This window comes from Euleptes europaea, chromosome 12, assembly GCF_029931775.1.
Source record: "Euleptes europaea isolate rEulEur1 chromosome 12, rEulEur1.hap1, whole genome shotgun sequence".
Classification (NCBI taxonomy): Eukaryota; Metazoa; Chordata; class Lepidosauria; order Squamata; family Sphaerodactylidae; genus Euleptes; species Euleptes europaea.
The window spans coordinates 20,990,416-21,126,769 of NC_079323.1; the positions used below are offsets into that span (position 1 = coordinate 20,990,416).

General features: G+C 41.4%; 1 protein-coding gene across 1 annotated transcript; it reads right to left on the reverse strand.

Moving 5' to 3' along the window:
* Positions 1 to 6,959: 6,959 nt before the first annotated feature.
* Positions 6,960 to 121,182, reverse strand: MICU2 (mitochondrial calcium uptake 2). The gene is made up of 12 exons (XM_056858503.1): positions 120,970 to 121,182; positions 55,129 to 55,276; positions 48,825 to 48,856; positions 48,639 to 48,714; positions 43,905 to 43,952; positions 27,307 to 27,389; positions 24,604 to 24,669; positions 20,685 to 20,782; positions 11,764 to 11,935; positions 11,457 to 11,565; positions 8,870 to 9,027; positions 6,960 to 7,112 (listed from the first exon to the last, which is right to left on the reverse strand). Exons 1-12 carry the CDS (start codon positions 121,177 to 121,179, stop codon positions 7,008 to 7,010), a joined length of 1,305 nt encoding a protein of 434 aa, XP_056714481.1. The 5' UTR covers positions 121,180 to 121,182; the 3' UTR covers positions 6,960 to 7,007.
* Positions 121,183 to 136,354: the final 15,172 nt, after the last annotated feature.

The following is a 136,354-nucleotide window of genomic DNA, read 5'->3' on the forward strand; positions in this document are numbered from 1 at the left end:
TTGTTCCCCCCCCTCCATGTAACAGTGCATTTTGTTTACGAGGGTCTTCAGTCCTCAGCAGAGGATTTTCAGCAGTTGTAGGGAGCTGATGGGGGAAGGGTAAAGTGAAAGATCCATCACCCATTCGGACTTAACAGAAAACTTGTAGAAACTAAACCTACAGTTCTTGGCTTTATTTTTATGGATGCCTCATACTGGATAAAGAACAGACCTTAATTCCCCTTATACTGGATAAAGAACAGACCTTAATTCCCCTTATACTGGATAAAGAACAGACCTTAATGCTTTGTGACTTTAAAAATACAAAATATACTGCAGTAGTGCTGCAAATCAGGATAACAATAAACATACAAGAGGACATTAGGATGCGATCTGGAGAAAGTTAAGCGTACCTAAGTTCCACTGAATTCAACGATACATAAATGTATAATTGTGTTTAAATGCCATTGCCCTTGGCCTGCCTAGCTTTCTCTGGATTGCACCCAGGGGCTGGATTGGTAAAATCATCCAGCAAATTACATGGATATGTTTTCCTCCTTCTAGAAAAGCACTAATTAGTACGAATAAGGAAACAGATTAGAAAACCTAGAGCTCCATCTTGTGGGGACTAGAAGCATTTGTTCAAAAGGCGCCACAACAAATGTACTTCCCAATAAATAAATAAATAAATAAAAAACCCAGTTGTCTCAGTTGTATTTTACCACTTATTAATAATATGCAGCTCTGATATAAAAAGGCTTACATGGCAACTCCTCAAACATCACAGACATCGGCTGCCAATCACTTCTAGATTGCAAGTGATTCTTTGCAGGTGCCTGTCAAAATAGCCAGCTAAAATTTACACCCAGCAATATTAATACCGTATGTGCAGGGCTAAGAGAGGTCTATTCCCTCATAGACAGAGTATTCAGTTTTTAAAACCCAAGCTGTATCAATAAATATAACTGGTACTTTTGCCGTGTGTTATTTTTAGTTTTTGTCGCCAACTGAAACAAAACCTAAGTGCATATAACTATAATTGCTGCCCTTTGTTGCTTGCTGCCGGGCTTCTTATTCTTTTCCTCTCTTGTTAAAATTGATACTGTAATTGTCTTGGGGCAGGACCTGTCTGCTCTGTAACAACTGCATAACTGCTACTCTGTATAGCACGTGAATACTGGTTACTGTATATAAATATTGTTGGTAAGTTGTAGTTAATGGAAGCCAAACAATGGCTGAATATATGACCACACCTCTTGTGTTGCTCTTCCTTCTGAACAATCATGCATACTCATGCAAAGATATGGAAAATGTAGACAAGCTGGCAGCTCAAACAGGGAAATCAATATATTGCCTGGCCAATATGTGTAGTCTTCAAGTATTTATTGTGTATGTACAGGATTTCTAATGTGCGTTTCTCCACATGGCTCACGAAGCGTGGACTGTGAATTCATCAAGCTCTTTTTCTGCCGTCCTTGTGCAGTGTGTAGTTTCAAAATGAGGATGAGGCAAATTGACTGGTCGGTGTATAAAATATTCTGTGTATGTTGTTTTTTCTGTATGGCTGAATTAGACTAAGCATTCTAAGAATGCCACCTGGATGCGTCTGGAAGCTCAGACAGAAGGGCAGAAGGGTAAGAGTTATCCCCTTTGTTGGTAGCATCTGCTGCCTGACACTTAGGTGGTGGCTATAGCATGTAGTTTCTTTGTCCAACTATACCAGCTGTGCTGGTCTCTTACCACTCGTGTTGTTAACCTTAGATCAACATATTATGTTCTATGGGGTTTCCTTTGTTTGGACACTACATCTGTACCAGATGTCCCAACCAGGCTCCTAACTAAGAGTGGCCCAAGAGACCATATCATGCTCATCTTTAAGAGCTATTATGGTTACCATTTGGTTTCCAAGTGCAATTGAAAGTTTTTTTTAAACAACCTTCAGAGCCCTATATAGCTCGGGCCTTAGTTACCAGAAGGAATGTCTCCTCCCTTGTGCTATAAGTTCCGCTGAGCAGGCTAAGTTGAGGGTGCCACCAGAAGTCCATCTAGAAGTAATGGGAGCCTTCTTGAAGTGTGGTGTAGTAGTTAAGAGTGGCAGACTCTAATCTGGTGAACCGGGTTTGTTTCCCCACTCCTCCACATGAAGCCTGCTGGGTGACCTTGGGCCAGTCACAGTTCTCTCAGAACCCTCTCAGCCCCACCTGCCTCACAAGGGTCTTTTTTTGCATGGTAATTAGCTGTGTGTTCCTGTCTGAGTTGACCCGCCACTTTTTGGGATTTTCCACGGAAACCTTGTACCTCCACAGTCACTTCTAAGCGGGTGCTCTTTTGCTGCGGATTGTGAGGGAGCCCTTTAAGTGCGACTTTCCCTCTTTGCCCTGGCCCTGCTGCGAAGTGACTCTTGTGGGGAGAGGAAGGGAAGGCGGCTGTAAGCTGGTTTTAGACTCCTGAAAGGGAGAGAAAATTGGGGTATAAAAAACAACTCTTCTTCTTTGGCCTTTATGCTGCTGGTTGGCCACTGTGATAAAGGATGCTAAAGTAGGCAGACAACAGAGGGGCTGTTGTTTATGTTCTGTTCATATTGCTGCATGTGCATAGAGCAACCGGATCAGAGTTGGTTAAGAGCACAGGTGAGGCAAGGGCATGGTTTCCTATGAAACCCATGAAAAAAAAATGATACTTGTCACTCCTCTGTGTGCTTCCAACCTGTGTGTTAGAGGCCATTAGGGTCTTGTTTGAAGGGAAATATTTTGAATGAAGACACAGCACTGTCTCCTTTTCTTTGCAACAGGCCAGTATTTAATATTACTTAATGTGGTTTTTCCACTATGACAGTAAGGGGACAATGGGAACATTTAATCATCAAACATTTTAAAGTCAAAATTTATTAACAAGGGAAGAAATCACACAAACCAATACAAAGTATAAAAAGTGAAAAAACTACAGTATATAAGGAGGTACAGCTTTCAGCTATTAATATTACAAAATAAAACCAGAACTAAAGACTATAATTGCACTAAATCCTGTACCCAACCATCTGGGTTTGAAGGCATACAATTCCCCCCTGCATTCCTCTCCATTCCTGCAGCCCTTCCATCTATAGGGTTGTAGGACCTATATAGGGTTTTGTTTTTTTTGGCACTATCAAGTCACAGCTGACTTATGGTGACCCCGTAGGGTTTTCAAGGCAAGAGACCTTCTGTGGTAGTTTGGCATTGTATTCCTGGGAGGTTGTCCATCCAAATACTAACCAGGGTCGGCCCTGCTTCCCTTCTGAGATCTGAGATCAGGCTACCCTGGACTATCCAGGTCAGGGCATCATATAGGTTAGGGGGGGGGGCTGAAATAAGAAGGGACAAGGGGATGAATTCGCTCCCTTCCCTCAGCAGAGCTGTGCTTGTGGAAGATGGTGGAGCAATAATTTCACCCTCTTGTCCTTCCTAACGCTGGTACCCTGACTTGCACAGCTATTCTTCTGCACAGGTCCCTATAATTCCTAGAACAATTTTCCAGCGGTTGGAAGTAGCTGCAGGAAATGCCGCAGGAAAACTGCATTCCGCACACAGATGGTTGGATATAGGTCCTGAATTTAGACTGCACTAAATGTATAAATATAGAATTCGTTGATTGAGGCTTAGCAATGCAGAGCAACTGGATGTGATATTAATAACAATATTTTTGGTGTTCTAACATTAGGACCTCTTTCAGGGGTGGTATTATCCACAGCAATCCACCACAACATGTGCTCATGCTGTGCAAATTGACAATAAGAGGCTGAAGTTGGCATTCTTCTCCCTATCAAAGAAGCATAGCTTGCTTTCAGATGGGCAACTTGCTATTAAGTCAGCAGATGCTCACCTTAATAGTCTTTCCTAGAACAGAGATGACAGTGACACTCAAAAGTCCTTTGGCAGGGGAACACCAGTTGTTAGTACACAGACAATAAAATGCATGCTCACTCAGATTCAATTCAGTTGGACATTTAACAATATGGATTGCAAACTTCATGGCCCTACTTACTTCCCACCTTCCTATTGTAAAATCTGTAAAAACTATATTAGTATGGGGAATCAGTCATTTCTTCTTCCTTGTGTGTGTGGCTGTCGAGTCACATGGGACTTATGGCGACCCCTGGTGGGGTTTTTCAAGGCAAGAGATGTGTAGAGGTGGTTTGCTATTGCCTGGTATTCCTTGGAGGTTTTCCATCCAAATACTTGCCAGGGTCAACCCTGCTTAGTTTCTGAAATCTGATGAGATTAGATTAGCCTGGGCTACCCAGGTCAGGACTTTCTTCTTTTATTGCATCCAAAATTATGGCCTAACCTTCCCCTCTTTTCCCTCCACCTGTACCACAGAGTGGCTTCTCACAAGGTATTTATGATCCCTCCCAGGAAGATTTGTCTACTACCCTGACACTTATACCATACGAGATTCCAATAATAAATTCCCTGTCTGCACCATTTGTTATGCCAGCTGAGAATTATGTTTTCGACATATTGTTACTATCTTCAACCAGCTGCAGAGTAGGTAGAACCAATTTTTCTAGCCTGAATGTCATCCTGTCACCATCTTGTTCTTGTTTACAGCATTTTACCATTGGTTAGGAGCTCCCATGTTGGATTAACAGGGATTGATTCAGTCCTTGGAGGCAGAGTTTATTTCCTCTGTGAGAATGCGGAGTGTTTGTGCGAATGGAGATATGAGGCCAATTTCCCTTTCTACGAATAGTAGAAAGAAAAATTGCTCTTTTCTCAGCCACTAGAATTCTAAGAACAATATAATATCCCCCTAATCATAAAGACATGCATACATATAGTCAGTACAACAGGTAAGCAAAAGTTTAGATTACAGTGAACCTTTAGAAACCGTGTTCATAGGTCCTGGCCTCCTCATCAGCAGCTAGTTATACAGAAAGGTCACTGAGGAGATGGAAAATGCAGGATGGCGCTGCTGCTGCAGTGGGTTGCTACCACCACTCTCTCTTGCCTCTGAATTGGTAATTAGAGGCTCAGGGGACCATATCTAACTGGGGGCAACCAGCCGCTGACCTTGGAGTTCTGGATTAATCTTCCCCAATTTGTTAGTTCTATTCAGCTAACAGCACACTCATTTCAATTTATGCTATTTTAGGGCTCTCTTCTCTGGATTCTCTCCTCCCCACTCCCCGGATAAACTAGCAGGCTAGATGACACATTTGTGTTAGTTGCAAACAATAACTAGAATTGCAAAAGAGAACGAAGGGCTGCCAGTTACTTAGTGGTAGACCAAGGGCCTTGCTGCAACAGCACTTCTCTGATTCTGCAATAAAATACTATTGGGCATGCTCCCTTACAACAGAGCACGCTCAGCAGAAGAAGAGGAGTTGATTTTTATACCCAACTTTTCTCTACCTTTAATGAGTCTCAAAATGGCTCACAATAACCTTCCCTTTCCCTACCCACAAGTACCTTGTGAGGTAGGTGAGGCTAAGAGAGTTCAGAGAGAACTGTGACTGGCCCAAGGTCACCCATCTGGGTTCGTGTGCAGGAGTGGGGAGTCAAACCCAGTTCTCCAGATCAGAGTCCGCTGCTCATGTGGAGGAGTGGGGAATCAAACCCAGTTCACCAGATCAGAGTCCACTGCTCATGTGGAGGAGTGGGGAATCAAACCCAGTTCTCCAGATCAGAGTCCACCGCTCATGTGGAGGAGTGGGGAATCAAACCCAGTTCTCCAGATTAGAGTACGCTGTTCTTAACCACTACACCACGCTGGCTCTCAGCAGGCACTGCAACTGAAGCTCTTTTATTGCCCACAACCCCTATCAGATTTAACCATCTTATAAAAATGTTGCCCCCCCCCCAATTGAAATTATAGGAAAGATGCTGAGAGTATAATGTGCTATTTTATACCTAAACAAGGCAAAATCTGTTGTGAAACCTCTGAGGTGCTGCAAAATAGCTCTGGAACTGGGAAGAGTAGAGCATGCTCACTCTCTTCACTGTCGCTTCTGCACTCATAGGCTGTCCAAAAGTGCCTTCTTTCAAAACAGCAGTAAAGTTATTCTGATAAAATGAAGAGATGCTGGTACTTATGGGACATCTCAAAAGGAAAGCAAATATTTTACGTTTTTGTCACCAAGAAGATAAATTAGACAAGCATAAGTAATTGCATTTGTATCCACAAGAAGAGTCTTTGTTTCATAGAAGCGTTTATACATATTTACAGAGTTTACAGATTGCCAGTTTATGTAAACATTTCCATATTTCCATTCCAGACTGAGAACCGAAGTCTACTGCAATCACAATGGTAACCCAAAAAAACTCTATAAATTACCAGGAAAAAAAATACAGGAATATACAAAAATATCACTAACACACAAAACAAGCTTTTCTAGGCAAAACTGATTTCAATCTTGCATTTTAGAAGTGGCATTTCAGTACAATCTTAACTGCAATTTGTTCAAGTTGCAATCCTGAAGTCACTCAAAGTTAGTGAACTCAGAGAGGCCACTAATCAGTGATTTCCAGTTTTAAAACAATTTTGGCCTCATGAAATTCACTCCAAAGGTGTGGGTTTTACGCTTTGTTCTCCCCAGCTCTTAAAAGCATGGCAGCTTAGATCTGGCACTGTGAATAAGGTCTAGCTTCTTTCCACATAATCAGACCTGCAACTTGTACTAAATTCCTGGCACACTCTGATCAACACAAGAATTTTGATAGTGTAGATCTCTGAGAACTGGAATTAGAACACTTACACAACCTGAGCAGAAGTGTACCCTTCTAAGCCCGTGGACTTCAATAGACCTAGAAGATGTAATTCTGCTTAGGTACGCACAGTTAGTTTTGAAAATCATACCAATCCCACAGGCAAGCCTGAGTACACAGATGTAAAATGACAGTGAGAAAATAAATACTTTCAGTATTTAGCTGTATGAAATGTTTGTACTATATTTTATCTACTACTATCGCCAGCATATTATAAACAGTAATGCATAAAAAAAGGAGCAAATCTAGACATATAGGACTGGGATGAAGTATTTCAGGATGTTTTTAAAAAGGACTTTTCCCAGTTTGTTTCCAGACTTCTTTGGCTCCTTTAATGCTCTCTCTCTTCACGCATTTCCAATAACCTTGGACTCCTTGCTGCTGAGGAACCTGTTTAAAAAAAGCCAGCAATCACTGCATTATATTTAATAAGTTCCTAACAGTGCAGTCGTATACAGAGTAATTCTAGTCTTAGCCCACTGATTTCAGTGGACTTAGACTGCAGTAATTCTTCATAGGATTGCTTGTCAAACTTTTATTATCCATTAAGGCCAAAGGATGTATTGATGAAATTTCACTGGATGTGGGGATAAGCACATAATTTGCACTTTCCCTGAAGGTTCTCTTTACTCTCCTTATGCTATAAATTCAACAAAGCATGACAATATTAGTTTGAGTAAAAGAAAATGTGGGATGCTGTTGTGGAATACTTTGCATTTCTCTGAATGGTAAAAGCTAATTCTGAAGGCAATTTACAATGTAGAATTACTCTATGAAAAGAGTAATTATTAGAGTATTACTGGCTATTAGAGTAAGTATTAGTAGCTGAACAGTTAAGATCCCAATGCCAAGCTCTGGTATTCTGCATACTCTGTACAGCTGCTGCGTACATTTTTATCCTGCCTTTCTTCCAGGGATCTCGGAACAGCATACGTGGTTCTTCTTTCCTCCATTTTATTCTCACAATAACCTTGTGAGGTAGATTAGGCTGAGAGGGAGTGAATGGCCCAATGAATTTTATGGCTGAGGGCCTAACCACATGATACCTGCTCCCTGGGACATGAACACATGAAGCTGTCTTATACTCAATCAGACCATTGGTCCATCAAGGTCAGTATTGTCTACTCAGATTGGCAGTGGCTCTCCAAGGTTTCAGGTACAGGTCTTTTGCTTTACCTACTTGCCTAGTCCCTTTAACTGGAGATGCCAGGGATTGAACCTGGGACCTGTTACATGTCAAGCAGATGCTCTACCACTGAGCCACATCCCCTTCCCAACATCTCTAAGTTGGGTCAGCATATATGTTCTGGGAATCCATGCCTTGTAGGCGCAAACATGTCCAACTGAGATTAGTACTGTGGCATGCAGGGAAAGGGGACTTTGTTGGATATAATGGATCCAAGAGCAGATTATATTCAAATCTCAGTGATTCTGAAATATCTTGTCTTCTAAAAAAATCTTAATTAATAATGAATATTGGAATGGATTAGATGGACCCTGCATGAGTTTGGGCTTTTGGGGAAAGAGACTAATTTGCAGCATACATAAACAAGGAACAGTTTTAAAACAATACCATTTCACATACAATATCCTGTAATCTTTACAATAACCCTTTAAGGGTTTGTTTGTTTTTGCCATCAAGTCATAGCTGAGCTATGGTGACCCCTGGTGGGGTTTTCAAGGCAATAGACATTCCAGAGGTGGTTTGCCATTGCCTGCCTCAGCATCACAACCCTGGTATTCCTTGGAGGTCTCCCATCCAAAATCTTGCCAGGGTCGACCCTGCTTAGTTTCTGAGATCTGACAAGATCAGGCGAGCCTGGCCTATCCAGGTCAAGGCACCCTCTAAAGTAGGCCAGTACCAATTTTACCAATGGGGGACTGTGACTGAGGCCTGTCTAACTACTTGAGTTTGTGGTAGAAGTGAGATTAAACCAGAGATGTCCTGATTTCTAGCTCAGTGTTAAATGACCTATAAAAGCTCACTATAATTAGGAAGCTCCCTGTTTTTCATTTATAATTTCTTCCTCTTCCATCATTCATTTCCATTGCCTTTCCACTGAAATGATCTGTACTTTAGCTCCTTAAGTGTTTAAAGCAGTACACACTTAAATTATGTAAACATTTTCTGAGTCTTTGTTACTTACCCTCAAACCTCGATGCATCCTGTTCTTTAGAACTCCAAGAAACTCTGCATGGCTGAGGCAATTGTCTCCATCTAGATCAAAGATCTTGAAGATGATGTCCAAAACATTATCTGAGAGCTCCTGCCCTGTAGCCACTTTCACAGCTCTTTTGAATTCAGCTAGCACAATATACAACAAATAGCATGTGTGAAGGAATGGGCAAGCATACTATTAAAAACTAACCAAAAAAAAGCGATAACTAGCTGGTAGGATTATGGATCTCTTTATGGTACTGAAGCAGAATTTTAGAAATAAATTATTCCTGAGTATTCTCTCACATTGAGTTGTGTGAGGTGAATTACAGTGTCAATCCACACAGAATAATTGACAGTGTTGTATAACACAAGTGTTAAGGCTGCTTTTGAAATACCATTATTGCTTTCATAGGGAACAGTGGGGGGCGGGGAGGACTGGCTATAAACAGCTACTTTATAGGAAGTTGCTCGACAATTGTTAAAATAAAATCACTGTAATTCTCCAGGATACTGGGATGGAGCCCACCCCGCCCTCCCATTCCACTGAATAAGGATGGAAGCCTTCCTCTCTTATAACGATCCGAGTCACTTCAGTTGGAGTAAGGCTTCTTAGACTGGAAGAAGGGTAGTTTTTGAACTCTCTTTTTTTCCATTTTGCATTACTTCACAGCCCAAGGTTTCATTTAAGGCATGACCTTTCTAAGATGAAGATCATTCTGGGCAGTCCTACCATATTTAGTTTTAAAAAGTATGCCCAGTATGTAAAATGTGGAAGAAAAAAGCCATACGTTAACAAATCCAGTTTACTTAGGGTGAAAACGCATGGTTGCTTTAGCCTCCTTTATTCCTTGTTTTAGCCAGGATCGAACGCACGTTCGGCGAAAACGTATGCGTTCAATCCTGGCTGAATCCTGGCTGAAGCAGGGAAAAAAGGAGGCTAAAGCGCGTTTTCACCCTTTATCAAATCCAGTTAGAGCAATGCAAGCCATGCTCAGAGACAGAGTATTATGTGTGCAGTTAGAGTTGTAAACGTGATACATGACCACTACCCAAGCTTTGGCAATGCAACTGCTAATATTAAAAAAAAATAGGGTATTCGTGAAACAAGGCAAATATTATTTCTGAGCTCTCATACTTGAAGCTCCACTGCTGCTTTCCCTCAAATGATCAGGATGAGCAGCAGCAAACGGACTCCATATAGCCCCTCCTTAAAGGTTCAGCTCAGAAACACAAAGGTCCTTTAAGGGCCACTTCACCTGTTGCACAAACAGTGGCAGTAAAGCGACGCCTGTGCACTCTGGCTTTTCATCACTTCTTGTAATGCGAGAACAGGGAATGTGCATATCTGTACTTCAGACAGGGCCCACAGGAGAAGGGCGCAAGTCCTCTTTTTTTTTTTTTTTTTGCACAATAGATGGGATGGGGAAAAACACAGACTCTCAAGTGCACTTGCAGATCAGCTTACTGTAACTTCTTGTGCAGTGTGAAACAGAAAAATCTGACATTTGGGATCCATTTGGCATACTAGTTTCTTATTGGAGGAATGTGTTTGGAGCTAATTCACCATTATTAGCCTTGGCCACTGGAAGAAGGCAGTGAAGCTGCCTTATACTGAATCAGACCCTTGGCTCATCAAAGTCAGTATTGTCTACTCAGACTGGCAGTGGCTCTCCAGGGTCTCAGGCAGGGGTCTTTCACATCACCTACCTGCCTAGTCCCTTTAACTGGAGATGCCGGGGACTGAACCTGGGACCTTCTGCATGCAAAGCAGATGCTCAACCACTGAGCCACAGCCCCTACCCATCTTCCATTATCTAAAACAGTGGTGCCTGCCTGCTTGCTTGGTTAAGGAGAAGTACTGGTGGCAAGCATCTTCTGACAACCAAAAAACAACAACCCAAACCCACACCAATTGCAGTTTGGAGATTGTGAACTGGCATTAAGATTATCCTATATAAGAAGATGTTAGCATCATATACTGATATTTAGAGTATAGTATATACTCGTGTATAAGCTGAGTTTTTCAGCCCAAAAAAAGGGCTGAAAAAGCCGGCCTCGGCTTATACGCGGGTCAATACGGTAGAGTAGGGGAGGGGAAGGGAGGGGGCAACTTACCGTCGCCGCTGCCACCGCTGCCGGGCCCATGCGGCTTCCCCTGGCCAGGAGCGCCCTGTGAGGGCCTCCTGCAGCCGCTGCAAGGCCACGCAGCCGCCGCCGCCGGGCACGCCCGGCTCCTCCCGCCCTGGAAGGGCTGGGGGAAGCCTGCTGCCGGGCGCGCCCGGCTCCCCCCGGCCTGGAAGCCTCCTGCGGGGGGCCCGCCGCCGCCGCCACCACCGCCTTCGCCGGGAGCCCTGTCAGGTAAGCCTGCGGGGGGGGGGGAGGGGTTATAAGCCGACCCTCGGCTTATACGCGGGTGCCTAATTTTCCCCCATTTTTTGGGAGAAATTAGGCACCTCGGCTTATACGCGGGACGGCTTAAACATGGGTATATACGGTACGTGTTTTCAAGAATCATGCACATAAATCATCTTTATCTTTAAAATTTTAAATATACACAATTGTGCACTTCATACCTTGTTTAACAGGACGGTTTGCTACAGTAAACATCTTCAAGGCAATTGAAAAGTCTTCGAGGCGGTTTGTAAACTGGCAGAAAGTCTTAAATTCCTCTATACTTATACACTAGAATACCAAAACAGAACTAGATGAGGCTTACAGGTAAGCAATCTACATCAAAGGTTTGTCATGGTTATCAGACTGATATATTATTGTTCAAAATTATAAATATTGGGGAAAATTAATGAAGCAAAGAAATCCGGCAGCAATGCTTTTCAATTAAGCATCAGGGAAAAAATTAAGGCTTAGGAATTGTGTACTAACTTCTCCTGGTTGGATTCTCTCCTTCACATTTTGCCAGTAAATTTCATTGTTTTCCTCATCAGTAAAATACAACAACCACTCTAGGAAGTCCTCTTTTGTCATGAAGCTTAGCCCTTTGGAAAATTGGATAAATTCCATTTCTTGTACCTCCGCTTGTAAATTCTGCATGAATCTAAAAATAATGACGACAAAGCAAATCAGTATACAGATAAGAATACAACATCACTTAAGAAGTGTATATTTCTTAGGGTATATTTCTATCCTGGAGGATTGTTGCCCCAGCCCAAGGCCTTTGGGGTGTTGCAGAATTTGGTCTGGTCACATAAGGACCTGCAGAATGGCTTACAAATTTAATGAACATATTGCAGTATTATAACACAACAAGAGCTAATGACCGAAACAGCTACTAAAAATTAGAACAAGATTGAATAAAGTGATAAGCAACAAAGCAAAATCTCTAGATAGCCTCCCCAGTGGCTTCATGTAGATATCATAGGGGACAATACCAAATTCTGCCAAAGACCATGGGAAGGAGCAACGTTCCACCAGAACCACCTTTTGAAATCTGCCCTGCAAGAAAGAACGGCACACTAAATACTGAATGTCGCTGAAAAGTAAAGAAAAACCAAGAGGGATGCACTACCTGCTGTACCTTGTTCTCAGTGTCCTAGTCCAGATAATCCACTCGGATGACCAAGGCAAGGCAATTTTGTTCCTTGGAAAACCAGGTTGAAACAGATCTAAATCATTTTCTCCAGGAATCTCTGCAACCGTGTTGCCACCACACGCTCAGACACCTTGCCCAGGAACAGGAGACCAGCCAGAAATTATTAAGACTGGAACTCAGAGTTCCTTCAGTACTAGCCTCACAGTTTCTTTCAAAATACTGGGAACTGCTGCATCTCTTAAGCAAGGATTTAGGACTTCTCCAATCCAACCAGTTCTCCCTTCTATTCCCAGCAGTTTCAACCATCCAAGGTCAGTGGTGAAGTCTCTAAGTGGCTGGTTTAATTTCATGAACACATGAAGCTGCCTTTTACAGAATCAGACCCTTGGTCCATCAAAGTCAGTATTGTCCACTCAGACTGGCAGCAGCTCTCCAGGGCCTCAGGCAGAGATCTTCTACATCACCTGCTTGCCTAGTTCCACTGGAGATGCCGGGGACTGAACTGGGGACCTTTTGCATGCAAAGCAGATGTTCTACCACTGAGCCACGGCCCCATCATTTCTCTAAGGATCCTGCCCGCATTCTCAAGTTGAACAGACTGAGAAGTATCCATCACGACTAGAAGCCTGCGGGACAGTCAGACTGTCTGTTCAATAGGGTATTATAAGCACTTATAGTCTGCCTTGCCTTCTTAACAAATCCCCAGGGTGGATTACGACAAAGCAATGCATAAAATACAGCATTTAACCTCAATTAAAACATGCATCAAAATCAACAAACTTCAGTACATTAAAACATTACCCACATCATAAACCAGCCAGATGATCTTGCTACATAAACAACCAACGCTGGTTCGCTTTTTCATTTACAGATATTACATAATAAGAAATGCAAGACTCAAATTAGCATCCAGATTTCAACAACAGTTAACAACTATCATTTTAGATCAATGGGCTATCATGTATGTTGAGGCTGGGCAGATCTACGAGCTACTAACTCATATGATGTGAAGGTGGGTTCACAGCACTGTAATGTATGAACCAGTTTTCACTAGTATGTTTTTTCATGCTGTGTTTTAGAACTTCTACCACTAGGGAGCTCTCTAAATCCACGCACTTCATATTAACAAGCTATGGGTTTTTAAAATGTGCAGCTACATGCATAACTGGATTTGAGAAACATGAAAATGATACAGAACTTGTAAGTGGCCAACTGGACAATATGGAACTAATAAAAAAGAAGTGTGGAGCCTTAAAATAGGGCTTGCTAAGTAAAGGTTATAAACAGACCCTTAGAATTGGGGAGCCAGCAGGTGTTTTAATAGGCCTAAAAGGAAGTACTGATCAGCCTTGCACAAACAAGGTTAACAAACACATCTTTCTAAGTATTGTGACCTTGTTTTGTTAATTAAAGATAATGCTTATGCCAACAAAAAGAGGATCACTTACATTTGATAAGCAAGTAATTCAAATACTATTTTGATAGCCTTGTGTTTCCTTTCTCTAATTTCTGAAGATAGAAGAATAGAGGGAAAGAGGACGGATGACTAATTGAATCTTATTCTCTGAGTCCCAATAGAAGATAATTAATTCCCCTAAAAAAAAAAACACCAGCCTTTTTGTCTAACTGGCCTCATCCTGATTGTGCTAACTATGTCATTTACTGCAACCATTAGTTGAGGAGTGAATTAGAACTCTGCCAACTGTAAGCTATAAATTGTTTGCACTACTGTGGATAAGGTTTGTTATCAGATCTTCCAACACACTTAGAAAACTAAAGCAAGTCATCTTCCAGAGTATCTATAAAGATTTCCCAACATCCCAATACACTTTCATTATTGGGCATGTCTACCACATGCAAATTTACCATCATTAACAAACCCTAATTTTTTAAAATATTGTACTGAAATAAGGAGTTAATTAGATGTATTCACAGTTGATAAAGAAGCTGATGCTTCAGTCTTTTTGTTAACCACCCGGTATCATTGAAACGAGTGTTTCACAAAGTCCAGAGTTTTTATTGTTTGTACGATTTGTATTTAGGTTGTGTTCTTATGTTGGTGTTGACTGACCCTGGATTGTAATAAATGAAATGAAAAATAGATGCATTCACTTGCTTGTTAAATAGACTGATTTTTTAAAATTGCATTAAATCCCTAGTGCCCATGTCTGTGTTTCTGATTTAAAAACAACAAACAAGCCCGTGTTCCTGTCATTTTGGCAGACGTTTAGTAAGAGTTAATTCAGAAAAAGAAGTGGGATAATTTCTGTGGTCATGATGTGGAGGATGGAAGGAGAGCAGGAGCACCCTGGGAAGAACCCTAAAGGGGAAAGTAACAAATACACATTTTCTCTAGGAGCCTGGCAAAATGCAAATTTGCCCTGAAGTTGAACCACTTCACCATATTACCAAATTAACATCAACTTGCTGGGAATCTTTATATATTTTTCTTTATTTATAGTTCACCTTTCTCTCTGAGATTCAAGGCAGAACACAAAACAGCGCAGTCAGATCAGGCATATTCAACACAACACCTACAGTGCTCTCTCTCATAGGCATCCCCCCTAAACATTAGGTGTTCAGGCAAGGTTCTGCTCTAGATATCTGAAGTGAGATTGGCATCCACTAGGAAAAAGCCAGTTCAGTAATGGGACCTTGTCTGGGAAACAGTCTCCCCCTCCCCCCTTATGAAGCTTTTTAGGCTGTTTCCCATTGGCCTTCAGGGAAGCAAGATTTTTATTTGGATCGGACTTTAGAGGGTAATGTTGTTCTCTGCTGATTTTAGAAAATTATATTTTTACTTTGGGTGCTTGATTTTAATATTTTTTATGCTTTTAGTGTTGGTGTGATATAAATTTTTTTTTCTTTTTACTGTTGTAAGCTGCCTTGCAGGCCTGTTGTTTGGAAAGGCAGGTTGTAAAAGAGGTCTTAAAACACACCAATTACTTCTGCAGCGGCTATTAAAGAGGAAATTGCAGAAACGAGAGATTTAAAATTTTTTCATATCCTTTTCTGCTATCTGAATACTGCTAATATGACAATCCAGAAATCTGCTAGCTCTGTATTCTTGGATCAAATATTAGCAGAACTATCAGTACTCAGAAAGGTATTATCCAAAGAAAGGAGTGAAGATCACCTTTCCTTTTTTAAGTCTTATTTTTTTAAATCAAACCATTTGCTGACTTGGAAAAAACCCCTCCAAAATGTTAACTAACTGAAATATTAACTAATGCCTGCAGGAATCCAAATAAAAGGTGGAAGAGTAATACTAAAATGTTAAAATAGCCCCATTAACCCCAAGAAACGCCCTGCAGATTTTTCTTAATATTGACCTTAACAAACCGTCTTCTGACAATAAATCGGACCCTGACCTTGCAATATACTGCTGTGGCAAAGGAGGACTCCTAGAGCCTAAAGTCTGAACAGGGTTTCCTCATCTATGTTGGAGCCAAATAAAGATCAAAGGAGACCCCCCATCACTGATGAGAATATGATTTGTTCCCAGTTTGCAATCTTGATTTTTAGGGAAGTTAGTTCGCCAATCAGGGTGTGACAGCAAATTATGCTTTGCTGAAGAGCCGGAAGCAACAAATTAGCACACCATGCATGAGGAAAAAGTGAGTTCCCATATCCAGTGTTTCTTGACTGGTTCTTGTAGCACCAACCCACGGTTAGGAGTTACATCAGAACCAAGATTAAATGCCTCTGAAGAGCTAATCATCTTCCTGAGACCAAACTATCTTCTGCTGGTTTGCTACTTGGAATGGGGCTCTTGGATCCTAACCTGGCAACCACTTGCCAGACAGTACCTGGACCCACAGATCAGATTTATTTTGGGGGCTTCGACATATATCTGGCAGTGAAGGCAGGCCTCCCAAGGACTTCAGAGCTGGCTTTCTCTGCTTCTCTGCTATGATGCAAACATGATGAAAGGTGTCCTTGCCAAAAGGGACTAAAGTCCTATTATGATGATTCAAAACAAACATGGAGCTCATTTAATGGCCAGGAATACAGCATGATTGATGTGCAGCTGTTTGCCACACGGCTTGGACAGTTTTCTCCATGCATGCCACTGTAAACAGAAAAAAAAAAAAGTCTGGGGTAACATGGAAGAAAAAAACCCTCATTTCATTCCAAGAACCCATGAATGGTTTGACATGTGGCATAAATTTAGAGTGGCTTCCATGTGGCAGATGTAAAACTCATACCAGCCCCAAGCTATGTAGTTGTAAAGAACAACACAAATTTACCTGAGAATTGAGTGAACGATAAATGAAAAGTTTCATTTCAGCATTTTGGAGGAAAAAATCTCTTAACCACATGTAAACATCATTAAGCCTTATGAATGACCCCCCCCCCGTTTTCAGGAATGTAAATTACACAGGTAACTATATCTAAAGCTTGTGTGACAGGTTTTAAGAAAGCCTAATCAAATGTAATCACTCCTGCTTTCTCTAGCTACTCTGCTGATCAATGGAATGGCTTTCTAACAAGAACTTGGAAAATGATAAAAGCATTTGCCATCAATTTCCCCCCCCTGCCTTTGACAATGATCTATGTCTGTACAGCTCATCAGTCATCTCTTGTAAAAACATCATGGCACTTTGATCAAAAAGCCAACAATGGCTTCCCATGTGAGGTAAAATGTTGTGAAAAGCCATCAGATAGAAATCATTTTCCCTTGAACAATAGCAACCCAGAAATGATGTGCTTGAGTTACTCACAAATAAAATAATGTGAAAAGTGATATCTCCAGCTTTTTTTTAAAAAAAGAGACACTGATCCTTTCATTCTCCTTTTTGTGCATTAAAACAAACTTCACTGTCATGTCACAATGCAAATGGAGTGGGTATATGTGGGTAGTGATAAGGAGACACATTCCGAGTGCATGAAAAATAAATGCCGCTGTTGAAAAATTACCTGTATTAAACCCTACACTTATCCCAGCTGCCTTAAGAGCCAAGATGTGGGAGTCCAATTCTGATTACAGGGTTCTATCTGTGTGGTAGGCAAAGGTCTTTAACCTACATTTGTTGAATCCAGTAGGTACACAGTTTTATCAGTGTTATGCCTCACTGGGTCAATGCAGGATTTTATCTAATTACCTGAAACATTCCAGTTCGCACTATAAACGCAAACAACTTTTTACGGGTGCACTCTGCCCTTTGCTTTGTTAAGAGGCCCTACTGTATCTGGAGACAAGGGAGACAAGGAGTGTTAACAGAGCTCTTGTTTTTAAGAGCTACGAAAAGAGAAAAGTTTTGTTTGTCTGAAGGTGGGCGCGCACCTGAAATCAGAGGAAGAAAAATATTTCACACACCATTAGAAGAGTCTCCCCTTGCTTGTCTTGTTTGGCTTTAAGAAAATAAACTCTGCAGAGAGCAGTGGCATTTGTTACTGAGTACACTGGGAGCGTGTGACTGGACACACCTCCAGCTGAACACAGATCATGTTTTATGCTGCTTTGATACTTCTCATATCCAGATATCATGAAGATAATTTGGTTCTCATAAATGGGTGAAAGACCATATACATATTGTGACAGCTTCCTGTTTATATATTACTGAATACAATTTTCAGGGATTAAAAAGAACCAAAGCTTACAGAAGGTTGGTTCCTTTTGCGCCTACCTTTGTGGTATGCAGCTTCTTCTGGTGCCACAAGAGTAATGTCAGAAGCCCCAGGTCACATGGGAAGAGTTCATCATATGATTCCTTTCCACAGGAGCATCATCTGCCCTGGAAACTGGGGTACTCTGTGAGCAGCAGCTGCACTACCTTTGCAGCACAGGAAGCAGCCATGCCGTAGACTAGAGGTAACCAACATGGCGCTGTGGTGCTACTTAAGTGGCCCTTTTGTGGTTGCGCCCACCATACCTGTGTCAGAATTCCCTTGCTGTAGACTTGAACACATGAAGCTGCCTTATACTGAATCAGACCCTTGGTCCATCAAAGTCAGCATTGTCTACTCAGGCTGGCAGTGGCTCTCCAGGGTCTCAGGCTGAGGTCTTTCACATCACCTACTTGCCTAGTCCCTTTAACTGGAGATGCCGGGGACTGAACCTGGGACCTTCTGCATGCCAAGCAGATGCTCTACCACCGAGCCACAGCCCCTTACTGTGTGTCATCCTGCCCTTCCTCCAGGGAGGCTCAGGATGGTGAACTTGGTTCTCCCCTCCTTTATTTTATCCTCACAACAATTCTTTGAGGTAAATTAGGATGAAATAATCCAAGATTATCCAGGTAAGCTTTCAAGGCTAAGTGGGTATTTGAAGCTGGGCCTCTCCAGCCCTGGTATGACATCCTACCCTGCCTGCTACACTAGGTGTAGAGGTTCCAATGCCGTAAAATTATGCCAGAAGGAGCCCAGGTACACATGCAAGAAATCTTTGAGGTTACAGATGCTGGGCTTGAATAGAATCAATATAAACAAACAAAACTGTAGTCAAGTATTGGAAATCAAAGTTACAGCCTAAAGCATCAATAATACAATAAGCTCAATATTTCCAAAAAGGCAAAGTTTACTTAATTGGCTATGCATGTATTTTTCTGCAATCACACATTTTCTTATGTTTTAAGTTTCTTTGCTTGTTATTTGCACAAGACAAAATTCCTTGTTATCTTTACAAAGCAGTATGGTTATACAATAAATAACAGCTCAAAGTTAACAATATGTGTCATGAATATTAAGAGTCTCCCGTTTGAGCAGTACAAGATTCCGGTAAAATGTGCTTGTTGTAGACTGGCTTAAATTTGGGTCTTGCTTTTGTCCTCAACCCCATCCAATGAAACGAAGAAAAGTACTTTAATCACAAACCTATTATACAATTCTGACACAGTACTGTACAAAGTTGAGTTTCAGATACACAGTGTTCTGGGGTAGACATTCTAGGTTGAACCAATCAACAGTTTGGTTAACAGAAGTCTCCCATAAACTTGGGCACCCTCCACTGCTCTTAACCACTATGCTACACTGGCTCTCTAGTGCGTGAAGCTCACATGCTGTGGGCATTGCCAGTACAATAAAACACTTCTTGCTTTTTCAAGTTAATCTCCCTCCCCATCAGAAATGAAGATGTATACCTAAGGCTGCTTGTTATCAGAAATTGGCATGCCAAGCCATTCCCAGATTTTCAGCATTTATATTTCGACTCCTGAGTTGACACAAGGTATAAATATTTCTCAAGCTGTGCTTTTCAACACAGCAATAATTTATGAGAGAACTCCTACGAAGGAAAACTAACATGCGAAGTGGCCTTGAGGGAGTATCTTTATCAGAATTCTAGCATGGAGATTTTCGATTTGCAGATGATTCTGCAAAGAAAAAAACTGAGTTGAGATAGTAGTATAATTCAAGCTGTGTGGCTAACTGGGATCCCCCCCCCTTTCAAATGCACAATTTCAAATGTCTTTTATTCACTGAGATGGATGCTTAGTTTTGTGTGTGAACCCACCCCCCGAAATATTCTTTAAAATCACAGTATCAATTAATGGAGTTTGGAGTTAAGAGTTGACCACATAGAATTTTATATGCAGTCAACTTTATTCATTTATTTGGATACTTTAGTCCATTTTTTCTCTGGTCAGTGTGAACTCACAGCAGCTTACAATATAAAAAACAAAACAAAAACAAAACCAGCAGCAGGAAACCTTCAGTTCCAAAAAAAAAAAAAAAAAAAGGCTTCCTGTCTAGATCATAATATAAAGGACAGATGAGTTGACGATATTTTCCTACACAGGTTTTGCCAACCTTACAAAGCAACTCTGCAGTTAGAAGCAGGCAGCCTCCAGTCTGCCAGGCCATATTGTGGCCCCAGGATACATCACACAATACCATATAACATATGATAGCAATTGGTGCACCGCGCAAGATGTCCTTGGAGCTCCAAACCCTCTGGCATTAGGCGTCACTCTTCTGTTATGTTATTCCATGGTGTCAAAGGTATGAGACTGAGAAAAGCCTTCCGCCAAAAGCGTCTTAAGTATCATTGTGGGCACATTACCTTCTGGAAATTGGTCCCAAGGAAGCAGAGCAGAGGGAAACTGTACCAACAAGATATCCATAGTATCTAGCACTATCTGAGATCCCTCTGAGACAATACGTATTATTATGGAAGCCATAGATGGCAAATATTTTCAGACAGATTTGCAGTGGTTGATGGATTTATCAGTGTTAAAACAGCCCACCTTGTAACACAGAGCAACAGGAATAATCATTAACAGGTGTTAAGTAATGATTATTATTTTTACACTACCTGTAGAATTCACAGTAGTGAAGCTTCTCTTTTCCTCCTCTTCCAAAGAAGTGGACCAACAACATGGTATTAATATCAGAACTTTCCAATTCTGGCTCCTGAAAAGAAACACACACACACACACTGTAGTCCTAACAATGTGTCAGAATGCCCAGGATTTATTTCTAATTTGGTTCTCCTGCTTGTGCGAGTTCCAAAGCAAAGGTTAAGCTGTTTGTTTGCAGAATACTGTAAAACACTGAGGTTTAATTTCAAGCGAAGGAACAAGGTATTCAGCCAGCAAATATGAAACAATATTATATTTGTGGCCTCAATAAAAATAGTGGTCTGGAAACATGCAGAATGTCTTCATGTGACTTACAGCATGGTAGGATGCATTAAAATGAGTGTAGGCTTTGGCTAGAATCCAGCAATTTATTTTAGGTTATACCCCAGGCTTTGGGTGTGTCCAGTGGATCCTCTGACTTTTTATCTTTGAAAGGCCGTATCACAAACTTCTTGTTAAACTCCCATCGGTTTCAAAAGAGACTTCTGGGTGCTGTATGGAAAGCTCCTGTTCAAGAAACACAAATTCAAACTTTCCTTTGGTGAGGGGAGCTAGTTGGGAGTTCTTTGGATCCTGGTTTTTGTTTTTAGAACCCCAAAACTACATTGCGTAACAAACTAGGCATTAAAATGGTTTTGTTATATAGGGTCTTTTCATTCAGAACAAGCATCATCTCTATACTCCAGCAAATATGGATTACATATAATCCATATATAATTTCTACTCCAATGGATGTTGTGGATAAAAGTACAGAATTCAAGAATACATTTAATCAGAAGTAAATATTTTCCAGTTTTGCACTCCTATCTATTTGTATAAATAACTTCCAGGAATGTACTCCAAGTTTCTTTTTCTTTCTTTCTTTTTTTAAAAAACACCTTAAGAATTCAACAGCCTCTGAATACATATACTTGCATACAAAATCACATTAACTTGAACTTTCTAATTTCAGGTAAGCAGAATTTCAAACAGAACTTAGTTTTGCAAGATCTAGATTTCAGCAATTACGAAACTGTGATTTGCTAGGAAAAGTTTGGACTGTCATCCACTTCATTTATGCCTTTCTCCTCAATGTAGACACAAAGTGGCTTATCACATCATTCTCCCCTCCTCCATATTACCTTCACAACAGCAACCCTGTGAGGTAGATTAGGCTGAAAGAGAATGATTGACCCAAGGTCACCCAACAAGCTTTCATTAGAGTGGGGATTCGAACGTGGGTTTCTCAGATCCTAGTCTGACACTCTAAACACTATACCACACTAAATAGTTTGGGAAGGAATGCCAAAAAAAAAGGAAAAGTAGTCAATGTTTTCCAAACATTGACTATGTTTTCATAGTTTTACAAGCTGCAGCTCCATGGAGACAAAAATTGCATGCGGCCATGTTGGTCCATAGCTGTAATTATTTCGAACAGGCTTAGGCAAGTTCAACTGTGTGTAGGACTGAGCTACACATTCCCCTCCCGAATGACCAAATCTTTCCATATATGCCATATAATTGATCCCTCCCTTGTAAATAATAGGCCTACAGGAAACAAAGGATGTAGTTCACTTAGCTCAGCTATTTCATCCTTTCAAAAAGCTAAAACCACACAAAGTGCCGTTCCTTTCACCACTTAAACTAAGTGGCATTTTCTTTGAACGCAACAACACACTAGGCTACATGGGGTCTGGGAGGGATTTTCAACAGTGCCGTTCTTATAACATCTAAATAGCCTCTGCCTCTTTTATTCTGCTGAAGAGGCAAGATGAAAGACAATGATCTATTCATAACATTTAATTCTAATGGTTATTTAGCATTCAGTATCCCCAAGAAGTTGCACTCATTCAGTGTGCCACACACTTAACCGCACACGATACATTTTGCAGTCCAGGTAGCCTTCCTTGTTTCATGTCACACACCCCCCCCCCACACACAATTTAAGTAATGTGAACCAATTTAAAACTGGCTGGGAACTGTTTACTATGTATGCTGAACTGTATTATTTTGTTAGAGAAATTAAATAACCCAAGGCCCACACTTTGGAGGCTTTAAGTTCGTTAGTCTGGAGATAGTTTTATGGATGTATAAAATATTCTCAATAAGTATGCTCGAAAGTAACACTGTTGTTGTGTCAGTTTTTTTTATAAGACTGAGAAGATTTATATATTTGTGCCTATAGAAATTACTGGTATTTACAGATATACATAGGGTTGCCAGGTCCCCCCTGGCCACCAGCGGGGGCAGCAGCCAGATCCTATGCATTTGATTGGGAATAAGTTCCACTTAATTTGGCAGTACTTACTCCCAAGTGTGCAGATTACAGCCTCAAGGTTTTTAAAAACATTTTTTTACAAACTTTATAAATAATACATATTTTATAAAGCGGGACTCTCAAAATCAAATAGATGCCCTCAGCTGCCCACTATCAATGAGGCATGCTTCTACATGGACTAGCAGATACAAGAAATAAACAAATCAGATATGGTAACCATCTTCAAGTACTTGAAGGACTGTCATATAGAGGAGGGTGCCGAGTTGTTTTCTGTTACCCCAGAAGGTGGGACCAGAACCAACGGGTTGAAATTAAATCAAAAGAGTTTCCGTCTAGACATTAGGAAGAATTTTTTAACAGTTAGAGCGCTTCCTCAGTGGGACAGACTTCCTTGGGAGGTGGAAAGCTCTCCTTCCCTGGAGGTTTTTAAGCAGAGGCTAGATGGCCTTCTGTCAGCAATGCTGATTCTATGACCTTAGGCAGCTCATGAGAGGGAGGGCATATTGGCCATCTTCTGGACATGGAGTACGGGTCACTGGGGGTGTGGGGTGCGAGGTAGTTATGAATTTCCTGCATTGTGCAGGGGGTTGGACTAGATGACCCTGGTGACCCCTTCCAACTCAATGATTCTATGATTCAGATGTAAACCTGAGGAACTTGCAAGTCTGTAGTATGGGGGGCTGCACTAAAGGCAGCTACAAGTATATGGACACTGATTTGCTCTTTTGTGTTAAGTTCTAATGACTTCAATGGTACTTCCTCCCAAGCACATGACATGGTCATCCTAAACTGGAATTGAGGAATGAAGTTAATTGTCTAAAAGAAATAGTTGCATTGTATCACCGGCTCAGCAGCCGAGTTATAAAGCAAGTTATAGAACAGACCATCCACCGAATGAACTTTAGTTTTCAGAGTCATCTGGCAACATTGCTGAACTGCAATTTACCAATTTCTTTGTTCATATGGACTGACTATAACTCGAAAGCCAGTGTGGTGTAGTGGTTAGAGTGCTGAAGTAGGCTCTTGGAGGTTCAGGTTCAAACATCTAGTCACAACAAAACTTAATGAGTGACCTTGGGCTGGTCATTCTCTCTCAGCCTAGCCTCTGATCAACCTTGCTAAGCATAATGTTGGAAGGTTTCTCAAACGTAAGAATTCTAAGCAGTAGAGTGAAAACATAATAAAATTAATTTGGCGATATGTACCCTCCAGATATTCCAGTGGCAGAAGCAGTTCTTTCCCTGCCTTCCCCTTCACCTAGCGGCCTCCCGTGACACCCCCAAAAGGGCAGTGCTGGTAACTCCGGAGAGGGGGGCAAAATCAGGCAAGATCACCGGTCCATGCTCTTCCATCACATCAGAGCATGCAAAAGATATAACCCAAGTATGTTTCTTGAGAAAAATCAGAAGGGTGAACCAAAGCCATTTGGAATTATTTCTGTTATGAAATTGCAAAAACAAAGGTCAACAGAACATGTATTTGCATTTCATTAAGCGCCAGAACTGACAGGGAAGCCACCAGCTGCAAGCTGTGCATGGAATCATATTAGAAAAGGAGTAATGCATTAGTGCCCCAGTAAACTATTAAGAGGAAAATCACTGACTCTGAAAACCTACCTGACACACTGTTTCATCTCCTGAAGCTGCTTTCAATTCATCTTGTTTCCTAATTATCTTCTGAAGCTAAAACAAAAGTAATTTTTAAATTTTTTTTACTATATTTTAATTAGGATAAAAATCCCTTTTTATATGTGTATGTATTTTGACCAATACATTATTTTTAACAGATAATAATTTACCTTATAAGAACCTCTCTTCTCACATTACCAAATTCCCCACAATGATTTCCATGAAGGAATTTTGTAAGAGGGGCTAGACATAGGGATCAGCTCTTAAAAATCTTAGGACATAAGATGCTTATGGCTTCTGATCATAAACATTGCTTTATTAATTATCTATCCACAAAATTTAAAAGGCTCTTTATATATAGGATTTTGACTAACTATAGCTGTTTTTATGATGAGAAGGCTTCCAGGTTTTCAGAAACTGAATATGTCCAAATAATAATTAACACCGGGAAATAGTATCACAAGATCAAAGAACGGTAAGAACGGATGCTAGCCGTGATTGTAAAACTACTTTTTAAAAAGCTAAATCAAAGCTTCAAATGCAAATTTGCAAACTGGTTTAGTGGTAGTTGGTATAGTGCATGGGCTAGGAGTGACAACTGTGAGCTAGTAAGAACTGGGTTCAAATCCTACCATGGAGCTTACTGTGTGACTTCAGCTAGTCACTTCCCTATCCAGACTCCCCCACTGAAATATGGGGATAAGAATACCAATTTCCCTCACAGGACAGAATGGTTTTTAATTGCAGAAGTTCTTGGATTCAACCCTGAAATCTCCAGATGAAGGATCTCAAGTGGCAGGGCTAGGAAAGTCTTCTGCCTTGGCCATTGTAAGTAAATAAAGGAGATAAATACTTCGTTACCCACAGTCAGCTTAAGACAACTTTCATAATGCTGTTGTCAGGATTACCGAGACAGTACAGTGAAGCACTGAACACTAAAAAAAAAAAGCACTACGAAAAGCAAACTTTTAATCTAAAATTTAATATTTTAATAGTATTATAAATTATATACTGTATAATTATTTAATAAATTAAGATCCAAAACAAATTCTTCAGCAAATATGCACATTTGCACTTTACAATAAATCTGTACCAAATCATTCAGGAAACTCCCAGCAGTAAAATGTGAAACATTTATAATTACCCACAAATCTCTTCTGAGGCCAGACCTCTTTCAAGACTTCTTACAAGAGATTTAACACAGCACCACTGCAAAGCTCACCTACCTTTCAGAGATGTTAGCACCAGTCCTCAAACGGACAGCAAAAATAAAAGAACAAGGGACTTATTATTTATGGTAACAGTACGGATAGAGATAGAAAGAAGAGGATTTAGGTGCTTTTAAAAGTATGTTTATGGCCCTGAGACAAGCAGCCTCTGTGTACTCTTTCAGTTCCTTTCTTCAAAAGGGAAGGTTTGAACAATGCTGTCAAAGCCTACTTCATCAGCTTTAGCTCTCATCTCAGGTTCCTCATATCATCACCAGATGATAGTTTTGGCAGACTAGGATGCAAGTAATAACATTACCCTAAATAGCCCAACACCTGAATGTCCAGTCATTCAAAAGAGTGGTGCACATGAATGTCTAAAATTGTACACAAGCATCTTTTGCTAGGAGTGTATGCCGTTCAGAAAAGATAAGTTGGATCAGACGCTTATTTTCCTCTGTTTCTTCCAATCTTCAAGCAGTGTCCCAAAAGTATGAAACACGATAAAGGGACATGAGATGAGACCACTGTGAGACGTGTGCTTGCAAACAGGCAGCTGCCATTTATAGCTGAGGCACCAGAGGTCTGTGGAGGGGCTGTAGCTCAGTGGTAGAGCATCTGCTTGGCATGCAGAAGGTCCCAGGTTCAATCCCCCGCATCTCCAGTTAAAGGGACTAGGCAAGTAGGTGATGTGAAAGACCTCAGCCTGAGATCCTGGAGAGCTGCTGCCGGTCAGAGTAGACAATGCTGACTTTGATGGACCAAGGGTCTGATTCAGTATAAGGCAGCTTCATGTGTTCATGTGTCTCTCACTTGGAAAGAAGCGTCAGGAAAGCATTGCTGTACAAAGCATTGTTTTTCCAAGCCATGTATCACTGCACCCTATCCCAAGTTGAACATGGGAAATGCCATTTTCTCCTGCTACCAGGAAACAAGCCTGTTCGAACTGGACAGGTCAGATAAGGGCCCAACAGAGTTGAACTCAAAGGTACATTTTCTGGTATTGCAGTACAAAATGAAACTCTTTACAGTGCAAACCTCTCCCAAATAATGAATTTTAACAGATGAATTTTAACAGTTCTCAAACAAATTCCTGTTTTTCTGTGTGTAAATACATATTTATTCTATATATGCACGGACACAATCAGATATAAGAGATGTAGCCTTAGCAGCAAGAGCTGTTGACCAAGTAGATTAGTATAGGACGAAGCGTTTGTCATATGTTCACCGCCATCCACATCCAACTGTGAAAATATGAAATCTAGTTTATAGTTCTAAGACAATGTGAGTATACTACACCCTTAGTTTTGAAATTCTGAAAAATTAATTTTATTGGTTTTTCTAACAAAAGCATGCCTTCTTGTGCATGACACCATCACAAAATGGATGAAGGAATATTGTTGGAGCCAATTCACATTCCATGTGATAGCTATAAAGTATTTCTGTAAATAACACAAAAACATTTTAAAACAGACATCCATACCTTAGAGAACTCTTTTTTCTCTACTTGTTCATTCCCATCTGCATCCAACATTTTGAAAGCAATATGAAAACCAGTCTGCGGTTCTGCAAGGAAGTAGACAGATTTGTTTAGAAATGTTTTATAGGTAATGGTGCCTCATATTGCTGTTATCCGTGATTTGGCAGGTGCTTTTGGTTTCCTATGAAGATACAGCATGCCAGTAAACCTCATGGTGAAGTCAGTCAGTCAGTCAATCTGATAATGGCCCACAAGCCATTCAGAAACAGAAAAAAAAAAACAGTAAAAAACCACTATTATAAAGTTATTTATCTACACAGAATCTCAGTTTAAGGGCCAGAATCTGAGCACATTATACACCGGATATTATCTCGGGTCACGAAGTGTTCTGAACCAATTTCTAAAGCCAGCTAGCAGAGAAATGAGAAGTACAACTACTTTGTCCTTTATTATTTGTCCAAAACTCACATTCAGAATTCTATACATGGTTGGAGATGGCTAGCTCCTATGCTTTGCTATGTGTTCGGCTTGCTGGGTGGGTGGGCGCTGTGAAAACCGACAGGTTGTGGATTCTCTCACTTAGGTGAAAAAAGATAATTCCTTCAATAACATCAAAAAAGTAACAATATTGAGGTTTTGTTAACACAGTACCTTACTTAAATTCAACCAACACTCAATACCAGCTTTCCTGTGTCCACAGCATTAAGAGCCCAAGAGCTTTAAAACACAGTGTAAATACTTATCAGAGTCAAACGTCCTGTGCTTTATTCATTCCTGTTTTAATCAGTATTCTCATTTCCCTAGCACGGAACTTCTACTAAAGCAGCTATTATATTTTTATCCTACCCTTCCTCCAAGAAGCTCAAAATGTTGCACATGTTTCTGATCTCCCCATTTAATCCTTACAACAACCATATGAGGTAAGTTAGGCTGAGAAAGTGTGACTAGCCAATGGTCACCCAATGAGTTTAGTGGCAGAATGGGGATCTAAAACCTGCTCTCCCCAGTTTTAGTTCAACACTAACTATTACAACCACACTTGCTTAACAAGAGTAATTGAGACAAATGTGCAAAGAAATTGCTAATTTCAGATGTCAAATTCCTGTTTTTTCAACTGAATCAAACGAAGTGTTAATCAAGAATAGCCTCCAAATAATGATTGAAGTGAGTTTGCCGGTCAAACTTGGGAGGCAGTTGCCTTGGAAGATCAGGAACAGGTCACTTTAAATAAGCCAATGTCACAGCAGCGCATCAACAAGAAAACAATGAGAGAGGTCCACTATTTAAATCAGAATTGAAGGACCTCCAAAGACAAGGTGCTGTAAAGCCAGTAAAAAAGCCAGTAAAAAAAAATACCCTGAAAGTAAAGGTGTTCATATGACCTTTTACATTAGAAATACACACATCTACACACTCATCCTATATTTTTATATTTATTTAAAAGTTTTAAGACCATAACTCTCAAAACAATGGTTCCTGAAGCAGTTTACAGCACAAAATAGTACTAGAGTATGTTCTAATGCAAAATATTAGTATTTGCACAATCTTGAGGACATTAGGTACCCTGGTTGCAACCAAAGGCCCCACAATGGTATAGGTCATCATTCCCCCATCACTGAGAAAACAGAAAGAGGCATATTGGAAGAGTTGTGACTTTCACTTCCTAGGCTAATCTGGAATCCCAGTACACAGTTTCCTTGGCAAGGACTGCAGGGCATGATAACAGAATGTGAGGCATGGTGATAAATGGTCAGTAGGGGAACAACAAAAGTAATAGCCAAGGTGGAAGAATATGAAATTATTAGAGAAAGACGAGAAATTAAATTCCAACTGAGTGGCCGCCTTGCCCAAAAGCCCTCACCAAACAAGTGTTAGCTCTAAAAAAAATTATCCACCACTGTGAAGACTTTACACAAACATGCCCCAGTGCTGAAAGCAGGTTCTCTCAGGATGTTGGAATCTGTGCCTCTTTCAATGGTGAACTCATGAGCACACAACCCCTTGGCGTTAGTCATCTTGATCTTGCTTTGTATTAGGCAGAGTCTTTCCTCTGTAGGGAGTTGGTTTGGATGACTTTCAAATCCCTAGGGTACTCTGAGCAGGCACCGAACATTCATGAATTATCAACCTGTGGATACACAAATACTTCACAAACAGCACTGAAATAGTGTGCTAATAACCTTGGGGAAGAAAGGCTGTAACAGCGGAGGGTGACGGGTGATTTCTTCCCAGTGGAATGTTTCATAATAAACACTTTCCTAAGTATTCTTTGACTCTGTGATAATGTGTGTGTAGGCTATAACATTATTGGCGAATAAAGGCAGAATGATTTATTCTAAAGTGATGCATACCATCTGTTGCAACATGCTGATAAGAAAGTAGCCCCACATAATACATAGGAGCTAAAGCCGCTCACACAGCTCACAAGATGACACTGTTATCTGATATGATGCAAGCCCAGTGGTATGTATTTATAAAATAAGCGAGGTTTGAAAGAAAAAGCTCAACACACTTGCATTTAATTACAAAGACAATAAGTTTAACATTTGAGCTTCAGACATCCATATTGGCTATTAGTGTGTGCTTTCGGCAAAGAGAATGTTAGACTTCCTCAAACAACTAATCCCTCAAAAAGGACTGTTTCCAGAGACAGAACTGTAGGGCTAGATTAAAAAACTATATTGTTGTATGGTCCCAACATCTAAGTCTTAACTCCTCTCTGACTGGGAAATGAAGCAAGAGCTTAGAGCAGTGGGTATCAAGAAACTGGAATTTTGAACCAACTAGAAATGCTTATTTTTCCTAGGACACTGTCCTCACTGGGAATGCACCTCCTTCTGGTTGCAAAGAGGGCTCTCAAACTGATGATGTCATAAAGGAGAAGGGGTTGCTGTCTTGCCCAAACCATGATAAAAGCAATGCAGGGATCCCTCTGTTTCCAAATGAACAGTCTAAAAAGAACTCTTTATTACAGGGACGGTTAATTTTATAACAGCAAGAGAGAATGGGGTCTAGAATTTAGTAGGCTTCTGCTCTTCCCAGGGTATATAGCCAATCTGGCCCACCTTACCAAGGTATAGCCAAACAGTATTTACGATTGTTTCGGGTGGGTAGCTGTGTTAGTTTGTGGTAGTAGAACAACATTCGAGTCCAGTAGCACCTTTAAGACCAACAACATTTTCCAAGCTGTTCACAAAAGCTTATGTCCTGGAAATTTTTGTTAGTCTTTAAGGTACTACTGGATTTGCATTTATTATTTAGGGTGGATGGGGACCCTTGAGGAAGTTTGTCTTTCCTACCTCACTACTATTCCCCTCCTTCCTTTTCTACTGGCTGTAAGGCAGTTCATCTCAGATGTTCAAGGGCGGTCTCATCCATGGACAAGAAAATGGGGAGGGGCCATGGCTCAGTGGCAGAGCATCTGCTTGACATGCAGAAGGTCAATCCCTTCACAAAGATAAAAATTATACAAAATATCATATAACAAAACAGGCTTCCGGTAATTTTCCTGTTTCATACAAGCTTTCATCAGTTGGTAAGTATGATTTCATAAATTATAGTTCATTAATCCTTTGTTTCTTCTTTTTTTCAGATTCCTTGCTGAAGAATTGCTGAGGATTATTGGTGCACAATGGCGATCCCATGTTGTGTCTCTTAATTCTAAATAAAATATTTTCCCTAAAAGGTATCATTGGAACTCATTGTACAATCATAAAAAACATGCAACACAACCAAATAATACACAATTATAAATTATACTCACAGACAACTTTTTCACATCTTATAATTTTCAATTATACCATTCGTATGGTGAGTATTCTTATATCATAATGGGATACAGTAGAGAAAGGGTGCGATATTTATACAAAACGCTCCTATGCAGCGCTTTACAGTAAGGATTCACAAAAAGGCAGAATAATCGCATGCCGAATTTAATCCATTGGGGGCCATTGTATTGAACATCGTAATAAAGTGAGCTTCTCTTTGGTGAAGAATCCTATCTATATTTTCCCTGCGAAACCATTTCTTCTGATATTGCCACAAAGCAAAAAACCTAAGGTCGGTGTCACTATGTTTTGCCTGCTTAAAGTGCGCGACAATCGGGGCTTCTTTTTTTTTTTTTTTATATAAATTTTATTAGGTTTTATACTAGAAGTTTTCCATTACATTGAACAACATCTATAACAATATCAAATTTCAATTCTAACTTAAAGTTGTTATAGTTCCATATCATATAATAAAAAAGAAAAAAAAAAGAAAAAATGGAAAAGTTTTTAGACTTCCCCTTCACCTCTATCTGCCTCTTAATAAAAAGTTCATCCCGTCGTAGGTAATCTAATCTTAATAAACTATCAATACCATATATAGAAAAAAAAACCATAGTCTGTTAGTAAATATACTTATACTTAATCATTATAAAAAAGATCAGAAATAATCCTCTGGATCAGATTAGAAAGTATTCTTCAATTCTTCCCATTTTTAACTCATATTCACAATAATGCATCCACGCCCCCCATTCCCCCAAAAACCGAACGTCATTTTCTTCATTTAGAATGGCTGTGAGTTTTGCTATTTCTGCCACTTCAAACATTTTAACAATCCAGTCTTTTTTCTCAGGAGTTTCTAACCCTTTCCATTTCGCTGCATAAAGCAGTCTCGCAGCTGTTGTGGCATAAATCAAAAAAGTTCTTTGTATTGCTAAGTCGTCTGGAATCATACTCAATAGCATCATTTCTGGTGTTTTGGGTATATTCTTTTGTAGTATTAATCTCAATTCATTATAAATCATGTCCCAGAAGTCTTTGGCTTTGTCACAGGTCCACCACATGTGATAAAAGGAACCAATTTCTTTGTTACATTTCCAACAAGTAGGGGACATCGTTTTATAAATCTTTGCAATTTTCTTGGGTGTTAGATACCATCTATACATCATTTTATAAATGTTTTCTCGCACTGACTGTGCTTTTATTCCTTTTAGATCTTTGGACCATAATCTTTCCCATTTATTTAAAACAATATCATGTCCCACATTTTGAGCCCAATCGATCATAGTTGGTTTAATCGTATCCTGCTCACAATATATTGTTAAAAGGAGATTATACATTTTAGAAATCAGTTTTGTATTATTATCTAGTAAAATCCTTTGAAAAGAAGATTTTTCTTTAGAAAAACCTTTTTTAGCATCTTGTACAAAAACTGATTTGATTTGGTAGTATTGGAGCCATTGTAAATCATCCTTAAGAAGTTGAAAGTCTTTTAGTGAGCATTTCTTTCCTTCCCAATTAATTAGATCTTGATAAGTAATAAATTTGTCTGGTCTAAGTGGGCGCAAAGTTAGCATTTCTTGAGGCGATATCCACATCGGTGTTTCTGGTTCCAAAATGTGTTTATATCTCATCCAGATACGAAGTAAAGAGGACCTGATTATATGATTACGAAATGTTGCTTGTAATTTAATTTTATCATACCACAAATAGCCATGCCATCCACTTAAATTATTATAACCTTCCAAGTCTAACAAACGTATATTTGACAAGTTCATCCAATCTTTTAGCCATACTAAAGCTGCCGCTTCAGCATAGAGTTGAAAATTAGGCAGTGCTAAACCTCCTCTAGTTTTTAGATCCACCAAGTATTTATAAGCAGTCCTTGGTTTTTTCCCTTGCCAGATGAAGTTTGAAATGTCTTTCCTCCAAGTTTCAAAATATTTAGTTTGTGATATTATTGGTAAATTTTGGAATAAGAAGAGCATCCTCGGTAAGACATTCATTTGGATCGTTGAAATACGTCCCATTAATGACAATTTTTTGTTTGACCATATAATCATATCAGTTTTAATCTTACCCCATAACTTGAGGTAATTGTTGGTTATCAGATCTTTATTCTTTGCAGTAATCCAAATTCCCAGGTATTTAACTTTATTAGCTTTCTCCCAGCCAGTATATGATATAAATTCCTGTTGCTGTGTTTCCGATAAATTTTTAAATATTATCTTTGTTTTTTCTTGATTCACTTTAAAGCCTGATACTTTTCCAAAATCGTCCAAAGTCTCCTGAAGTATATTCATTGACTGTGTTGGATTTTCCAAAATTAGCAGTAGGTCATCCGCGAATGCTCTCAACTTAAATTCATGTTTTTTAATTCTTAACCCGCGGATGTCCTCCATACTGCTTAGTTTCACACATAGCGGTTCCAACACCAACAAAAATAAAAGTGGAGACAAGGGACATCCCTGTCTAGTCCCTTTCGTGATTTGGCAATTATCTGACATTGATTCATTAACCAAAATTTTAGCTTGTTGGGAGGTGTAAATAGCCGATATACCTTTCTGAAAACGATCTCCAAAATTCAATTTATCCAAAATCCGTTTCAAAAAGTTCCAAGAGACCATATCAAAGGCTTTTTCTGCATCCAAAAATACAAAAGCCGCAGTTTGTTGAATATTCTGGTCATAATATTCCAGTGAGTCTAATAAAATTCTTACATTGTCTTTTATTTGCCTTCCTGGTATAAAACCTGCTTGGTCCTCGTGTATAAGATCCTTAATAAATTGTTTTATCCTACATGCCAAAACTGAAGCAAAAATTTTGTAGTCCACATTTAACAGGGATATAGGTCTGTAATTAGATGTTTTTTCTGGATCTCTTCCTTCTTTGGGTATCAATGATATAAATGCATGTGACCAAGTCTCCGGGGATGTTCCCTCGTCCAAAATTGCATTGTAAAGTGAGCCAAAAAATCCAACTAAATTGTCACTAAATGTTCTATAAAATAATGCAGTAATTCCATCTGGTCCAGGTGTTTTATCCGTTTTTTGTCTCAGTATTGCTTCTTGTATTTCTTCCCTTGTTACTGGAGCTTCAATACATTCTCTCTGGGTCATTGACAAAGCTTTCATCTGTATTGAGTTTAGAAATTTATCTATTTTCTGTTTTGGAGTATTTTCTTTCTGATATAACTTAGAGTAGAATGAAACAAATTCTTTCTGAATTTCTGAAGTTGAGTAAACTGGTCCTTTAACAGTTTGGATTTTTGTTATAATCTTCTTTTGGAATGAGTCCTTCAGTTGTGTTGCTAAAAATTTTCCTGGTTTATTTGCATATTCAAAATACTTTTGTTTAGCAAGTTTCAGATTTTTATTCATTTCCTCCATTATTACCAAATTTAGTTGGTGTTTAGATGCAGAAATCTTTATTTGAATTTCTCTTTTCTCCTCTTCCTGTGTTACCGTTACTAATTTCTGCTCCAAATTTTGTAAGTTCCAAAGTATATTGTTTGTAAATTGCAATTGAGTCTTCTTCCAGGCCGAATGTTTCTGTATCATAAAACCTCTCAGAACAGCTTTGAATGCATCCCAAACTGTATTCAAAGAAGTTTCCCCATTAAGATTAATTACAAAAAAGTCTTTCATTAAAGCCTGTAATTCCTTTTGTATCTTGTTGTCTTTTAAAAGTTTATCATTCATTCGCCATCTAAATGCTTGTTTATTGTTCCAATCAAAAGTAACAGGATTGTGATCAGAAAAAGTTCTAGGTAAGATATGAATTTTACGTAGTTGCGTGAAGATTGATTTACTGGCCCATATCATATCGATTCTGGAGTGTGAATCATGTCTTGCTGAATAAAAGGTGTATTCTTTAGCTGTTGTATTCATTGTTCTCCAAATGTCTTGTAATTCTAATTCTGAAGCCATGGTAAAGAAAGTTTTAGGCAAGCATCCATCGTTGATGTCTTTTGCTTTTGATTTTTTGTCCAGAGATGGGAGAATAATTCCATTGAAGTCGCCCATCAATAAAATTTGGTCTTTTGCGTGCTGGACTATCAAATCGTGTAATTTTTCGTAGAAGGATTTTTTCCCTTCATTGGGTGCATAAATTCCAACCACTATTGTCCTTTGTCCCAATATTTTAGTTCTGATAATTACAATTCTTCCTTCATTGTCTTTATATACTAATTCTGGACAAAGATTGGGGTGGGCATAGATTACCACTCCCTTTGTTTTAGTTTTGGCTGAAGCAATAAATGCTTGTCCAAGCACCTGTTTCTCCAAGTATTTTTTATGCTTTGAAGCTATATGGGTCTCTTGTAGACAAATTAGGGAGTATTTATATTTCTGTAGATATTTGAAGATTCTAGCCCTTTTAGTTTTCTCATTCAGTCCATTTACATTCCAAGAAATTGCTTTTGCCATAATGTAGTATTTTTTAGCAAAATAAAAAGTCTATAATTTGGTACCTCCTTCTGCACCCTGTACCTCTTCTTCTTCCTCTTCTTCTTCCTCCTTCTCTCCAGGTAATTCTTTAAGGTCCATCTTATATTTTCTCAGAAATTTCCCCACATCTGCTTGAGATAGAATTGTCGTTTTCACTTCCTTGTAGGTGAAAGCCAAACCTTGTGGCATAATCCAACGGTATTTGATACCATTAGCTTTCAGTGTAGACACAAAGTCTTTGTAGTTATTCCTCTGTGAGAGTAGATGCCTTGGAATATCCTTCAGTAGTATAAGAGAGGAGTCTCCTGCTGACACTGGATTTTCATAATGAATCTTCATAATCTTATCTTTAACTCTGGTGTCATAAAACACTATCATCAAATCTCTTGGCTTAGATCTTCTCATTCTAGCAGGTAATGGTATCCTATATATTCTATTAATGGCTTGTTTTAATTCTTGTTCATCTATCTGAAATAGGTAGGCCAAGTTTGGTATTGCAGTTTCTTTATTGTCTCCCATCATATCTGGAAAGTTGCGTATACGAAGATTGGTCTCTCTCACTCTCATCTCCATCATTGCCATTTGATTTTTTGCCGCCATCTGATCAGTTTGTATTGTTTCAATCTGTTTTTCTTGGCTTGTTAATTTTTTCTTTGTGTCCTTGTGCTCATCCATCACTTTCTTAATTGATACATCCATCGCTTGCATATCTGTCTTCATAACAGTCATTTGAGTTTTTACTTCTTTCAAGTCTCCAGTGACCACATCCAACTTCTGATTAATAGCTTGGGATGCTTGACCAAGATTTGTCATCATAGAAGTCAGCTGTGCCATCTGTGTAGACATCTGTTCAAACTGTTTATTTGTTGCCTCAGTTTGTTTAGTTAGCATATCCTGTAGCTTTTTTTCCATGGTCGAGGTTTGTAAAGAGTCCCTTAGTTTAGTATAGGCAGGGCTGTGTAGTGAGCCAGAGCGGGGTCGAGACATTTACATTCAAAAAAAAGCTGGTAAAATACATGTCCACAGACAGGGCCTTTAAGGTGCTAATTAAAAGATGATAGTTCAAACATCAGCCTAATAATTTTTTCGGGTTGAAAAGAGTCTAAATTGGCTTTAAAATTGCATTTTAAAGTTTTAAAATACCAGTGAGTTTTTTCGGTCGCTCTAGGTCGGGTTAATCAGGAAGTATACCGGAAGTTGCAAGTGCTGCGGACCTTCTACCGCCTCTTCTCGATGGTTATTCCTTCAGGAATGATTTCAATGTAACTCGAGTGCGACGCATATTCAGTCCCACAGCTACTTCCTGTTGTTTTAGTTCCAATGATAGAGAGGGTGTTGTAGAGAGTCTTCCGTTCCAGGCGCTCCCTTACTACAAACGTGGCAGGAAATTCTTTTCGCCGGAAAATCAGGAAGAAAGATCACCCTCCCCTTCCCTCGGACCTTCTCATTGGTGATAGTTCTTGTCAATCTAAAAGGTATCCTTCCGACTCTTTGTTATGGTTTAGGCTGATCAATTTGATAAAGGTCCTGTCGCTAATCCCGATGACTAACTCAGATCAAACTTTTTCAGTTTGAATTAAGGAGGAATGGGGGTCTCAGAAATGTTCTTATCAGCCCCCCGTCTGTTCAAATATTCCAGTAAGTAGACGCAGAGTTCTTTGTACTCACTTGGGTGTCAAGAGGTGAGGTTCTTTTCTTTATGTAGTCCTTATGCTGGTAATAAGGTGGTGGAGGGTAGAGCTTGAGGCCAGAGTTGCGTTTTGGCGATGTCCTTCCCTAATGCCCTCGCAGGACCGGCGTCCAGGACTCCGAGGGGCTTAAAAAGCCCCCTCAGAGTACCTAGGAGGTCAAACCGCGTTTGCGGGCTGCAGGGAGTTCCTGCTTTCCAACCCACTTGCAAGGGTCGGATTGGGGTATCTATGTACCCCAGAAATAACGCAAACTTGGATTTCTCCCAGGACAGCCTGGGGAAATGGAGTGCTCTCTCCAGCGGCACCACCGGAAGTCTGACAATCGGGGCTTCTAAAACAGAATTGCGTATCCTCGATCGGTGCTCTCCGATCCGTATTTTCAAGGATCGACTCGTCTTGCCTATGTACATAAATTCGCAAGAACATAGAACGGCGTAAATAAAATTTTCTGAAGTACAATCTGTATATGACTTAATTTCAAATTTAAAGCCCGTTTTTACATAAGTGAAGCTCTTAACAGGGAGCGCATATGGACACATGGTGCAAGATCCACACCGGTAGTGGCCCCTCCTAGTGGTTACAATGGGCCGATCAATTCTATCGGTGTGCACAAGTTGGTCCTTAAGGGACATAGTTCTTCTGTACCCTAATAGCGGTGGTTCCGAGCAGTCAGGCAAGAAGGCAACAATATGCCAATGTTTATAAATAATTTTCCGGATGCCACCCACTAGCGAAGTGTACTGAAAAGATGAGGTCAGTTTGGAGGTAATTTTCTTAGAATGAATGAAAATCTGTTCCCGTGGCTGTGCATCCGCTCGTTTTTTAGCCGAGTCAATTAAAGTTATAGGGTACCCCCTTCTCACAAGGGCACCTTTCAACGAGGAGGCAGCATTATCAAAATCTCTAGTATTGGTTGAATTTCTTTTTAGCCTCAATATTTGACTATAGGGCAAATTACGTTTCAAATGGCCCGGATGATTAGAATTAAAGTGTAAAAGGGCCGTTCGGTCCATTGGTTTTTTATACGGAGACAACCAGATTACAACATCAACATTCTTATGTATGTTAACATCCAAGAAGTTAATACAATTACGATGATATTTACATTCAAATTTGATATTGGGGTCAGCATGATTAAGTTTGTCAACCATCACATTATAATTATCCTCATTATCTATACACATCACTAGATCATCCACAAATCTTGAATAAAGTAAAACATGTTGTTTGAAAAAATCATCTGAAATAAATACTTGTGTTCAAATGCCACCATATAAATATTTGCCACAGAGGGGGCTACAGCCGAGCCCATAGCCACCCCTTTGACTTGCTTATAAATTTGTTCCTTGAACCTAAAATAATTGTTTTCAAATAATAAGTCTACAAGACCTCTGCCTGAGACCCTGGAGAGCCGCTGCTGGTCGGAGTAGACAATACTGACTTTGATGGACCAAGGGTCTGATTCAGTATAAGGCAGCTTCATGTGTTCAAAACAATCACAGCTGACACAAGCAACTCTTCTAGAGGACAATTCACAGTGGGTAGACATGTTAGTCTATCTGCAGTAGTAGAAAAGGGCAAGAGTCCAGTAGCACCTTAAAGACTAACAAAAATATTTTCTGGCAGGGGATGAGCTTTCTGAAGAAGTGAGCTGTGGCTCATGAAAGCTCATACCCTACCAGAAAATATTTTTGTTAGTCTTTAAGGTGCTACTGGACTTTTGCCCTTTTCTACTTCTAGAGGACAGGCACGAGAAGCACTGCAAAGTAGAAGACAGTGCTCCTCCTCAATTATATCACTCAGTATAAGGACCTTTGCTACAAGGAGACAGTATGACTAGAGAAAGGACTCACTAGGGCATGTCAGAATAAGCAAGTATAAGCACTGCCTGGAAAGGAGAGTAGGAGCTGCTATAAATTATCATGAGAAAGAGTAAGGTGTAAAAGTAGTAGAAAAACAAAGGACACTTCTTTGATCCATTTGCCTGTTTCTACCAAAATCACTTGATTGATGCTGTCATGCGCCATCCTCTATTGGTGGAAAAACATATTTACTTAATTTACAGTATACCTCACCCTTCTCCCCGATGGGGACTCAAAGCGGGTTTCCAATGTTCTTTTCTCCATTTGAATCCTCCATTGGTATCCCCACAACAACTCACAACAACTCTGCCAGGTAGGTTAGGCTGTGGTCACTCAGCAAGGTCACTCAGCAAGCTTCCATGGCAGAGCAAGGATTTGAACGTGGGTCTCCCAGATCCTAATCTCTCTCTCTCTCTCTCTCTCTCACACACACACACACACACACAGCAGCTGCTGCACAGTATCTTGAGGGGAGAGAGCTACACAGGTGCTCAAGAAAGTGTAATGACATGTAAAACTAGACATGTATGTGAATCATGTGTAAATCTGGACTCAAGATCATTCATAAAATTCTGAGACGTATTGGTGCTGAGGTCCACTTCAAAGTTCTGTATAAGACTGAGGAAATGCCACCAGAAAAACAAAAAATAAAGCTACTGAGATAAGCTAGTTTTAAAAATTGTGCCGTTTCTAATAAACTAGGATGTCATAAACAAATACTTTATAACTATGAACTATCAATGATGGGGTTGAAATGGGAAACCTGTAAGATACAGATGGAGATACCAGTATCTGCTGACATTTTCTTTCAAAATGATGTATATGATAACTTAAAGCTCTGTAAGCAGTTCTTTTTCTCCACAAACAAAGGTTCTTTTGTTCCTGACACTCAATCAATTTGAAATACCAAGGAAATAATGTCATTCAGTTCTTTGAAAAAGAGTGGGAAAGAGGTTGTTTTGATGCCACTTGATTTCCTCTTTTCGCCTCTTGTGTATCAACATTGGTCAAGTCTGAGCACAATCCACACCAACGATATATTAAGACAGTCATTTACCAAACAATTTCTGCTTAATAAGGGCTAGACTACATGAGATGTGATCTCAGATCAGCCAGAACACAGATGTGGAACACAATATCAGATCAGCCAGAATGTACATTTTTACCTGAACATAGAAGTGGAAGGCTTCTGTTTTGGCTAAACTCTTTCCTCCCATATTTTTCAGATCTAATTTGCCTTAACTATTAGCCCAGCTTGGGAAATCTTACAGGTATAGGGTTGCCAGGTTTCCCGGCGGGGAAGGGGTGAGTTGGTAGGGTCTTACCAGGTCTAAAATGAGGCCTCAGCCTTGACAGCATCGACATCATGACAACACTTCAGGAAGTGATGTCCTCATGTTGGCAATGTGGAGGGAGACACTCCGGCACTTGGGCAAAAACTCTATAGTAGAAGCTGTTTTTACCATAGAGTTTTGTCCAAATACCTCCCTCGACATTGCTGGCGTGATGATGTCATTTCTCAAAGTGACATCATCATGCTGGCAATGTCGAGGCCTAGGCCTCATTTTTAGCCCGGTTAGACCCCCACCGGACCGCTGGATGGTGCTGGGGGCCCCAAAGCGGGGGATCCCCTAACCCCAGCAGGGGTGTGGCAACCATATACAAGTACTTTCTTGGCTATCAGAAAAGTGAGATCTCTCAGAAAAGTATCAGAGAGGTTTCCTAGAGGCACCTGGTTGGCCACTGTGTGAACAGACTGCTGGACTTGATGGGCCTTGGTCTGATCCAGTAGGGCCTTTCTTATGTTCTTATGAGGGAATAGAGACAGGCAAGGAGGTTGCCATTGACTCCTGAGATTCATTCTGCTTCTTTGTTCTTAAGGAAGCTTAGCCTATGTAAGTGGTATCCTTTCTAGAGAGGTTTTGGGCCATCTCAATTAGCCTTCATCCATTTCTATAGCTGCTCAGTTTGACATCTATCATGTAACAAAACTGTTATTCAAGATCAGTCAGAAGAAGGCATTCTACCAGAGGAAAGTAGCAGTGTAAAGTAACACAGACATGTTAGAAAAGATATAAGCAAGATCAGAAAGCCCTTTTCAGTAGGAGGGGCACATAAAGGCTTTGTGTGATCTGCCACACAGCAGGACTTAACTTGCTACCTTTTTTTTTAAAAAAAGTACAAGATATAGAAGCAGAGTAGGTCACACTATTACTAGGTAGAGGGAGCGTATTTTTCTTACATGTATTGCCTTCACGGTGACATTTTATAGAGACCCTTGTAAAACATGTTTATGTGGTTGCATAATTCTCCCTCATTTTGATTTGGCCACTTAGTGATTCTCCAGGATCTCAGCTTTCATTTTACAAAAGCCAACAAAAACACAATCCCCAGCTTTTATAGCTGTTCAGCTAACTTTCAAAACATGACTCAAGAGTAATTAAAACTGCAGCTCTGAGTCCAAGCCAGCCTAAAATAACAGCCCGTAGGAGCATCCACCGCTACTTCATTTCAGAGGAGCTTTAGCTTTACTAGTCCTGTTTCCTAATCCCAATTGTCTGAGCATGGTTATGTGTCTGGGCATGTCACAGAATCATGCCAATCTAATGGCTGACATCACACATGACAAGAAATATGGGCATCTCAAACCTGATATATGCATTATATGAGCAACATTGTATCACAACCTTCCACATAACCTTCAGTTATACGCAGAGCTTCCACTCATGCAGTTATGGAATAAGCTGAACATGATGCAGAAGATGGCAGCAACCACATGTAATGTGTAAATCATGTCTAGGTCTCAATTATGGATTTCAAGGTTCAGCTGCCATTAGAGAACACTCAAGCGCATGAAGCTTTAGGCACAACTGGAATGGCCACTTGTGACTGAGGAAACCCGCACTGAACACATTCCTTGAGCCACAAAGGCTCTTTCACATCATGCCATTAGGCTTCATCTCGGGGCCCAAAGCTAGGCAGCATAATGACATGGGTAGACTATCAAACACAACTTGCATATTCACCAAACCGCACTGGAACTCATTTGCCAGTTCTGCTTCCCCACATCAACAGGGAGGAAAATGGACTTGACCAATAAAATTAATATGCTATATTAAAATTGAAACAAATGTTTGCTGGGTGAAAATGACATCTGTCATTTGACATCTGGATTAATTTCTCTGGCTTGGATCCTATTGGGAAACAGGCTTTTTCACGCTTTCCTACAGCATTATGGTGTTTCCTTGCACCTTCTGGGTCTCCCTGTCTTTCATGCAATCATACCAACATGCACTGCTGCAATGTTTTTTTGAAAAGATCACAGCAAAACCAGGGTAGCATCCATGTGGATGAGAAAGTCTGGATCTTCCTGGTTATCCATATGGGGGTCATTTTCCCTGCTCCAGTCCCCTGCAACATCCATCCCTACCACCTCTTGAGGGCTTTTTAAAAAAACAGCAACTGAGATACTGTCATAGCGCTATAATGATCAATGTACTAGTTCCTCTGAATTCCCAGCTTTCATTAAAACAAAACAAAACAAGTCTCTAGTCCCTTTTGTTACAGAGCTATGCCTTTCCCCTTATACATCTGCAATGACAGAGACTTCCATGGTTTCCTTGTCGCTGCTGATACAACACAGTGGTAACAGGGCTTCCGCATGGTAGGTTTCAAATGCAATCAGGAAATCCAGAGGAACTAGTATGTAAATCATAATAACATTGTAACAAAACAGCAATAAGTTTTTATGGATTCAAACCCACCCCCAAAGGGAAACCTATCATGTGGAAGCCCTGTTGCCACTGTGTTGTATGAAAAGTGGCCAGGAAACCACGGAAGTCGTTTCCATGTGGAAAACACCCTAGTCATTAGAAGTGTCAAGATGTGAACTAAGGACAAAAAGCCGGATAAACGAAGCATTACCATTTCTAGATAATAAGCCAACTATTAGCTTAAAATATATTCAAGCTTATGCTTATGAATCGCGCATAGAGGAAATGAACAACTGTGAAATTCTCATTGTACAAGACTGGTGAGCTCTGGGACTATAGGAGTTCACTGAACCCCCAAACCTTATAAATCTAACTCTGTAGAAAAATTTCCAGCTCAGCAAGTACAGTTCTACATCTGAGCAGCACAGAATAGATTTGTATCTGTGTATACTTTCACTTCCTCATCTCCTCCCATGTTGCAGAGGAGTTTGAGGACGAATTAGGTAGGATTGAGAGCACACATCCTAATTTTATCCCACTTTCTAGGATATACAGTTTAAGTAGTCGTTGAGGTGAAATAATCTGCAAGTGCTTCCTCTCATTATAAATGTTTCTCCTCAGCACTGTTTTAAAGCTTCAGAATGCTTGTAACATCCTGAACTTGTGGGGAGGGGAGATAATGACAGAAAATTAGGGTTAAGAGATGCAAATCTTACAGCACATAAACCCTTCTGCTCATAACAGTATCAGTTCTCAGTGGTCTGAATAATCTGTGTGTATGTAAAGTGACGTCAAGTCGCATCCAACTCTTAGCGACCCTGGTGGGATTGTCAAAGACAAGTGATTAAGCAGAGCTGGTTTGCCACTGCCTTCCTCTGCAGAGTCTTCAGTGGAGGTCTCCTTTTCAAGTGTCAACCCAGCTTAGCTTCCGGGGTTGCACTTGGCTCCTGGGCCGGGCTGCACTGCGACTATGGAGTCTTCCTCCCAGCCACAATAGGTAAGCAGGGGAAGGGAGGGGAGCTGTCAGCTTCTGGGGAGCCAGAGAGGTGGGCATCTGGGGAGGGGCATCTGCGAGCATCTGGGGAGGGGAGGTCTGGCATTACACAAGCAACAAGATACTTACTTGTGAGTATCGTCAGCAAAAACAGGTATTCTGTGTAGGAGATCAGTCCTGAAGCAAAACAATAGCAAAATGTGAATTCAGAAACAGAACACTGATAACGCTGTACTGAGAGAAACAGCTTGCATGATCAATCTTATTTATAAAAAAAGTTATTCAGTTTAATACAGCAAATCAAATAAAAGAAATAATAGTCTTTATCTCCCAAGTCAGATTTTTCTGTTCCCAGTTCCAGTGCTCCAGCAGTGAACTTCTTGTTCCAGCATCCCAGTCAGGTTGATGTCCTCATTAAGAGACCTGGGTTTATTTGGCATTAATAAAAGGGTTGCACTAAATCTTTGGATTTTTACAGAAAATATCCAGTGTTTATATGAAGGATGAATAAATTAAGTGTGCTTTGTCATATTTAGTACCTGGGAGGAGAGCTACTCTAATGTTACTCTGAAGGATCAAAGTATTTCATCCTTTGGCAGTCTCAGAAAAGCGAAGACCAGATTTTCTCATAAGTCTCAAGGGGACGATGGCAGCGCAGGGCTGCCAAGCTGCTAGATTGCACTGATAGGGCTGCCGGGCTCTGAGCCAAGGAGAGGCTTCGCTTAAAATAATAATAATAATAATCTGAACACGTCCTTTCGGCAAGGTGAAAGTGGGTTCCCCCCCCTTTCCTTTTTGAAGGAAAATTCCAACATTTCCCTTTGAAAGGCCGACTTAAATGAAGAGCCTGAACAAACACGAGATGCTACGGTGTCAAAATAGCAACGTGCCAGCTCAAGATAGAAAGTATATAAAGAGGATGGTTTAAAACAAAAGAATCTGAAGCATCCCTGTTGTAGGAGCACACTTTAAGAATTCTTTTTTTAAAAGTCTTTATAACACCCCCCAAAAAAACCAAACTACTTTTAACACGAGAGCTGAATGCCATCTTAAATAATGATATAAACTGTTGAAAGCAGATATTTGAACTACACCATCCAGAGGGAGACCATTTATGTAATTTACATTTAGGTAATTGATAGGCAAAGAGTTTCCTTTTTATGACTTTATTTCACACTAATAATTTGTAGTTGCTGTGCTCTGTTAATGGCACTTAATCGTTTGTTTGAAATAAATATTTAACGGGTTGGATCTCATCTATATCCCATGCACGGAAACACAATTCCCCTGACTTTCCTCCTTTAAAGAAGCCCCAAATTTTCATTAAATGCTGGGATGGGGGCTGAGGAGCAACATGAGGTGGACGCTGGAGAACTCTCCCCCATCTTGTGTGAGTGGGTCTTTGACAGGATCCATCCCATCATGTTTAATTTTTTTTAAATGAAAGCTCCAGGAAGAGTAAATATTATTCCACTAAAGTTAGCCTTGTTTGAAGGAAGTTGTATCCTCAGGCTTAGAAAACTGCTGTCGGCAACTAAAGACCATTTTATTTTGTCTCCTCCTCATCTGCCACAAACCAGGAGGAATCAAAGAAGCCGCTCGTCGGAGTCTAAAAATTAATTTTAAGATTACGGTGCATGTCAAACCTCAACCTAAACCATGAGAGAGGCACTTCTCGACAACTTGTGTAACGATCCTGTATATAGGGCTGATCACATAGGTCTTTCCTACAGAATCTGTGCTCCAGAGAGGCTGACATGTCATTGAGAGCCCTCAACGCATAACACGTGTCACTCAACAATCCATTTCTCCTGAGATACCTTAGTAACATCTGAAGTGCATCCCTCTCTCCAACAGTTGGGTTTTGATCTCTGGACAACTGAAAAGGATAGATGGAATTGCTTTTAACTAGTCTACCTATACCGATCTTGCAACGCAGTTCATAATTTGTCCAATTTAACAGTGCCAAGGAAAGATGATAGCGAATAACCCGTTCCTGTGCTCCAACTGGAACTTCTGCCCCTCTAGCCAATGGAGAGAAATGGACCGAGGGTAAATTCAAGTGAAGCCACAAAACAGCCAAGCCAATTAGGCTAAAGGCTACAGCCTCTAACTTTACTGGAACAAGTGCTATGAAGTAAGCTTATAAGCAGCAGAATAACATGATTCCTGGCCTCTGAATTCATTCCCCTCCTCGTAATAGATACCATTCTGCTTACACTTCAAAGGATGGGGTCTCGTTCCTATTTACAGCTTGAAACTGCATGAGCCCATTGTCAGAAAAAGGTGTGCAAGTATTCTTTTCTGAACCTACTTAAGAGTCCTTTTCTTTTTTGGTCTGTGGCCGATCACATTAGTATCAACATACATCTGGCTGACTCAAAGCACATTTTTACAGCTCAGTCAGTTCCATAACAGTTCATCTTAGTTTTTACTCAGCTATGTCACAGACCTGGCATAGATCTTCATTCTACAGATCTTTATGTTAAACTGAATTCTTTTTCTTTATCCACTTTTACACTGATTTTTTAAAAAAAATGATCAACAGATATTATTTTAATGAAGATACAGATGTGCAATGGAAGACAAAACCTTTACACAGCAAGGTATTAGTGGTATGATACATGTGCAGCCAATATAATCTTTTGAGTATAATTCTCCTCCAACTTTGACAGTAAGGAAGACCTAAAATAAGATTATAAAATAGATTAATGCAAGCAGGCACTTGCAAAATACAAAATCCACAGAAGAACACAGTAAACAAAATTGGGGAGTTAAGGATGTTCCACTAGGAGGCACAACTGCTTTCAAAGCAAATTCGACGAATGTTCCGTTTTTGGAAAAAGAACTAGAAATAAGCAAACCTAGATATAAGTAAAAGCTATTGGTTCGTTTAGTGGCTTACAGATAAACATTTCCTGCTTTTAAAAAAGTTACAAACTTTTAAATAGTGAAGCTACAGATTAGATTAAGTGTCTTGGTGATGGGCGAGCAAATTCCATATCAAAAAGGTGACGAAAACGATGCTTGTAAGAAACCAGGTGACTCCATGCAATCAGTTATCTACCTTTCAGATAAGTAGCTCCATAAAGCAGAGTTTCCTCAAGATAACAGAAGATGATCAAAGATCATATGGAAAAGTTATGCCTATACAGAGATCACAGATTCATATAAGTCTTAGGGCCGTATAAAAGTTAGAATTAGAAAAACCAAGGACACAACTAAATGTTCTCTTTACTCTTACCCATGTGGTAATTTTTTTTGTCGGCAAGTCATAGTTGGCTTATGGCAACCCCACAGGGTTTTCAAGGCAAGAGATGTTCGGAGGAGGTTTGCCATTGCCTGCCTCCGCATCACAACCCTGGTACTCGTTGGAGGTCTCACATCCAAATACTACCCAGGGTCAGGGCTGAGACTGGCCCAAGGTCACCCAGCAAGCTTCCACGACACGAGTGGGTATTTGAATCTGGGTTTCACAGGTCCTAGTCCAACACCTTAACCACTACACCACGCTGGCTGGTAATAAGACAGGTTATATTTACTATGGGGTCTTATTTCCTGCCTCTTTAGATGAGGAGGACAATCATAAGGGAAAAGATGCAGGGACATGCTTATGAATTCTCATTGCTTAGTACAGTAACCCAAAAAAAGGTAAAGGTAAAGGTCCCCTGTGTAAGCACCAGGTCATTCCTGACCCATGGGGTGACGTCACATCCCGACGTTTCCTAGGCAGACTTTGTTTAAGGGGTGGTTTGCCAGTGCTTCCCCAGTCATCTTCCCTTTACCCCCAGCAAGCTGGGTACTCATTTTACCAACCTCAAAAGGATGGAAGGCTGAGTCAACCTTGAGCCGGCTACCTGAAACCAACTTCTGTTGGGATCGAACTCAGGTCATGAGCAGAGCTTGGACTGCAGTACTGCAACTTACCGCTCTGCGCCATGGGGCTCCTACAGTAACCCAAACACTGGGTATATTCTCTCTCTGTGGTTGCTCTGGAGCCGTGTTGGCGAACCTATGGCACGCGTGCCGGACTTGGCACACCGATCCTCTCTGTGGGCACGCGTGGGTAAGTTGAGCAGCCATCGCGTCTGCCTTCCCTGGACTCCCCGCTGCCCAGCTGGGAGGAAACCTCAGTATTCAGGTTAAATTGCCCTGTTGGCACTTTGCCATAATTAAGTGGGTTTTGGGTTGCAGTTTGGGCACTCGGTCTCTAAAAGGTTCGCCATCACTGCAAGTTTAGTTTGACATCTCCCTGAGATAGACGCTCTGTTGCAGATCTGAATAATCTCTCACCACTAGTCCAGCTGAATATCATCCACCCTCTCTTCTACACCCTCTCCCTCCAAAAGAGTGTTATGGTATTCAAGCTCCTTTCCTAGTGGGATCTGGCAACCTTTTCTAGGTTCTCAAGGTTATTATTTGCATATAAAGTAGTGTATGCACGTTATAGCGCAATCAATTGCCCCGATCATCACATCAAACAAAAAGAGAACTCATCTGTTCTTGCCATCTTTTGGCAAGCCCACTCAGAACTTTAGTATTTTTTGATCAAGGCAGATCAACTCCATGGGATCCAAAACTCACAATTTGTTTAGGGAGCTTAATTGATCCCATGAGTTCATAGCTTAGTTCCAAAAATCACTTTAGGACTCAAGGACTCCATTCCTGTTAGCCAGGGATTCTTATAAATTTGTAAACAGCCCTCCCTTTTTCAGATTTGTCATGACAGCCCATTATAAAGTTCTAGAGTAGCTTAAGGCAAGGAATTAATCTCTTGCAGCCTGGGAATCAAGCAGAATTTTCACAACTTTAATAGCGAACAGAATTTGCCTTTAAAAAAAATCTATTAAAACAAATCATTACCTTTATCTCCCAGGTCTCTAAAAAAGGCTGGCCCTGGTTTAGCCTTTGCAACATTTGCAAGTGCAGCATCTACCTCCTTTGAGCAAACAAAATAAATTCAAGTCAGTTGTGAAAGAGGAATCCATTAAAACAAGTAGCAGAAAGAACAAGAGCTCTTTTGAAAAATAGCAGGAGCCCTTTGCTTACCTTTTTTGTCAGATTCTTGGCCAAAGTTTTACCTGTAAAAAAAAAAAATCACTACTCCATCATCTCCAAGTCAAACCTTTGATCAAGTTCTGTGGCATTTCTTCAGATTTTTAATGGGGAAAATGGATGTAATATGAAACAGAACCAAACAGCCAGCTAAAAAATATTCTTAATTCCCACAATGCTCAGGAAAGCGCAAAGTTAAAATCTAATAGGAACAGCCTGCAACAGAGGTGAATCTGAAAAAAGGACCTCCTTTGGGTATTCTTTACCTATTTTATCAACGTCAGTTTCTACATATTACATTACCTACTAAGCCTAAAAAAAGAAAAATAAATGTGGTGATAAAAGGTTTATTAAACACGTTATATGAGAAGATCACTACTAGAGCAGTAGACGATGATGGCGTAACTGGCCATGTCTGTTCATACTTTCCTCTGCCTCAATCCTCCTTCTTGTACCATGTAACTTTCCACCCTGATATTTACAGTGGAAGACATCTGTCCTGGTATGCAAATGGGGAGCTCTTTTCCCTTGTGCCTTTTTGATACAGCAGTAATCAAGGCAAAAAGGACTAGGAAAAACACACACAATAGATGAAAAAGATACATAACCTTGTTCAAGAAATACAGAATTATGTTCGATTTGTATTTCATTAGCACAACAAGTAATCTTGTCTTTACATTGCCATTATTCCTTTCAAAGCCTACTCTAGAATTCACTACTCTGGCCTTAGTCCATCGAGGCTTCCTACTGGTTTTATTACTTGACAGTATTAGAGTCCCCATCTTTGTTCAGCCTGTGGAAATTTAGGAGTTTTGAGAACAGGTTGTGGGTCCCCGTAAGGACCTGTATTCTTTGTGGGGTCCCCATAAGGACCTGTGCCACCGCATTCTGGACCAATTTAAGTTTCTGGAGCAGCTTCAAGGGTAGCATTGTTAGAGCGAGTTACAGTAGTCCAATCTAGAGGTGACTGTTGCATGGGTCACTGTGGCCAGGTCAGTGCAGGACAGGTAAGGGGTCAACTGCCGGGCTTGGAGGAGATGGAAAAATGCAGTCCTAGCCGTATTTGTGACCTGGGCCTCCAATGAAAGGGAAGCATCTAGTGTCAACCCCAAACTCCTGACAGAGGGAGCTGGTACCAGCTGTACCCCATCTAGAGTGGGGAGCTGAATTCCCCTACCTGGACATCCCCGGTCTAGCCACAGAACCTCCATCTTTTTTAATGGGTTCAAGTTCAGGAAGTTCTGCTTCAACCATCCTGCCGCAGCTTCCAGACACCCGGCCAAATGTTCTGGGACAGTGTCCAGATGGCTATCAACAGATATCTTCAGTTCAATAACAGATACATTCAATTCAATAACAGGACAGAGGTGATGCTGGATCAGGAAGACTGGTGTTTTAAAAAGATTTGTCCTAAATGAAATCACCTCTGTCCTTTGCACAGACCTTTGCACTACCTCTTTCTCTCTCTCCCTGCTGAACCTACTGGGCATGCAAAAACTCTCAGACTTGCAGGCCTATAGTATTTACAGGGACTCAGTGTCTTGGAACGCTTCTGGGGACACAGCAAATATGTTTGGGTAAGCACAAGACTTCACTTTTCTACAGTTTTATCAGTTTTCACTCTGTACAGTTTCACTGATACGAATTGACGGCAAAGGTAATGAAAGCTGTATACAGCAATAACATAACCCTTAATGCTTTTAAATCACAGTTCTGCATTTTTATCATGACGAGCATGAAAGAATGGAAACTACTTCAAGTTGCAGATCTTCCACTGCCTGTGATGGAATTTTGGCTCAGGACGAATTTAATGTTTTTCAAAAACGTTCCCACTTCCCCCTCAGATTCCGTTGCGTGGTTTTTAAACAATATACAGCACAACAACTGGGCACTAACCAGATACAGGTACATCTTGTTACAAGCCATTTTAAATTTATAAGTAAAGCTACATTAAATGTCAGGGCTAGAGATGCAAACAAGAATTCTTTCCCACAGAGGCCGAGACAATTTTGCCCCATAAATATTCAGCAATAGACATTTGTCATCTATCATCTCCCTCCACTAATGTTCAGAATGAATCTGACATCAGTAATGGATTAGCACAGCAACGGTAATGAATTAAACTAGCGTGTGCTCGCACACATTTCCATGAAGCTGGAGCAGGCTTACAGCTGTCAGGAGACATTCAGGGGAAAGCAATCTTTTTAACTACAAAAAAAGTACCCTAACAATTAGTGATAAGGTTGTAATGCCAAAGGGGAGGGGGAAAGAAGAGTGTTAATTCTCTCCCTGAATACAGCAGAAATTTCCACATCTTGAAGCTTTCCTTCCTATTTTTTAGGTAGAAAAACACTATACAAGTGAGAAGTATAAATCCCAGTCACATATGTTTTCCTTTTCTGTTCCCCAGGAGAAAAGAAAATCCAATCCACCAGAAAGCACATGTATTCTATTTCAGAATAGCAATCCAAATGTCTGTTTGATCAATAAAGTAGTCCCAGGACTGGCACAGTGGTGGAAACGCTCATCTCAGATGGGGTGACACACCTTCCCAAAAGATCAGGTTTGTAGTTTGGAAGTGCACTTGGATCCAGATATCCCTCCTGGGTCCCAGGTTAATGAAGTGGTGCCAAGAGCTTACTTCAGCAGCTCTGGCTGATTCACCCACTAGGGTACATCTTGGAACTTCACCACTTGGCCAGTGTGGTGTATGCCCTAGTAACCTCCTAGCTGGATTACAATAATATACTCTCTGTGGGGTTGACTTTGAAGGGTGTTTGGAAGCTGCAGCTAGTCCAGAGGGCAGCAACCAGATTGGTTTTTAGTGTGAGCCAAAGAAAACACATAACCCCCCCATTCTGTATCAGTTCCCTAGTCTTCAGGATTAAATTCAAGAAACTGGTACTTACCTTTAATGTTCTTTACAGTCCTTACCTAGAGTATCTGAGGGGGTATCTTCTCTCCTGTATCGCTCTATGTTCACCAAAATCATCATCAGATAATCTGTTGTGCCTCTTTTGCTTAGCAGTCATGTTCTGCTGTGGATCCATGTGGAATTCCCAGGCTTTAAGACCTGGATACTTTTAAGAGGATCCTGACACTCCATCTCTTTGCATAGGGTTTTGGTGGGTAATTTTGTAATATGCAGATTACATTTTGAACTGCAGCTTCAAATCTGATTAAACTCTGTTTTAATGTATTGTCGAAGGCTTTCACGGTCAGAGTTCATTGGTTCTTGTAGGTTATCCGGGCTGTGTAACCGTGGTCTTGGAATTCCAAGACCACGGTTACACAGCCCGGATAACCTACAAGAACCAATCTGTTTTAATGGTTTTAGAGTTTTGTATCTTATTGGTTTTAGAGTTCTGTATCTTATTATCATAGCTTCCTGTGTTGGTAAGTGGGTTCATAAATACTCATATGTTCACACACTAAGATTATTATTGTTGTTGTTGTTATTATTTCATTTATAGTCCTCCTTTCTCAAGGCAGATTACGATAAAAATTATGTAGTCAACCAGAAAGTGGATTTCAAAATATGTTAACATTTGTATTTAACAGCGAAGATTCCTCATAACACAAAATCATGCCATCGGGCTGGGACTGAACAACTGGGGCGGGGGATTCAAGCAAACGTGATGGTCGAAGGCATCAAGATAATCAACACAGGGAAACTTTATCTATAATTTAAGTCACTTCCTGAGCTGACCCATTATACCTCAGCTCACTCTACAAGAAGGCCCTCTTGAACCATTCCGTTTTCCACATTTGTGAGACAGTAGAAGCGTTGCCAGTTTTTGTTTGCATGGTGGCACCTTCTGAATGCTTTGCTCAGATGAAGATGTGGAACCAACCATGGAAGTCCCCCAGAAATTCACCTCTTGGATCTAGATGCATTTCCCAGTATGCAAAAGTCTTCTTTTATTAGCAGTATTGGCATAATAGACAACCAACAGAGGCAGATCTGTCTCTTTCCCTCTATTGGAATCTTCCACCAGTGGGTGAAGACTTTTTTATTTCATTTGGCAAACCCCCAATAACTGTTATTGGCCCTCATCCCTGGTTTCGGTGTTGTGCGTTTGTATGCTTTTTTATTGAATTATTGAATCATATAAATGAGCAAAATCAACAACTGCCTGTACATTGTGGCCTTCTCCGTTGTGGCCCCCACCTTGTGGAATGGCCTGCCTGGTCAGGAAGGATCCCACTCTCCTGGCTTTCCACAAATTATGGAAAACTATTCAAGAGGGCTTTTCTATGCAGGCAATAGGGCAGCGCTGCACAAAAGGCTTCAGAAGGTTACTTGGATAAATTACTGGGGACTGTGTTCTGTACTACTGCATATAGTCTGCTGTGGGTTGCATCCTATTGTGTAATTTTACCTCATTTAATGTGTCATGTAAAAACTCATGCTCTGCTTCAGTTCTCTTTCCTAGACCTCTGGTTCGTTCTACAACCCAAATCCGATTCCATTGTTTATTGAATGCCCCATCTTGTTGATTGTATTGACTCACTCTGTGTAATCCGCCTCGAGTCCCAGTGAGAAAGGTGGACTATAAATAACGTAAATAAATAAATGTAAATGCTGTTCTTATGTTTGCAGCCACGGGGACCCTGTTTTGGTGGAAAGGTGGCATAGCAATGTTTTAAATGAATATATACGGTAACAATTTAAAATTACTTTGTTTTCAAAACACCCACTCTAAATGTAATAAAAAAGTCCCCCCCCCGCAAACTCTTTAATTCCAGCAGCTGCATCAGTAGTATGATCAAGTACAGTAGAGAGAGTGACCGCCTGCCTGCTAAGTATTTATTTAATGGACTAAGTGCTTCTTATGGACAGATACGATGAAACTGTTAAACTAAAATATCCAGCACTGTTTGGACTGACAAACCCAGGCCTCACAGGAAAGTGAGAATGAATAATGAATTGTATAATATTAAGTATACTGGTAAGGGCATTAATTATTTACATTGGATTCAGGCCTAAGAACCATGCAACTAGTTCTGTGCGCCCAAGGGAGGGTCTGGACTTGTGTTTCTCAACCTGCATCCCTTCCCGCAGTATGGTAAATGTCTTTCGGAACTGAGTGGAATTTTATAAGCACTTTGTAGCAAGGTATGAAGGTATGCTGACCAAAAAAAAAAGCAAACATAACATAGAACACACCACAGAATCTTGGTGAAGTAGCTCTTTACAGCCGGTCCATAAATTTAGTGACTTTATATACCTTCAGTACTAATAACTAATCAAAGAATACCAATGTTAAAGAACATGAAAATTAACTTTTTATGAAAAGAGAGTAATTTCATCAACATAGGTTCTTGTAGGTTATCCGGGCTGTGTAACTGTGGTCTTGGTATTTTCTTTCCTGACGTTTCGCCAGCCGCTGTGGCAGGCATCTTCAGAGGAGTAACACTGAAGGACAGTGTCTCTCAGTGTCAAGTGTGTAGGAAGAGTAATATATAGTCAGAAAGGGGTTGGGACAACAAAACGCAGCATACAAACAAGGATAAAAGAACATGAAAGATACTGCAGACTTGGCCAACCTGAGAAATCAGCAGTGGCTGAACATGGACTGACACAAACAGGACACAGGGTCTTATTCCAAGACACTGAAAGACTGGACAATTCTACCAACTATTTTGTCAGATTGCACAGAGAAGCCATTGAAATTCATAAACATCAGCACAACTTTAACAGAAAAGAAGAGAGTTTAAGAATGAATAAGGCTTGGCTTCCTGTCCTGAAAACCTCCAGACTAACAAAGACTACAGTCAACAATAGCCATGCAGATTAGCTTTGGATTTCACACATTAACATATCACTTCAGGATACAATGGTTCCATATTAACATACCACGCCCTCATTAGCACATTATCTTGATACTTACAGGACAATGATTAGCACATTACCTTTGATACTTTTTGCAGGACAATGATTCAGCTCAACCCAACCCCTTTCTGACTATATATTACTCTTCCTACACACTTGACACTGAGAGACATGTCCTTCAGTGTTACTCCTCTGAAGATGCCTGCCACAGCGGCTGGCAAAACGTCAGGAAAGAAAATACCAAGACCACGGTTACACAGCCCGGATAACCTACAAGAACCAATGAACTCTGACCGTGAAAGCCTTCGACAATATTTTCATCAACATTGTTTGAAATGTGACTAACTGAAATTAGACTAACGCACAAATACAATGACACAAAGAATATCGGACACACAGTAATCTTGTTATTTCACAGCCATTCATTCAACAGTGTTATATGAATGATAAATGACAACTTACGCCCCGGTTTGTCAAACATCACTGAAAACAGGAAGTCCCTCGGAGTCATGTAATATTCTCCATCGTATTGCAAGGAAGCAAACTGCATAAAGCGTCTCTTTCGAATGCAGAGCTTTTCAGCCATCTCTTCATCTTGAACATCTTCTGTCTGAAATAGAAAAGAATGTCTCAAAAACAAGTGCATTTTTAAGCCATTAACATTTGCTGGCATCCGAAGAACTGCACAACTAGCTCTGCTGTTTCCTGGATTTTTTAACGGGGAATACTTTCAAAAGAGGAGCCTGTTGTTCAACAGCTGGACATCCCAGTGGTCATGCAGAATCCCTTTTGTTTGTTTTTTTGGCCTATGAATTTCAGTACTTCAAACCTATGCTACAAAATTACCTACTTGTATTGTAAAGTATTACAGATTTGTACCACACATACACTCATACTTCATTAAAGACCTATACTAGTTTTTGGTATCGTTGAAAAATAACAGATGGGAGTTCTGATACGGAGGATGGGCTCTCAAGAGCCCTGTGTGCAAGTGGGAGGGACTCATAGGCAGCGTTTTGTAGAGGAGCATAGGAGAGACTGTGGTGGGAAAGGGAGCCAGAAAATCCTCAGTGGACAAAAAGCACAGCATGAATCACTTTGGATCCTGGCCTGGACCTGATACTGATAGCCTTTTGCCTATTGCAGAACAAATCAGTGTTGGAATGGTTCACGAGAGTCCTCCTGTTTATTCTTCTATTAACAGCTATACTATAAATTAATTCAACAACAACAACAGACTTTATTTGTAGTCATAGACCATCAAATATCCCAAAAAATTGTAATTAAATATATACATAAATAGTTATGAACTAATAGTACAAAAGATAAAGATGTAGTGGAGATTAAAAACTGGAATAAAGGGATAAAATCCTCCAAAGTATGCATAACACAGTAGAGATTCTAATCATAGATTGGTTATTCTAAAGCCTTAAGTGCATTTTGCCTTATTTTAGTTGCCAGCCAGGAATATACATTAATTTTATGTTTACATTACAATGGTTTGAAACAGGACCATTCAATCTCCAGACTCTGTCAGATTTGTAGCAGGCCTTTTGCTCATCTGTAAAAATTAAAAACAACAACAACCCTGTAGTCCACAAAGGTCCACCTCTGTGGACTACAGGAGTTATTTTTAAAATTTTTAGAACTCATGAAGAAATATAACCATATGAAATATGAAAGTAGCATATGCTTTGGACCTTGTTTTCCCAATAGCCTCTGCTTCCCCAAAAGTGATGCCCCTTAACCCAGGAAACAACTTTGAGTGGTCTGAATTCCTGGAATTTTTTTCGTAGACATAAGACAAGTCAACGTTGGTTAAATACATTTCGATTAATCACTGTCTCTAGGTAAAGGTGTATTATGAACAAGCTCTAAAGCAGCCTTGGCAATAACTATTTGGAATTAGAAAAGAGCAAGAGTTCAGTAGCACCTTAAAGACTAACAAAATTTCTCTCAGGATATGAGCTTCCGTGAGTCACACCTCACAAAAGCATCTTCAAGACAATTTTGTTAGTCTTGAAGGTGCTACTGGACTCCTGCTCTTTTCTACTGGTGCAGACAGACTTGGAACTAGTCCCCCAGTGCTTTTGTTCTCATCTGAAGTGCTCTTTTATAAAGAAGTACAGGTTGAGTATCCCTTATCCGGACATCTGCTATCCGGACTGATCAAAAAACTGGCCCTTTTGAGCCTGCACACAGGCATTACTCACAGGCCATCAGCAGGGCCGTTGATGGTTCAATGTACACACAATTATTAAAAATATTGTTTAAAATTACATCCAGGCTATGTGTATAAAGTATAGATAAAACATAAATGGTTTGTGTTTAGACTTGAGTCCCATCCCCAAGATATCTCACTATGTATATGCAAAAATTCCAAAATATTTCAGAATACGGAAAGATCAGAAATACGGACCACTTCTGGTCCCAAGCAGTCCAGACAAGGGATATTCAACCTTTACTGGCTTTTAAAGGGAGAATGAACCATTACCAGTGTTCTCTGTTTACTATGGAGGTTCCTCACAGAGCTCTATCTTGTTGCTAGAGGACATGATAGGGTTACCAACCTCCAGGTACTAGTTGGAGATCGCCTGCTGTTACAACTGATCTCCAGCTGACAGAGATCAGTTAACCTGGAGAAATGGCTGCTTTGGCAATTGGATTCTATGGCATTGAAGTCCCTCCCCAAACCTCTCCCTCCTCAGGCTCCGCCCCAAAAACCTCCTTTCAATGGTGAAGAACCTGGCAACCCTAGGCCATGAGTGTGTTTGTAGAACTATAAACATATTAGTTTCCATTTTTAACACAAAGCCACCTGAGAAGTTCACTTGCAAAATGTTTTATTTTTCTTTCAAATGGTCTTATGAGTAGACTTATGTTGTAGTGAGTAATGTAATGATTTCCAGTTATCTCTTCCAGTTGAGTATTTGGGACTGGTGACTCTGGACTTTGCAAGGTAGGCTTCTGAAGAATGCTGCTTCAGTTATAATACAAATAATCCATGTATGCGAGGCATTAACTTTTCATTATTCCTATCAGAATACACTTCTCTAAGTTATGTCAGTTTGTGCCTTGCAGAAGATTTAAAATCAGAAAATTGCTCTGTAGTCATGTTTTAGGTAATATTTCAGAATGAAGTTAATCTCTTCACACGCTCAAATGCAAAACAAAAGAAAGAAATTTGAGTTAATCCTGTTTTACAACTTCTCAAGTCAAATGGTGTTTCAAGCTCTTAAAACAGTAAAATCTGAACAGCAGCAACATTTACAGGGCCAACTGTCTCAAGAATGAAAAAGTTAAAATTTACATTTTGTGCCTCAAACGAATTCAGCATTATCAGCAGAACACTGGGATCAGCCCACTATGTATCAGCAGAATGTATTGTGTGCATTCAAACACAGATGAAATCGACAGACACGCAGAACTGCTCTTAATAAAGTGAAATGTGTGTTTAGGCCTCCACTGAGATATGCTTTTGGAGTCTCATTCAAGTGTGCATACCACTGAAAGCTATGCAGTGCAACAGACAGCACCCTTCCAGCATTCGGATGGCACATTTAATTCACCATGACACATGTACAAAAGGTTGCTTTTCAAGCATGTGTCTCCTTTGTTTATTTGTTTAGAACATTTCTATCCCACCTGAGGGACTCGAGGCAGGTGACAAAAACTATGAAAAGAGAGAGAGAGAGAGAGAGAGAGAGAGAGAGAGAGAGAGAGAGAGAGAGAGAGAGAGAGAGAGAGAGAGAGAGAGAGACTAAAACACGTATGACAATCTTGAGACCAAATAGGGCTGTTTCCACACAGAGCAATCCATTTCTAATCATGCACCCCCTCTTTTTTGTTTCCACATGATGTCATCCTCCATTCCTGCACAAATTGTTACCAGTCCGTTTTTCGGCTAAAGACTCCGTTTATAAAAAAACTGGAAAAAAAATCTTTCCCAGCATGGTGCTATTGGGACAATTTTTTCCATTTGTCCAGAAGAGAAGGTACACCTTTGTGTTTGAATGAAAGGAAACACCCCCTTCCTCACCATTTCCACAGAACTGCCTTGGTGTCATTTTGTTGAGATTTTGTTGTTGTTTTTACTTTGGGAAGGGCAGGGCAGCATCCTAGCTCTGCTAACACAACTGCAACAATACAAATGGCCAGTGTTTTTCTCTGCTCTCTCCCTTAGCATTTGAAAAGTTCCTGAAATTCCTGAAAAGTTCGTCTCCCCCAAGCAGCCAATTAGCCTTTTCAATGTAGAGGACTGCAATGGGACTCCTAGTACCTTCCAGCAATTAGCATTAGCAAAGGGTTTAAATATTGTGTTAATCTGTCGCATGGCTATGAAATTGCACAGTATTTGGGGCGGGGGGGGAAGTGTACTACTGAGTACTGTACTATTCTTGAGCAGAGCCAAAAAATTTAAAAAGGTGGGTGAAGAATCATGACAACAGTGGTGTGTGTGTGATGCTGTGAAAGAGAAACCACGGCCAACAAGGGCAAAAAAACGGATTGCCCTATGCTGTGTGGAATCTCTCCTGCAAGTGCAGATTGAGCGGTGATCGCACTGGCCACATGACCGCCATGGAAAACAGTGTGGAATTAGCCCTGGTTGAGCTGATTACGTTAAAATCCCTTCTACATTGTTCAGCCTTGCAACAGTGGCAAAAAGCCATAGAAGTAAGCAGCCTTCTTCACATCTTCAGGAAGCCAATCACACAATACCAACACTACTGCAGAAACAGACCTAGCCTGGGTAGCTGACATCTGAACTTGCCTGCAGGATGGCACCCAAAGTAACCCTTGATTAGTGGAATGCAAATGTCTCTGGGGAGTGTACTGAGAGAGGCATTCTTGCAGGTAGGAGGGCCACAGGCCATGAAAACATTTAAAAGAACCGACACCTTGACTTGTGCTTGGAAATACATAGGCAGTGCGATGCTTGCAAAATTAGTGTAGTGCACATACTCTTAAGTGTAATATATTTTTCACAACAAGCAACTATTGTTGAATAGACCTGCTCCTTCCCCTCGCCTGCCTCCCCTCCCTTAATTTCCTCCCTCCGTGAACCTCTCCACTAGTTATTTCTAAATGCTAAAACCTAACTCTGCTGTTATCTAAAATGTCAAAATACAATACTCTTCCGAATTCGACTTCATCCTCCCTAGGACACAGAGTCTGCTTTTCCTAGAATGATCATAAAAATGACCCACATGGCCAAGCGCTTGGCACACAAATGGGGTGCCATTTAGCAGCACGAAAGCAAGTCTCAATTATTTGCTACTGATTGTGCTATGCTCACGTATCTTGCGGAAGTGGAGGAGCAGCGTCAACTTAGGCAACGATTTTTTAAAAAGAGTTAGTTACGTCTAACAGCAAGTTCAGGCACACTCTGATATTTATGCTAAAAACAGGAACACGGCTCTTTGACCAGGGCCTCTTCATACGATGGGCCTGCAGAACACCTGGAAATCTTTGCAACCTCCTGCCTATTATTATGGATTATGTAGACACTGGTCAGACCCCATTACCCATGAAAAGTGATTTCATTTCACCTTTCCACAAGGTGTTTATAGTGGACATTAATGACAGCAATTTGGATTATTTAAGGCAAAAATTCTTGTAAGCCACTGTTCATCTATGATAAATAAAGCAAAGACAAAAATTAGAAGTAATTAATTTTTCTTCCCCTTTGGTTCTGGAAACACTTTCTACTTCAAAAAATTTTCGGAAAGTGATAAATTGTTACTGAATTTCAAATGGTTTTAGTAAAAATTCTTAAATGCCTATTTAAGGCAGCAGTGGAATGAAACTTTAGAGCTTAGAATAGGGCTAATGTGTTCCAAATGTTCCCAGTTACACAGCTTTATGCAAGACATCTTACACCTTATTAAATAAGCCAATTTGTTATAACAACTATAAACTCTGGACAAAGCACCTGTTCAAGGGTGGGGAAAATTATTTGCAACTGCAGAAAGCCATTTGGATGAAGCAAATGGGCATACTTTTCCGCCTGGGAATGCTGAGTAGGTTTTAGAGTAGTGTGGGAATGTTATTAAATGTGGTCTCAGGTGAAGAAAGTAGGATTATTTCGATTTGTTCAGTTTGTTTGTATCAGGGTTTTTTGTGTGTGTATAGCCAGCTATCAGCTTACTTTCATGATAAAACAACAAGAGTTGTTTTTTTATGTTTCCAGGAATGTTGACTTTTCTGTGGTGTTGCCTACAAGACTGACAGGATTCACATATTCAGCTCTATAACATGGTTTTTACTTTATCTACCAAAATCATTATGTACTCTTCTTTAGCCTAGGATGCCCAACTGTTAACTTAAAGTTCATTTCTATTTTTTACATTTAACACAGTTTATTCTATCACACACTATCTTCCTGAATGCATCAAAACTATGTTGAAATATGTTAGCAACCTCTCTGTAAGCATGTCACAACATGTAATTATTTATTAAAAACTAACAGAATAGTTAGTTGACCTGGATGGCCCAGGCTAGCCTGATCTCATCAGATCTCAGAAGCTAAGCAGGGTCAGCTCTGGTTAGTATTTGGATGGGAGACCACCAAGGAATACCAGGGTTACTGTGCAGAGGAAGGCACTGGCAAACCACCTCTGTTAGTCTCTTGCAATGAAAACCCCAAAACGGGTCGCCATAAGTTGGCTGCGACTTGACGGTACTTTACACACACAACAGAATAGAGGAAACACCATTGATGTTTTAATATTTACAGCTTTTGCCATATAGTCTTTTCAGTGCTAAAAAGAAGAACAGAACTGATGAGGATGGTGCATTTTGAAAGAACGAGGGAGGCTGGCTCACCTTCTGGAAGAGTGTCTGATGTATATTCAACAGTATTCAATTTGGGTGAATCGGCCAACAGATTTGTGGAAAATGGGAAAAGGATATGGGACAAGAAATACCACAAGTTGGAATGGGATATGGAAAAATGTTTCACCAAAATTGAATCTCAGTGGATTTAAGGGAAAGCTTTATCGAAATACAGGTCTGATGGTATCTTACTCTTCATCATTTATCGAGGATTGATTCCACTCAAGCAAGCAAGTCTTGGAAGTGTGAGGCCTTTAAAGCTGACTTAATTCATATTTGTGGAACTGCCACTGGTGAAGAAATTCTGGCCTTTAATCACTGAGAAAATTATTGAGGAAACAATATGACAGAATACTTGCTACCGTTTAACCCTAACGTAACAAAATTGGAAATGGTTTTGTATTATTAACAATGGCTAAAATATGTAGAGCGAGATGTACAGAGATGCAACCCCCCCAAACAGATCTACCGAATATGAAGGAGCAATAAAATTAACATATCACAGGAACTCTAATGATATAGCTATCCCTGCTAAATAGGATTTAAAAAACACACCAAAAAGCCCACATGCATAAAAAAATATTTTAAAACAACCAAAATCAGAGAAAACTCAATTTTAAGTCAGCAACACACTTTAAAAGTAAACATCTTCAAAAGGCCTAGCTGAGTACATAGGGTTTCATCACCCAAAAACCCTAACAGAATAGTTTAGTACAATTTTCCTTCACTGTTCACAAAATAATTACAAATAAAAGGTATTTTTCATTTCTAAATGTCAGATGGATTGAGCTACAAGAAAACCTGAAGTGTCATAGGCCGCATAATTGGTATTCTACATTATCAAAGACTTCCATTTTATTATCTATATTTTAATATATTTATAGTTTACCTTTGAGACTCAAGGTGGATTAAACAGTGTAAGTCAACATAGTCATTAGGATGGGACATCCAATAAGCAATGTAATGGGATCAAGACTGCAGAAATTAAAAAGGTAAAGGTAAAGGTCCCCTATGCAAGCACCGGGTCATTCCTGACCCATGGGGTGACGTCACATCCCGATGTTTTCTAGGCAGACTTTGTTTACGGGGTGGTTTGTCAGTGCCTTCCCCAGTCATCTTCCCTTTACCCCCAGCAAGCTGGGTTCTCATTTGACCGACCTCGGAAGGGTGGAAGGCTGAGTCAATCTTGAGCTGGCTACCTGAAACCAACTTCCATTGGGATTGAACTCAGGTCGTGAGCAGAGCTTGGACTGCAGTACTGCAGCTTACCTCTCTGCGCCACGGGGCTCTTAAATAAAATTAAATTAAAGCCAAGTAAAAATCTGGAACAAAGCTGAAACAAAGCATAAATATTAATATGGCATATTAAACGATGTGGAAATAATGTAACAGGATAATACACACAGCAAGAGATATTTATTTATTTAAAACATTAGCTGCCTTTCTCCCTTGTGGAACTCAGGGCAGATTACAATATAAATAAAGTGCATACTATACACAATAATATAGTTCACAGTCCCTTTCCTTCTATTAAAGTATCTTCCTGAATCATTCCATTATAATAAAGCTATATTTCCTTTGTAAAAATGTCCTCCTGAATAACTCAGTTTTGCATAGTTTGCAGAATGCCAGGAGAATCAGGCAGGCCATTCCATAAAAGGTGGGGGACTACAATGGAGAAGGCACATGGACGGGCAGTTGATGAACTTGCCCATTGCAGGGTGGTACCTCCAGAAGGTCCTGTTCAGCTGAATGAAGTTGTTGTACTAAAGCATAGTGGGAAAGGCACAGATATGAAGGTCCAAGGCCATGAAGGGCTTCGTATGTGATAGCCAATACCTTGAATTAAACCTCAGTGACTGATGGGAGCCAATGAAGTGACTGCAGAATGGGAACAATATGCATGGTCTGCTTTCCTCCAGACAATAACTGAGCAGCGGCATTCTGCACCAACTGGAGTCTCTGAGTTGACTCTGAAGGGAGACCAACGTAGTGTGCATTACAGCAGTCCAGTCTCGATGTTAATGTGGCATAGATCCAGGTGGTCAGATTAATTTAGGGTGAACTAAGTTGGTAGAATGCGTTTTTGTTTGTTTGTTTTGCAGCTGAGTTAACTTTTTTCTCTAGCGGCAATGCTGAATCCAGTACAACCCCTCAGCTCTTGACTAAATCAACAAGGATCAGCTGAACCCCACTGAAGGTGGGAAGCACAGTGTCCTTCAAACTCCCAACCAGGATTAACTTGTTCTTGTCAAGATTTAGTTTCAATTTATTAATTTAACTACAGCAGACAGGCAGGGATTCAGGACCTCAACTGGATACTAGATTTGGTTGAGGTCATATAAAGCTGGGTGTCAATGGGGAGGGGGGGCAACCATGTCAATATATTCAACATTCAACTCATATCAATAGTTTCACATTCAGCTCTGCAACCACAGCAGAAAAAATGTTTGAAACCCTAAAATTCCCCACAGCTTTTTAAAATCTGGTAGGATTCATGAGCTTTTGTGGGCAGATAATTTTTAATCAGGCTCCATTCCTTGTGAGATGCTGGGGACACATTCACCCCTTTTTTGAGTAGGTATTGGCCAGTCCATGGTTCAGACCAAATCTCCAACCTTGGCATCAGATCTTCCCTCAAAGGTTCAGTGCAAACAATTAAACGAGACCGGCCATTGGCTGGAAGTTAATTCTGAACAAACTGGTTTGAATAAACCACACTGGGATTCGGTGGATTCCTTATGTTTTGCTATTTTTCACAGCACAAGAAATCCTTAAAAAGTCTCCTTAAAAGCAAAAAAAGTCTCCTTAAAAGCAAAATATCAGTCACACAGCATCCTATTGGTGGTTAGTCAACCTAGAAGTCTCTCTTAGTGGTCTTTTAAAATAGAGTGTTATCAGCATTCATTTATATGCAGTGTATCTACAACCATGTAATTTCAGCAATGAACATGCTCTAAAGTACTCAGCCCACCATGAAGTCCCCTACTCCAAATGAAAAGGGGCCAACATCAATGCTAACTGTAATGACAAAAACAGTGACCTTTTTGCTTGTTGCAAAACTGCAAAGACTTTAGTATATTTCAGAGCTAACATCACTTAAGTTATAAAAGCCCATGCATTTAATGTAAAAGTAGATTTACTGGTACTTGAAAAACCAATGGCCAGAGAAGTCCTACTTAGTAAACATAGTTTATAATTGAATGCTAAGCAGTTTTGATCCTGTGCATCTTTAATACCAGCGTAATAGGAAAAACATAAACCAGTCAAATGCATTCGGTGAGTTTTAAGTGTAGAATTTCAGCTAAAGAATTCAGCTGTTTTATTGCATCTAGATACATAACAAGGGTGTTCCCACATATGTATTCCACAATGGCAAGGCACAACTGAATGAACTAAGGATGATGTTTCAGCACTTAACTGTGAATGTAAGCATTTTTGTGGTTTTTAAGCCAAATCTCCCATGTTAACATGGATATATTAATGGTAGAGCTCTAAAAGTTAATGGTGAATTTAAAGACGTCTCCAGTGGCGTGAGTGTCTTTACCTTCCTTTGACGTGGCAACTATCAGCTGTTAGGAAGCAATTTATGTCTGAGCATTATTTGAACACACAAAATCTGGTGCTAGCAGAGAAATGCTCGAAGGCAGCAATTTTCTTTTCTCTGCAAGGTAATTTTTAATTTGAGCTATAAATCTTAAGTTAATTGATTTTATTTGAAAAGAGGCAAGGGTTTTCCCTCCATGTTTGGTTTGTATCAGAAACATGACCCGAGGCAGCCATAACAATATGTACACAATGGCCTCCCCCCCACCATTCCCATTAAACCTATTTAATTTATCTCACGAGATAACAATGGCTCTTAGTCAGAGTATTTAAGCCTAACAACACAACAAAATAAAAAGCTTTACACAGTTGTTTCATCAAATCGTAACATGAATCATAAATTACATGTTACACACCTAGTTATTAAGTACGGTGATGTTCATGAGTCCGATTTTCTAGTGTCAGGGGAAAAGTTCTCATACACGTATCTGGATCTAATTTATACTCCAAATTAATATTTTTAAATACATTGCTCTTAATTTTTTTGCTCTCGTTCTTATGACATCAGCAATAATTCATTGTCTATCTTATTCTTCCTGACAGCACTGTGTCAATGCCACCTTGTTTCAGCAGCATAGCATACAATGCGTTTAAGATTTTTCATTATTTTCTGGTATTTATTTCCCTTGTATTTTTCATTCTCCTGCTTCTTTCTGTGTAATTCTCTCTTTAACTATCCAGCTCTGATTCAGATTTCTGCTTGGTTCCAGATTTCTGCAATTCAAATCCTATTGAATTATTTATTGGATGCCCCATCCTGTTGACTGTATTGACTTATACTGTGTAATCCGCCTTGAGTCTCAGTGAGTCTCTTGAGTTTCAGACTAGGAATTATATAAATATATAAAAATTATCCATTTTCATTCTCTTTGAGCTCAAATATCTCTCCCGCCATGATTTCTACCAGACAATAATTGCTAACAATGATACACATATTTAGAAATATGGTTTTCTTCAGTTAATTCTTGAAAAGATAACTCAGCCCTCTGCAGAGAAAGCCCTTGTATTCACGTTTTTATTTTTAACTGCTTTCACACACCTGCATTTACACACAAGTAAAATGCTTCACCAAGCAATTTAATCTGGTAGCATTGACTATTTTCAACAGTTGCTTGTGCCAAGATCTTGTGTGTACCATGGATAGTCCAAAAATAAAGAGAAGCCATGGGGATGAATGGCTTCAAGGACTAAAGCCTCCAGATTGTCCTGGGATTTCCCTTCCTTCTCTGGGCTAAGGAACCTTGCAATGAAGCAATCTTAACCTATTGCTTAAAACCGTGGTTTGTGACCCAAACATTCAAAATGCCGGGTTCTGATAGAAGCAGCAGTGGGAAAAGGAGAAGAGAGAGTTGAGCTGCCTTTTCCCCTCCTCTGCCTTACAGTCCCATTCATTCCCAGGTATTTTGCTCATCCCAGCCACTGTCATTGGAAGCTGTGGGCGTTAGGGTTGCCAGGTCCCTCTTCGCCACAGGCAGGAGATTTTTGGGGCAGAGTCTGAAGAGGGGGGTTTGGGGAGGGGAGGGACTTCAATACCATAGACTCCAATTGCCAGAGTGGCCATTTTCTCCAGGTGAACTGATCTTTATCGGCTGGAGATCAGTTGTTATAGCAGGAGACCTCCAGCTAGTACCTGGCAGTTGGTAACCCTAGTGGGCATAGCCTATGGCTCTTAGCTCCTGGACCCACATCACTGGTGGCCTGCAGCCAAAACGTATTACAAGCTTAGAAGGGGGTTCCACTTCTAAACTTTGAGGACCACTGGTGTAAAACAGGAATGCAAACAATCCTTTAACAACTGTTATTAAACGAAGTATTAGAGAAGTGACGGAATGGCCAGCTTGTTCACATACTGTCTTCCTTCAATTATCTCTAGCGTTACACCATCCAGACAACAAGGTCTTGCTTATGTTCCCTCAAGAAAAGAAGCATACATATTCAGACTAATGGCTGCCACTAGCAACATTACATCCCCTTCTATAGCCAGTCAGCTAAGAACTTCCAAAATAGCAATTACCAAAACTTGATTAAGGGACAACTTCAATTTTTTAAAAGTGTGACATTATAAAAAAAATGCTTAAAAAAACAAACAAGCAAACAAGGAAAATTGTTTTTTTAAAAAAAGGGAAAAACTTTCAAATTTTCAGTGATCCAGCATCCCTACGTTACCCTAGGTCTCAGAGGAGGAAAGAATATCATTGCAAAGAATATCTATGTAGGTTTTCTAAATTATATTATGCTGCGCTCCCAACAATTCAAATCAGAACAGATATATACACTGATGTTTTCAAAAAGCATTCTTATTCATGGATGGGTGGATTGGAGTGGAACCAGAGAAAGCCCAATGAGGAGAACTTGTAGCAAATATCCCATTTGACTGTTGTCCGAGTAATAATTCATGTCATATCAGATAATTGCGGAATGGTAAATTCCAGGAATTTTGGTAGGACCAAAATATAAATATAAAATAGAGTACTCTACGTGCTACTCCACCAACTACAGACAAAAGGATTACCCTTCCTTGAGAAATAATTAGTCCAATACATCCAGCAATACTGTGCAACCAAATGCAGTTAAGTATCTGTTCCATAAGATCTCACAACAGTGTATGGCCCAGATAGTTGACTTGCTGGCTCACTTCCCCCCAAGAGAGTTCCTCTATTCATTGCTTAACTTTGAGAGGAATTACCAAGTAATATTCTGAAACTGTATGTAGTCCTACAGCCTTTTGTTCAAAGCATTTAAAACCTCCAAAATGGCACTAACCTCATAATTTCCAGACCTACCCTTGACCTGGAGCAGCTCAAGGCCAGCCATAAGTCTCCTAGGCAGGAATCAGTTAGAATCTTTAGTGGGAGAAAGTACTCACGTAACATGTACTGGTTTAACAACAAAAATCCAAGCCTTCTTGCTTCAGTAATCAAATTTGACCTCCATGCCTTGAGGCTTCTGGGCCAGTTAGAACGAGGCAAGTAACTACAACATAACCACACCTCCCCCAAGAAACAAAACCTATCAACATATAAGTCAAGAATGCTGTGGGGGTAACTGGCAGAATAACACAACTCATTTCCTGGCCAGATTTGGGAAAGGGTACAAACCATTCACTGTGTGTGGCAGACACACAGTTAGAACTGAGGAACTGCTCTAACAGTTAGAGCAGTTCCTCAGTGGAACAGGCTTCCTCGGGAGGTGGTGAGCTCTCCTTCCCTGAAGGTTTTTAAGAGGAGGTTAGATGGCCATCTGTCAGCAATGCTGATTTTGTGACCTTAGGCAGATGATGAGAGGGAAGGCATCTTGGTCATCTTCTGGTCACTGGGGGTGTGGGGGGGAGGTAGTTGTGAGTTTCTTGCATTGTGCAGGGGGTTGGACTAGATGACCCTGGTGGTCCCTTCCAACTCTATGATTCTATGACAGGATTAAATAAAAATATTTAAGAACTGTGGCAAGTGGAAGATTTCTAACCAGGCCAGAGTGACCAGTCTTCTTCCCCAGAAGAAGAAGAGTTGGTTTTTATATGCCGCATTTCTCTATCACTTAAGGGAGACTCAAACTGGCTTATAATCACCATCCCTTCCCCTCCCCACAATAGACACGCTGTGAGGTAGGTGGGGCTGAGAGAGCTCTATGAGAGCTGTGACTAGCCCAAGGTCACCCAGCTGGCTTCGTGTGTAGGAGTGGGGGGAACAAATCCAGTTCACCAGATTAGCCTCCGCTGCTCATGTGGAGGAGTGGGGAATCAAACCCGGTTCTCCAGATCAGAGTCCACCGCTCCAAACCACTGCTCTTAACCACTACACCAAGCTGGCTCTCCAGGGAAGCAAGGATGCATTTCTCAGAGGGGGAAAAAGCGGTACTGGCACCAAACTGACGCTGATGCACTAACACTGTATGTAAAGCACAGGTCAAAGTACAGGGAACCCCGGCTGGGTCTCTGTTTGACTGCTGTACAGGGAAGGGCCTTTCAGAAGAAGCGACAGGAAGTGAATATATTTTAACTAGTCTTTCATTACTGCCCGTCCAAGTTATATTAAGTATAAGTCAGACTCCTGGCTCCATCTTTACCAGCGGATATAGGAAAAGAAGTATGGTCATCTCCTTCTTTGCTTACAATGGAATCTCTCTGCTGAAATATAACCTTAGTGTACTCAGTGGAATCTCTCCACCGAAACACAGTAAAGCCAATGGCTTGGGTCCAGTGATGCGGAAGTGGATAGACTTAGCACAATTCTGCTTGCACAACACCTCGTGCAAGAGGAAACAAGTGGGTATACAATAAGTTTGACTTCATACAAGTGGCTACCGTGGGCTTTTTCTTGCATTTCTGCTGGCTCAAGAACAACCCACTTGGTTCAAATCAAGTTCCTGGTAGCATCTAAAAAGCATCCCCTCATGAACCATCCAGATACAGGACAGATTCTTTCTAGCCCCCAACTGCAGAGATAGTAAACACAGGACAGAAGAGCCTTCTTCCTAACAGAAAAAAACCTCTTTTGAGGTCACTTACCTATTCATGGTCCTGTTTCAAGATGTGACAATCTGGTGCACAACAAAATCCTTGATGCCCTCACTGTTCCTTCACTCCAAGGGCAGTTAAATTGGTGTCATTGCAAAGCCAACTAGAGGCAGTGAGGGCAACTAACATTGCAATTCTGAATACAGTGACACAGTTCTAAGCCCACTGACTTTATGTGGTTTACAAGGGTGTGCCTCTGTTTAGGATTGCACTGAGATATCAAGTACGTTGTCCTCAAAAAAGGGAAAGAGGGAATGTTGATGTTTTGACTATGAACCCCTGCGGGAAACAAATGTGAAAGATCATGGAACCCACCACCACAGAAAGGGAACGAAAGGAGACCATATGTGCCATAGATGGACGTTCCCACACAATTCTATTTCCACCTTCAGTATGTATTTTGGCAGCCATTGCATTATAAATGAATATGAATGCCACTAGTATTACATTCGGGCTTCTAAAAAGCTTTATGCAGTTCATTTTTAAAAAATTTAGCAAGCTCTGGCTTGGTTTAGATTCTTCCTGAAATATAAGCTGAAGGAGGTGGGGAGGTAAAGAGATGTCTACAGAAAATATAAAGGCAGAGAGGGTCCCTCAAGTTCTTACAAGGCAGGAACCAACTTGTTTAACAAGCCATACATTTACACTCAGCCTGCAAGTTACCACACTGAATTACTTTGAAGTGACAGTATTTCAATAATCATTGCTTTGCACACCCCTTCTTTAGACACTCTCTTCCCTCTCTGCAAAACTTAAGAGCCAGGTGGATTTTCTAGGAGACAGTTTTAACAAGAGAACTGCATGCACCAATGAATGAAGGGATCCTGTTGTCACCGGTGGGTTTTGCCGTTCTCCCTCCCACTCACTTTCCGGGCACAGACCGTGTTCAAACCTATCTGTAGATTGAGACTGCTCAGTGAGCAGGGGGAGGGAACCCAGTAAAAATATTCAGATATTCTTGGGTTTCTATACTACTGTTTGAAATCTTTCAGAGCCACACACGAACTCTGAAAGAGGAACTGTGCCCCAGCTCAGATTAAGATGTACTTCTAGTAAAGGTTATCAAAGAAAAAGAGAGAAGAGTGGATCAACAGAGGGGTAAGGATGTGAGAAAGGGGTAGTGGGGAAAAAAGCTAAAATGTGTGTGTGGGGGGATGGCTTTGAGTTAAGAAGGATGTGGGATTTTATGGGAAGAAGACACCTGAGAGAGATCCCTACACAGAACAGCATATGAATAGGGCAGAATCCTGCTTGAAGCTTTCTTAAGTAACCCAGACACCAGTGTCCGGGACCAGTTATTTTCAGCTGTCTGGATTTTGACTCACATATAATAGATTACAAAATAATTTATTTTTTTTAAAAACCCCACATATGACAGCCCAGAAAACTTTCTGTAGCCGAATTATAAACCCGAGAGCCTAAAGCACACTGTGGGAATGGCAGGTTCAAATCCCGGCCTTTCGAAAAACTACCTTGCACACCATCTCCAGCAGCCCGTATCACAACATAGGTGTTAACACACACAAAGCAGGAGAACCGAGAGCAGTGGAATGTACTCTCCAATATAAGGCCACAGCATGAAGCAGGAATTGTTGTGAGGAAAGCAGTAGCAGACACATGGTTTAACAGCCGTTCAGATATGTAGGTCTCAAATTGGTAAGCGCTTTAAAGGTAAGAACTTGGGTCCCATCATAACAGAAATGAAAAGCCTATCCCCCCCCTGAAGGATCTTTATATGTTTACAGGAATTCTATATTTATCATTTATGGTTAGGGTTGCCAACCTCCAGGTGGTGGCTGGGGATCTTCCGCTATTACAACTGATCTCTAGTGGCAGAGATCAGTTCACCTGGAGAAAACTGCGGTTTTGGAAGGTGGACTCTATAGCATTCTACCCCAATGAAGTCCCTCCCCAAACCCTGCCCTCCCCAGGCTTCACCCCCAAAATTTCCAAGTATTTCCCAACCCAGAGCTGGCAACCCTATTTATGGTAAGTTTTTCGGACATTAAAAACGACAGTAGTATTGTTGGGAGTAAATGATATTGCTATAGTTTTGACACCTTCCTAAGTAGGTAGGGTCAGCGGGAATTGGCCAGGCTTGCCAGGCCCCGCAGCTCCACCGGCGGGAGCTTCGCAGGGCCGTGGCATCAGCGTGCGATGCGCCTACGTCACTTCCAGTTTAACCCGGAAGTGACGCGGACGCTCTAGCAATCCTGGCCCAAACTCTATGGTTTCCATAGAGTTTTAGCAGAGGGTGCTAGAGCGTCCACGTCACTTTCGGGTTAAACCGAAAGTGGCACGTGTGCCCGCAGTGCCCGCCGTCCTTCAGCTGGCCGGCGGGCAGCTTGGTGGATGGGTGGTAGTTTACCCGTCACTACCGGGCAATTGGCAACCCTAGAAGTGGCGCATAGGCTGCTGGAAAGTGGGATTAGGAAAAATACTGAGTGTCCAAGGTTAGCAAACCAAAAGATCACAAATGGATACTACGTGGAAGGTAGGGTCTGCAGGAGAAGGCGTGTCACACTTGCAGGTGGGCTTGCAGACTGAGGGAGAGTTTTTAGTGATAGTTATGAAAACCCTGTATCCCACCAGTTGAGAAACAGTGACCTAGAGGTGGTTTCCAAAGCATCACTGTAGCTCAAATCAGCCAACTCTAGAAGGGAAGATATCTTACGCGCTAGGTGAAAATGAAAGGCAAAATGCATGTGTAGTAGACGATTAGCATCTTCCTTGGCTAAAAACGCAGGCAGCAAAAATCAGTGAAGCAGAAAAGGAAAATACACATGTAAATTAAGCTTTCCCTAGCTTCAGGTGTTTCTCTCAGATTGTTCTATAACAGAGAGAAAAAATTATCCTTCTACAGCTCAGCTTACTCGCTTCCCCCTCCCAATCCATCAGTTGGGAATAAGGTACAGCAATACCGTGCTGAACAGTAACTAGTTTGATCATAATGTTAAAAAGCTAAGGGGTTTTAATTGGAAAAATCCAAACTGCAGGAGTTCTTATTGCAGAAGCACACCACAATATCTGGTTGGGTCAGACATGTTTTAGAATAAACAGGCATGAGAATGTAGTCTGAGCTCTAGAGAAACATACCGTATATACTCGCGTATAAGCCGAGTTTTTCAGCCCAAAAAAAGGGCTGAAAAAAGCCAACTCGGCTTATACGCGGGTCAATACGGTAGGCGAGGGGAGGGGGGAGGGGGAGAGAGGGGGAACTTACCGCCGCCGCCATCCCGCACGCCTTCTCTGCGGCCTGGGAGAGGCCAGCAGGGCCTGCCTGAGTGCAGGAAGGCCCCGCCCCCCGCCCGCCCCCCCCGCGCCTTCTCTGTGGCTTGGGAGAGGCCAGCGGGGCCTTCCTGCGCTCAGGCAGGCCCCGCCCCCCCGCCGCCCCCCCGCACCTTCTGTGCGGCCTGGGAGAGGCCAGCAGGGCCTGCCTGAGCGCAGGAAGACCCCCTTGCCCCCCGCCCCCCCACGCCTTCTCTGCGGCCTAGGAGAGGCCAGCAGGGCCTGCCTGAGCGCAGGAAGACCCCCCCGCCCCCCCGCGCCTTCTCTGCGGCTTGGGAGAGGCCAGCGGGGCCTTCCTGCGCTCAGGCAGGCCCCGCCCCCCGCCGCCCCCCCGCACCTTCTGTGCGGCCTGGGAGAGGCCAGCAGGGCCTGCCTGAGCGCAGGAAGACCCCCCACCCCCCGCCCCCCCACGCCTTCTCTGCGGCCTAGGAGAGGCCAGTAGGGCCTGCCTGAGTGCAGGAAGGCCCCCCCGCGCCTTCTCTGCGGCTTGGGAGAGGCCAGCGGGGCCTTCCTGCGCTCAGGCAGGCCCAGCCCCCCCCGCGCCCCCTCTGCGACCTGGGAGAGGCCAGCAGGGCCTGCCTGCGCTCAGGCAGGGCCCCGCTGCCGCCTCCGGCCTGCGTGCCTTCCCTGCCGCCGCCTCCAGCTGATCAGCGGGCCTCGTCCTCCTGGTGAGTAAGGGGTTCAGGGGCTCTTCTCCCTCCCCCCTAGGGTGGCGCTGGGGTCAGGGTGGGTGTGGAGGGCCCGGGAGGGGGTGGCACTGGGGTCGGGGTGGGTCTGGAGGGCCCGGGAGGCCGGGCGGGAGGGCGACCTGGGGCAGGGGCATTGTGTAAGCCGACCCTCGGCTTATACACGGGTGCCTAATTTTTCCCCTTTTTTGGGGTAAAATTAGGCACCTCGGCTTATACGCGGGTCGGCTTATACATGAGTATATACGGTATTATAGTTTACACAGAATGATTCTGATGTGAGGACTTTTAAGGGACGAGAAGAACACTAAGAAAAACAACAGTTTATATGAGACACAATATACATGATTACACACACAAAGCTGCCTTATACTGAATCAGACCCTTGGTCCATCAAAGTCAGTATTGTCTACTCAGACCAGCAGCGGCTCTCCAGGGTCTCAGGCAGAGGTCTTTCACATCACCCACTTGCCTAGTCCCTTTAACTGGAGATGCCAGGGATTGAACCTGGGACCTTCTGCATACCAAGCAGATGCTCTACAAACTGAGCCACAGCCCCTCCCCCTAAATCTAAAACAAATTACGGGTTTTAATAGTAGACTGATCCTCAAGAAAGGTAAGAATGACCTGTTTAGTGCAACAATGGAATGAACTCTTTAGTGTATAAAAGCTCTAGATGAATAATACATTACTTATTCTGATATGCCTTTTGCATATTCTCAACATCTTATAAAAAAAGGCTGCTATTCACAAGCAGTACAGCAATCACACGTGTCAAATGTTTTAAACAAAAGTGCAGAGCCCTTCACAAGAGGTGGAACTATAGAAATAGCTCTGAAGTCCCATATTAGTCACAGAAGACACCATAACACACACAAAACTGTACTGAATTTTAAACTGCTACGCAATAACTTGGATGTTCTGTTTTTGCCCTGACAAAGATTTTTTCCCCATCAAGTACAACTCAGTTTCATGTTAAAAGAAGAAGTCATCTGGCGTTATACATTCTGGAAATAGTTTTATATCATTAATGGAAGATGACTGTAAGAATCCCACATAAGAAAAAAAACTGTTGTTGCTCTAAACCTATGGCTGACATTCTTCAAGGAAAAACCTGTTATCAAAAAGTACACTGGCTGAAGAACAATCTTACAATAAAAGGAAACCATACAACATCTTACGGGATTTTTAAGATTAATAATGTTATAATAGTAGATTAATCAGTGGCTAACAATTTGAAATCTTTTGTGTATTTTCAGAGTTGCAATTGCAGGTTCAAGGGTCACAAAAAACCCTCCTGAAATATACAAAAAGTAAATTACAATTGAAATATCTCCATTAGAAGTACAATACTTGCTAAAAGCCTCACTAAGGAAGAATCAACATGGCTTCTGAAAAAGGAAGCGCTGCCCAAACAACCTTTCAGAGTAATGGAATGCCTCGGAGAAAGAATTTGCAGGTTTCCCTTTTCCAGGCCCCTGGGCCTACCACTGAAGGTTGCCCTTATCAGAAGCTCCCTATTCTTGGAAGCAGACTGATAGTATTCCATTAAACTTCCTTGGGAGGTCCACAATTCAAAGCAAAGCAATACTTTTTACCTCCTGCTAAAGGTTTTCAACACTATTCACATCTCAGTATTTTTTTTAGAATAGTTTCTGTATAATAATGTTTATTTGAAGAAGGATAAAGCTATGTGTGAAACAGGTTGAGTCAAGTTACATATAAATTGGTGCCATCTCCTTTTGCTCAATAAATGTATCCAAACATCTTCAAGACTTCAGGTACTCCTATATTTTTCAAAGCTGTCAAATATATTTATTTATAAATGATGGCTGTAGTTTTAGCTCTTTCTGTCAAGAATGCTTTGCTTTATTTTTCCCCCTGAGCAGCCTTTACTTAGAAAAAGAAAAGTCTGAATTCCGCTCATTTCTGTTCTGTTTTGTGTAATGTAGAAGGGTGGAAGTAAAATATATGTTTCAAAGTGAAACTGGCTGGAATACGTAAAATGAGTGCAACAAACAATCGCAGCAGCGTTGGTTCCATTTTGATACTGAAAACTTTCAAAAGTTTCATGCTACTTCCCGGAGAACCTCTGCATCTTTAACTCATTCCAAGTTGTATAGAAACGACCTGTTTCTTTGCTATCCCTCTATCGCCCCTTGAAATGTGAATCAGGCCAAAGTTTTGGAGAAACAGTTAAGTCTGCTCTGAATATTTGTGGAATCATATTTTAGGCCCATTTATGACTTTTATCCCAGCGTTGCTCTGAGTTTAAATGAACAGTCACAACACTAAGGGGGTTACCGCACTTGTATTCCCACCGATGTATTAAGAGTTTGAAAACATTATAAAAAATACTGTTCTCACTTTGTTTGGACCTTTAGCTGTGAAGACGTCTTCCAATCATTTATTAGCCGTGGTATCCAAAAACCCTTTTAAAGCGATGTTTTTTATAACATTTTCAAACTCTTAATGCATCGCTGGAAATACAAAGCGCGGTAACCCTCTAAGACAGAACGGCTCAAACTGAACTAATATAATGCCGAAAGAGGAGGTAAATGGTGCGTGGGATGACGCTACGATTTGGCAACGCCAGTATAAACAAATAGCTTGGTCCTCTTGTATTTTTACTTTTATTTATGTTATTTATAGTCTGACTTTCTCACTGAGACTTAAGGCGGATTGCATACCATAAGTCAGTACAATCAACAGGATGAGGAGATGGTGTAATAGGACTAGGATAGTAAAATCCAAAACAAGACACAAGTATTAAGCATGACATGTTAAACAATGCAAGAAACTGTTTTATGTAAGCAGAAATATGATGCAGGGAAAGCAAGACAAACACATATAGCAGGAGCAAACACATGTTAGTAATACAGTCCACAGGGCTGTTCCCTCTATTAAAATGTCTTTCTGAATCATTGTGCTATAATACAGCCCTATTCCTTTATAAAAATGACCTCTTGTACAGTTCTGTTTGTCATAGTTTGTGAAAGGCTAGAGGGTAAGGGTGCCCTGACCGGGATAGCCCCAGGCTAGCCTGATCTCGTCAGATCTCAGAAGCTAAGAAGGGCTGGCCCTAGCTTGTATTTGGATGGGAGACCGCCAAGGAATACCAGGGTATGACACAGAGGCAGGCAACGGCAAACCACCTTGGAACGTCTCTTGCCGTGAAAACCTCACCAGGGAACGCCGTAAGTCAGCTGTGACTTGATAGCACACACACACAAAAGGCAGTTGAGAGCTAGCGTGGTGTAATGGTTAAGAGAAGCGGACTCTAATTTGGAGAATCGGGTGTGATTCCCCACTTCTCCACATGAAGCCTGCTGGGTGACCTTGGGCCAGTGACAGTTCTCTCAGAACTCTCTCAGCCCACGCATACCCTGCCAGAAATTTTGTTAGTCTTTAAGGTGCTACTGGACTCTTGGTCTTTTCTACAGTCCATGCAGAGGTAGGCAATGGCAAACCATCTCCAAATGTCTCTTGCCTTGAAAACCCTACGGGGTCACCATAAGTCAGCTGTAACTTGACAGCGACCGCACACACACACACACAAGATCTATAAGATAGAAACCAGCAAGTGCTGGTTCTGTGGAGAAAATGAGGCGGACTGCTTTCATATTTGGTAGACACATATGTGTGCCTCCACATATTAGAAACAAGTTGTGAAAATTATTTCAGCTGGGTTGAGAAAACAGATGCCCTACAAACCCGAGACGCTGCTGCTAAATTATCTACCTGATATCCCTAGTGACCTGTTAATGGTTGCCTTACACATAATTACTGCTGCCAGGTTGGCCTTTGCAAGGCAATGGAAACAAAAAGTACAAGACTGGTTGTTGAAAATAAAGGAGATCTATACCCTTGTGAAATTGGAACATACCAGAAAAACAGAGACACAATCAGATTAGACCTACTATGGTCAGGGGGCTAAACAGAGAATGGAACTGGCAATAGAATAGACTGAATTAATACCATAATTGCCCTTCAATGATAAAGGATGTCTATGTCCATGGCTGTAAAGGAGAAAAGGGATGGTTATGTATTTTATGTTATATTTGTATTTTATATTTTCTTTCATTGTTCATTTATTTTAATAAATTAAAGTAAAAAAAACAACAGAACAGACCTTTTTTACTATAAACATTCATAAAGCAAAATAATAAGCTGGTTTCTGAAATGGAGTCAGTAGTTGAACCTGTTAAGCAATAGATACAGCAATTTAAGAACAAATTTAAGGTCAGCTCCATCCACTACCCATATAGCTATGAATTTGTAGAATACTCTGCAAAAAAGTAGTATGTGCTTTGCAATTCTGTAAAGAATAGTTACCATTTCATCTCAACCCTATATAAAAATAGAATTGAATGTTAAACTATGTTTCTTTTGACTTGCTTTTGAAGCCCAAAATACAGCGAATGCCTACTGGAAACAAGTTAACTACAACAAAAAAGATTATGCACTCCCCTTTTAACCTTAGCTGGCTATGAGGAAACATCATTCATGGTCCATTTTCATCCCTCTATTTTTGTTCTACATGAATACTTTATCAGAGACTTCATTATGGAGAACTGCGAGTACCTAATGTAAAGTATCATCACGAAGTGGTGAACACAATAAAGAGATGGTTTTCTCCTGAAAGATTTGAAAGCAATAAAATATCAGTTAAAAAAGAAGCTATCAATTCTTCTTTGGTTTTAGGAATATAAGTGGGAATATGAAATCTGTTCTATGAATGCTTGATAAACTAATTGGGGGCAAAACTAATATTTGCACCTATTTCAGGACTATCCCCACTAGTGTCAATACTTTATAATAATTAGATTGTGAATGTACTTTATTGGGAGATGTGCAGCAATAAGAACAGGCCAATTTACGTACATTTGAAAGTTTGATAATATCTGTTGTATAAAGAAATAACAGAAATGAAGAAGACACAAAAAGTTTCAGTTTTTGCAAATTAGGCATATTCTACCTGCACTAAATAAGAAACACAAAGGTTGTTGTAATGTAACATATTTTGAAATAATTTTACGTGGTAAGGTAGTGGGAAGTATCTCCGATATTCATGCATTACTGTTGAACCAAGCACTATCCATAAGAGACGCCTAGTAAAAGGAGCAATGATCTTGAAACAGGAAATACCAATAGATGACTATTGTTCAAGTCTGAACAGTGTTCAAGTCTGAACACTGATGGGGTCAGGCCCCCTCTTAAATCGATATCTATGAAAATTCAGGAACATGGTATAAAAGTATTGCAGAAATGGTACTTTACCCCACAAAAATTACATTGTATAAATAAGTAAGTAGATAGGAATTGTTGGGGAGGATGTGGGGATATTGGTACATTTATTCATATGTGGTGGGACTGTCCAGTTATACAAAAATTTTGGAAAGAATTTTAAGGAAATTGAGGCGATTACCAAAGAAAAAATAGAACCCACAGTGCAGATTGCTCTTTTGAATCTATTTTTGAATGAAAATGGGAATTGTATACAGAAAACATTAGTAAGTTTTTTTATAATAGCAGTGAGGTTGGTAATTGCTGCAAATTGGAAAATGGCAGAAAATATTACGTTGGACAGGTGGCGACAGAAAATAAAAATGTTTATGATTTTAGAAAAAATTACTTCTAATATCAGAGTAATTCAAGGTTGTAAAGTAAAGGGAGAATTCAATAAGGTGTGGGGTAATTTGTTACTTTATTTTGGGGAAATGTCTGACTAATATAAGTAATTTAATTAGGTAAACCAATATTTTATGTCTTAATGAGCAGAGAATTTAATTGAATGTATTGATGCCCCCACTGGGGTTAGCAAATGAAGTTCATGCAGGGCTTATCTCTTTGGTCTTTGTAGTCTTGTTTCTAGTTTTTTCCTTGGGCTATGTAAATTATGTATTTTTTTTCATGTTTAATTGTGATGTTCTGTTTTTCTTTGTATTTTCTTTTAATAAATGTTTTATTAAAATTTTCAAAATGTACAAACAAACATACAATTACACATACATTCACACACAATTTATACTCCTTCGGGGAGTCTGTTTCATCATACATCTCAAAAATCTCCTGCATTAGCATTATAATCTAAGTAATAAATTCTATCTATTCTAACTGTTAAGTTTTTTTGTGGTCTAAATTTTACTTCTAATAATCTATCCCTTTTTGTTTAACATAATCCAAATAGCCTTCCCACTTTCGTTGAAATTCTTCAGTCATCTTCTCTTTCATTAGACTTCCATGCTAATCCAGCTGCTTGGTAATACAGTTTAATGTTTGGTAAACCAAGTCCACCTCTTTTCTTCACATCTTGCATAACTCTAAAGTTAATTCTTAGTTTCTTTCCCTCCCAGATGAATTTATTGATATGTCTGTGCCACTCTTTCGAAGTCTTATCTTGAATTAGAATTGGAAGCATTTGAAAAAGAAATATCAGCTTTGGTAGTAAGTTCATCTTTATAACTGCAATCCTCCCCATCCATGATAAATTAAGTTTAGTCCATCTTTTTAAATCTTGTTGTATTGTTAACCAAAGTTTAAGGTAATTGTCTTTTAATAATGTAAGATTTCCCCCCGTAATATATATTCCAAGATATCTAACCGGATCTTCTGTTATCTCACATCCTGTAGAATTCTGTATAGTCTGTTTTTCCAAGTTGTCCATATTTTCCAAGATTATCTTTGTCTTATGTTTATTTATTCTGTATCCCGAAAATCGGCCATATTTCTCTATTTCTTCCATAAGATGTTCTATTGATTCTGTAGGATTCTCTAATACATTTTAATTTGTACTCCTCTCCATCAGCTTTCAGTCCACCTATTTTCTCATCTTGTCTTATTCTGTTTGCCAATATTTCAATTTCTTTGTATTTTCTAACAATAAAACTCTTAAAAAAAAACAAAAACACTGATGGGGTCAGGTGTTAGGCTTTCAAGCAAATATACCCAGATGTAATTTTAAAAGATACAAAGGTCCTTTTGGCTGTGATAGACAGCTCTGCAGTGTCCTGGAGGAGAAAGGTTCTCTACTGAACATACAACCAATCAGCTTGCAGAAGTTAGACTATAATGCACACATAACACTTTACACAGGGTTGTCTTCAGTCCCATGCCTTCCTCTCATAATTTGTTTTCAACTCTCACAATTTCCATAATAATTTCTCTTTCACGCTTCCTTGTGTAGTACAGCGTCCCACAAAGACTTCCGACAGAGTTTACCGCTCGGGAAACCATACTGCTCCTTGTTTAGCATTCTGGACAGCTGCTAATTCAACCTAGTAACTTTTCTTGCAGCTGTGTACTCGCTGCCTAGACCCAATGATTTCTTTTCCATCAAAGCCTTATTCAAATCTTTTTGGAGTGCTGAATGATTGTTCCATTTAGACACATACAGTATTTCCTTTGGTTTGTAGTCCCAGACAAATTGTTTTACATTTTTTCCACATCGGCTGCCAGCTGTTAGGTCAGTTACCTAAATGACTAAAAGTATTTTTTTCCCTTTCCCAATTCGAAGCAATAAATATTGAGAAGCCAGTTTCTTGGGGGCTTTACAGAATTGCTGATGGCAATAAATGTGCAGTTGTTATTCCCTTAGTGAGGATGGCCCAAAAACATTTGCCCCAGCTAGCACATTTACATAGGGGAGGAATTTTTTCCCAAGACTCAAGCTGCAATATTTTGTCACTTGGGGAAAAAAATCCACACAGCTAGCACACTAACTGCAATAATGTACATACAGGTGATTTTATAAATATCACTGTTGTGTTTGTGACACTGACAACATCCCACCCTTTTGCTCTTGCTGTGGCAATGGGGACTTACTGACAGGGCCATTTGGGAAAGGGGAGGAGGTTTATTTATCATGAGCCTTGAGCTCAAAGAAGAAGAAGAAGAGTTGGTTTTATATGCTGACCTTCTCGACCACTTAAAGAAGAATTAAACCGGCTTACAATCACCTTCCCTTCCCCTCTCCACAACAGACACCCTATAAGGTAGGTGGAACTGTTAGAGCTCTAAGAGAACTGTGACTAGCCTAAGTTTGCCCAGCTGGCTTCATGTGTAGGAGTGGGGAAACTAACCCGGTTCACCAGATTAGCGTCTGCTGCTCATGTGGAGGAGTGGGGAATCAAACCCAGTTCTCCAGTCTGCCGCTCTAAACCACTGCTCTTACCACTACACCACGCTGGCTTCACATTCAGGGGGCTTCACATTTTAGATGCTTACTTTTTGGGGGATGTGATAAATTTCACCCTATGTTTTAAGGTGCATCTTTTTATTTTCGTTATGGCTAAGAGCTTCAAAAGCTGGAATTGGCTTGGGCTTCACTGGACCTTTGAAAGGGTGACAGTGGGAGGGAGGGAGGAGGCAAGAAAGCCATACTCCATAGGGTTGCCAGGTCCCTCTTCGCCACCGGCGGGAGTTTTTTGGGGCGGAGCTTGAGGAGGGGAGGGACTTCAATGCCATAGAGTTCAATTGCCAAAGCAGCCATTTTTTTCTCCAGGTGATCTGATCTCTATCGGCTGGAGATCAGTTCAATTAGCAGGAGATCTCCTGCTACTACCTGGCAGTTGGCAACCCTAATACTCCATGAATGGAACATTCTGGTGGATTCAAGCCCTGATCATGTTTTTAGGAGCAGAATAGGAGAAGGAAACGGAGAGTGACAGTAGCATTTCTTCCCTTCCATTCTGCCACAAACTCCACGATGGATCAAGAACACTTGCATTAACAATATGACCAAAGTTAACAGAAGAGTATGTCATGAGATGGCTCTTTCTTATAAAAAGTTCATGTGAGATTGCTTTCATTGGGTGAGATTATGTCAGTGAGAAGGGTGTTGCGAGCAACCTTGTGATATGTTAATTTTAACTAGTCCATATCTGAAGTGTCTTAAGTGTCATATAATGTTCATCAGTTTAGGGCCTGAAAAGTCAGATGATCCTGTTTAGAAAACAATGTACTAAAAACCCACCACACAATTTTAAGTCATAAGACTTCATCAAAAGTTTATTCCTAAAACAACCCCCAGCTACATTAATATAGCGGGTTTAGATAACAAACTCACAAGCCTAACCTGTTAGAACCCTTTATCAAGACTGTGTGCAGTTTGCAGATCCTTAACCAAATTATATTATGAGAATTTTGGAAGTCTGTGTAATCCAGAAGCAAAAAAACTTTGCTAAACTAAGATAGAAATTAAGGTGCTCAAACTAAAGTGTTAAAATACGTTAATGTTACAATACTTTCTATAACAGTTGCATCATTCTCCTTCACTGCTGGCTCCAAAACAAGGCCAGCCAACACCATAATTATTTTCCATAACTAAATGGGAACAAAAGCTGAAGCACCTGTTATACTGCTGGTTTATAGCCTTAAAAAGTACTTTAGCAGAAGTTGCTCACAACTTTTTAAAAAATCCAGTCTACCTGTTTTGTTTTGGGGTTTTTTTGCCGAGCAACTGCGAACATACCATCAGAACACAGCAGTTCTTATAACTGGAGATATCTGCAATACATGATGGTTACCAACCTTACTTTCAACAGTGGGAAGTTAGCAATGCTAAATTATGATTATCAGTGAATGGTACAACTGCAAGCATTGTATCCCACTGTCTAAACTGCCTTCATATTTTCAATATTATTATTTTTTAATGCTTGGCTACCTATAAGTTACTGTGATTTTATTACCACCTTCAGGATCACAGGTGCTTTCTTAAACATGCCAGCTGCTTCAAACCTGAGCTTCCATTAACATTCCCCTCCCCACCCCAAAAGTCACAGATGGTCAAGACAAGCTTTAACCATATACTTTAACCATATACTATGCCATTAATATGATCCCCCCTCCCAATTGCTTTTAAAAAGTATGACGCAAGAAAATCATATGACTTTCAAGTCAGAGGTGTTATTTTTTGCACATTTGGTGGTTGGCACCTATACAGTTATTTATACTGTGGTATGAGAGCTGCAGTCTTAAAACTATTTCAGTTAACCATTTTAAGGTCACATATGTAGCACATTTTTTCAGGCCAAAATTAGACAAATTATGAAAATAGCAACCCACAGAATTATTTATTTAACTGTTGCAATGTTCATGTTTGCTTTTTGCTAGCATTGTTTTGCTACTTCTGACAGCTTAAGAGAGACCAACCCTGAACACGTGAACACATGAAGCTGCCTTATACTGAATCAGACTCTTGGTCCATCAAGGTCAGCATTGTCTACTCAGACTGGCAGTGGCTCTCCAGGGTCTCAAGCAGAGGTCTTTCACATCACCTACTTGCCTAGTCCCTTTAACTGGAGATGTTGGGGATTGAATCTGGGACCGTCTGCATGCCAAGCAGATGCTCTCCCACTGAGCCACAGCCCCTCCCCTAAAGAGCTTGGACTGGGGTCTGGAAAACCCACCTTTGAAATCTCCACTCTGCCATGAAGGGTCATGAGGTGCCCTTGGGCCAGTCACACAATCTCTCTTACAGGATGGGGTGCCAAAGCATCCGGCATCATTCTCCAGCCCCCCATTCCATGATTACAGAGAATGATGTAAACTGCTTTGGGTCCCCACTGGAGATAAAGGTGGGATATAAATGAAGTCAATAAATAAAATATAGAACATGACACCTTCTTGTGCCAAGTCAGACTTTTTCTATGTAGCCCAGTCCTTTCTGCTTCAACTGCCAGCAGCTTTCCAAGGTTTTATACAGAAATCTTTCACAACCCCACTATCCAAGATCCTTGAATTGGAGATGACTGGCTTCAAACCAGGAACCTTCTGCATATAAAACATGTTCTGTACCAGTGAACAATGGCCCTTTCAGCAATCCTTTGTTTCCACCATGTAAGAGAAGCCAGAAGGTTGCACAACCTCATGCTTGTTCTCCAGCAACTCAAGTGCCATCAGGAAGGGTAGGCTGCCACACATCATATTACCAAACATTTTTTTTTAATCAAGCTGCATCTTCAGTTAATTCTGTTTTGTGGTACATTTCCTATGGCTTGCCATAAATCTCAATGACATAATGTGCAAGTGCAACTCTCTTCAGGACATTTTCAAATGGTTGTTTCCTTCTGAATAGTCAAATTCTATACAACTTGGTGGTACATATTAATCAGGTGATATGTACTTGGTGGTACATATTAATGGTGGTACATATTAATCATGATTCAAACTAAATACAGGATTGTCAAATACTTATGAATACAAAATATCAGTGTGCATGCAAAACACACTTTAAATAGAAACTCCTGAATGAGTACCTTGTACTACTTTACTAAATGCTATTGTGGGGCATTTTAAAATGACACATAAACATCACCAGCAGCAAAATCTTTGAAGTTCTACTTTGGAAAGGACTGGATCAGAGACAAATAAATTGACTTTTCCTGGCATTCAAATATCAGGCATCTAAAATTATGTTTAGAACAAGTTCAAGGCTGCCCAATTCCAATTTATATTGTAGACAAAAATCTACACAAAAGTTGTCAACAATTGACACAGTTCAAACTGAAATTAATTATTTTAATACCAGCATTTAATGGGCAAAACACTGGGAAAAAAGGATATTTTGGCCAGTTTTCCCTGCTTATTTTTCTTTATGCCTTAAAGCTTTTTGTTCATGAAGATCACCTAATCTACACCATTGCCTGTTCAAGAGGCCACAGGGACTTTCATCATGGATCGCTATCCAATATTTTCTTGCTTTTTTGCATGACAACCACATGTGGTAGAAAGATGCATCCATATTTTGGCATTTTCAACAATCCCCACTGTATTTGCTATTGCTCATTAGAAGCCCTCCTCCATCCTAAGGAGCCACTGGAGGAAAAGCCACTTAAGTTGGAGGAAAACTCCAAAAGTTGCTGAGAAGAAACATATAATATAAGCCAGTGGCATTAATAAACTCAACACAGAACTAGCAGTTCTCAAAAGGCTGAGATGAGGTAGCTACCACCACTTTACAACACAATAATTGGTTGGCCTTGGATTGTTTAATGGAGGGAAACATTCTGTCAGGAAAATCAAAAACCCTAAATTGTCTTCCACAACCAAGCCTTTATTATTAGCTTCAGGGGAAAGCAACTCAAATGTGGGTGTATGATGGACATGGCTCATGACATCTTTCTGGTGATACAGAAAGTTTTTCTAGGAGCCAAAAGAAAAAAGTCTCAACCAGCTCAAAAGTTGGCATTCCACTTCTATCTCAATCCAGACACTTTTGAAAAGGGGCTAGATCAACTTCTAATTGCCCATGGCTTTCCATAGAAGCTGCCTGAAACTCCTAAGAGCCAGTGGCTCTTAAGCAAAACAGCAGGGTTAAAGGAAAGAAAAAACATAGCTTCTTTTGTTACAGTTGCTGGGACCTATTCATATCGTGCCTGTCATCTAATCAAAACCCACACAAAAATTAGGCTGAGCTGAACTTGAAATTCTTCTGGAAGGCAGGAATTTCTCACAACTAAAACTTTTCCAGGCCAAATAGACACCCCTGTTCCATGGAAGAACAAATGCTTTATTAAAGAAAGCTTGATGGAGGAGGCCCGTATGGAAGGAAACCATCACACGGCAGTTCCTTGATCAGCTGGATAGACCCCTTCGGCACTTACAGTGGCCCTCTAAGTGCTACTGCTCTGTGGCAGAAAGCTAGAATGGGAGGGCGAGACACTTCCTCCTCCTGCCAGCATGTCCGGATGGAGGGCATTTCACTGTTCTAAAACAATGAAATCACTTCACTTTCCATGCCAACTTGCAAAGTGCATAATGTTACATTGTGCAGACCAGATGCATTCTTCATTCCAGGATTAAGTTTCAGACTTAGCTTTAAAGCCAGTTCCCATCTAGGTTTGGCATTTCCATAAGCTTTGACGGTACCACACAGCTGGAAACTAGGATTTGAATCCAAAGGTCTTCTCCCAGAGCTGGAAGGCATTTCTACTTGCAGAAAAGGGTCTCTTCCCAACCTCCCCAATTTCCATGGATTCTCTTTCCAACTGCAGACGCCCATGACACAACTCACACACTTCCGAAAAGTACACTGACACCCAGAAGCAGTTTTTTGAGGGCATCAGAGGCAGCAGCAGGAGGGAAGCAGTAAATCCCGTGTGACTAGAGTTCACTTGTGTTCCTTGGGGTTCACCCTCTAAGCCAGGGGTGTCGAACTCATTTGCGACGAGGGCCAGATATGACATAAATGCTACTTGGTTGGGCCGTGCCGTGCCTCACCAGCCCAGATTGGGAGGGTGTGTGTGGCTGCCTCAGCTGGCTTGTGGGCCAGATAAGAGCTCTCAAGGGTCTGGCCCACGGGCCTTATGTTTGATACCCTTACACTCTAGGTCTAGGACATTTCCACACAATTTTCTAAACTAAATCAATAACAACCTAGAATCCTTTCTGTGTAAATAACTAAATTCTAATAAGTTCCCCCCCCATGGGTACACACATGAGATCATTTCAAAAAGTTATCCCACAGTACTCCCACATGAGTATGTCAGATCAGCCCATCAATGTCTGTTCAGTATTTAATTCAACCCCTTAACCCCCAATGCAGTTCTCTTTAGTTCCATTTATTTTAGCAAGTCATTCATAAGAACAGAAGCAAACTACGCGAGGCCACACAGCTGGTTCATGAAGGACAAAATTCCATAAAGAATAAAGCAATTGAGCTGTCCTTGCAATTCTCCCAAGATTTCTGAGGGGCATTTGTTTCAATACCCTACAGCAACATAGCTCCTTTCAAAAGACGTTCACTTCATTGTCTCGACACATATGGCAAGAGGTTTGTTTTTCAAACAAGATCCTTTGGTGATTTCTCAGACATCAAAGTCAGTGTTAAGTGTATGCCGTGCACTCCGCTTACACACAAGTCGCTAGCCATAGAAGGCAACAACTATGACTGCCGCTTCTGTTGTTTATCATTACCAAGTTTTCTAACCAACGGTCCCTGTATTAATAGTATGCTGTATTTTTCACATCAGAAAGCGAAACATGGGAACTCATGTCAAATGTCTTTTGTTTACAGTCAAGACTTACAAACTAGCATAAATAACGAGAATTTAGTTTGTTTAAATAACAATGAGGCACACCTCAATATCCCTGACTAAGATCAATGCCTTCTTAATAAGCACAAAACTAACTTTACCATGTAAAGCTTAATTTTAAAAAAATGCTGGCAGCTATTTTAACACTAGTATTCTAGCCACTACACTGTTTGCATCTTTTTTAAAAAAATAAGGAAACAAGTACAAAAATCCTCATCAAAACAGCACAGTGAAAGAGAACAGTTCACCAGCTCCAAGAGAAAATGTTTTTTCCCAGCAATCCAACATAAAAAATACTAATTATTTATCAGCCTCATTAACGAACCTCATAATGACAGTAAACCAGCCCACAATGACCTCTGCCTAGCCTCATGTGCCTTATCAGCTACCTCTGTGCCCAATTTGTTTTACTACATAGACTACCTTTCTGCCAGGGCACTTAAGACAGACCCCTGGCCTTTGTTTTTGCCTTCTCTCAGGAAGCACGGATCCTTCAGTAGGAGGGTTGCCAGCTCCAGGCTGGAAAACACCTGGAGATATTGGGGGTAGAGCCTAAGGAGGGCGGGGTTTGGGGAGGGGAGACCTCAATGCTACAAAGGCCACTTTCCTAAGCGGCCATTTTCTCCAGGGGAAATAATTTCTGTTGCCTGGAGATCAGTTGTAATAGCAGGAGATCTCCAGCCACCACCTGGAGGTTGGCAACCCTATTCAGAAGCTCCTGGAAAGTTGAGATGAAGTCCTTTCAAGAATGCTTCCATTCTGTGATACTGAAATCTCTTCCTATTTTCTAACTACTCAGTTTGTTGACCAACAAATTTATCAACTGTCTTATGTTTCTCAGATGATGGCCTGAAAAATTAATTTTGCTTTTCCTGTACAGAACACTGTTTCCAAAGCAACCATTTTACAATGCAATCCATACTAAATCAGTAATTTCCACCACTTTCCCCTTCCCACTGCAGACTCTACCCATGTTTTTCCTCAAGGCCCCCCTCCCCTAGGAACACCATTTCGTGGAGATCAGTAGACTGTAATGGGAGAGTTCAGTTCTGCTGATGGAATCCTTAGTCTGGATCCAAACTTAAACCTCAAGTTTACTCCGGTTGGATTCAGATACCAAGACAGGATGCAATTAAACTATGATCAGGAAAAAAAAAACACTTTGAGAGCTCCCATGTTCCTCTTCCTCCTCCCATTGCCATTCTCTTTTAGTACTAGGAGCATGATTTAACACTTCCTGGCTTGATTAAGCTCCAATGTCTAAATGCCGGAGCTACTACTATAAAAGCAGGCTAGAGTCCACAGTCCACAGAAAAACATTCTGATGAAAAAATTAGATTTTTTTCTAAAATCACTCTTGGACACTGGTTCAATGTTCTTTACTGGCTAGTTATCAGAAAACGAAACAAATAATAATCCTGGCATAATTGCAGAAATCTTTAGAACAAAAAAGTACTACATTGACATATAATTATTATAAGCATGTGAAATGTAATATTCTTCTTGGAACAACTTCAAGTTCAGTCGCAAGGTCAACTTGATTGAATACTAACTAATTGCACCATTTTTCTTCTGTATCTTACAACTGTGAACCCCCCCGCAACAAAAAATTAAGGATCGATTTTGGATTAACACACCCAACTTTCATGTTTTCCCCAATTAATAATACAAAGAAAAAGTCTAGCAAAGCAAAGTAATACATCTCTCAATCCTGGGTTGTGAAAATATATGCATCAACACAAACTTAAGAATCTGAATTTAAGAACCCTAAAACTTAAGAACTCAAAGCAATCATCAAAAGCAATATAATGAAAGCCACTGCTTTTATTATAGGCCACTGGACTTAACAAGAGTTTTCTTGTAACTGTTTTCAGTCTGCATTAACATCTTTTAAGAGAGACAGGATTATGTAAAAAGAATCCTTGGCCTAGCTAGAGATTAAGTAGTTATGTCACACTATTTCTAGTCCGCAGCAATAAGAACATTTTTAAAGCTGTTCTAAATCTATGCTCAGATTTGAAATGCACCACACTTTCTAAAGCCATCTGTAAAACAAAGGTTGCAAGGAGCGAGCTAGCTAGTAGATATTTTTAAAAGAATGTGTTATTTAAGTCTCCGAGATATCCACAAATGGATGTCCTAAATTCCTAACACCAACTGCTGTTTGCCAATCAAGTTGGAACTAGGAAAGCAATTCAAGGTAGTGACATATAAGTTACAAAGAAAATTCAATTTGATTTCTGAAGTGCTTATTCAAAGAACATTTTGCTTTGAATCTCACATCGGACAGGATTGAAATTCTTGTAAACTAGATAACAAAAAGCCTCAATTGTGTAATGACATGCCATTTTATTTCTTTTTGTTCATCTGACAATTGTAATATGTGTTTTTTTAAATTACAACAGAAAACGAGAGTCTATTTATTGTTTCAGGTAATGTGGTGGGGTCGGATTTTACAGCTAGCTAGTTGTAAAGTGTCAGACTAGGATCTGGGAAACCCAGGTTTGAATCTCCACTCTGCCATGGAAATTGGTTGGGTGACTTTGGTCCAGTCACACACCCTCAGCCTCGTCAACTGCAGCAGAGATCATGATCACTAATGAGAGGAAGAATTGTCTTTTTATCTTGAAACAGAAGGCGGGGTAAGGAATCAGAAAGTAGCCCTATGAGTGGCCCGCCTGTAGCCAGGGGGGACCTGACAACCCTAGAGTAGGAGGTTTTTCATTCCAAATCGACTATAGCCTCATCCACACCCGTTTAATTGGGGGGGGGGACTCACCTTCCCCAGAGGAATCAAAACGGGGGGCACAAAATCAAGCTAATAATACCAGATAGCTAAAATGGAGGTCAACAGGGGAAAAATTAATTTTTATTTTTTAAGAATAAGAAAAGTGTGTTCATTCTAGAGAACCAAACAATTTGTTATGGCAGAACAAGCACCCCTTGGTGTTTGGTAAGTTTACTGACCGATGTTTCAATCTGGAAGCAACTTTAAAAAGTGGAGACCTTAGTGACCACTAGCTATCGTCTGCCTGACTTTGCTAGGCTAATTTAAACCATGTGGTGGGTTGAGAAATGCTTCATCTTTGTTCAAAGGGGCCAGTCAAACCCTTCAGCCACTTCTTAATGGAGTCTCCCTTTGAATTTCCTGTGTTGACCAATGGCAGCTTTATTCTAGAACAGTTTGCCCAGGAGACTGTTGCTTTGTCTAGGCTACCCAACAATCCACCTTACAACCATGCTGGAAGGGAGATTGCTACTCTCTATCTCCATATTACAGATGGGAACAAGAGAACAGGGACGTGCCCGAGGGTCATTGTGGCCAAAGCCACACTGAAGAGGACAAACTCACCCTTTGGCCCCGTTGCTACCCACCCTCTCAGCCTAAGAAGGTCAACCCACCACCCAGCCCCTGCCAAAGCAGAGCAAAGTCGCAGATGGCAGAAGGCAAGAGAGGATAATGTGATCCGCATATGCTTGCAGCATACTGTTCAGCATTCCCTGAACAGCCAAGGCATCTTGGATCGCGTCCAGATTGCCTTCCGCTTGCACACAAAGTCCACTGGCTCAACCCCACCGCTAAGACCCCACCGACCTGTCATTGGAGAACAAGAGTAACTGCTGTCATTCCTCAAAGGTATTTGTCAGGACCACTAGTATTCCAGCTGTAACATGAACACTTGCAGCTGCCTTATATTTAGAACTGCCAACTCCTGGAGATTTGAGGGTGGTCCCTGGACAGGGGAGAGAATGGAGGTATGACGCCACAGAGTCTGCTCATCTTGAGGCTGGTAACCCAATCACGGAACAGTTTTCTGCAAAATGATTCAAACTCAGTGAGATTGGCAAGTGTCCAGTGGACTGTATCAGAGGTACCTGTGAAGCATCTGTTTTTAAATGCCACAAGACATACCTTGACTATTGTAATGTATGCAAATAAATGGCATGATTTGCACATATTTTATATTTTGGTTTGGCACATTTGTTACAATGATCTTAAAAGTTTTCTATTGCTGGCACAAACAGTACTTTTTTGCCAAGTTTCCCCATCTACTGGAGATTCCTGCAAGACCGCCTCATAGCTCAAGGCTCCACCAGCTCACAGGACCAGGAATCTGGGGGTTACAGCAGTGTTCTGCAGGAGTGGGGAGGTGGTAAAGTTCCGTACATGAGCACTGCTTATGGTGCTCTTAGCATCCAAGGCTACCTACCATGAGCTAGATCAGAAGTCTCCAATGAGGTACTAGTAAGCACCATGGTGCCAGCCAATACCTTTCCTGGCACCCACCAACTCTTTTTAGAAAGTAGGTGGGACCTGCTTTTGCCCAGCAGGGCTTCTGACTGACCACTGAAGATTTGATTGGCTGTGCAAATTTTTTAAAGTTTCTGCCACAGCACAAGGATCTTCACTGTGTTACTGAAGGTAAGCGACGTGTATGCAATATTGTAAAACAGTATGTTCACTTAAAAAGGTATCCTGTTGAACACAAATTCAGCCTGAAATACTGACAATTTACTATGCCTAATGTCACTCGCTGACATTTTGTGGTTGGCTCCGCCTCCTGCTGCAGCCATGTTGTGGTTGCACCCACCACCCTATGCCAGCATTCCAAAGGTTCCTGCAGGCTCAAAAAGGTGGGGACCCCAAGCTAGGCAAACTAATTGATTACTCAACCAATTACAGCTTAATATCTCAATTAAAAGTTAAGCAGTTACAGTAAAAGTTAAAAACGCCTCTTACAAAAGGTCTGAGTACACTAACAAACACTATTCAACTTAAACCCAAACATTTTACTACTTTATACCAACAGTATGCAACAGCTTTCAGGAACTATCCACACATATGCTATAAATGCATTTGATGGAAGTCCAAGGCTCCAATACATTAAAAATGCTTACTTGATTTTGAAAGATTTAATAACTGCAATTAAAGACCAGGTTATTATATTACAAAAGCATTTTTAAAGCACAATTGCAAAATGCTTCTTTCAAGAATTGTTAAAACACGTTTATGAGCATTGATGAACAGGGCTAAATACACATATATGCTCTGCCAAATTCATCAGCTTTTAATGGGAACTAAACTTATATTTAAGGTACAAATTCCAGATCTTTTTCTCAGATCTCACCACCTAATGACCTACTGATCCCAGCACAATAAAAAATAAAAATAAAAAGGCTGACATGGGAAACCTCCTTACACCATTCCTGCAAGTTATACCCCTTGGCGCCTCTATGCTTTATGAACATATAAGAGTCGTGGTGAAACATTCACTAGTTATCAATTTTCACACACTTCAAGACAAACCCAGTAATTTAAATTGAGTTAGAAAAACTCTTACTTTTTTGCTTGTTGAGCTTTAAAGCTAAGGCCTTCCATAGAAATGAACAGGTGTGTTTGTTAAGAGATTTTACAGTACAGTGGCCATTAGGCCACATTGTACCATATAGTAGTTCCCCTTAGATGACAGGTGTGATAGGAAGGACAATCAGGCCCCTGTCACCAGCCAGAGGTCCAAGGGCCACAACAAGGCTGTACTCCTCCCAGGAAGACCACTCTGGCAAGGGGACGCCCAGCCCTAGCCATCAGCCAAAGAATAGGCAAACACAGGGAGTATAGTTGCCCAACCCACACACACCCATGCCAGGCAAGACCCCGATTCAACTTCTAATAATCCTGAGACTACAGCAGGAATCAGATTACCTCTGTAACTGGCCAGAAAAATACAGGAAGTAGGACAGTGCCACCACTTTCACCCAAGCAAAAACAGAGATTAGCAAACAGACATAAATTCTAATGGTCAAACTAATCCCTTCCCTGACCCCCCACTCCCTTTTCCTTGTGTGTCTCATCTTTTTTATTTTATTTTTTATTTCTTGTAAAAAAACCAGAAAAAAGAACAAGAAGGGAAAAAACTCAAAATCCAGCAGCTAAATAAACAAAAAGATAAGAAAAGAAATAAGTATATATAAATTACTGACAAAAATATAACAGTGGTAGGCGATACATAGTGTCTAGAAAAGGTTTCTAAATACCTGCAAATAAGTCCATACACAATTGTCATCTATCTGCCATGCCTTCAAATACTGATAAAGTTCTAAAATTCTCAATCCATTCATTTACTGGAGGTGGGCGTTTATCTCTCCTGTGTTGTAATACACGTCCTTTAGCTGTAGGCAGGGCATGGAGAGTCCATTTTCGCCTGACCATTGGTTCGCCTCCAAAAGACAGGCAGATAGTTTAAAAGAACGTAAGCATCCTCAAAAATGAATGAAAATTCTAATATGAGTAATAATTCTTTCCCCAAAAAATTAAATGCCTAGATACACCCAAAGCATACATTCAAGGGACAGGTCCTGTGAGTTACAATGCCAACAATTAGACACGTCACTCAGTACTTCACTGAAGAGTCGATGCAGCGTCCAATATATCCTAAACATATGTTTTTGCTGAATAAGTTGCAACTTAAGATCCATAGAGAGAGCAGGTATAAACTTTAAGGCCGTATCCCACTGCTTTGACATTCTTTTCAGAATGTAAGCCCGAGGGCAGGGCCTGTGTCTCTTTATTTATGGAAGCTGCTTTGGGAGACAACTGTTGGAAAAGGAGCCTATAAATATAATAAATTCTGCCAAGCAACCATTTCCAACCTGCCATTCAATTCAGACATAAAAGCTTTCTTCTGATGGCAACCATGTCTGCAAGATCTTAGGAACAACAACTGAGGGAAACACCACCGGGGCCTCCCTTTCCATAGGCACTGATGAGTATGGAATCCATGTCAAATTCTTAGCTAAGCCAAAACAATTTCCTACAGATGGTTTCTAACATTCACATTGTTACATATTGGTTCTTAATTAAAGGAAACAGTCGATCCCGTGAAACGGCAGTCTCTGAATCTATTCTTAAAACCTACCACGGAGATACTGCCCTCATTTTGCATGATTTCACATACTTCCACACACATTTTCCTTGATCAAATGCTTTTAAGAAGACTGGCACTGTCACCAAAAAAAGCAATAAAAATCATTGCTAGGATAACTTACCCTATAAACAAGCCTTGAAGAGGTACTTATTTAAATTTGAAATCTGTGTACTTTATTTTCATTTTTTGAAATCCTGTGAACTGAATGGAAGGAGGATTCTTGAATCCAACTTTTTAAAAGTCGCAATCTCAGTAGTTACTGGCAAAATGTGACACAGTTCTGTTCTACAAGCAATGCCACAACTTCGCTGTTTTCTAGCCTACTGTATAACAAAGAATTTATAAATATATTGATACGATTGTGACTGATGATCAACGGTTTAGAAACAAGTATTAGTGTCTGACAGTAAATCTTCAGCCGGCATCGACAATCCACTCCAGAAAAAGCATTAAAAAGTCACTTCATAATGAAGATTTAATAAACTATAGAAATATTTTAAAGGGTTAAGGATTTAAGCAATACTGGAATTAAGCCAAAGAATTCAGCAACTGGTGAGTTTTCTTCACAGGAAAATGTTAAGTCAATTTCCATCGGAGTGAGTAGGGCTCTTGTCAATGGCAAATGTTTACTCCTATTAAATATGCAAGGACTACCATTTGATTGGGGTAACACAAGCATATAATTTCAGAGCCGCATAATGAGGCCAGGTTTGAGCAGCAGCACAAAAAAGTGGGATCATATTGTGAAATTGTTACCACACCGTGTGGATCATAGTCACCTACTTAAGTCACTCCGTCCTCATGAGAAAAAGCATTGTGCTTGCAATGACAGACGGTTATCAAAATGGCCCATTGAGTAAAACAGAAATGTCTGTATTTATAAATATATTCGTTTAAATCCTGGCCTCAAGAAGATCTCTAAAATGAACTGGGGTTCCTTTGAAGTTTACACCTATTCAGTTGTATAGACCAAAGCATCTTAAACTGCTGGTCTCGACCCCATATGGGGTCGCGTAAGTGAATGTGGGAGTCACAAAAAATTTGGCAACGGTAAACGGTAGAAGTATATGTATACGTAATAATTGTTTTAAAATAAATTTCTTTATTAGTAAATGTTTGATTTGTATACCTATTTTATATACCTATATACCCAGGGTTGCGTAAAATTTCTCGGCGAAAAGGGGTCACAAGTGGGGAAAGTTTAAGAAGCCCTGGTATAGACTGTTCAATAATTTTGCTTATGTTGCAATTACTCTGGAGTACACACCAGTAATGGAGCCAATACAATTAAGCTGAATTTAGCACTTCGTCAGCTCTTAAATGTGAAAGGTCACAGAATTATTTAATTAGATTGTTCAATTGCTCTCTTGTCTCTGTGGAGAACTCATAGTACCTCTGTGGTTGATACTTGTGCCAGAAAGCTAAAGTGTGGTTTTCCTGTATTTCACTACCCACCAGGCTGCCCCCACCCCCAGAAAAACCCGCACTGATGAATCTTTTTCTATTAAACACTTGCATCAAGTACAGTAGCTGCCCGGCTTTTTCTATCTTTAAACTTATGTATCTAAGTCAGGAGTTTCAAAAGAAATGGAAAAAAATCATGCTGTTGTCAAATACTTTTTTAAAAAAACTTTTAACATGTTTAAGGGGATGTGTCAGTACTGTAATTCTATTATACAAGCAAAGAGAACGTAAGACAGCCTCTCATTCATGCAGGACAAATAGCTGTGCCAAAAGCACAAATTACACCTAATTACAGGGTATAACTCTGTCATCTCTCTTTTTATAACCTAGCCGTTTACACACTTTGATTTTTGACTTCCATTTGGGTTTATTAACATCAAAGCTTTGTCATCACTTATCTGTTTCCACAGAGTTTTACTTGGGGCAATAAAGAATAAAAAAAACTTCTTTGCATTCCAGCTTTTCGGATGCAAGAACGGTTTAGTCTGCATTGTTCTTATGATGTTTCATACAAAGGTTTTAATAAGCATGTTGTTAAGTTTATTGCCCTTGGCGGAGAAGTCTTAAAATACACTATAATTTAACTTACTGTTGTAAGTAAATACATTAGTACAGTACTCTGAAATTATATTCTTATTGTTAATACTATTTTTCATAAACATGACTATGTGTGTAATTAATGCAGATTTGAATGGAAGCATTATGGACAGTTTAATTTTAGAAGTATTGCATGCCACGTTACTCGTGTTCTTCTGCCACACTGAGCAGCCATAATGGAAGGGTTGTCTTGTACTTAGAAGTATGGTGGCTGTAATGGGTCAACATTCTCCTATCCCATAGGCCCTTCCTCTTTCCCATTCCCATGTCAATTCCATGCTTGCTACTTGATAAAACAATCTGAAGACTAGAAAATGTTATCACCTGTACATTAAGCCCTAATTACTGGGTAACATGGACAACCTTCAGAAACTATATAAGAATGTTTTAGCTCCTAACCACAGTTTAGACTGCACACACAATTTGAGTGGACAGGTTTGTATTTGATGGTACTGGGGGCAATGACCCAAGGTATTTCTAATGGGCTTCTGAAATTGATCCATTGACCAACAAAGAGCTTAATATGATGCAATTGTCTTTGTTACCTTTTCTTTGTATATAGCTGTTCTAAAACTTATAATAATCTGCCTTTGCTACTATAAGGGGAGACTCAAGGGTGCCATTTGTGGATTTCTGCTGTAACAGGTCCCAAGTGCATTTTAAGCCTGGTGTCTTCAAACCATGGGTCAAGACCCTCAAGGCTGATCTGTAGAATCTGCTAATTGCAAGACCACGCACAGCTGCCCCTTTTTTGCTGTTTATATGACCAGCTGCTAGTGCACATGTGTAGCAAGTAATGGTACCATACCTCCCTCCTCTGGTCATTATGTGGTACAGATGATTCTTCCACGGCTCTAGCCCTTGGCTCGCTTCTTGCTACTGTACACCTCTTACTGCTCAGCTTGTGTTCCCTGCCCTCAGCTTTCTTGGTCTGTTGCCCACTGTCCTGTCACAATGTTGACTCCTCTCTTCCTGTCATATGACTGTGAAGTCATATGATTGCAGTTTAATACATCCCATGTTGCTTATAGATTAAAAGTGGGTACCAGATCATGAAAGATAAAAGAACAGTTTTACGCCATTCATCCAAAGTACTTATACTGTTAGACAACTCACTGGCTCAACTCGCTGAGATCTAAAAAATTGTGAGTGAAAGGCGATAATCTCTAGAGTCAATCAGGAAACAGTGTTAATACAGTGTTGTAATAGGTAGTTTCTACAGTAGTTTTTATACTTTTGCTCAAGCAAAAGTTCTGTTGTGTGGCACCAAGAACATGTTAGGTAAGAAAAGTGAAAATAATACAGACATTTAAGCACGATATGTAAAATATCCCTTTCATGAGTAGAATTTCCAATTGCCCAGGCCCAGCAGGAAAATAACCTCCAAAGTGACGCTCTAGCAATTTCCCCTAGCCCCTATGGTCTTTAGGAATTTCCCCTGATCTCTGTGGTCTAGAGTGTCACCTGGAAGTGACATCATATACTCCCCAAACTCCCCCCCCAAAAAAATCTCCCAGCATTTGCCTAGGCAGTGTTGGGAACCCTATACATCCATGAGTGGAAGATGCTTTCCAAATGCAAGGCGCACCTTTAGATCCAACCCATTGTGACTACTGTTATAAACAATTATTTATGCATGCCAAGGGCACAAATCTTTTTACTTGAAGGTGACTGAACAGTATCGCTGTAATTATGATACAATATAAAAAGTAACAAATGTTTTTAAAAAATCACCCCTTCCTGTTACTGGAAATTTTCTGTGGGATCCAACTCTGACAGACCCTATACCTTTCATCAATGTATCTTATGCCCTATTAAAACCATTCATTCTATTTCATAAGTTAACCATGCATCATGTGAAGATGTACTCTTGTTTGCTCTGAACCCACCAGTCAACTTCACTGTGTGTTCTCAAATTCAAGTACATAATTATAGGAACCTTCGCCATTTCCTGACCCCTTCAGTCCTATCCTTTTCTCAAGGAAGGTGCTGTGACCTCTTGAATATCATGTTTGACCCTTTCCACTCATTTTCCAGTGATGAAATATTCTTTTTTGGGGCAGAGTGACCAGAAGTGTATACAGTATTCTAAAAGCATTCATTCCATAGATGTCTAAGAAGGCGTTATTTTATTGTCAGTTTTATTGTCAAGCTCTTTCCTAATAACACATACCACAGCAGTTGTTTTTTCAATTTATCTATTGTTTTTCTATACTCTTCTTGATGTTTTAGTCATGCTGTGTATATTGTCTTAAGAACTTTTGTTAACAAGTAGGGCACAAATATTCCAAACAAAGACAAGCTACACGTTTATACAGGCACACAGATTAATGTTTAAGGATGCAAATTTTAAAATTCTCATTTCAAACTAAGGTTTGTTTCACATGTCATATAAGTAATCAAAAAAAGCGTTAAAAATTCCTCAAAGTTCAGTCAGAAAACTGCAAACTTATCCAGAGAATAATGCAAGTGCTTTTGTTGCTGTTTGTTGCCAATGTTAGACATGGTGTGCTCCCCAGAGTTATTAATTTGTCAGATCTCAAGTCACTAGATAAATTTAAAGAGGCATGACTGGCTTTTATTGTTGTAAATACTGGCCATTCGTTATTCAGCGAACCAACTCTGCATGAAGATATAGTCTTGGTCTCCACATTTAATCTTTGCAATTCGGCCTCACTGCCTTCAATTACTGGCGACAGTTAACATGAACGTTATTCCCTTGAAGAGGCATTTTTCTTCATCCCTTTCTTCAGATGTGAGATACAAGGAAGCACTAATAACAGCCTTCAACTGCAGCACTGGAAATTAACAGTGATCTATAAGCACTCAACAGTAGGATGGTTTGGATGAATTGGTGGCCATGTACGTAGCGAGGAACCAAAGGAACCACACCTTAGTTTCCTGACCACCCAACACACTGGCCCTGCCTCAGATGCTAGGTGGAATCAACATCATTAATCCAATAGGCAGCTGAAATACTAGACTAAATATAGGATATCAACTTTATAACAGAGCCTATAGATGCTGGGTTTGACCCAATGTCACCATGCAGATACCTGCCGGGAGTCTCAGGCAGTGTCGATGTGGGAGGTCAAGCCACTTCCACCTCTTAGTGCAAATATGGCCAAAAGTATCATTCAGATTCACCCACCATATTCAGCTCTACATCAGGATTGTCTTCCTCAATCCCCTGCAGTGTTCTCCTCAACATTACCTGCCTTCATCCTCCTAGAAAAACCATCAGCACTGTTTCCCCCCAGTCTTTGGGTTCAGTGCTTGAGAACTATATAAAAAAGTACTGATAGTGTTCAGTTCTTCATGAGGGATGCATAGGGAGGGCCACTGAAAAGGACTCAACTCAATTTAAATGCTTAAGATTTCTAGTTCCTATAAGTCTTAATAGCCATGGTGCCCCAAATTAAACTAACAGAAGATACAGGTAATGACATTTTCACTGATTTTAAACAGGGCATTCATCTAAAAATCGTTCATCTTGTAATACCTAGCCTCAGATGATATTCAATCCCTAACGCTAAGATTATTTTATATATGATGCAACAGGCTGAATTTTGCATGAATAGATGTTTTAAAAGCCTTTTGATTACTTTTGTTAATTCTGAAAAATAATTTGCTACAATGAACAAGTTAATTTACGCGTTTCTAACATAGTTTTAGGGAGGTTCTCTTTCAATTATATCACCTATTTCACTTAATCATTATTAGATAATGGTATAGAGAACAAATGTGGTGTAGAAGCCAAGAATATGTATTGTGAGCCAGGAGGTCCCTTGTTGAAGTGTCAATTAAACCATATTTTAATTAGGTGGGCTTTGGTAAGCTCTCTGCGAGGATAAAAATATTTTCTGCAAGAGGTGCTGTAAGGGTTTCAGAGAAAATGTACACGAAACACTCAGCGTTATAGACATTACTCTTTGTAACTTCTTGTACTTTCAGTTACACTGGGTTGGGTCCTATAAACCTCAAGTACGCAGGCCCACAGTCATGGATCTTTCCCACCCACCCTTCCCTTTAGCAGCCCAAGACCTCCAAAAAGCTGATGCCCAGAGTGACGGAGCCCAATAGTACCAAGAGGGGGGGACTTCTGTGAAGAGGCAGAAATTGAGTGACAACAATCTCTCCCTTCTTGTGGTGATGGAGCATCTTGCATTATTGAAACTGTCAGTGGAGGAGTGAAGAGGCACAATGTCACCCTCTGCCTCATGTTTGGGAGGAGCTGTGGCTCAGTGGCAGAGAATCTGCTTGGCATGCAGAAGGCCCCAGGTCCAATCCCCGGCATCTCGTCAAAGGCACCAGGCAAGTAGGTGATGTGAAAGACCTCTGCCTGAGACCCTGGAGAGCCGCTGCCAGTCTGAGTGGACAATACTGACTTTGATGGACCAAGGGTCTGATTCCGTATAAGGCAGCTTCATGTGTTCATTTTTTGTACACAGACCTTCCATGATTCCAAGCCTCAGCTTTTCAGGGGTCTCAAGAGGCTGCTGGTGAATGGGGAACTGGTAAATACCCACATCCGCGAGTATCCTTGCAGTCCGTTAGATCAAACCCATTACGTTAGCTTTCTGTTTAGGCACTCATTATATATTGTGTTTACATTTTAATAGTTGGGTGCCCTTACTTTTATTCTTGTTGCCTGGGAAGCCAAGGAGAATTTTTTTAAAGGATTAACTAGAGAGATAATCTCTGGTCCTTTATTCTCTAGGTATCCTGATCCCAACAGTCTGGAAAGTCCACCTTGAACCTCCCCATTTCTCAAAGCAGGAACCAAACAGTAATGTGTTCAGGTTTCTACAACTTTGAAATTTTGCTGCATTTATTGTACTAATACACAATGCCACCATAAACCTAAAGCACAAGCTAAAAATAGCTCTTGCAGCTGGTATGCCAATACCCTTATTGCTGCACAGCAGGATACTTGGTCTACCTTCCCAATTTTACAGGAGATTTCTAGTAAATAGCTGTCAACAAGCCCGTGCATGACTGAAGTCAAATTACTAATAGTATGAGAATCAGCGTTTGAACTCTGTGCCAACAAAATATCATGTATCTAATCTAAGAAGGAATTACAGACCTCAAGACTGCTATTATTTTATTAGCCATACCACCTTCATTTTGATCGGTTCCAGTAATTTTTTGTTTGAACCTACTTCAGTGGGCTCTTTCTTTTCATTTAAAGCACACTACATTTTATGCTCCTGAGAAGTTGTTACTGTATTCTGATATTTCTGCATTTTGTCTGATTAATTTGCTGCACATAAAACAAACCACCACCAATGGCATAACACACACATTAAAAAATCACGGATTACAATCTTAAACAGAGTTATTCCCTTCTAAACCCATTGACTTTAGACATATGCTTTGTATCTTTCCCCAGGGTGTCTGGGATGAGTTCCTGCCAGAGGCAGAAGTGCAGGTTTCTCCAATCAGTGGACAGTAGTCACTCACTTACGTGGGAGAAAGAGGCTGTCCCTGGAAGCACTGTAGGACAAAGGGCTAAATTTGGATCCTGGCTCTGATACCGATGCTCCGCATTAGGGAAAAGGATTTGCCCAAACCACCAATACCATTTTACTTTCTGCCAGAGGAATGAACTGGCTCTGTTCCATTCTATATCACAACCCCTGTAGTGGGGTGCTACTATGGGGGATGCCAGTCCCTGCCTCCGGTGGCCCTTGGGGGCTTCAGATCTACTGCTGAGGGTAGGGTTGCCAGCTCCGGGTTGGGAAATACCTGGATATTTTTGGGGCGGAGCCTGAGGAGGGCGGGGTTTGGGGAGGGGAGGGACTTCACTGCCATAGTGTCCAATTGCCAAAGTGGCCATTTTCTCCAGGTGAACTGATCTCTATTGGTTGGAGATCAGTTGTAATAGCAGGAGCTCTTCAGCTACTACCTAGATATTGGAAACCCTAGCTGAGGGGAACCTTTCCTCTTTGGTAGGCAGGGCTGCCCTTGCCCTTAAAGAAGAGAGGCTATCAGTTTGAGGGAAATGTCCATTAAAAAGCTGAACAAAGAATAATGCAATGAGTCATTGTGGCTTTCCAGGGCCTGCTGCAGCACTGGAAACCACTGCCTTCTACTACCTGCATAGTCCTGCCTATTCTTGGCAACATTCCAGTGTGATCGAGATAAAAAAGAGCGATACTTGTGTTAGCAATTTGTTATAAAGGGAAACCCCCCCAAATCCAGTAAAATGTATGACACCTAATTCACTTTAAGTGCAGAGATTTTAAAGGCTCACTGTTTTATTTAGTTAGAGAATTTTTATGCCACCACTACAGCACCTGCTCAAGGCAGCTCACAGCTAAAACGATAAAACACTGACAAGGTAATGAAATTAAGACAATCCCATACAAACAGATAAACAAGACAAACCAATAAAACATGTCAGGGCGTAAAAGCAGCATGAAACAAACAGAGAATTCTAGAATGATATTGATAAACGAACCTCAGACACAGAAGAGACTACAAAACAGCTTTTAAAAAAGATAAAACCTCTTAGGTAAAACACTAAAAAAGTAGACATTTAAAAATACTGTCTTAAATGGATACAACTGATTTTATCTGGATACATTAATATAAATTCAAACATATTTCTAAAAGAAAATACAGTTAAATATTGCTGTTTCCAGGCAACAAAGTTCTGTTACATGACATTTTAACTACTAGTACATTGCTTTAAGCTACAGAAGCTCTCAAACACTTAGTTCTACTTAACTTCCTTTGAAATGTATGCAATGTCCTTAATAGAGAGCATCCTTAGTGCAGGAAATAACATTTTAATGGTTGATAGGTTTCACTGGTTTATTGGGATATCACTGTAATTGTTAGTTAACATTGTTGTGCATTTTACTAACTTAGAATATTTTCCTTTTATTATATATATTTATAACCATCAAAGGGAATTGCTGACGTGTTTGTAATGGCCTATGGCTACATGCAAATAAACTCATTCATACTGTCAAGACTAACATGCACCCAGCATTACTAACTCTTGCTAACAGAGACATGAAAGACCACATGAGACTACAGTCTCCAGGAAGAGATTCCAAAATTGCATTGATTCTAATTACTAAAAGCCAATGTAAGATGGGCAAAAGTCTTTTGAAATAGGCTGGCTTATAATAAAACTGAAAGAGACTTATTTCTCCTGTTCTATCTGAAGAAGTGAGCTCTGTCTCACGAAAGCTCATGCTGGAATATATGATAGCCTTTAAAGTGCCGCTGTATGTCTGTTTTGGAATGATCGGAAACACTATCAGCCCATTCCTGAGCTTCAGGGCCGAAAGTTGTTGGGAGGTGGGCAAGTGGCCGTGCCAGCACCCATTCCACTTCTGCTGGCGGCCGTGCCACTTGCATCGGCAAGACTGGCACGGGTGCCAGAATTGGGCTGCTCATGCTGGCCTCCCTGCGCTGCTGTGGCAGCATGGCCCTGGGACGCCGGCTCGGCTTCCTGATGGCACACCTCCATGCACCGTCATCCCAGGGGGCATTCCTGGGGCAGAGCTGCCTTTAGGTGGCTTCCTAACCCTCCTTCAGGCTGGGAACACCCCCCTTGCCCTTACCTGGAGTTACGCCACCTAAAAAGTGGTTCCACAGGGCTTGCAGGTAAGGGAAAAGTGCTGGCTTCAGCGGGGGGGGGGATTCTTCTTAGGAGGTGGCATGGCTGTGCCGCCTCCAGCCACCAGCTCAGCCCTCCCCCTCAGGAATGGGCTGTATGGCTACAATCCAAGAATGACTACAAAAGGGTACCATGTTAGTCTGTTGCATGCAAAACAGAACAGAAGAAGAAAGGTTGGTTTTTATTCCCTGCTTTTTATCTACCTTAAATGAGTCTCGAAGTGGCTTACAATCGCCTTCCCTTCCACTCCCCACAACAGACACCTTGTGAGGTAGGTGGGGCTCAGAGAGTTCGGAGAGAACTGCGACTGGCCCAAGGTCACCCAGCAGGCTTCATGTGGAGGAAAGGGGAATCAAACCCAGCTCTCCAGATTAGAATCCGCCGCTTTTAACCACACCATGCCACAGAAGACATTAAAGACTAAGGAAGTTATTTCAATATGCGCTTCAGATATCTGAGGAAGTGAGTGGCAAGCCATGAAAGCCCATATTGAAATAAACATTTGTCTTTTAAGGCAACACTGGACTTTTATTTATAATTTTATTTATTCAATATTTTTATAACCCACTTTTCTCCTCATTGGGGACCCAAGGCGGCTTATATCATTCTCCTCTCCTCCATTTTACAACCCTGTGAGGTAGGTTAGGCTGAGGGTGTGTGACTGGGCCACCCAAGGTAGGGCTGTTGAAAAAAAAATTCGGTAAAATTCGAATCTGGCCCATTTTGATCAGGGAAATGTTGAAGTCCGAACTCCCCCGCCTTGCTTCCGTGGAATTCGGCGCGAGATTTGAGTTTGGGAAAAATTTGACCGAATAAAGCCATAAAAAACACATTCGCGCCTTTCCGCGGCTCGGGGGGGGCATTTTTGGGGTTTGAGGTTCCAAACTTTCAGCGTAGCTTGAGGGGGCCCTTCTTGCAAGAACCCCCAAGTTTGGTGACGATTGGGGTGGGGGGGCCAGAGTTATGGGGCCCGAAAGGGGTCCCCCCACCTATCTGCCCATTGAAATGAATAGAAATAGACCGTTTGGGACTCGGAGTTTGCAAAACCATGCAAAGCAACACGTGACGCAACCTTGGGAGTTTTCAAAACATGGAAAGGGACAGAGGCGGGAGTTTGCAAACCATGAGAAGCAACACGCGACCTTAGGAGTGTGCAATTGTGTAATTTGCAAACTACAGGGCAGAGGTGCGCTAGCTATGCACTGCATATGCTATTAATTAACGCAGCAAATAGAAACAAAGTAGCAGGTGACTTGGGACTGGGAGACCGTGCAAATGCATTGTAAAAGTCACATTTTGCAAACACAGTTTTGAGTGAGCAGCAAAACAGACCGTGCAAAAAAAAGCCCCAGAGTTTGTATTTTCTGCCCTGCTTGCTCCTTCACATGGTGGAGGAACGCTCCCCCCTTATGCAAACGACCCCACCAAATTTTGCAAGTGCTCATTTGGACACCCCGTGCCACCGCCCTCCTGCTCCCAAGAGCACCTGCGCATCTAGGAGGGCTTACTCCGGAAAAATGGAAGTCAGGAGGAGGTCGTGCCGAGGAGTGCTCCCTGGCAGGAGGAGGAAGTGAGCACTATGCTCGGCTTCATGGCCCGGCACGACTACCTCTTTAAAATATTTGACCGGCCAAGGAGCACAGGCTGTCCTATTTCAACTCTGTCTCCGATGCTCTCCGGGCGTGGGGCTTTAAGCGGACCCTGGGCAAGTGTCTCGTTAAATATAGGAAGGTGCGGGACGCCTTCCAAGCTTCCCTGAGGCACGTGTGGCTGCGGCTCGGGGAGAAGAGGCCGGCCAACTTCAAGCTTTTTAAAAAGCACTGGGAGGAAGCAGGTCGCCCCAACATAGAATTTGAGGCGTGGGCAGGTAACTTTGGCTGTTTTTCCCAGTGACTCGTCATCTCATAATGTGACCAAAGCACGCTAGCCTGTCTCAGCTCAGCTCGCCTCTAACCAATACGGCACCGCACTGGACCCCAAACGGGGGGGGGGGGATCCAACGCGCGCAAGGCGTGCTTGCAAAGCCAACGGAGAGACTCACGCAAGTCTCACCCCCCACCTCTCTAACCAATATGGCGCGGCTGCTGCACCCCACAAGCGGGGGGAAAATATCCAAAGTGTGCTTGAAAAGAGGCGGGAGACTCACCAACCCCCCCACCTCTCCAACCAATACGGCGCCACGCTGCAACCCCCAAATGGGGGGGAAAAATCCAACACGCGCAAGGCACGCTTGCAAAGCCGACAGAGAGACTCACGCAAGTCTAACCCCCCCACCTCTCCAACCAATCGGGCTCGGCTGCTGCGCCCCAAACGGGAAAAATAAACCAAGGCGCACGAGGCGCGTTTGCCGCTTGCCAAGCGGCGGGAGACTGAAGCAAGTCTCATCCCCCCCACCTCTCCAACCAATACAGCGCCGCGCTGCACCCCAAATGGGGGGAAAAAATCCAACGCGCGCAAGGTACGCTTGCAAAGCCAACAGAGAGACTCATGCAAGTCTAACCCCCCCACTTCTCCAACCAATCGGGCTCAGCTGCTGCGCCCCAAACGGGGAAAATAAACCAAGGCGCACGAGGCGCGTTTGCCAAGCGGATGGAGACTCACGAAAGTCGCTCCGCCTCCCTTTCTCCCCCCCTTTCAAACCAATAGGGCTCGGCTGGAGTCCCCCAAATGGGGAAAATAAACCAAGGCACAGGAAGCACGTTTGGCAAGCGGACAGAGGGACACGCAAGCTGCACCACCGCTCTCTAACCCCCCCTCGGCAGAACAGGTGAAAGCTCCCCTCCCCCCACCCACAGAAACTGCTCCCCCCACCCACATACACACACAGACTCTGCTTCCCCCACACACACGCACGAGAAAAGGTATAGAGGAAAGCCCAAAAATTCAAACTGTGTGATGTCTTCTTCAAGCAAGAGCACGGAGGACAAGTAAATCCAATCCTGTTTCGAAAAGCAGCAGCTGCTCGGCCCAATCAGGAATTGGAGTCTCAGCAGAAGAAGCACCACAATGGAAGGCAGAATGAATACAGTCGAGACGGGAGGGGAGGGACGGTCACGGGAGTTTTATACTCTTCTCCTGGCCATTTCAAAAGTGTGAATCCCTGCTCTGATTGGCCAGGAGAACACCCGGCTTGGCCACCACTGGCAGCGGGAGAATGCTGCTTACTAAGTGACGGTTATACTGCTGCTTCGGACCCCCCGAATTCGCAGAATGTATTCGGCGATCGCCTGAACTCGCCGCATTCGGCACGTCGTTTTCCCGCCTTTTTTGAGTTTGGTTCCATCCGAACTGAAAACCCCCGAATCGGGGGAAATTCGGCTGTCGATTTGGTTCGGGACGAACCGAATCGACAGCCCTAACCCAAGGTCACCCAGCGAGCTTCTATGGCATGAGTGGGGATTCGAACTTTCGTCTCCCAGCTACTAGTCTGACACTCTTAACCACTACACTGAACTTGCTACCTGTTTTGTAAAACCCACTCAATAACATGAGACTTGCTTCTGAATTGAGCGGCATAGGATTGCTCTCTACACTACCTTCAACTAAAGATGTACAGAAAGAAGCATCGTCCATCCACTTTACAACTGGTTTATGTTACTCGAAGGAGTCAGAAGTGACTTGACAGTGCTACACACACACACGCAATTCAAAAACCACAATTCCAAGAAACTTCAGTACAGTTTGGGGCAGAAATAATCATACGAAATCCTAGAACATTGGATAGGTTTGCATGATGTGTTAATAAGAGGTACCTGACTAAAGATCATTAGGAAATTTTAGTAAGTGGCATGCTTTTAGTAAAACATCTCCAGCGCTTACAAGTAGTTATAAGCCAGGACAAACATTATCATATAAATCACATAATGAGACAGAAGAACTGAAAAGAAACTTGAGACTTGTAATGCACAGAAGTTTGCATTCCGTTTCCAAGCAAGATTTCATCTGACAAAAGATGTAATCTTCTTTATCTTAAATTCTCACTTTAACAGCTTCCCCCTCTTTACATGCAAGAAGAAAATAGCATCTGTTTGCAATGTTTAACCAAGTTTTTGTTAACAGAAGTGAAGCACTAAGTGCTTAATGACCCCATACACATTAACTTGTAACTAAGGCTGACATTTTATAGATTTTTTTATGGTTATAAAGCATGGTACCAATAAGAAACCCTTTGAAGGAGTACAATTGTAAGATATCTGACAATTATGAGTGACAGGTATAAAAGTTTATTTCCTTCTTGAACAAATGACTGAGCGTCATAACCATTACAGCAGGGGCCCCCAAACTTCTTGAGCCTGTGGGCACTTTTGGAATTCTGACATGGCATGGTGGGAGCAGGAACAAAATGGCTGCCACATAATGGCTGCCACGGGAGGCGGAGCCAGCCACAAAATGAATGCCACAGCTTAACTTTGGTAATACAGTGTGGATCCTTGAGCTGTGGTGGCAGCTGCTGCCAAAGCAAAATTTTAAAAAAATCTGCTCAGGCAATCATATATCCAACAGTCAATCAAAAGGCGTGCTGGGCAAAAGCCCTACCTGGCCTCACCCACTTCTTAAAAAACACTTGGTGGGTGCCATGGCATTCACAGGCACCATGCTGGGGACCCCTGCATTACAGCAACTAAATCCCCCACAACTGTAGATGGAGAGGATTGCCCTAATTCAGTGGCTCAGAGGTATTATTTTCTTTTCTAGGTGACTAGTATGACCTAAGGAGCCCCGTGGCGCAGAGTGGTAAGCTGCAGTACTGCAGTCCAAGCTCTGCTCACGACCTCAGTTCGATCCCGACAGAAGTTGGTTTCAGGTAGCCGGCGTAAGGCTGACTCAGCCTTCCATCCTTCCGAGGTCAGTAAAATGAGGACCCAGCTTGCTGGGGGTAAAGGGAAGATGACTAGGGAAGACACTGGCAAACCACGCAGTAAACAAAGTCTGCCTAATAAATGTCGGGATGTGACGTCACCCCATGGGTCAGGAATGACCCGGTGCTTGCACAGGGGACCTTTACCTTTTAGTATGACCTAATGGCAGGGAACAATCAGCCCTAGCAAAGGCCAAAAAAAAACCCGTCCCAAAATATTAGAACTTGAGGACACCCAATGAAGTTGATGGGCAGTAGATTCAGGGCAGGCAGACCAAATAAAATACTAAAATGTGGGATTTTCTGACAGAGGATGTAGTGATGACAACAGGCAAAGATGGCTTTAAAAGGAAATTAGATGGATTCATGGAAGAGAGGTCTGTCAGTGGCTACTAGCCATGGTGACGCAACGTAACTGCCACATTCAGAGACAGTAAACCCCAGAATACCAGTGTTAGGAGGCAACATCAGAAGAAGGCCTCGCTCTATGCCCTGTTCTTAGCCCTCCAGTGCAGCCGGTTGGCCCACATGTGAGATAGGATGCTGGACTGAATGGATGACTGGTCTGACCCAGAAATACTCTTTTTGTGTTCTTAAAAACTGCTTTTCTCCTAGAATTAAGGATAAGACAAGCACAGCTTTAAAGACACAGTATGTAAATGTTGCTGGTACCTCAGGTTTGCTGCAATATGAAAACTGTCAGCTTCACACATCAGATTAATAAAGCACGTTAACCAGGTGGTTGACAGCATTATTATAGTGCTTCCCTAGAAAGGGTGCTGCATGCACTTGGATTCTGTCAAAAAGAAGATTAAGAAATGGTCCCTATGAGACAGCAATCACGAACTACTGCGCTAAATTACTTAAATTCAAGGCACGCAGAAAGGCCTCTTGAGATGGTAGGGCCCCAAAATTGCCCTTTCTCCCCCAAGTATGGAGCCTAATGGAGGACACAAGACCAATTTCAGGAAGCAAATTATGGGTTAACCTAGGGATAAAATAATAAGCATTTGGCCACATATGAGATTTACCAGGTGTGCTAGAGTGATTAAGGAATTTTCAAAAGTTAGGACTCCTTAAATCAGAATAGGCTTCCATTAGCCTGGACGCCAATTAACAAAATATATTGTTCTGTCTCTGACTTGCAGATGGACCCCTCCAAATAATCCACTCCACATATTTGTTAATGACTACACTTAATGCTCAGGAATGCACCTAGATAGAATGTTTGTGTCCAGCCGAACTGGAAGGGATCCAACTTTATCCATTACATGCCTTTTTTATGTCAACCTGCTACATGTCATGCAGATGCTACTAATAAGCTTTCTCATACCTGACCTTCTATTTTTCACCCTAATAACTTAAAGACAAAAACCTTCCCTTTAGGCTTAACGTGTAAAAAAAAAAAAAAAAAGACTTAAAACATTTCTAATGTTTTGATAATGTTCTGTTTGTACATGTGACTTTTCTGTAGTGGCGCTGCACCCAGTGGAGTGTGCTGCCTAATGCTCTGGGTATTTCATACACTTCACCAGCAGGTGAAGAGTTCTTTATTTTGTTTGGCGCTCAGTGATCCCGCCTTCCTGACCAATGTTTTACTTCCTGTTATTATGTCTTTGCACTTATTTTCACTCTGTTTTCAATTTGTTTTAATGATGCGTGTTGCGGGGGTTGATTTTAATGGTTTTAGAATGTGATTTATCACATATGTTTTGATTTGCAAGCCACCTTGGTGGCCCTTGTGTGGGCAGAAAGGCAGGACATAATTTCCATTAATTAATTAATTAAGGATGTCAAACTGAATTGCTCAGGGGGGCATTTTTATCATTAAAACAGGGCTACATCATAATAGATGGGTCCAAGAAAATATATTATGTTATACTTATGAAATACCATGTCCTGCACAGTTTAACATGTCACATTTAATATTTGTTCAGATAACAGCTCCATTTCAAAAATTCTGTGATTCTCAGTCCTATTACATTGCTTATTAGATGCATCATCCTGTCGTCTGCTTTGTTTTGCATTGTGTAATCTGCCTGGAATCTTAGTGAGAAAGGTGGACCATACTTTTTTTTTTTAATGCAAGACATTATGGAAGCACCTATAGACTTTCCTGTAATACAAGAGCTTGTTTTGTGCTTTATGTTCACAGTGTAAAGATTTAGTTGTAATCTAGCAATGTTATTCCAGACATAACCAAACACAGGATTACATGTAAATGAAATGAGAAAAGAGTGACACAGTCAACCCAGGAGAGCAGCAAGTGCCAACGCCTACTGTTCTGCTTCCAGCCCTTCATTAGCTATGCCACAGCAACTGCAGCACTATTGAGTCAATAAATGCATCCTTATTGGCTTCTGATTTTCAGCTCCACCTTAAAAGGACAGGAATAGCTCCAAATAACTTTTCCCATTCAATGAAAAGAAGCTACAGTGGCAGAAGAGGAAGGTAAAGCCATCAATCTAAAATTACTTCTCAGGCTTCTATAAGGCACACTACAAGAGCTCATGAACATTTCACAAAGGTTCAGTCCTGTCTCCTCGATAATCCTTTTGGTGGTGAAGGATGGCTGCCTTTTACTGGTTAAAGCATTTTGGCAGAGGGTGGGGGCGGAATCTGGGTCTTACAACATTAATCTTCGGAGCCTAATCTCCTCTTGTGGATCCTTTCAGCAGCAAAGTGAACTAAACCCAGCCCTTGCCTCAACACAGAACGTATTGTCAGAGCCCAATTCCCTCCCACCTGCAAACATGAACCAGAAGTACATGCTCTTATAGGCCAATTTCTCACCACGGGACCCTTCAGCACTGGGAATACTGGTGGTAGGAGGGACCTGAAGAACACATGCTAGGGCAATCACTCACAGAGCCTAACCCTCCTCCCCCTTCCCTCAGCATGGTTTTGAAAGGGAATTGGCAGCATCCCCGCTGCTGCCAAAAAGATTTTTTTTACTGTGAACTGGCAGGTGAGCTAGCCCTGAATAATCTCACCTGGAAGTTTCTTGTGTTGGGCCCGCCTTCCAAGAGCCCAGGGTTACTGCATGTACACTGCCCTCTGCTATTGGGAACATTCTCTAGCGGCATGAGGGGAGTAGTAGTAGTAGAAGAGTTGGTTTTTATATGCTGACTTTTTCTACCACTTAAGGGAGACTCAAACCGACTTACAATCACCTTCCCCTCCTCTCTCCACAACAGAAACCCTGTGAGGTGGGTTGGGCTGAGAGAGGTGAGGTGAGGTGAGAAACCCTGTGAGGTGGCTCGCCCAAGGTCACCCAGCTGGCTTCATGTGTAGGAGTGGGGAAACAAATCCAGTTCACCAGATTAGCCTCCGCTGCTCATGTGGAGGAGTGAGGAATCAAACCCGGTTTCCAAATCAGAACCCACCACTCCAAACCACCGCTCTTAACCACTATACCACGCTATGCACATGCACAGCCTGAAATTGTTGTTTGGGAGAGTCAGAAATACTCCCTGCTGTTGTTCTGCAAAGACCAGGAGTCTGCGCTCTCTTCTGCTCTGCCAACCCTTCCTCCTCCCCACACACAGGCCGCCCAAGACTGGTGCATACAGGCATCCCACTTTATAGGATAAACTCATGCTGTCAGCTATCTAGCTTCATTATTCCTACTGACATACCACAAAGCAGTTACGTTGTGCATTTATAAAAAAGCAAATAAACCCTCATGTTGCCATGCCTGAACCTCTCTAGCATTTTCAGTTTGCCAGGCATCCAGACATGCTACACAAGAAGGTAACCAACCTATACCTGTGAAGACCAAAAACCGCCTAAGCAATACATGTTCCAGGCCATTAGCTTGCCTGTCAGCAAGACTTTAAAAACAGACTACTGCTGCTGGAATCCTCTTTGTACAATAAATGGGCTTTTCCAAAAGAAAAAAAAATGCTTCTGATCACAGAACGTTTCAGAACCAAATCCATGTCAGATTCACAAATAAACTTTCCATCAACATTAGACATGAAATGAATATCTACTTTTATTTACTGAAACATTTATACCCTGCTTCCCCCCCCCACTGGTGAAATCAATGGAGCTTACATACAAAATATTTTAAAAACCTCAACCAAAACAATTTAAATACAGAGATACTATTTCAGAAGGTGATGGGGTACAAAGTCATCCCAGGCTGCTGCTGGATCCGGTAAGAACCTCATAAAGAAAACCTTAAAAGCTGGCCGAAGGACACTATTAAGAAATGCACAGCAACTATCCACCCTCCCCACCTCAAAAAATTATATATTACAGTGTGTGTATAATTCTTTACAACTTTATAACTGAAAAAACTTTTCAAAAAAGCTGGTGATAAACATTAGTTTATTTCCTAGTGGAATGATCAAGAGACAATATATCATCCCTTTTGTGTGTGCCGTCAATTCACAGCTGACTTATGGTGATCCCATAAGGGTTTGCAAGGCAAGAGATGTTCAGAGGAGTCTTGCCATTGCCTGCCCTTAAGTAAAACCCATTTCTAAATTTAAACATAACATTATGGCCTTACAGATTCCATACTTGCTAAATTATTTACTGTCTCGGCCACTCAACATGACAATGTCTGTATGTGACTAATGCAGAGTATGATGCTCATGATATATTTAATGTCGCACAACGCCATCCTAAGCAGAGTTACACCCTTCTAAACCCACTGAATTCAATGGGCTTAGAAAGCTGTAACTCTGCTTAGGACAGCCCTGTGATTTATTTAACTTTTGGGTATCTAATACTTGGCAAGAGCCCCGTGGTGCAGAGTGGTAAGCTGCAGTACTGCAGTCCAAGCTCTGCTCACAACCTGAGTTCGATCCCGATGGAAGTTGGTTTCAGGTAGCCAGCTCAAGGTCGACTCAGCCTTCCATCCTTCCGAGGTCGGTAAAATGAGTACCCAGCTTGCTGATGGGAAAGGGAAGATGACTGGGGAAGGCACTGGCAAACCACCCCATAAACAAAGTCTGCCTAGAAAACATCGGGATATGACGTCACCCCATGGGTCAGGAATGATCCGGTGCTTGCACAGGGGACCTTTACCTTTAATACTTGGCAGAATTTCCTTAACACATTTCAACAGACAATTAAGCAAGCACTTCATAACTCACCTCCCTTGATAGTAATATACAGTGAAAACCCATTGCAGAAGTGGTTTGATTATCTAATGGTTAAAGCAGCAAACAAAAAGAAGCCATGCCATCTCACTGCCATGGAATTATTTCAAGATTCCAGACAAAAACTAGGGAATACAGATTCCATTCATTTTTACCATACTGTTTTCATATGGGGGGGGGGGGAAACCATCCATTGCAAGGTACAAGAAAGTATGTTTTATTCACTGGCCACTACCATATTTGCACACAGACTTTGGATCTGTCGTTTTCAGCAGCACCTTACAGCCAGCTACCTTGCATCATTTTAATAACCCGTTATCTGGGATGATGGGAAACTTTAGATTTTACCATCATCAGCTCTTCCAAGCAAGACTGCTGGAAGCAGCGGCTGATGAAACTGCAAGCAGAGCATTTGCAGACTTCCCGCAAACATGGACTACAGCTCTTGCCACCATGAAGATGGATAATGAAGACAATGAGCAAATTGTTCCTATCACATTGTCCGTAATATTTTTGACAAAATCAAGTTTGATCAAATTTGCTATTGAATAATAATGAATATGAAATGTTTGCCCTAACCTGGATGGCCCAGACTAGCCCAATCTCATTGTATCTCAGAAGCTAAGCAGGGTCTGCCCTGGTTAGTACTTAGATGGGAAACCACCCGGGAATATCAGGGTCGCTATGCAGAGGAAGGCAATGGCTGATCACCTCTGTTCGTCTCTCCTTGAAAACCTTACTGGGTCGTGGTGAGTTGGCTGTGACTTGACAGCACTTTACACACAGAGAAGGTATTTGCTAAAGGCTGTAACCCTGAAGTTAGGTTATTTGCTAATCTGTAGTAGTGTAAATTATACAGCTACAAAAACGCTTTCAAGAGGCAATCTGAAGAATGTAAATAGCAAAAGATTGTCATTCTCCCACTCCATACAAAAATTTGGAGAAGGCAGATAAGCCTGTAAACAGTTCGGGCAATTTAAGAACTGCACTATATAAATGTAAATCAAAAGAGGAATAATGACAATGAGAGGTCAAGAAAGCAAGAGGGGCCATTAGTTTGAACACACTGTTTGAAGAATGAGGATTAGAATGAGGAAGCAAGCGGCTCAAGATCAAAACAAGTTGTGGCACCAACTGCCTCCATGTCCTCCTGAGATCCTGTTCACAGGATCCAGTAGTCATTCAGCACATGCAGCTGTCTTATACTGAGTCAGACCATTGGTATATCAAGGACAGTATTGTCTCCTGTGACTGGCAGAGGCTCTCCCGCAGACATCTTTTACATCACCCACTACCTGATTTGTTGAGAGCCAGGGTGGTGTAGTGGTTAAGAGCGGTGGTCTGGAGCGGTGGAGTCTGATCTGGAGAACCGGGCTTGATTCCCTACTCCTCCACATGAGCAGCGGAGGCTAATCTGGTGAACTGGATTTGTTTCCCCACTCCTACACATGAAGCTAGTTGGGTGACCTTGGGAAAGTCACATTCTCTCAGCCTCACCTACCTCACAGGGTGTGTTGTGGGGAGGGGAAGGGAAGGTGATTGTAAGTCGGTTTGAGTCTCCCTTAAGTGGCAGAGAAAGTTGGCATATAAAAATCAACTCTTCTTTTTTAAACTGGAAATGCCAGTGATTGAACCTGCAACCATTTACATAAAAAGCAGATGTTCATACGCCACTGGACTGAAGCTCTAATTAATTTTCCTATCTATGAATTAGAATGTCAGAGGAGACTGTTAAGACTAGACATGTGTCAAGAGATTTGGCCTGCTTATGCAGAAACCTTTGCATACTTAAATCAAGAACACAAAACCAATGCATGTAAATATCTGAAGTTATGTGTGGTGTGTTTTACTTTGTTATCTTATTTATTGTTCTTGTTTGTTCCAGTTCTGTAAAAAGAAAATAATTCAACAAAAAACTCTAAGCGTATCTCTAGAACCACAGCCTCTCCCCTTTTGAGAATTTACAACTTTGAGAATTCAACACACCTTTCTTCAACTAAGACTAGCACAGGCACATATAGGCTGCCCATTATTATCAATCATTTAAAGTGCAGTTACAATTATGAATTGTTTCTACCATACTTCAAGCACAAAGTACTTTATAGTATTGAAACCATTTGTCTGATCTGTAAGCCCTTCTAGGCAGTAACTTTGCTTTCTTAAACTTCTAAGTGACTTGGATTACTCTTAGGTTTTTCACATCTGAAGAAGCAGCCAAAGATTAGTTTGATTTAGAAGTTGAATACACAGAAATTAGAAGAGCCATTAAATGCAAAAACAAACCACAGAAGAACTGGCTGAGCTCAAGGCTTAGGACAGGGGTGGGGAACCTCAGGCCCGGGGGCCGTATGCGGCCCCCGAGGACATTTTTTGTGGCCCTCGGGAGCTCCGGGGCCCTGCTGCAGAGGCGGGGCGCAGGGCGGCCCTCTCAGAGGGTGTTCCTGGTGCCACGGCTTACAGTGGTGCTGCGGCGCCCTTTGGACCTCCTCTCACCGACTGTCGGCTGTTGAGCAGCGAGAGGGAGGGGGAAAGAGGCTGGCGGCTCCCGGCGGCAGAGCATGCATGCAGGAGCCAATTGGGCTTTGGGGGGGCCCTTTTGTAGACTCTGGGGAGGAAAGGGCATGGAGACTAGGGCCCGGTCGTGTGGGGCTCTGTGCGCCACCGTGTGTGGGCAGGAGAGGCTGGGGCCCGGTCGCGCGGGGCCAGCGTGTGTGTGTGTGTGTGTGGGGGGAAGGCTTTTCTCTTTTCTTCCTCTTTTTCTGTCACTCCTTCTCCTTTCTCTCCCTCTTTTTCTGTCTCTTTCGTTGTTTCCCTCCGTCCTTTTCTTTTTCTCCCTTCATCCTTTTCTTTCTCCCTCTCTCTCCATTTCTTTCTCCCTTTCTCTCCCTTCCTCCCTTTTCCTCTATCTCTGTTTTCCTTCCTCCCTTGCCGATCGACTGTGGGCTGTGCCCCCCTGGCACCTCATTTGCTCGGGCGCACTGCTGTCTGCCCTTCCGCCTGGGAGGGGGGAGTGGGGGCACCCTGCAGGCCTTCTCTGTGTGGCCTCTCCTGGGGTTGCCAATCTCCAGGTGGTGGCTGGAGACCTGGCAACCCTAGCCTCTTCCCCCCCACCGGGAGATCTACACCTGGTATGGCCCCTGAATGATGTCATAAATGTGCAAATGGCCCTTGGCAGGAAAAAGGTTCCCCACCCCTGGCTTAGGATCACAAAAGTAAACCCGCATGAAGACGAGACATTCCAAGCTGAAGTTAGTTAATGAGAGGAGCACGTCTTTAGTGGCATGTTAATGCAGCAGATTGCAAGCTGTCTGAAAATAAACATTTGGTCAAAGCCAGCAACAGATGTTTGATAGAAGTGCCCCATCTCCAAGTCTTCTGCAGTACATTACTGCGACATTGACATTGGAAAATACAGTGCTAAAGATAAACAAGTATGAAATATCACTATGTCCGGCATTCAACAACACTGGAAAATGACTGAGCTAATTGCTACACAGAGCCCATACAGAAGAAAAAAGCTTTATTTCTAGCTCCACAGAATTCTGGTGAGCTGCCTTCCCCCAAAATTCTAAACCAGGAAAAGATCAAAACAGTAGGCAAGGGAGAATGGAGAAGAAGACAGGGTTGCCATTTCCTGCTTCCACTCAGCGGCCAGTCAGTTGGCTGGAGGAGGGAAACTGGCAGGAAACAGGCGGGGAATGTCAGCAGTGCCCCAATGTGCTGACATCACTGACAGCACTGACGTCACTTCCGGGAGCATGGGGAGCGATGTCAGTGCATCGCCAGTAAGGGCTCCCACTGCCGGTAAATCCCCCTGCTGGAGGAGTAGAAGGGAAGCTCAATGAAATTGTTCATCATTGAATAAAACAGTATTTTGCCATTTAATCTCAGGAAGAATAATCTGAGTAGCTAATGACAGTTATTACATTTTTAGTTTTAAATATGAACCACACAAACAAAGCTACATTATATAGCGCATTTCAGGTGTTCAAACGCACTGATTCTTTCAGGAATCCTTACAATGGCTATGGATAGGCCATCATTATTTTCATATTATAGGTAGGAAGAGTGGGGAGAAGAGGCTGAGAAGCAATGGCTTGTCTAACAGGGCTAGTTAGAGCAAGGGATTTCCCCCTATGCTATAACAGTCTATTACTGTACTGATAAAGTAGGCTCCAGCCCATGAAAACATATGCCACAACAAACCTATAAGCCTGTGAGGTGCCACAATAGTTTTACTTTGGCCCCAGTTAGAGTTGCCAATCTTCAGGTAAGGCCTGGAGGTATCCTGGAATTACAGCTGATCTACAGAGATCTGTTGTCCTGGAGAAAATGGCAGCTTCAGAGGGTGGACTCTATGGAATCACATCACTACTGAGTTCCCTCCCTTCCTCAAACTCCAGCCTCCCTAGGCTCTTCCCCCAAATATCCAGGAACTTCCCAACCCAGAGTTGGCAAACAGACTAACAACTGTCTGTGTGAATTAGCTGTATTATAAATGTGTGTGTGGTAACAGGCATAAATTATTAGACATGCAATTTGGATCCACAGTAAGTGAGCTTTCTCCCATTTTACTTCCTGCACAACTAAGATAACTTGACTTTTTGGGAAAGGAAGCAACCTCAGAAATTCTCTTGGTTTTTCTGGCACAGAGAAGGGTCTTTAAAACAGAGAAGCAGCATTTGGGCATTTTTGATTAAACACATTTTAAATGAGCCTTTCTTCCTCTCAGCTTTCTTCATTGTCCAGCTTTCACACCCATACATAGAAAATAGGGAATACTATGAATTAACTTGATCTTGTTTGCCAGTGATACACTTAATCTTTTCTAGCTTCTTCATGGCTACCTTCCCAGTCTCAATCTCCTTATGATTTCTTGGTTGCAGTCTCCCTTTTAGTTTATGAAAGAGCCAAGGAATAGAATGTCTTGAATAATTTTAATTTCCTCATTGTCAGTCTTAAAGTTCTACTTTATCGGGACTGAGCTTAATCTTATTCGTTCATATTCAGTTCATTACAGAATTCAGATATGCATTCAGAGATGACACCACCTCATATGGAGAAGAATAAATAAAAGGTACGAGTCATCCTCATGTTGACAACACCATACCACATAACTCCAGATAATTTCTCCTACCAGGTAAAAATATAGGAGACAAATATGATCACTGAAGAACTCCACAGGGCTAGTGAAGAAATAGAAGTTATCCAATATCTTGAATCTACCACTCTGGTAAAAAAAAAACACACACACTTTCTATCTCAGGTTCCAAGCAGCAATCCTGAGGCAGCATGCGATCAACAGTTTCAAAACTATACAGACCCAACCCACACCTTTAAATATCATCTACAATATAACTACTGTGGAATAGTGCAATAGGAGAAATTAATATCTAGCAGAAAACTTTATACCAGAGATAAAATACAAAATAAAATTGAGACAAGGACGTAAAGTAATTCTCAGATAGCCTTTGCTACAAGGAAGTAGTTCTCAGAAATAAAGGCAGCATTAAGCATTTCCTGTTTAGCAGCTGAACTTCTAATATTGTACAGTTAAACAATTAGGCTTTCTCAGGAAAGTTCCAACTATTGCTTAATGACAAATTAAACTGTCAATCGGTATCAAGAGGTACAGCGTTAATAGTAGAATCACATTTAAGAATCACACTTTTCCAACACATGTCCCTCAAAGCAGCGTACAACATATAAAGACAACCATAATATGCCAGTTTAGTTCCAAAAGTAAAAATAAGGAAAGCAATAACATTCCATATTTTTTATTCACTTGCAACTATTGGCCAGCAATCACCAATGCCTTCTTTGCACAACATGCTGTCAACCAAAAACAAGCATGCATCTTCCGAACAGTTTTTTAAACATACAGCTTTAGTGTAAGAGGCATGATCTAATACAATGTCTCACATATTCAAAACTGGCTTCTCGATACACAGTGCAGCGCTACACACCCTTCTAAGACCATCGGTTTGGATTGCATTGGTAGTCGTTTACTTGGCAGTTTGGAACTCACCAACCTGAAGATACAAATCCAGCCATCCTCTTCTCCAAAGGAGATGCTGAACAACAGCACTTCTTAGCAGTACTTAGGAGCACACATTAATACTGGTAATATTAATACTGAATATTCAGGAAACTTTCCCTATACTATCTAGGCACAAAGTTATTCCACACAGTCCTAGACCAACTTCACCTGTTTTCACTGTACTTAAGGTTCAAGCGATAGAGAGACGTTCTTAAAGGCATATTGACGTTTGCTACCTTGGCACAATCCCTCAGGCCATTTATGCATGGGAGGTTTTGGCTTGGATTTGCTGCTCTCTAGATGCACATTTCCCCCATCTGAATTCTCAAAACTCTACTTGGGGGCTTATTGTTGAGTTTTGAGAACTTGGATGGGGAAAGTTCGCATCTAGAGAGCAGCAAATCCAAGGCAAACCACCACCACCCCGGCATAAATGGCCCCAGAGTTTCTCCGCCACCTCTCTCAAAACCGATTTACGAGGGAGCAAGCCCCCAATGAATTTCAGAGGGGCTTCCTTCCGTGCAAACACGCACCCCATCGCGAGACGGTTTCTCAAACCAAAGCGGACCCACAAGTTCTTGGGTGGTGGAGCTTCCGATTCGCCCACTTTGCTGCAGGCGAGCGAAAAACGGAGAATGAAGCGCCCGGTGTCAAACGGTTATTCGAGAAGAGGGAAGTGGAGCCACCGGCCATCCCACTTACCTGAGCCAGGACTGTCAGGATGCCGTCGGTCCCCGCCTGCCCGCGCCATCCTCGACGCAAGCCTGCCAACGTGACACCGCCTGCCACAGCAGCGGCCACCCACAGGCCCGTCCCCCGCTTATGGCTCCTGGGGGCCCTCGGCGCAGCCGCCGCGCCCCGCAGGCAACCGCGGGCTACAGCCGCTAAAGCGCCTCTCCAGGCCACCGCCATTTTCCCGGAAGTAGCAAGAGCTCCGAAGCCTCTTATCCAAAACACCGCTTCTGTCAAGAAGGCGCGCGTGCGCAGTCCCCGTCCGTTCTTAATCGGCGGTTGGAAGTTTGCGCATGGGCACTCGGCTGGCTGGCTGGTGGTCTGGCTGAGAAGGCGCTGCTTCTTTGGGCGTTCCGTTTTTCTTCCGACAAGACCGGAACGAAGGTTGCCCAGGGCGACGGCTGGGAGGCGAAAACGGCCCTGGAAAAGGGTGGTCCCCTCCCCCGCTGCTACACACCGCTCTCCTAATGTGGACAGGGGCAGAGCCAGTTGAAAAGAAAGGACACTTCTCCGGAAGTTCAACTCGGTGGCGGGAGGGAATAAGGGTACACTGGTGAAGGGAGGTGGGAATGTAATGAAAGAGATAATTGTAATAAGAATGTCATAACGGCATGTTTGGTTATTTTTTGTGAATTTCTTTATAGGTATAGCATTCTTATTATGTAGCTACCTATATTGCTACATTTTTTTTCTTTGTTGTTAGTATTTTGTTTTTTCTTTCTGTTTGAAAATTCATTAAAAACCTTTAATAAAGAAAAAGAAAAGGAGGCCATGTAGGTAGCGTTGCCAGGTCCCTCTTCGCCATCAGCGGGAGGTTTTGGGGTTGGAGCCTGAGGAAGGCCGGGTTTGGGACTTCAATGCCCTAGAGTCCTATTACCACGTATTTCCACACTGAGCTTCCTTACCCTACGTGGGACCGGCATCAGAATTTTACCCTTGGTGGGATATATAATGTAACCTACAATTTGGAAATGAAAAATGTGTAGAAATCTATGCAAGATGCCTTCTGAAGGACTGAAGGAGGATTGTTAATTAGCCAAGAATTTGAAACGGCCGTATCCTCCATTGCTAGTGGCATCCATCATACTACATGACATTTGTCTGCGAAAGAAGAATTTTTGTACTCCGTTTTGGGACAATTGAGAATATGAATATTTATGAAAGATTTTTGTAGGTCCTATTGTATATATTGTCCTATATTGTATGTTATTGCACGTAGCTATTTATAAAGTATTTGCACTTTGTTTAAGCAGTGTTTCGCTCCTGTACTAATTTCCAAATCTCTTGATATTTGTACAGTGGTGTCTTATTTCTCCTCCATTACCTGGAGGTTGGCAACCCTAACTGTAGGGTTGTAGTGGTTAAGAGCAGTGGTTTGGAGCAGTGGAGTCTGATCTGGAGAACTGGGTTCAATTCCCCGCTCCTCCACATGAGCGGCGGAGGCTAATCTGGTGAACTGGATTCGTTTCCCCACTCCCACACACGAAGCCAGCTGGGTGACCTTGGGCTCCTCACAGCTTTCTCATCCCCACCTACCTCACAGGGTGTCTGTTGTGGGGAGGGGAAGGGAAGGTGATTGTAAGCCGGTTTGAAAGCCTTAAGTGGTAGAGAAATTCGGCATATAAAAACCAACTCTTCTTCTTCTTCTTCTAAACTGAGGCTATCGTATTTTGGTCACTTGACAAGACTCACCGAAATTGACAATAATGCTTGGAAAAGTTGAAGGCAGTAGAAAAAGAGGAAGACCCAACATGAGATGGATAGACTCAGTAAAGGAAGCCATGGTCTCATTTTGCAAGACCTGAGCAAGGCTGTTAACAATAGGAAGTTTTGGAGGTCATTAATTCATAGGGTCTCCATAAATTGGAAGCGATTTAACAGCACTTAATACACCTCATAATTCCATGGATTATATTTGTGCCATTGGAGTATCTTGTAGTTGCCAAAAGTTAAATGTTTTAACTTCAGAATTATTGAAGGATAAACCAGTGTTTTCTGCACCAGGGCAGGCTTGTATGAGTCCCCATTGCCAATGCAATGCAGTGGCAACAGGGCTTCTACATTGCCTTTTTCACTATTCCAGTCCCCCATGGTGGCCATTACCGTACTATGGGGCCTTTTCCCATTTTTTTTAAATCAGCAAGTTACATATCATTCTTATAACATTGTAACAATCTGTATATCAGGTGTTCTGAACCCTCAACTTTCATTTATAAAAAAGTGAGGTTCGAGTCTTTTTCATTGCGGAGACAAAAGGGGAAAGACGTACCTTTGCAATGTGAGGAGGTAGCAACTAGAGGAGCTGGGAATTCAGAGACCCTGAAAGACATGTAAAATTAGGAACTGAACAAAAATTGATATTTGGGATTGGGCAGCTTTTTTAAAAACTCACAAATTGGTAATCTGAGGTGATTAATACTAGGACACACTGGTAATCTCAGGTAATCAATACTAGGTCAGACTGATTCAGGATGGGCCAGGAGTGGGCAGCTGTCAGCATGCATGCTGATAGCTGCACACCAGACTATTTTGCCCATCTGCCTTCCAGATCTGTACAGCCACTAGCCAAGCCTACGTAGAATCCCTGAGATGCAGCAAGGACCACTAGGACATGCCTTGATCTGAGCACATTTGCCCAAGTAAATTTATACCTTATATGTAAATCATCAGAATCTTATGCTGCTGTTTTCAATTGGATTAACAATCTAAACCCTCATTTAAAATTTTCTGGCAACTTTAGTGCCACTTCAGTGCCGTTTCTGGATATAGAAACAGTCCGCTCTGATGACAACAAGCTACAGGTCAAACCCTACAGGAAACCCACGGATCATGAAGGTGGCTTGCACTTCTTGTCTCATCATCTGGCTCATCTCCATAAAAATCTACCCTATAGCCAGTTTCTGCGCCTTAAGCGTAATGCCTCTAAATCTGAGGATTTTGTTTCAGCTGCCAAACTATTAACTCAGGATCTTAGATCTAGGCAGTATCCTGATTCTGTCCTTTCTCAAGCCTTTGACAAAGCAACTAACCTTGATCGTAGCAGTTTAAATACTCTGAAATCCACACAACCGTCTTCCTCGAAATTGACAGCCTCCTTTAATTATACCCATTTGTCTTACGACATTAAGAAAATCATTTTGCACCATTGGCATATTATAGATCACATTCCTGGCTGCATAGACCCCCCAATTATAGGACTTAGAAGGACTCACTCCTTAAGGACCATCTTATTAAAACTGACATGCTGGTTCAGAAGGAACGACTGACAACTCGCGGCCAAACTTTTACCAGTGCAAATTTGTAATGGTTGAAAAAATAGCCGCCAGCAGCTGTACTTTCATTGTATTTGTTTGTTTATTTATTTTTTGGACAAGCCCAGTGCGGCATAATTTGCTTTAAGCCCTGCGAGGCATTTATGCATGTGGTGTAACACGTATCACATTTGAATGTATTCACTTTCTGCTTTTTTGGGTGAATGAACCCTTATATATATAATTTTCTTGAACAAGCATAGTCTAGATTTTCATTTATTAGTATCGTTGAGCCTCGTGCTGCCCTCTCTTTCAGTCTATACTAATTCAGCACAGGTTTTCCATATTTCCTGAGTACCTGGAGGTTGGCAACCCTATAAATGAATTAACTAAAGCATATCATATTTTGTTATTGAGATCCCATGACTAGAACATGAGGCATTGGCCTGAAATCTACACATTATGAAACTGTGAACAAAGCCTTGACTCGGTGAAACTAATTTACTCTCTGTGTTGTTGTTTTTAGCTTTCAATATACTGGAGTATTGTCTTTGGATTATGGACTTATCTCAGAATGGAAAACACAGTAAACACAAGTCCAGGGGTAAAGGTGCCCTTGAAGAAGAGAATCAACAGACAGATGGCGTTCCCTCTGCCTCCTCCCAATTCTCTCTTATAAATGTGTCCTCAAAACTGTTTTAAATAGCTCCCCAGCAAACTCAGAAGTGATCCCAGGTAAGGGAAAAACAGTATGGGAAGGTATGGGATTTGCAGGTGAGAATCAGTAGGCACAAAGGGTTAACTTTAAGCAATCACCCTCCCACTTATTATCCCCAACAGTGCCTGCTTCTCTTGGCTGCCACAAAGCAGATTTTGGTTAGATGTGTGCCTGGGAGTTTTGTGGTTGGAAATCCATAGGGCTGCCAACTGCCTGGAGGGGGGGGGGGGGAAATGCCCTGTTCCTTTAATAAAACCTTAATGGGATGGTATTTACCAGTTAATGTTTTTTATCTCCACTCCTTGAAAAGCTTCAGCTACCCATTTCCTCACATGAAAGCCTCTTCTATTAAAGGGACAAGACATTTTCTTGCAGGCCTGTTGGCAACTCTAATTTCCAGGCACACGTGGACCTGGGATGGATCAGGACCATGTGTATGGGGAGAGGGTGCCTTAAGCCTTCTCCTCTGTGCTGTTTTCTTCAGCTGAAATGGCTCTGGGAAGCCACCATTTGCCCTCTTGGGGAAATCTGCATCTGTACATGTTAATTTTTCTCAGTAGGGCACATAGTGGGTCCTGGGGCCATTTCCAGCCAGGGAAATTGTGGAGAGGGGAGACTGAAGGCTGCTGTCCCCACGTCTCCTGATACCAGTCCAAACAGTCCTAGAATATGGTGGATCAAAACTCCTTGCGCCATCTATGGAGGCACAGGTCACAGCCATAGACCGGATGCCTTTTTACCATCTCCGCCAGGCCCTGCAGTGTGCCCTACCTCTCCTGCCCCAATTTAGCTACGGTGATCCATGCAATGGTCACCTCCAGGCTAGATTACTGCAAGTCACTATGTAGGGCTGCCCTTGAGGCTGACCCAGAAGCTCCAGCTGAATTGTGCAAGGCTACTAGCTGTAGCAATTAAAATTGGGATGGATGTGGGCAATAAACTGAAGTTCAGTCCAAACAAGACTGAGGTGCTGTTGGTCCAGCTGTTCGGGGATTGAGGAGCCAGCCTGCCCTGGAAGGGGCTGCGCTCCCCCTGAAGGAGCAGGTTTGTAGCTTGTGGGTGCTATTGGATCTTAAGATATTATAAGTATTAAAAATAAAATACAAATCTGTCCAGTGTTAACCTGATGTGGGATTTGAATGCTTTATGTTGGGGTGGTGGTGGTGGAAAGTGGTTTAGAGCTCCTTCACGAGTGTGTCCTGAAAGGCAGAATAAGATTAAACACGAGGCCCACCTCAAAGAGTTAGAGATATTACGTTCGAGATAAATAAGTGTTCTCAGTCTCACTTGCAAAACTAACCTTAAAAACCAAATATTTGTTGTACAGGAAAGGGTTTTTTTTTTTAATTAATGACTCGGTGGGCCATAAACCTGTATTTCCTTTTCTTCCAAAATTGCTGTTCCTCCTTCTCCTGGATCATATCACTGTGCAAACTTAGCAAGCCCCAAATCATTGCAAGGGGATGACAATTATGAGTTTTAAAACTACTAAAAACCTCAGGCAGTCCCACCTCCTCTTTTGCAGCTGTAAAAAACCCCTTAGCCAAAAACAACACGATGTTTGATTAATTGATTAATTGGGATGTCCATGCGCAATAAAACCAGGGATCTCTTCCTATATCTCAGCAACATAAAACCTAGTCCTTATCTTCAATCTAGTCCTTCTTTCCCAGAAACCTTGCAGCTTTATCCATCACTCACCCACCACAAAGATAACACCAGCAGTGAGGGAATGCTGGCTGGCATTGGAATTAGCTCGGTCATGAGTGGCAGACATTTTTTTTAAGTGTTGTACCAAAGGTATGAGCCCTGACCTGGATGGCCCAGGCTAGCCTGATCTCGTCAGATCTCAGAAGCTAAGCAGGGTCGGCCCTGGTTAGTACTTGGATGGGGGACCACCAAGGAAGTCCAGGATCGCTATGCAGAGGAAGGCAATGGCAAACCACCTCTGTTAGCCTCTTGCCTTGAAAACCCCCCCAAAAGGGGTTGCCATAAGTTGGCTGCGACTTGACGGCACTTTACACACACACCAAAGGTTTGAGAAAAACAACAGGTCTGGTATTTGGTGCCCAACTCCACTGTTTGCATCCTCTGTCCTTTGTCATATCCTTCAAAGTGTGTATATGCATACCCTTTACCTTTTGCATTGGGTAGAATTTCCACAGTTCATGCCTAGTAAGAAGTATGCCTTCTGGCAAAATACTTTGGGCTGCAGCTATGTGTGGCGAGATCCCTGTAGACCCCAGCACTGTTTCTCCTAGGGTTGCCAACCTCCAGGTACTAGAAATAAACAGCAACAATGACCAAATGAACAATAAAGACTAGTAAAGACCAATTTAGTCTAAGTTGACTTGCAGCACGAGAGTTTTTGCTTGTTTGTACTAGCTGGAGATCTCCTGCTATTACAACTGATCTCCAGCTGATAGAGATCAGTTCACCTGGAGAAATTGGCCGCTTCGGCAATTGGACTCTATGGCATTGGAGTCCCTCCCATCCCCTGTCCTCCTCAGGCTCCGCCCCCAAAACCTCCCGCCGGTAGTGAAGAGGGACCTGGCAACCCTAGTTTCTCCCTCTCCCCTCATAACAAGCAGATACATAAGAGTGCTCAGTATGCCATGCCTATGGTGAATGGAGAACTCGCTAGCCATGTCCACAAGTTACAGTAAATGCATGTACAATATATATATAGTTTATTTGACATGTGAACAAGTATACGCATAAGCTGAATGGCCATGCACCACACACTCAAAACTCAGAACACTTCGCTCACTTCTCTGATAAAAAGGAGGAAAATGAAAGAGAAGAAAATGTGAGAGGAACGAAGAATGATAAGAAAAAGAAGGCCGTCAGCGTGAGAAACCCTTTGAACTGTTTTCCAACTGCGCCCATCCCCCACCGGGAAGGAAGACTTTTAACACTAAGTCTACAAAACCAAGATAAAAAGAAAAAACAAACAAGAAATTAAAAAATCTGATAAAGTAGAACAGAAATCAAATGGCTTAGAGCTAAATTAAATCAGATCAAAATAATTTAAGATAATTTGAGATAAAAAAAAGGAAGCCCCTGATGCGGAGGACTGCGTTGTAGCTTCCAGCAATAATACTCCGGAACCAGAAGCCATCTCAGTCTGTGAACATGTGCGGAGTAATTCTAACGTTACATACAGCTGAACATGTGATTGAAATCCTCATTTATCCAGGTACTGGATATCCCCAGTTTTATTATAGAGTGAATGCTTGTTGGTTTTTCTTACTAACAGGTGTACACATGTACATGCAGGTTGTATGGATGTTCACTGTGACATGTGAACTGGGCTTTAACCTCCCCATTCTGATTCAAGAAATGCCACCCCTGACCACAAAATGACCAAGCGGCAATCTACTTCAGTGCAAAATGCTTTCTCATCAAGTTTGACCTCTTTGAAACTGCCATACCATCTTCTTCCAGACCATTTCGGTGTGCAGACTTCAGATTATTGCAGCGAATGGCAACTCCTAAGCAAATGAGTACAGGACTGTAGTCTACGTGTGCTTAGATATGTTGCCTACAGCTGTAGTCCTCATAGGAGGAAATATGTTCTTCCTTCTGAAATATGTCCTTCTGAAGCATAGGATTTGCCAATAGGCCTAGAGAAAAATGTCCCATTCCCTTTAATAGAGGCTTAGTGCGTAGAAATGGGCGGCTGAAGCTTTTCATGTCATGGAAGTAAATAACATCACATCATAAATAACCATATTCTATTAAGCTTCTAAAGGTGGTGGAAAGTGCTGTCAAGTCACAGCAGACCCTGTAGGGTTTTCAAAGGAGGTTCCCTAGTGTGATTCACCCCTTTTCCATGCATACAACAAATGTTTGAGGTGGGCAGAGAAGCAAGATCATGGTATGGTTTTTACCCTGACTTCCACAAATTCAGTGACAGCTATGTGCATATACACATACATATTTATTTATTTAAAACATTTGTTAGCTGCTTTTGTACCTCAAGGTGGTTTACAATGTAAATAAAACGATGATAAAAACACCTGAAAGACCACAATTTAAAATCTCAATTAGGACTGCCAGTAAATAAAAACTAATCTGTTGGAGCTCTTTGGAGATATGAATTCTACTCTTATGCAAAAGCCAGTGTGGTGCAGTGGTTAGAGAGTCACAGTAAGATCTGGGAGACTCAAGTTCAAATCCCTTACTCTCTCATGGAAGCTTGCTGGGTGACCTTGGGCCAGTCTCACGCTCTCAGCCTAACCTACCTCACTGGGTTGTTGTGAGGATAAAATGGAAGAGGGGAGAACCATGTAAGCCACTTTGGGTCCCCACTGGGGAGAAAGGCGAAGTATAAATGAAGTAAATAAATATAGTTTTTCTTTCTGCCTAATTTCTCTTTCCAGACTAGAACAGACTATGGATGCATATTCAAACATTTTGATTCCCACACTTTGGATGATATCAGGTCTCCAATATTAAGCGTACAAGATACATGCAGCACTGCATAGGTAAGAAGCCAGTTCCTTGTGTCTTATCGAAATATTCTTTGTGTAAATAAGGAGCAATAATAGGTCCACATTCAGTTTTAATTCTTCAATGCAATGAATTCAGTTCTTAATTCCTGTCTAATAAGTGACTGCTGAGGAACAAAATCTCCATGAATGAGAAAAGTGCTTAATTTTTTTGCATTTCTTCCCATTTGGATTATAATTAGCATGCATACTATGAAGCTTATTGGGAGTAAGATGCCATCTGGCCATCAGTTTGATATAGTTTTCTATAAACTCCTCGGCACAGGAATCTGTCTTGTTGTACTCTGTAAAATGCCATGAGCATTGCAATAAGATTACTTAGCTTAGGAACTAATTGCTGCTGTTCTATTCAGGGGGCTGAATTACCCTTTTATATGGATAATATTTGGCATCCTTTAGAATTTTCTAGAAGACCTTTAGATCTTCTGTTTGTTTTATATTCCCTTTAACTGAGGTCTTTAGTAAATCTGTGGGGCAGTTTCTTCTACAGTAAGTAGAACCAGATCTTAAAATCCTGCCCCATTAATAGAAGTTTAATGGGAATGCTGTTTAACAGTTGATGTTATTTACCTCCATGCCATGAAAAGCTTCAACAGCCCATATCCATACATTAATCTTCTATTAAAGAGACAAGACATTTTCCTCCAAGCGAGTTAGCAACATTTGCTTGCAGTCTATTTGATGGATTTACTCCCAGGAAAGTGACCTTGGGATAGCACTATAAAGATTCCATTTTTGCATTCTCCATATTATTCCAAATGAAACAATTATAGGCCTTTTATGCAGGGACATTTCCCCGCGGTCATCCTTACCGACTGCTTCTGGGCTTCCTTTGGATTATGCTTGCCTTTTCCACCCATCAGAGGTCACCTCTCTCTCCCTGCACATTTTGCCCACATTTTCAAGATGCTGTTTAAGCCAGAATCTGGACAATTCAGGCAAAACACACGGGGAGAGCGAATCGGCCTCTGGTGGGCAAAAAAGGCATGCATAATTGAAAGGAAGCCCCGAGGCTGTTGGCAGGGGAGACCTCAGGGAAAGGTCCCTGCATAAAAGGCCATAGTCACAGTGCAATCCTAAACAGACGTATACTCTTCTCATGTAGAAATTCTAAGTACATTGAAGTCAATGGGCTTAGAAAGGTGTAACGCTACTTAGGACTACACCGTCAGTTTTAACAATAGCCTGTTTTAGAAACCAATACACAACAGACTATTTTAAAATTTACAGCAGGTAGAGAAGACTTCAGTAGTGTGTAATACTAAAGGAGTGTGTTCAGTGATCCTTAGTGTTAGAACAGGGGTGTTACGAGCATGTAAGAGTGTTGCAGTTTTCATCTTTTTGTTGCTGGAGGTATAAAATTTAAATTTTTAGTTGCACTGTATCTTTCAAGAGTCTTCACAGCATCAGGAGTATAATTAATTATCACTACCAGATACGAACTGCCACTTAACGTAGGTGCCTGATCACAGAAATGTGTGGGAGAAATCTCAGCCATTTGTGGCACATTGAACATATGCTTCCTTCTTACCTACCTTCATATACCCTACAGATATAAATTTCAGCCATACTTAACAAGAAGACAGTATGCCCTGGCTGATTGATAAGGGGATTATTACTCCTGTACTTAAGTCATGACACTTGAGATCACATAATCATTTCATTCCTAAAGACTGAAACAATTCTCGTTCTCACTGTGAGGATGAGCCAGCTTTTTCTGTGGGCTTATGTGAATTCCTAGAAGTGATAAAACCTTATTATGTCATCGGATATTCATGCAAGGCATGGAACTGCAGCTGGAAATCAAGGATCAAACTGAAACTTGCAAGTCTGACTCGGAATATTTTATGTAATTACGGTGGTTATGCTGTATTTAGAGATCTGCTTTAGAGGTTTTCATGCTTCAATCTTCATCCTGTTTGTAACAAGTTTTTCTGTTGCTTCAATCTTCCTAAAGGCATTTTATCTCCTAATAATGTTGAATTAAATCACTCAAGATATTCCGTATTAACTGTTGAATAAGCTACTATTCTACCGCAATGCATTATAGGAAATTGCTTACAGCTAGAGTGATATTATCCTATGCATTTCTTCTATGGTGGTATTGACATCAGGCCTGGATTAAAGTGTGCTGATGCTTAATGTTTGGAAATAGGCAGCTGAAGCTTTCCACAGAATGGAGATAAATAACACCTAATAAGTAACATCCTATTAAGCCTCTGGACACTTTTTCTCCAGGCAGTTGGCAACCGTAACGTTCATAGTTTATACTTCTGTCTGCAGTTTAGCTCATTCCATCTGAAGACAGCTTCAGTTTCTGGAACTGGAAGCTGGTTTGGTGTAATTTTTTTGTGCTCCCAGAAGGATTTTAAAAAGTGATCCCATGAGTGCCCCCAAGTGGAAATAAAATTCCCTAGTGGGAATCCTACATTTGGTCATGTTTGCAGATAGACAGCGATCCTAAGAAAGACTAACTCAGAATCCTATTAAGGTCTATTTAACAGGGCTAATTTCCCAGGAAAGCATTCTTATGATGATTGTATTGATAGTAATGGAAAAGCTGCATGGGTGATTAATTCTTACATGAAGTTTGCAGCTAGAGGCCCTCATTTGAACACTTTTAAAAGTGTACCCCTTAGGGTTTTCAAGGCAAGAGACTTTCAGAGGTGGTTTGCCATTGCCTGCCTCTGCGTGGCAACCCTGATCTTTCTTGGTAGTTTCCCATCTAAATACTAACCAGGGCCAAACCTGCTTAGCTTCCAAGATCTGACACAATCGAGCTAGATCAGGATATCCAGGTCAGGGGGGAAAGGTAAAGTGTGCCATTGAGTTGCAAGTGACTCATGGCAACCCCATAAAATTCCACTTCATGGGGTTTATAAGGCAAGAGATAGTCAGAGGTGGTTTTCCATTGCCTTCCTCTACATAGCAGCACCAGTCTTATTGGATGGTCTCCCATCCAAGGACCAACCCAGCTTATCAGGCTATTAGGGCTGTTAGATATTCCATACTTACACTCAATTCATATGATTGTTTCCCGTCAAAAAGATGGGAAGAGTCATTTACACACTTCCACATGGAGTGACCGTAGAACAGAAATTGAACCCCCACAAACAAGTGTATGATTTGAGCCATATTCTTTACTTTTGGGTTAGATGAAGTAAACAGTTGGTGATATAAGACATATTAAGGTTAACTACATTAAAATTTAGGCTTTTATTTTGAAATTAAAGAGCTTTCTAGGGCATATTCAACAACATTCAATATACAATATTCAAACAAAAATGTCAGTACAAGCACAAATTGCAAAACCCAGAGAATAGACATAACCATTGTAAATAATCATATGAAACATTAATTCGCATTGTGGCTTGCTTTAAACATTCTCTAAAATAGAATTATTGTTTTTAAAAAACTTTCTTCTTCATAAACAGAAAAATGTTTAGGGTATCATGCCTGAAGAAAAAAAAACTGAAGAGGGACCCTATCAAAATTATTATTTTCCCCAAAGCAATATGCAGCTGGCCTTTAAAAGTTTTTACTTTCATGAGATGAATATCACAGTATCTGGATGTGGAGGACTTGAGCATGCTGCCTAAGCTCCTTGAATGAAGGACAGGATAAAAATGTTAAATAACAGATTAGATCCAGTAGAAAGGTTTGTGGAAGGAGTTGGCAGAGCAGATATTTCCCTGCCTTCCCCTTATGACGGGCATATAAATCTGCCTTATACTGATTCAGATCCTTGGCCCATCAAGGTCAGTATTGTCTACTCAGACTGGCAGCAGCTCCCCAAAGTCTCTGGTAGAGATATTTCACCTATTACCTGATCCTTTCAACTGGAGATGTGCCAAGGATTGAACCTGGGACCTTCTGCATGCCAAGCAAAGGCTCTGCTAATGAGCCACAGCCCTACCCTTCCCCAAGCAACCTGCTGTTTTCCCCAAAAACCATTGTCTAAGGCTTGAGATCGTCTCACAAACAAAATTCACCACAGGTCAAGGTGCAGCAGTGACCAAAGGAAAGCATTGCAGCAGTGACCAAAGGGAAAATGGTGACCAAAGGGATAATGGTGATAAGGACAGAGGAATCCTTGAAGGGTAGCTACTGTACGGCAGCAGTAGTGGAAGGTGACACTTTTGTAGAGAACGGCAGCGCCACTTCAGCTAACCCTGGTTAGTACTGCGCAGAAGAAGCAACTAGCAAACCACTTTTGACCATCTCTTACCTCAAAACCCCTATGATGAGACAATAATCCAAAACAAATGAGAATACAAGAATCACTGGAGAAGTAGAAGGTAGCAGGAAAAGAGAAAGCCCCAACATGAGATGGATTGACTCAATCAAGGAAGCCATGGCCCTCAGTTTGCAAGACCTGAGCCAGGTTGTGAACAATGGAATGCTTCGAAGGACATTAATTCATAGGGTTGCCATAGGTTGGAAGCGACTTGATGACATTTCACACACACACACACACACACACACATTTGGAAATTTCTGTAGGCCACTTTGAGTCCCTTTGAGGAAAAAAGTGACACGAAATATCCTCATAAGTAATATGGTAAATAAAGCAAAGATAGTCTCTTGACTGGAACTGATAATCTATTCACTGTCAGTTTAAAGATGGTTAAAGCAAGTTAACAGATAAGTCATACTTGGCTCATTACCAAACATATCCTGTTAGATAACACTGCAGTTTCCTCTCTGTCCCCCCAGTCCAAAACTACAGCCCAAACTTCTGTCTGGGAGATGGCTTGTTCTAGACTGGAGTGCTGGGGACATGGGTTACTGTTAGACTATCTGCTTTGCATACAGAAGGTCCTAGGTTCAATCCTCAGCATTTCCAGTTAAAAAGGACCAGGTAGCAGGAGATATGAAAATCCTCGACCTGAGACCCTGGAGAGCTGCTGCCAGTCTGAGCAAACCATAATGACCTAGAGATATCAATGGTCTGACACAGTACAAGGAAGATTCGTGTGTAACAATTATATGGCTAAATTCATCTCCTTCTTTTTAAGAACTAAAATAATGCAAAGGCCTCACGACTGTAGCGACAATTGGGTGTGGGATCATGTCTTTCCCAAGGCTTCCCTTTGAGTGTCCCTTTAGTGCTCTCACCTATAGACTCGAAGTCCCTGGCCTCAGCTCTTGAGGGAAGTAATCACTCTCTTGAGGCTCTGCTCTAAAAGACTCTTCCTCAGCCATGATCTGCTTTAAATAGTAATCAGAAGGCCTCTATTTACTCTGGTCCTCCCAGATGCAACAGGTCTGGGAGAAGAGTCAAATCTCTATTGTTGGGATGATGAAGCAGCATTTCCCAAGATTCTTGTTGGTTCCCTGCTCCCATTGTACATGCCTGATTGACTTGGCAGTCTGACCAACTGGCCAAATCACGGCCTCCTTGTAGTTTGTTCTTGAATTCCCACCTTGGCTAATGGTGTGGTCCCTGTCCCCCAACTGCTTTTCTGGGGAGGCTTTGTTGGCCCCTGTCCCTCATACTTCCATTGCCAAATCTGGCTCTGGGGTTGGCACAGGAACCCAGACTGTTCAAATTGCCTGGATCAATTTTTAAAGACTTTTCTAGTAAATGTGGTATGCTGGACTATATGTGTTCCAAGTTGGAACTTTCTATCTATTATAGAAGAACCTTAAGAATTTTGATATTCCTGTCAGAGAGCAAGTGGAGCCCAAGTGTCTTTATATATATATAGAGAGAGAGATGCTGTTTACATGATAGCTATTATTGTAAGGGCCAGCCCAAGCTATTTTGGCACTGCTGGTAAAATTAGTTTTGTATTCCTCCTTAGAAGCATGACAATACGACGTTCCTCTTACAGTTTTCTTAGAGAAGTAGACATCTTGCATATTATTTTTGAATCATAAAGTTTTGTACTTTGAAAAAAACACACACAAGAGAACACTGGGCATGATCCAAGCTCCCACTGAATTCAGGAAGACTTTGAAATGCTTAACTTGGATTCTAAACACATAGTATACACAGAGGTATTGTTGGTCTGGGACCATATTAAACACTATAAACAGAGGAACGTGGTCAATAACTTGACATTTCTTGCACCGAAGTATCAGCAGTTCTTCCTTATCATAGTACAAAATGTACCAAGTGAAGACAGATTCCTACCAAGTACACTATTGGTGTTCATAAACGGGATGTGTTGTCTATAGTTTCTTCACACAACGGATAGGGAAAAAATCAAAACCTAGACACAACATATACTACAGAATCCAATATCATTATGGTGTCCTATACAACATGAAGGCACATGCTAAAAGTGCATTCCTCTGTAGAGGTACTCTAGTCTAAACCAATTGATTTTAATCATCTTACAACAGAGTAACTCTGCATAGAATTGCACTGTAATTGTGGAAGGAAGTAGAAAAATGCAATGTATTTTAAAAGGCTCGCAAGGTACCCAGCATTTCTGACAGCCCTTGCCCAGGCTGCCAGGTTACTTACAGGTCATTCATGAGCCCTGCAGTGGCCGGGAACAGTGTAGCTGCGCTGCTGCCATGCCTCCAAGGAGGTTTCACAGCCACAACTAGCATAAAAAATTGGGTTTTCCAGTGGAAAAACTAAAAATGGGGGGAAATGCTCTATAAGAAACAGCAAGGCTGCGCCACCAAAAAGGTGATGCGGCAACGCTGCAGCATAAGGGGGCATTCCTGGCCTGAAAGGGGTTAGGAAGCTAATGGGAACGCCCCAGGAATGCCTCCTGGGATGCAGGCATGATGACTTGCGCCGGGAGGACGCTGGCAGGATGCCACGCCAGTGTCCTAGAGCCTTACTGCCGCAGCTGTCTAGAGGGGCCGGTGCAAGCGGCACTACGCTGGCGTCTGTGCCAATTTGCATGGCA

Bases quoted from the DNA above. Each gene is read 5' to 3' on its own strand.
- MICU2 (XM_056858503.1), bottom strand. From the start codon at position 121,179: ATGGCGGTGGCCTGGAGAGGCGCTTTAGCGGCTGTAGCCCGCGGTTGC. The intron at 55,277-120,969 runs GTAAGTGGGATG...TTTCTATTTCAG, and splicing joins TCCTGACAGTCCTGGCTCAG to ACAGAAGATGTTCAAGATGA. The intron at 27,390-43,904 runs GTAAGTATCTTG...ACTTCCTTGCAG, and splicing joins TTTGCTGACGATACTCACAA to AACCGCAGACTGGTTTTCAT.